This window comes from Aethalodelphis obliquidens, unplaced genomic scaffold (genome assembly GCF_003676395.1).
Source record: "Aethalodelphis obliquidens isolate GAN/ISIS:26980383/991018 unplaced genomic scaffold, ASM367639v1 scaffold44, whole genome shotgun sequence".
NCBI classification, from domain to species: Eukaryota; Metazoa; Chordata; class Mammalia; order Artiodactyla; family Delphinidae; genus Aethalodelphis; species Aethalodelphis obliquidens.
This window is the reverse complement of record NW_020837988.1, coordinates 2935525-3079703: the sequence shown is the minus strand read 5'-3', so window position 1 is coordinate 3079703 and position 144179 is coordinate 2935525. Positions and strand designations below refer to the sequence as shown.

Genomic DNA, 144179 nt, shown 5'->3' with positions numbered 1-144179 from the left:
CTCCCTGTAATCCAGGATCTTGACAGGGAGGCAAGACACTTACACAATTGAAAAAGCACACGTAATTCAGACTTGACTATGTGTAATTAAAATTCTAAATGGATTGGAGAGACCACCTGGGTGGACAGAATAACAGCTCCTCAAAAAATGTCTATGCCCTGACAGGGCAAAAAGACTTCTCAAATCTGACTTAGTTGACAGGTCTTGAGTTGGGAAGATTATCCTGGGTTACCCTGCTAGGCCCCATCTAATCATGAGTTCTGAAATTTGGAAAAGGCAGAACAGTGAACCTAAAGATGGCAGCATGAGGAGATAAGTAGTCCTATTCGTGATCTGAGATGAACAGGCCAGGTCCAGGGACCTGAGAGAATTTTCTGGAAACTAAGAGCAGACTCCATCCAACAATCAGGAAGGAAGCAGGGACCTCAGCCCTACAACCACAGGGAAGTTAATCCTGCCAACACCTGAATGAACAAGAAAAGGGATTCCTAAGAAGAAGGAACAAAGCCCTGCTGACACCTTGGTCTTGGCCAAGGTGACCCACATCAGACTCCTGACCAACAAGATTATAAGATAATAAGGCTATATTGTTTTAAGCCACAAAATGTGTGGGCATGCGTCACAGCAGCCTAGACAGCCAATACACCACCAAAATGAGTGGCAAAAATAATTCAATTATTCAATTGGCATTTGGGAAAGGAGAGGGAAGGATACAATTTTTGGGAAGAGCTTCACTGACATGAAATTTGAGCAGGCTTTTTTAGGATGAAGGAATTTGAATGACCCAGGTTTAAGAAGGGATAGCATTTCTCCCCAAGGCAAGTTCAGAGAAAAGTCTGATCGAAGCAGAAGGCTTGGGTGGGGGAGGAGTTGGAATTAAGTCTAGGTTAGAAGTGTACCCTTGAGGACTCTGCATGCAGGATGAGAAATGAGAGGTATCAGAGGAAATTCTTGTTTCCACCCACCCTCACAGAGCAGCTGCTTGAGTTTCCCTGTTATCCTCGCAGAGGCTGACCTTGTGGCATCCCACTGCCCTCCTGCCTCTTCCACACCATCAAGGGCATCAACCACACAAGAGCCAAGACATGGAAATAACCCAAGTGTCCACTGATGGATGAATGGATAAAGAAGTTGTGATATATCACGGAATATAATTGACTCAGAAAGAGTGAGGAAACCCTACCATTTGTGACAGCAAGGATGGACCTTGAAGGCATTATGCTAAGTGAAATAAGTCAGACAGAGAAAGGTAGATACCGGTCTCACTTGTATACAGAATTGAAGCAAACAAAACTCATAGAAAAAGAGATCTGACGTGGGGTGTCAGACAGAAGCGGGAGAGGGACTTGGAGGGAAGTGGTTGGGGAGGTACAGATTTCATTATAAGGTAAGTGATTCTGGGGATGTAATGTACAACAGGGTGACTGTGGTGGACACTGCTGTATTATATATCGGAAAGCTCTTAAGAGAATAAATCCTAAGAGCTCTCATCGGAAGGAGAATTTTTTTTTTTAATGTCTATATGATTTGATGGATGTTAGCTGAGCCTACTGGGATCATCATTTCACAATATATGGAAATCAAACCATTATACTATATGCCTTAAACTTATATCGGTACAATGATGGATGGTCAATTATTGCTCACTAAAACTGGAGGAAAAATAATAAGAGCATCAACCACAAAGATAAGAGTGAACATTTATTCAGTGATTACCAGATGCCGTGCTCTGTACTAAGAGCTCTGTTCACTTTGTATGCTTTAATCCTCACAACAAACCCTCTTTATAAACGAGTCAGTTGAGGATTAGAGAAATTTAATGATCTTGTACCAGGACACAGCGCTAACTAGGGGCAAATCCAGTATTCAAATCCAGACAGTGAAATCCTAGAGCCCAGAGTCTTAGCCATTTTATACGGTGCCACCCGTGATGATCAGACATGCAATTTGTTTTTCCTGCCTGGAGAATATTTTATGAATGTATATTTTATTAGGCCCCTATAGGCACAACACAGGTTATGCATGCTAAGGGCTATGTAATCAATTCTTTTAAAAGTGAAACTGAAAAACAGATCGAGTTATACAGTCAGGTGAGATGTCTAGAGTGGCCCAAGCATGATTCATCCAAAAATTGTTTATGTATTATAGCCAAAAACTCCAGCTGGCTACAAAAAAGGATGATTCAGCGATCAAACAGAAACCTCAACTAAGCTGCATCTGAGTCTAAAAGAATGCCTGGTATTCTACGCCACGATAGAGCCTGCCATGCCCACCGTTTGATCCAGAGTGATGGAGCAGCTGGGGCTTCTGGAATTTAATAGGTTAATAGAATTGCTTTTGTGTCTGTCTGCTGAAATGCCTTCCTTTGCTCCCATAACTCTTCGTACACTGTCGTGACTTGAAGGTAACTGGACATCTGAAAAGAACCTAACAACCCTGCATAAAGCTGAAAGAATGAGAGAACTAGTGAGAGAATACACACTCAGAGAACCGAAGGGCAGCGTCGTGATGTTACCTAAAGGTCTCCAAGAAACTCAGTCATGCCCTTCTGTCCTGCGACAGGCAGCCTGCCGGGTAGTGCTGTATCAAGTTGAGCTTCAGAAGTTAGAAGCTTGCACTTTCGAGTGAGAATTAGTCAAGCGTGCATTAGTTTGTAGAATGGTAAATGCCAAGGCACCTAAACAAAACTCATCTAATTTTGGTTAAGGGTAAGAAAGATGACACATGTGAGAAGAATTAAAATGTGATAAACTGATCATTGGAATTGAATTCACTGTTAATGGCAATTAAGTCGCAAAAAATAGAAAAGATGTTCCTAATAATGTTTCATGGATGGTACATAAAAATTATCCCAAGTCATTTCTTACCTACTTGAGAGCCAACATTCTTCCAGGAGAATAAATGTCTGTTTTGTTCTTATTGTTTGATTAGATTTAAAATTGCTTTTGATTAGGGAATATAAGTATACATATGAAATTTTTTTTACTTAATTTTTATTCCTTTGCAGGCAAATCAGTTACTTTTAGATCGCTATATAGAGCTCTAGATCTATAAAGCTACACACCTATATATAGAGACCTATCTACATACCTAACCATTCACACAGGGAGTTTCTTACTATAAAAGTCATCACTCGACGATGATGGATAAAAATCCACTTTTCCACAGGTAAATAGATGGAAAGCATTTTAAAACAACTTCTTAAAACATTAATTTTTTAAAAAATGTGGCTATGAATGAAAATAAATGCAACAAAGGGAGTGTAGATTGTTAGTCTTATTAGTTGGGAAGGACAGCTGGATGGTAGTGAAAGCATAGGCTCAAGAAACAGACTTCAGCTACTACCTGGGTCACCGCTCTGTGCCTTGGGTGTCTCATCTGTAAAATGGGGATACAGACAGTGTATACCCTGGAGGATTACCAGGACAATCCGGGTAACCCGTTTTGCACAGTGCTTGGCACGTATCAAGAACTCAAACTGTAGATGTAGGAATGAAAAACTGATGGGGAAGAAGGAAGAAAGCAGTTATGGGTGTGAGGATGTGCACACACCTGCAGGTACTCAAGCCCAGAGTAATTCCAAATAACCTTTGTCTTCAGAAGTGTCTTAGGTATTTGCTTTCAGAAAATGAGGGTATTTATTCCTTTTTAAGCTCGGGAAACATGGCCCTGGAGAGTTCATTTACAAATTTGGAACTTGAGACTGAAAACTTGGTTTAAGTACATTTCTCACTTCTGCCCGGCAATGGATTACAGTAATTGATAAAGCCATATCAGAGTTTTCAAATCTCAAAGACTTCGAATCTAAGTGATCGGTCCATAAACTCCTGGTGTCCTCTGATTCCAACTTTTGCCCTAATAGATTGCTCAGGCAATCTTTATCCCTTACGATTCCATTGGACATCTTCAGCTTCCATACTTCTCAGGAATCTGTTACCTTTCTTTATCTGCTCTCTCACATTTGAGGAATGTAACAGAGGATATTCTTTTAAAAGACCCAGCCTTCTCATTCTCAACCACCGTGTACCGACATAAATTTTGAAAGGCCAAGGAAAAAATATTTGCAACTACAGCAAGTGGACACCCAAACATGCATCTCTGCCATTTCCACTGTCATCACCACCACCAGTTAAGCCCCAATTCCTCTGGTATCACCAAATGCCTTGCAGGAGGGGAGAGGTTGGGAAGTAATGACAGAGGCAGGAGAAACTTAACCTGTTGGCAAACAGTAGAGAGACTTGAAAACCGAAGAAAGCAGCTATATCCAGTTCCCCACCACGTCTCCTCAAAGGACCTCACTCTAGTCAATATCACCTTCGCTCCCCTGACAAGGATAAACAGATGTCAAATGTGCCTTTGCTCCTAAGACCTCTCGGCATCGGCAGGGAACACAAATGCAAAACTCAGGCTAAGTTAATCTCCTGCTCTGTTGCTTAATGAAAAGCCCCAGAATATAGGCTTCCAGCCCAAGCTGTTCGTCTTGCTCTACAGCGTTACCAGCACCCTCTAAAAAAGCAGGCTGACAAAATGAAGAAAGCCATTTCTGTTAGCATTTTCACACCCTAGGAAACACACGTTCTGTTTATAAGCAAACATGACTCCGGGGTTATAGGATCTTTGGGGGATACGTGACAACGAAAAGACTTCTGATTACAGGATTATGGTCTCCACGTTAAAATTTTGGTTGAGGGGCTTCCCTGGTGGTGCAGTGGTTGGGAGTCCGCCTGCCGATGCAGGGGACACGGGTTCGTGCCCCGGTCCAGGAAGATCCCACGTGCCGCGGAGCGGCTGGGCCCGTGAGCCGTGGCCACTGAGCCTGCGCTTCCGGAGCCTGTGCTCCGCAACGGGAGAGGCCACAACAGTGAGAGGCCCGCGTACCGCAAAAAAAAAAAAAAAAAAGTTTGGTTGAACCTGTAGCAAGTGAATCAGGGCCTTGCTTGGAAGAGATTAGACAAGCATGTAGTGACATGACTTTGAGCCGCGGTGTCATTCCCAGAAAAATCAGTGCTTGCCCCTGCCAATCTGAAACTCTGAATTCCTGGGCCCAGCGTAACACAGGTTCAACAATGAATTCCTTCTACTTGAGAGGGGTGTTGTCTGCTTTGCAGGAGGAAAAGATGGTTGCTTGGGGGTCACTTTTGCCTTTACAAAATTTAATGACACCAAAAGGAAAAATTCTACCCAGGACAAAATCCCAAATTATACATATGGGTTAGCTACGCTCAGCGTACTGCAGTAGTTAAGAGTTCAGCACTAAAATCCAATGATCTCTCTCTGCTTCCGGGATGGCAATACTAGTAAATGCTCTGTTGAGCACATGTGAAGCTTAAAGAAAAGTCGTGTTGATAAAGTTCACAGCGTAAGGCCAGACACCTATCATGTACTCCATATGTATTGGTGATACTTTCTCTAGCTGTCTTGTGTCCCTCTTGATTGCTTTAATTCTACGTTCATATGGAAGGTATCTACCGTATATACTCTGGGTTCTATGTGGGCAGAAACTTTACGGAAGGGAGAGAGAGTGGAGCCAACTCTGGCAGAAGAACCAGGAAGGCAGGAGAGAGATTTTAAGGGCCAGTCGTCTATATTTTCTCCATGTCTTTGAACGTAAACACTTCTCCCTCAAGAAGGAAATAAGCCTGAGGGAATTAGAGCTAGGAATCTGTTTCTATTCATGTTACGGAAGAGCTAGGAGTAGAAAGAGCCTATAACCCCTAGCAACTCACAGTTCCTTCTCTGAGATTCCTTTCACCAACTGGGTTAAGTCAAATGTTTCCGGCTCCTCTCTTGCTGATTTAGGTACTAATCCCAAGTCTCCAAATAATATTCTGACTCTTTCCCAGCATGTAGTCATCAAGGAAGTAGACGTAGAGTGAAAACCTTGGAGGGAGCTGGCTGTGTGCTTCCCTGGCGTATGTGACATGAGCCCCCCTTATCCACCGCTTCCCTGCTGAGCCTGGAGATGCAGCTCATGTGTGGCCGTTCCCATCCAGGGACGGGGCTGAGTAGAAAACACATTTGGCTTTATTATCTTTCCTGTCCTGGAAAGTTATGTTTGCAAATATCATAGTCCGTAGCTAAAAAATGACTGAAAACCAACCTGAAAATACGTGGATTATAATCTCAAGCTGCTTTGGGCTTTCATTTTCTTCGAGAATTAGGAAGTTTCAGGCTCTGTGTTTTGTTTTTCTCTTTTTCACATAATGCATTCAGAAAAGAGGCCCAATGTGATATGTCTTAGTCATGTACAAAACGCTCCTCCTTTTGTAGAAAAGAGGAAATACTAAGATGCACAGCTGTGATGGTTGGGAGGCGCTTGTTACGGGTGTGCGCCTAGCAGAATGCTTTCCTTCCTCAGTGGCACTGCTCTTTTGTCTACTTTCGTGGGTCTGTGAGACACGTACCTAAGGGGAGGACCCTTGAAGGTCATTTCTCTCTAAACAGCCCAGCTTTCTCCATCCGGCTTCTGTCTGGCTTCCCTCTCTTTCTCTCTCTTTAAACTGAACATGACTGAAATTAAATGAATCTGCCTGTTCTGAAAGCCTGTTTCTTAGTCCCCAGTGGGTGCTATTCGAATTTTATTACTTTTTAAAGATTCACCCATGCTTTCGGTAACATGAAAGTAAATGACCTCAGAGTGGCAGCTTTTAGGTTGAAAAGACTTAGACTCTGAAGCAGCAGCTTTTGTAATCCCCGTCCACTCGAAAGGCTGCAAAGCCTCGCTGGATGTATGTTTCACAAGTTCTCTTCTCCTGTGAAAAATGAGGATGTTTATTTCTTTGCTGAAATCGTAAAAAGACCCAGGTAGAAAAAATTTTCCATTACACGTCTCCTTTCCTGTCATGTCATCGTGGGTAGAATAAATGGTCAGGATCTGATCGCAGTCTTGTAGAGGGGAAATAACTCCTGAATGATGGCAAACGTCACAGCTACCCACCCCCATCCGCATGTAGGCCCCGGGAACACTTCCCACAGGACATCATGCTTCCCTTCACGACTCTAGGGTTGCTTTGCAATGAGACAGATGCATGGGATACAGGCATTTGGGATACTCAGCCTCCAGAGAGTTCTGGGCTGTGCTGGGGCTGGAGAAGGTGCTTCAGTGCCAACGCACAGCTCAGCTGTCAGAGGTCCAGGATGGACAGCTGCTGCCTAGGGTTTGCCTCATAAGGGCTGCTGTCTAGTTTCAAGAGAAACCTCAGGGGGAAAGAGCAGGGGACACGCCTAAACCTGCCTTCTAAAACTTGTCTTTGCTTCTGCATCCTGGAGAGCTGCTGAGTTTCTAACTGGGGATGCAGACGGTTCTAATTGCCTCCCTTCACATCTTGCCTGATGCTCTACAAACACAAAAAGTCAGTTGGCTTAAAAAATGGTGGGTTGAGTGGAAGTAATTGACTGCCCCCAGCCCCGCACCATGACTGTGAGAACAAGGCCTGACTCGGCCAGAGGGTAGTCTTATCCGAAGAAAATACCCATGCCTGTAATCAGCTACCTAAAGACAAGTGGGGTGCTAGTCAAGACCTCAAATTGTGAGGAAACTTCTGACAACAGAACATAAAAACATCAATGCCATTTTCTGCTAATTGAAACCAAGCGCAAACGTATTTGCTTTCAAGATGTTCTAAAACGTCGTGCGATTATTTTGGTGTAACTATAGACCAGAATTTGCATCGACCTGCTTTTACAAATGAATTTTATCCATCTTTTCTGAGCTTTCACTAGTACTGAGGGCTTTCACGAGTACTCCTTTTGAATTCCTCTAGCAAACTCCCCACAATTACTAGCAAATATTTCCAGTTGTCTTCTGTTTCCTACCACTGACTGATCATCTCTCACTTTCAATACATTTCTGGTTCTTTGCTGGAAAACATCCAGGTCACATCAGTTATTTATTGTGGCATAACCACACCCTGGAAATTTAGTGCCATAACAACAGCTAAAAACCATCATTTAATTGGCTCCCGATTCTGTGAGTTGGTTCGCCAAGTCTTAGCTAGGAAAGCCTCTCCTTCATCCGGTGGATGCAGTTTGGTCTGGAAGAACCAGAATGGCTTCCTTCACATACCTGGTCCCTGAGCTGAGCTAGAGCTGGGATGCTGAGACCTCTCCTCCTCTTTCATCTTCTAGGTCCTTCCTCTTCCTATGGGCTTTCACCCTTCGGGACAGTATCCGCTCCATCTGGTCTCTCTGGCAGGGTAACTGTACTTACTTATATGGTAAATCAAGACCCCAAGCAAGAAAAGGCTGAATCTGTCAAACCATTTAAGCCCGAGGCCCAGAAACGGCGTATATAACTTTTACCACCTTCTAGCAACCAAAGCAATTCTCAGGCCAGGGAATACTGAAGGGAAGAGGAAATCGTCTTGCAGAAAGAGCAAAATCCACATATAAGGGTGGGAGGAGTCACTGGCATCTAATCTTTGCAGACAACTGACCACATATATCACAGCATGAGTTCTAGAAATAAAAACACGGGGGCCAGGGTGGCAGGGGACAGGAAGGAATACATGTAGGAATTTAGTATACATTAAATTGTATGATGCAAATAATTGGGGAAACTGATCTAGTTAATAAATTGTGTTGAAGCCATTAGTGAACCATTAAGAGAAAGAAACCCAGCTAGCTGAAAGAATGCAATGGGATGAATAAAAATATACAGAGCCACGAGAAATACTTTTTATCAGAATGTGGAAGAGAGATTAAACAAACAAAAAAGACATAAAAGTAAATTCCGTCTGGTCTGACAAATCTCACCACATACAAACTTTATAGGTAGTAGCAAAAGCTCTCAGGTTCTGCCTCTACTTAAAATGAAAATACAAGAGAATGTTGCTCCCACCCTAAGAATGAGGGCAGGAAAGCCAGATAGTTTATAAAGTCATAACATTTTCACCTGGGGCAGAATAAGGAATGACGCGTCAGCCACCGTAATAGCAGGCGAGAAAGCAGCCAAAATTTTAGCCAGTTTCCAAAATCCAATTACAGGCCAGCATGACAACCTAGAACACCTGGGAGCCCCAGACCTGAAGGAAGCACACATTCGCTCGCAATCTTTTTTTCACGGACCTCCACGGTGTTCATCAGACACTGGGGACAGGGCTTGAGACCCAAGAGAGCCCCTTCCAGTGGCACTCAGCGTGAAACCACACCCACTTTCTTGGAAACTTCTCTCGTATGGAATAAACATCTTAAGTCGCTAGGGAACGGGCAGGCGACCTTTCTGTCCCAAAGGGTCAAAAATTCACTGCCTCATAGAGAAACAAAACAAGACACCAGCTACTGAAGGACCAAGGATGGACAGACTTCCGTCCTGCCCACAGTCACAAGCAAAGGTAAACCTCTGCGCAGAAGCAAAAAGGTTTGCCCCCAGGTAGGGGCAGCGCCATCCCTGACTGGGGGAGGGGCAGAGACACTCCTCTGCTGCCAGTCTTAGACAGTGGTACCGGGCTGCTGGGGAAGAAAGAGAAGCAAAACCCTTCTGCTTCTGGGGAGGAAGATTCCTCCTACCTGACAACACCCTCCTCTACCTCAGATACAAGGTAGAGTTTGCATGTCCCAGTGGAGGGCTGGGAACACTAACAGTGCCCCGTCCCCAAGTGGCCGGCACGCCATGCCTACCTGAGGCTGGAACAGGAGAACAGAGAACTCCCCTGCCCACCACAAGCCCTGCAGCAGGTAACAAGTAACAGCAATTTATCACTGGGCGATGAATAAGAACATAAAGAGAATTCTTACCTGTTGATATCGTGCGGCACCCGCAGAACGCTTAGGTCGGAGCAGGCACGCTGAGAAGAAGCCTCGAGCCACGCAGCCTCTGCGCACGGAACTATGGCATGGCGGCCCGGCACAGAAGGAATTTAAAGTCTCTGTTCACCTAAGGCAATTAGCAACAGCAAAGCCCAATCTGCTTGATTACCAACTAGATTGACTCAAGCACCCGCACGAACAATCTGGAAGAAAGATAGGTGTGCTCATTTAAGGGCATACATGCTGGTATTTACCTCAGTCTCTCCTGTTGTATGTAACTGATGTCCAGTCTTCAAACAAGAATGATAGAAAGAGGAAGGGAGAGAATGAGGGGGGAAAGAAAGAAGGAAGGGAGGGAGGGAGGGAGGGAGGAAGGAAGGAAGGAAGGAAGGAAGGAAGGAAGGAAGGAAGAAAAATCAGAGATAAAGCAGTAAACAGAGCCAGATTCAGAGATGAGACTGATGGGAGAAATATCACATAGGGAATTTTTAGAACTATGATTAATATGTGGAAATACTTAGAAATAACTTTGACAAAATATACACAATATCTGAAGACTAAAAACTATAGAACATTGATGCGAGAAGTCCAATTTGAAAAATAAGTTACATAAATGGAAAAATATACTATATTTATCGATCAGAAGGAAGACCCAATATTATCAAAATGTTATTTCTCCGCAAATCAGTCTATACATTGAACACAACCCGAATCAAAATCCTTCTATGCTTGTGTGTGTGTGTGTAAAGTTTGACAAACTGATTCAAAATTTTATACAGAAAAGCAAAAGACCGAGAGTTATCAAAACAATTTTGAAGACTGAAGAACGTGTGAAGGTTTGTAAGACATACATGATATGTTTGTTTGGAGCATATAAAGAGAGGACAGGCTGTCCATATAAAAACAAACGTTTTCTAGACACCTGAGAGGTGAAAACAGGGACTGAATTTTGCAAAAGAAGTTGAGGCTGAACTTGGGAATTTGAGATCTGTGAACCCACGAGTGATGGCTAAAGATACTGAAACCTAACTGAAAGGAAGAACTTAGAGAAAGATGAGTAGGGGCGAAGCACCCTTGGGAAATGACCAAAGCTAGGACTGCCAGAAGAAAGCAGACTCCCCAGATGAAACAGGAAAAGAGAAGTCAGCAATTAAGAACAGAAACTGAAAAATGCAGAATGAGAGGCGGAAGGGGAGAGTTTCAACAGGAAGAGGGGGTAAATTCTGTTTACTTCTCAGAGAGTCAGGGGAAATATGTTTAGAGAAAATGCAGTCATTGGGATTTAGCAAAAGGAAAGCTTCAGAAACTCCTGGAAAGAGTCACAGTTTCTGTAGAGGGGAAAGAGGCAACTCACAAGAAGGAAGGTGAAGGAAGGCGATTGTGCAAAATCAGCTGAGTCACGGGACATAGCAGGAGCTGAGGGGAACGGCCGAACCAAAAGTGGATTATGTTTTGATGAAATGGTAATAAACTTTAAAAAGAACTAACAAAATGTACATTGTGTTTTCTTCATCTCTATGTCCATTGCACTGTTAATACCACAGGGTCTTACTGTTTGGATAGCTATTTCGACAAGTATGTATGTGTCTGAAGAGCAGCTAAGGTTGAAAAGCATTGATGTATTCATTTTTGGATACAGAACTTATAAGTCATGAGGGGTGAGGTAGCTTGGTCCAGGTCACCCAATTTAAGGAAGCCTGACCCCGACTCCTGGTCAGAAAGTTTCATTCATTCCCTGCTGCCTCTGAAGAATAAACTCTGTCCTCTTTTGGAATGAGCTGATGGAACTGTCCCCATTTCTGAGGTCCTTAGAGACATGATACCCACCAGGAGGAAGATAACCGTGCGTGACATTCTTTAGGTGTTGAGGGGCCCCCTCCCCGACTTGCCGGGCTGTCTTTACCAAAGCAAATTCTGGATGTGTGAAAAGCCCAGATAGGAAGAACTGTTTAAGTTCATCCTCCTTTAAAAAGCAAAGAGCTGGGGAAAACTTTCTGGTTGAACAGCTATCTTAGTTGATAGACATGTAGCTCCAAAGCACGGGGAAGCGGAGAAAAGTTTGAAGTGTCTCCAACATGTCACATGGCTCTGCCCGGGCCGAGCCAAATCTGTGAGGGTGCCCCTCGCATGACGCTTGAGTGAGTGATAAATTATAGCAGGTGGGAGCAATGGGAGAAGATGGAAAGGGAGCCACGGGACTGAGGTGTTTGTTTTGTTCTGTTTTTTATACTCCTCTGTTCGTCCTCATTAAGTCCTTTGAATATGAAGCTCTGTGTCACCTCCTCTATTATTATGAGAAGTGGGCCGTTCAGGACTTTCTCTCAATCTCATGGTACACTACCCATCTTTCTTTTTTCTTTTACCCCGTAGGATGCCTTGTCTAACATATTTCAGTTCCCAAGTTTCCCCCTCCTTGTAAGACTCTTTCTTTCTTTTTCTGAGAGGTCATTGCTTAATGCCTCAAAACTCTGACTTCTCACCATCATTTCCTCTTTGGTTCACCGTGGTTAAGACTGTTTCTTTTAAGTTCTCTGGTTACAAAAAAAACCTGGAAATAGTAAAATGTCCTGTGGTATTGTTTTTCCTTCAACTGAAGTAAATATGTTCCTAGGGAGATAGGTGTTGATCTGTTGATGTGCTAGAATTCCACAGACACTGATTGAAAGTAAGGAATACCAATATGGTCTTGTCTAGTTGCCCTAATTGAGAGACAAAAAGGAGGGAGGGAGTGAAAATGTACATGCCTAAGATTTCTAGCATGTGGGCTTTGGAAACTGTTTTTGCACTTAAATGGGAATGTATCTGTGGTCCTTGTGCTGGGGGAGATAGCTTAGAATAAGGTATTGAAGATAACTTCTGATCACTCGGCCCATGAGTCGCCACAAAGCTGTCTAACCATCCACCCCAACCCCCCTTCAACAAGAGGGATGAGGAAAACATCCCCAATGTCTTAGCCTGAAGGAAGCAAGACCTACAGTGTCATTTAGGGGGAGGAGTAGTAACCAGTTAAGTATTAGAGTTTCAGATCCTTACTGGGATGGATATTGAATCTAAATTTAGACCAAATACAGAACAAGCTTTCACAAGACCGTCCGATTTAGTACACTATCAATACTTCAAGTGTCTCCAACAACTGGAAGCATGTTGGAGAAAGACCAACCAGAAAGATATGCTTACAGAAAACCCACCATTTTCTTCCGTCTGTTGGAAAATATCTATCTCTGAACTTGATCGCCCCATTATTTGTCCACTATTTTTGAAAATGTAAATACGAGAGCGTGTTTTATCCCATTATCTGCTCATCTGTCAATTCATCTTGTGTTTATAAGACTTGGGATTTTGAGAATGTTTTCAACCTCCTGAAGCTCGAAAGCTCTGAAAAATACATGTTATTTGTTTGTTATTGCCATGGACTGTTAACAGACGTCATTATACTCTCCGGGGAAAGGTTTAGGTTCCGAAGATACGTAAATCTGGGTTCAAATAGACTGAGCTACCCAAAATTTTTGAGAAACTACCCTTCTAAGTGTGAGTTTCCTCGTCCAGATGACAGGCCTCCATATGGTACCAAAATCATACGAGTGTTGTGAGAATAAGCTGAAATTAGCAATTTGGATGATTAATGAGTGACATGTAGTAAGCACTCAGTTGATGATGAGGATTACAGCTAATCTTAGTTAATTAATAAAATATAACATTACTAGATTATAGTTGAATCAAGATTACAGTACAAGGATCTCTTCATTCGTAATCATTTTTTGAAATAATAAACTTGATTCCCCCTTATGTTAATCTACTGTACCCAGATAAATAGTGAAAGCAGAAATATCATTTTGAACTTTATGTAAGGACATCAAGCTATAATTAATCAACAAGAATGGGAAGTAGATTTACAGCCACCAGCCCTGGATTTTGATAGATCAGGCGTGTGAAATTACAAGGTATTGATTTAAGCAAAACACACTCAATATAGCCTCTCTTTATAGCCTCGGTCTAAATTACAGCATTGTGTAGTGGATTTATGGCTTCTGAAGAATAACTCCACTGGAGGAAGTGATTGTTTCTTGATGTCTCACTGAAGTGAGGTTATTAGTTTTGTACAAACAGCACCATGTTCCTGGTGTCATTCAGCAAAAACTGTATCTGTCACTTGGATAAAATCTTATACACACAAATATTGCCCCACAACTTTGCATGGCACAAAGTGGAAGATAAATCCAACATAAGACACAACAGAATCAACATTCCAAATGATCTCACCGGACGGGAGCAGTGACATTTAAGAGAACAAATGTAAATTCTAACATTCCGATTCAAAAATAGTCACTGAAAAGGTACAAGATGGGAGGAATCAATTGAAGTCGTTTCGCAAAGAGAGATCCAGGAAATACTACAGTTGTCCAAGAGGATAAGGCATCTGTCCCCCCACCAAACAGTGCATCGTCACGTTCCTTCCTCCTTCCCAACTGCATACAGGAACGCATCCATCTAAATAAATCAATGCATATTAATGCGTAAATCACCAAGTAGTTGAAGTAATCCAAAACACGGAGTGGATCTAAAGCAAACATCCTTCCTGACTCCTGTGTTCTCTATTTTTAATGAGGTCAACGTTTACACACACACCCACCATCACCCAACTTAGAAACTTTTTGACCCTTTCTCTTACAAATAGTTAGCGAACAGTTTCCTCTTCTTGGTTCTATCTGCCCAGCTTTTCATCTTAATTTTGACCCCAATTCTCATTCTTTTGGGGGCTCCTACTGCCCAACCTGTTATTCTGTCTCCACTTTCTCCTCTGTAGGGTCTCTTTGTTATGCTTCATCCTTCTGAAATGCACACGGGATCCTAGCATTTCTCTGCTTAAAATTCTTCCATAAATACCTATAACCTAGAAATCAAGTCAAGATGCTTTTCCTGAGCATAGAAGCCCCCTTTCAACCTCCTTGGTAGCCACGTATTTCTATGTTCGATCATGTTGAACCCTTGAGCTACTTCCCTCCATATCCCAAGCTTTCACAAGTCAGTGTCTTTTGCATGTTCCTGTCTTTGTCTAGAATTACCCTCATTTCCTACTTCTTATGTTTTTCATGCTTCAAATCTAAAGGCAGAAATCAAATCTGTATGGGAAAATTAGCTGATTTATCCTCTGTTCCCTTCTCAATGTATATGCTTTGTCTCATACGTGTTCATGTATATGCCTTTTTCTCAAGCAATGATGAACATCTTAAAGTTTTATATCACAGTGGTGTACCCCCGGCTTTTGTAGACTAACCGACACACTGGTGATATAAAGATTTGAAAAATGAATGCATTATTTGAAGGAATGGGCATATCAGATAATTACCATAAAGTGATTCTTCAAGCTGAATTGTGAAATTTGGAGGTCATCATTGATTAGATAATTTCCATGCTATAATCCTGTAAAGTAATGACATTCCTTTGTTTTGAGTAAATAAAACAGGACTCAGTTATAATTTGGTGAAGAATGCTTATGACTAGGTCCTTAGTATGCTTTTCTCTTGGCATGTGACTTTCTCCCTAAATTCTACAATGAGAAGCATGCATTTATCTCCCACATTGGAAAGCCTTGGCCTAATTTTAAGGAAATCCTAGAAGACTCTGTAGCCATTAACTTTGGGGCTGATGTTTCAGAGAAACCAATCGATCAATATGTGTACAGACTGTCACAAAACTGCAGGCACATTTCCAGGATAGGAAAGCAAATGGCCACAATTTCACCACGACTTACTCCCGTTCTTGAGCCAACAATTGCTAGGGAAATACTATTTTTAATTGAGCAAGTGCTTCACATCTCTTGAGTACAGAACATGCATTCCACGCGGTGCAAATCACCAGCTGACGATAGCTCACAAAGTATGCTGGTCAGCATCTCTGTCAGAGCTGGGTGTCCCAAGTCCTGAAATGACATGACATGTACCCAGTTGTTCTTAAGAAAATTTCTAGAAAATTCTCCGAACGGTACATATTGATACATCGATCTGCTGTTGGAAAAATGCCTTCTTTGGGGGCCTTAGCATTTTAATCCTCTAAATGGCAATCTCCCAAGAAATAGGTCACCTCACCAACATGGCAATACCACTGGATTGGTTGGTTTCCAAGGATACTGAAGGGAAGGTAGACACATTGTAAAATGGAGCCTTTGCCTAAAAATAAGAGAAAATTATAGAGATGGGGAAGTCACCGATTAATTGCATTCACCACAGCAGTCCATTTAGAAACTGAGGCTGTGAGATGATAAATTTTCAGATTTCCCTGATATTTTCTAATGGTGAGTTTGAGCCTCAACTTACTCTGGGTCCTGTTTGATGATTGTATCAGGAATTTCTTCTTTGAAAACCATGATTCTAAATAGGGTTAACCTGTTAGGGAGGAGGAATTCTAAACCAGAGGGAGACTAAACTGCTACAAACTACACTGCTACCCATCCTGAGTTGTGTTTTCGCTTACTTGAGCCCTGCCCAGCCACTGATCCTTGTGCAGAACTGTCTGAACCACACTCGGAGGGAAGACTCACAAAAAATAATTGAAGAATAAACCTTCTGCCCAGGCCAATTGGGTAAATTGCCTTTGTGCTTTTCCATGACTTGCTTTTGCCAGATAGAATACTTGGCACTCAAGACAGTGGTGTTGGACCAGATTTTGGAGCAATGGGGTTTTTGAAAATGATTTATTTTTTCCCTCTGTCACAGACAGTTACTCTGGCACAGATGGCTTCTCTGAATGATGAGCCCAGAGTCTTTTCCATCAGATTTTGCCATTGTAAAAATCTATCTGCTCTAGTCTCTCTGACTTTTTTGCTCTGCGTATCCAAGAGAAGATGTAAGAAAGTTTAGAATGAAGACCAAATTTTGGCCCCAAACATGTGTAGCTCCAAGGCCTTCAGAGATGGCTCTGTGACTGTGATAAGCTGAATACTTCTTTCCCTTCCAACCCTGTTCCTCCTATGAAATTCCATCTTCAACAAATAATGTTAATAGGGGAAAAAAAACAACTAGACAAGAATGGAAAATTATAGCTGTCTTTCCCTGGACTAATAAGCAAGCTTAGATTGGGTTATATAAATGCTCAGTACTTGTTGTGGACCTTTCCCAACAGATCAAGACCTAATTAGGAACATCATACTAATATGGTAGGAGGAATTACGTTGAGAGAACTGATTCTGTCAGAAGTTGGCCACAAAGACAATGCAGGCAAGATCTCAGGGGATATCTAGTTTCCGTGGAAGGAAATCTGCCTTTGGAAAAGAATTGACTTTTCCCGAGAAACAATTGTGTGCCATAAATGTAAATCTATAAAGTCCTGAAGACTTTGTGGACCCTTAGCCCCATTTTGCAGATACGTAAACTGAGAATTAGAAAGTTGCAGGAGATACAAAAGATTAACTCTCAGTTTGATTACCACAGAGCTCTGCACCCTAGGATAACATACTCCCTCCATGTAAATCACATGTGGGATACGGCAATTAATGGGATTTTGGTGGAGAGGAAAGGTGATAGTGATGCACTCCTTGAGATCATTAACAGAGTAGAAAGATGAAATGTTGTGCCTGGCATAATAAGTCACTCCCACAGGGAGCTACGATCGCTCACGGAGAAGACGACAGTGATAACTGCAAGATATAACGACACCACATGAAACTCAGCCAGAATTTGAGCCCATCACAGCAACATGGGACACAAGGAATCATCTAATTCCATTGAACAGATTTGGCAAGAGAGGGCAAGAATGAGCGTGACCATTAATCATGATTAATTATTGTACTTCTATCTGTCACAACTGTGCGAGTTACCAGTATACGGTATGGGATCTTTAAAGGAGTATAAATGTATTCCTACACTTCTGTATCGGTGCACTGTATACTTTGGGTACCTAAAATTAGGTTCGGCAAAGATTCTGTACAAACTAAATAAATGACTTTATCAGGAAATAGGGACGTGTGTATGTATTTTGTGTGCACCAGCCATACAAAATAAAAATTGCACTGGGGATAACCCTATCAGAGTTTTTGAGAGTCTTGACTCAACTCTGTAACTTCTGACAAGTCATTTCTCTTCGCTGGTGATCTGTTCCCTCATGAGCACGTTGAAACAATGGCAGCACAGCTACATTTCCTCACTTGTGAATTGGGAGTATGCAGGAGACGATTTTGAGAAATAAATGAGAGATAAAGCACTCAGTACAGTCCTGTGCCATAATGTCGAACTAGTACTCGCTGCTACTTCTTATTATCAATCTGATGAGCTAGTCGAGCCAGATGTGCTCCAAGATTCATTCACCACCCCCGCATCTTCATTTTTCACATCATCGTCCCTTGGTCCATTATTTTTAAAAAAAATCTCTGTGTATTTCTCCTGTCTTATTCATAAGAAAGCCATATATCTTACTTGTCATTAATATCCACCCCACCCCTGCAAGGAACGATATATGCTTTTTGTTCGTTTGTTTACCGAGTTTACAAAATATACTAAAATTGACATCTTTTAATGAGTGAATCAGAAAAAAGCAGTAAAGGCCAACGAAAATGAGATAGAACGATCTAAAAGCTCATAACAGCCATTTGCAAATCCTCCTGGGTTTGAGGACAGATAGTATTCCTTTTCAAACCTTTGTTATGTATGTAAGCCAAATATATACATAAACTATTCAAATAATATTTATAAAATTGCTTCTTTTGATCAGAGTAGCCGTTGATTTATTAATTTAGCTTAAAACATAGCTCAACAGTAGTCAATAAGGCATAAATGTGAACTCCAGTTATGTTATTTTAAAATGTCATTGAATTCACAATGAAGTACATATTAGAATAGATGGTTAACAAATTGAAAAATGAAAAATTCAGTCTCTCAAATCTCTCCCTATAGTAAATTAAATCCAGATATATATATATAAAGCTAAATAGTTTACAAGAAAAACTAGGTGAAAATACAAATGAATATTTGTTAATGACCTGGAAGGGAAATGTTCCTCAATGGACAAGTAAGTGATAAAGTCACAGAAAGAAAAAACAAATCAATATTCGCTACATAAAGATTCCAAATATACACATGTTAAAAGTATAACAAAAATGAAAGGTAAAAAGCAGAATGGGAAACTGTTTTTACAAAACAGGATAAGAAAGGAGCTATATATAACTTTATTAAAAATATAAGAATGTCTGACCAGGAAAAAATCTGGACAAAAATATGAAAAGTCGTTTATAAGAGAAAATCTACAAATAGTAAACCAACATGATAGAAAGATTCAATATAAATACAAGCAAAATAAAACATAAGAAAGGCATTTTTTTAGTCTTTTAGATGTCATAATCCACTATTGGTGCTTGAAATTACTAAAAGCCATTTTAGTGCGAGCAGCAGAATATATCAAAGACGTTAGAGTGATCACACCTTTTGACCAGATAATTGGACTTCTGCAAATATGCCTTACGAAAATGATCTGAAATACAAACACTTTATGTGCGAAAATGTTGTTTCTTTTGCTAAGAAATGAAAGCATCTCTACTGCACCATACTGATGACGAAAATGTTACGTGCCTTTAAATACGATGGTAGTGAGAATCAGAAATAATGCTTATGATATCTATATGTGTGTATATATACACAGGCACGCACACACGCACACACATATAATGCTTAAAATACAGGAATCTGGGACAACTAAACATCAACATGCAAAAAAAAAAAGTGAGTCTAGCCATAGACCTTACATTCTTCACGAAATTAACTCAAATAGGTCATAGACCTACATGTAAAACTCAAAAATATAAAACACCTAGAGTATGACATAGGAGAAAATCTAGAAGACCTTGGGCTTGGTGATGGCTTTTTGATACAACTCCAAAAGGCATGACCCCAGAAAAAGGCTTAATAAACTGGACTTCATAAATATTTAAAAACTTCTGCTCTGCAAAAGACATCAAGAGAATGAAAAGACAAGCCACAGACCAGGGGAAAATATTTGCAAAAGACGTATCTCATTAATGTCTGTTATCAAAAATATACAAAAAACTCTTAAACCTCAATAAGAAAACAACTTGATTAAAAATGACTGAAGATCTTAAGACACCTCACCAAAGAAGACATACAGATGGCAAATAAGCATGTGAAAATTTACTCCCTATCCTATGTCACCAGGGAAATGCAAATTAAGGCAACAAGGTACTACCTCACACCTATGAGAATGGCCAAAATCTGAAACACTGACAGCATCAAATGCTGGCAAGGATGTGGAGCAACAGGAACTCTCATTCATTGCTGGTCGGGATGCAAAATGGTATGGCCACTTTGGAAGATAGTGTGGCAGTGCCTTATAAAACTAAACATACTTATACCGTACAATCTCTCTCCCTGGTATTAACCTAAAGACATGGGAAATTTATGTCTACATAAAAACCTGCATACAGATGTTTGTAGTAGCCTTATTCGTAATTGCCAAAACTTGGAAGCAACCAAGGACAAAGACCCTGAGGCAGCCCAGAATGCAGCGAATAAGAAGAATTCAAAGATGGCTAGTATGATCATGGTATGGATAAAAAAAGAGTGATTAATATCATTGTATGGAAACCTTTGTTCCCATTTTTGTTTATCTATTTAGAATAGATTGCTTGAAGTGAAATAATTGGAGTAAAGTTATGGACTTTCCAAAGTGTCCTGATAAAACCTAATTCTACCAATTTACTTTTCTATAAAACATATATGAAATGGTCTCTCTCCTTTTATCTTCTGAAATTTTAAGTATTCCATTTTTTTAAAAAAATTTTGAGTATTCCATTTTTTTTAAGTATTCCATTTTTTTAGTGTGTTAGTCAATGGGTGAAACCCTTTAAGATTTAACAAAAAAGGCACGTTCAAAGTCTTCCCTGGTTACCTGTACTCAGCTGCAACAACTGCTATACACTATATTCTTCCACAATACAAATATTCATTCTCTACCACATTCTTTTGTGGTTTTAATTCTGATGCTTTGCCATTCTCTTAATGTTGTTTAATGGGCTTAGCTTTCTTCCCAATTAGATTAAAAGCCACATAAGGACAGTTCAGTACAATTCAATTCAACTAATAATTATTGAATTCCTACTTTGTAAAAGGAGTAATGCAAAGCACTGAGCATGAGAAAAACCAAAATGCATGATCTTTGCTCTCAGAGAAAGACAAAACTGGCACAATTAGCAATAGCAGAGGCAAACCTTTCACTTCTTCCATTACACAGTAAGAAATAACAGTGGTAAGTAATAAATGATAAAATGAAGTTGAAAACTAATGTAATGGAGCTCAGGAGAAGGAGACTTTAGTAATGGCCAGAGAGACCTAGGAAATACTTATGAATCAGATGAATGGAGTGAAGGTTTGATGAATCAGTAGGAAAAGTGGACACAGGTGTGGAGACAACGCTATTTTTTTTTTTTTTTTAATTTGATTGGAGTAGAGTTGATTTACAATGTTGTATTAGTTTCAGGTGTACAGCAAAGTGATTCAGTTCTAGGTATACATGTATCTATTCTTTTTCAAATTCTTTTCCCATTTAGGTTGTTACATAATACTGAATAGAGTTCCCTGTGCTGTACAGTAGGTCCTTGTTGGTTATCTATCTTATATATAGTAGTGTGTGTATGTTAGTCCCAAGCTCCTGATTTATCCCTCCCCCCAACAGCATTTCCCCTTTGGTAACCATAAGTTTGTTCTTGATATCTGTAAGTCTGTTTTGTAAGTCAGTTCATTTGTATCATTTTTCAAATTAGATTCGACATATGAGTAATAGCATATGATATTTGTCCTTGTCTGAGTTACTTCACTTAGTACGGTAATCTCTAGGTCCATCCATGTTGCTGCAAATGGCATTATTTCATTCTTTTTTATGGCTGAGTAATATTCCATTGTATATATGTACCACATCTTCTTTATCCATTCATCTGTCGATGGACATTTAGGTTGCTTCCATGTCTTGGCTATTGTAAACAGTGCTGCCATGAACGTTGGGGGTGCATGTATCTTTTCAAATTATGGTTTTCTCCAGGTATATGCCCAGGACTGGGATTACTGGGTCATATGGTAGTTCTATTTTTAGTTTTTTAAGGAACCTCTGTACCATTCTCTATTAACAGTGGGAAATGGGTGTTATGTACAAGAAAGTGTGGCTGCCCATCATGGCTGAATTATATAAAGTTTACTGAGATTGCGGGCCAAGGAATTATATCCAATCCTGAAGGCCTTGCTGAGTTAGGACTTTATTCTATGATTAATGATTACTCCCTAAAAGTTTTAGGAAATAGTAGGGAGATAATTTCCCAGCAACAAAAACCCATAGAATTTTTTGGTGGTTATGATACTCACTGGTAAAAAATATTTCAAGGGGCACAGCTAAAGTTCCATTTCCATCCATCATTTTCAAACACAGGTTATTTTTGTTTGTTGCAAATAAGGGCGCAAAAAACATTCAATTCCCTTCCAACTTGCCCCAGGGTCAAGCTTAAGCGCTTCTAATAAAGATGGAAGTGTGTTATCTTCCCTAGAGATGATTCTTATTAAGAGCGAATCTCTCCCTGTCAGCAGGTGGGCAAACCAAGTGACAAAAGAGGTGATGATTCATCTAATTTTGAACTCACCCACTGTTTGATGGCAGCATTTACAGAAGAGTGAGGCAATTGGATTGCTAACCCAGACATCTGCGGCATTGACAGCCCTCTATTATTCCAAATATAGGACAGTGTGATCTGACAACTCAAAATTGGGAGGGACTGGGCAAGTGAGTGGTAAAATGAATGTGATTACCTAGATGCATGTTTTCACTGAGGACCCTGGTTCAGTCCATCACTCAGACACCCATTCAACAAATATTTGGTACCTGCCGTACCAAACGTATGTCGTGAGGTACTCTGGCAATCACTATAGAAACCTTACCCTGCTGAATTTTATACCCTAATAGAAGAAAAATGTCTTTTTTTCCCAACACTTTAGTTGGATTGATTCCTGTTAACTTGGTGTTTCAGCCTTCAGAGTCTTACCTTGTCCACCAAGTAGTCGCAGACACCCACCCGCCCCCCAATACAAACATGTTCTCTACTCTGAATGTCCATTTGGCCCCAGAGAGTGGAAAAACGAATTGACTTTTCCTACGCTGCTCTGACCAGATCAGGTTGAACTAGGTTGCAGCTGCACTTTAATTGGCGAGTGCACAACTGAAAAGAAAACACTTATTGGAGTCCAGCCCCCGACCAACGCTTTGGCAAACTGACAGCCCTGGCCAAAACTATGGAGGTCATATAATAATTAGAGAATGGATCATGACTTCCAGGGCATTATCCTGGTTGCATCAATGTGGCGATTTTGCTGTGATATGTTTTAAATATATCCCCGGCCTCTATTCAGGACGAAGTCAAACTCATCGTCCTCTGGATTCTGCTTTTTCTCTGAAACATTCATTCTTCTCTACCTCTGTATGAGAGGATTTCACCAATCCTTTATTTATATAAGCAAATAAAAGGTCAACTAGAAAGAATACTTCCTTTCCTTTCCTATGTTTGATAAATGCTAGTCTTTGCCTTTTAATTCAACAGATTAGGGAGAAACTGAATTATAAACACCCATGTGTCCTGGTGGTCAAATTCACCCCTGTCAGAAATCAGGAATAGTGTCTCCAAAGAAACTCATAGTTTATGGATGAAAGGACAAAACTTGACATCCTTTCCTAAATACTGGGCATTTTTACACCAGCTGAGAGGCATTCTATTTCTTCCTTCCTTCCTTCCTTCCTTCCTTTCCTTCCTTCCTTCCTTCCTTCCTTCCTTCCTTCTTTCCTTCCTTCCTTCCTTCCTCCCTCCCTTCCTCTGTCCTTTTCACTTTCTTTCTTTCTTACTCACTCTAGCTATTCGTGCAGGATTCTTACAACTGAGGCTGAATCTGCGAATCGAGAAGCATTAGACTCGCAGGTGCCTCCTCTGTGCTTGCTTTGGACGGCTGCCCACCCCCGTCATGTCCTGTAATAACTGTCACTCTCAGCTCTGTCTGCTGTCCTCACCCCTAAATGATAGAGCAGCAGCAAAGCCCTCCCTCAAATTGGTCTCCTCACTCCAAAATTGGTGACTCCAAACAGGATCGTCTTTCCAACAGGGGTGAATAGCCCCTGAAGCCAAGACCTACATACGTAGCATCTCTACCCTTAGAGGTTTTCAAAGGAAGATCTTGAGTATCTTTGTGCTGCCTGTTCACCAAAATGATTTCAAATGGCTTACACGAAAGGATGCAATCATACCTCAAAACATGTACCGCCTGCTTTGGCCAATTTAAACAATTTGTGTATTTTAACATATTACAAAGAGACTAAATAAAACTTATGTATTGTTCCCCAATCTCCACCTTGATTGAAATTGAAGCAATATTCTGACAGGACCAGTGACAGACAGAGCTTCTGCCGAAAATGGAGAGGGGAAAAATACAAAGCATGTTTATGTTGCAGATTGTGTTTATGCTACAACAAAAATGAAGAAATTATCATGCTTTTCACAAATGAGTGTTTCTAGAAATCTCAGAGGGATAGATTTAAGGGCATTTCGGTGTCACATGTGTTTCTTATTTGTTTAGCAAATGTACACTGAAAAGAGAGAGGCAGAGGTTGCAGAGAAAGAGGGATGAAATAGGGACAAGAGGAAATAAATTTGAAGGTCAAGTGACATATCCCAGTTACCCTGCCACTTATTTTAGTAGCTGATTCATGCTCAATACAGTCGGCTCTTCTCCCACACGACAGTGAGGAATGAGGATAGAATAGCTCCACAAGCTGGCAGAGACAGACGAAGAGGGTTAATAAACAGAAGACTTTTAAAAACCAGCATAGATCAGTTGCTGTGCACTGGATATATTTCACCTGGACCTTTAGTATCTTTTTGATTCTTCTTCCTTTTTTCTTTTGCAGTTCAAAGTATCGCTAGTTGAGATGTATGAAGGGGCTCAGGAAGTAAGAAACATTTTATTAATGCTCATTTTTTTTTTTTTTTTTTTTTTTTTTTTGCGGTACGCGGGCCTCTCACTGCTGTGGACTCTCCCGTTGCGGAGCGCAGGCTCCGGACGCGCAGGCTCAGCGGCCATGGCCCACAGGCCCAGCCGCTCCGCGGCATGTGGGATCCTCCCGGACCGGGTCACGAACCCGTGTCCCCTGCATCAGCAGGCGGACTCTCAACCACTGCGCCACCAGGGAAGCCCCTAATGCTCATTTTTTAAAACATGAATATTAGCAGAAACTCTCCCTGCTATTATATTTTGTTCAATGAGACAAATAGGGAAGATGCTTCATTCAGTCCGTTTCAATAACACTGTAAGCTCTGACAACAAAATAAGCAAATTCAATTGCCTATTTTCCAACATTACATCTACCTTGGGCATAGCATTGTGGGATTTGGGGTGGGAGTAGGGTTGGTGGCGGAAACATGTTACTCTCTGCTCTTATACGTCTAAGAAACTAGCCTTTTGCAAACGTGAACTGGAGGCAACTTATAATAAAAGTTCCAGATACTTTAAAATTAAAAAATATTAAATTAAGAAAAGATATGAAATATTTGGGGAACAATAAAATAAAAGTTTTGGCTTTTTTTTGTTTTTTGGCTTGTTTGGTTTTTGCCTTTTTTTTTTTTTTTTTTTACCTAGATGCTGTTGATGATCATAGAAAATTGAGATGAGTGTAGACTGGAGACATGACCTTGTTCTAGTAGGGTGAATATGCTTTGAATGGATACAAGAGTCAAGTTCATATCGTTAAATAATGTACTGGGATTGCTGCTACTGTTATTATTATGAAGCCAGGTGTCTTTAACATCTTTTGCAAAGACTGAAGGAAGAGTAATGGATTGGCAAAAGGTGGGAAATATGATGAGCTAGCTAGTGTGAGAAGAGCATGCAGAATTCCCGGATCCCAAGCTGAAGATTTTTATGATAGATGTAAATCACGTCAGGTCAGGGAATCGGGTGATAAATCAGCTGCTTTTAACTCTTTGTTCCCAGAGCTCTTTGCCTCTTGAGCACCTGCCCTATTACTTTTTGCCTCTCTGGTTGTCCCTCCATTTCTCAACTCTGCGGCTAGGTTGCGAACTATACTAGGTATCAGGTAACATATCTTCTTTCGCTTTGTCTTCCCAGTACCTCGTTAACATGCCTGGTTTGTAATCAGTACCCAATACTTGGTTTAAGGGATAAATCAAACAAAGGCTAGGTGATGAGGTCAGTCTATTTTGGAGATGGATTTAGATATATCAGCGGCAACATTTGCAAAAAAGCAATGATCACACAGTAAATAAATTGGAATAAATATTCCAATGAGAGCAATCGGCTTTTATTTTTTTTAACATCTTTATTGGAGTATCATTGCTTAACAATGGTGTGTTAGTTTCTGCTTTATAACAAAGTGAATCAGCTATACTGCTTTCATTTTAATGGGCTCTCAGATATGAAATAAGGAGATCTGTGGGGTGCTGAAATGTAATATCACAACTGCCGTGTTAAATGCCATCAGTTTTTTCACATGCATAGTAGCCTTACCTTATCAAAATGTTACCACATTGTTTCCACATTCTTAATTTAGCCACACTTCCATTGTCACTGTTTTACAAATGAAAAAATGAGAGCCCTCTGTCTCTACCCATGCCAGGTCCTTCTTAGATGTGCTAGGTCTTTTTTTATTGACATACAGTTGATTTACAATATTGTGTTAGTTTCAGGTGCAAACTGGTTCAGTTACACATACAGATATGTATGTGTTTGTATATATCTATATTCTTTTCTTCGATTCTTTTCCATTACAAGAGATTGAATATAGTTCCCTGTGCTATACAGTAAATGCATGTTGTTTTTCTATGTTATATAACAGTAGTATATATCAGTTAATCCCATACTCCCAACATATCCCTCCCCAACCCCTTCCCCTTTGGTAACCATAAGTTTGTTTTCTGTGTCTGTGAGTCTGTTTCTGTTTTGTAAATAAGTTCATTTGTACTGTTTTTTAGGTTCCACATGTAAGTGATATATAATATTTGCTTAGACAAGTTATTTTAAAGTCTTACAATATCTTTGAGGAAGTTACTCTTAATTCTAGTTTACAGGTAAGATGACTAAAACTCAGAGAGATTAAAATCTGCCCCCAAATTATATACCTGGTAAATGATAAAGCTGGGATTTGAACCTATGTGTGTGTGTGTTGTTTTTCAGTTTAGCATTTTGTTTATTTTCCATGTTATCACGTGTATCCTTTTAACATCTATATGGGATTACATTGTAGAAACAGACAAATGCATGTTTCTTTGTATATGTGTTTCATATTCTTGGTGTATACCTAGGAAGGATGTGCACATTTTCAACTTTCTAATGAAATTAATTTCTAATGATAGTGCCAATTGCACCCTCTTTTAGTCGTGTAATGAGAGTTTCCATTGTTCTATATTTTCCCCCAGTATTTAGAATTGGCAGGCTTTGATTTCTTCCAATCTGGCGGTTGGTTCTTTTAATTTAAGAATATCTTTGTGCGTTTAAATTATATTCATACTCTTCCAAGTCCTCTCCCAGGGAAGAAAAGATACGCTTAAGGTCCACCGGTGGCCAAGCCCTAATCCCAACACCAAGCAACAGAACTCACCATCCTGCAATTAACACCGCTAGCATGCCTGCCCCCAGTTAGGGAACAAGACTGCCACCACAGCAATACCAGACTTCAGATGGGGAATGGGGGGGTGGGATGACTATACTTTCTCTCTCCTGTCTCTGTGGAGCAGTGCTTCACTCAGACCTCAGTAAGATCCCAGGAAGCCTGGTGTTTTCACTGGAGAATGCTTGCAAATTGCTGTTACTCACATTTCCTTGTCTGAGTTTATGAGAATTTTCAGTACAACAAAGGCCAGAGTTCCTGTCCGCAAAATAGATTACAATCTCTCAGTGTGAGCAGGACAATACAGCTGGTGCAACACAGACTCAGTCCCTGTTCATAAACACTTTGTTGGCCTTAGAAGCGCTTGTGACCGACAGCAGGGCATGTTTTCACAGCTCCTTCCAAAAATAAAATTGAAGGAAAAACTCAGTAAAGTCAGAATATCACCATTTTCCAAACTCAGAAAAACTCAGTGATATTTTTGCTTTCAATTTGGAAAAGCTCCCCATTGAGAAATGAGGTCCCAGATACTAAAGAAAGGAATGGAATCTAAGTACAGTAAAACCCCATAACCATAGAAAGGAGTAAGGTCTTCCGTAGACATAGAGAAGTGACAGATTATTTCCTTAGATTGATTTAACTCTGGATTTTTTTTTTAATTCCTTAAAGTACAGGGGCTTGATTGGAAAAGCACACGGGGAAGCCCAGCTTAGCCTTCCTAGTATTGATCTGAAAACATGTAATTGACCTGTTTACATGCACATGCTTAAGAAAGGATGCCGTTGGTTCAACCTCCTTGAGCTCATTAGCTGTGTTGACTCAGTCAATGAACTGACTTTCTCTCATGATGTTTCTCTCAATCCTGGAAAGAGAGAGAGTTCGGCATTTTTTTTTTTTAAGTCAATAGCTTCCAATGCCACTGAACCGAATTGCTCAAAGTAACTTTCTGTTTTTAACTTCACTTATTCTTATCTTGATGTTTCACTATACGAGAAGTATATTTACCTAACATTTTTAAAATACAGAAATAAAGAAAACACACAAAAATATTTTATTCTACCCCACTCCTCTGCCTTCCAAAGAAGTTATCACTATTTTGTTCGTGTGATCTTTCTAGACTGCTTCCTATATATTTATTTACAAGTATTATACATGGCTTGTATTTTGAATATCTTTACCTATGTGACATATTATTCTATAATTTGCTTTCCTATGCTTAACAACATATCTTAGAAAAATTGAATTATTTTAAATGGTTGTATGATAATCTCCAGCGTAGGTATATAGTCTATATATTTTTATTTTTACGTTTATTTTCCGATCCCCCCTAGTAATGAATAGACATTTAGGCTGTGGAAATATCTGCTACAATACTAACAATGGCACCATAAATACCCTTGTGCTAGCCCTGTGGGTGTTTCTTTGTGTCAGAGGTTCCAAGATAATCTGACTATTCAACTTTAACTATAGAATGTGTGCATGATTAATTGAAATTGAAGGACAGGGAAGAGTGGTAACATGCAATAACCAGCTAACTTTTGTTGAGTACTAACTGTTTACCAGGTACTATTTAAGTTCCTTACCTGCATTAACTAAATGACCTTTAAAATGACCCTACACAGTAGCTGCTATTATAGCCTTATTTTACATATGGGGAAACGGGCCTCGGGGGGTTAATTACATTGCTAAAAGTCATAAAACTAGTAAATGGAAGAAGAGATTTGAACCCAAACAGAGACCTGGCGCCTGTACCTCTAACCATTATCCTGCACTGCCTCTCAGCATGACTATATAAGGAATCAGGAAAGTAATTAAAGAGAGTTCTTGGGTAACTTCAGCGTCTACAGCTGTTTTTGGATGGGGAGAGGGTGTGTGGATTCCTGTGGTGACATCTGAAATGTCTAAGAAGCATAAATCAGAAAGGGACATGAAGGCTCGGTCAGCCTAGATGAACAAGATTTACAGAGAGTAGCTAAGGAAATCAGACTCTTGAAAATATTCAGATAGATTCCAGTGACACAGTTTTATTCTTCACACGTGTCCCTGGAAGGTTGTTGAGAACTGTAAGGATGTTGAGAATCTGGACTGTATCCGGGAAAAAGGAAAAACTGATAAAAAGGGTAGAAAGTAAATCCTAAGAATAAAAGCCAAGGAGAGCTGCTCGCTGGCTGTTTATTGTGAACTGGGTGCGCAGGTCCTCTTCTAGGTGCAGTGGTCGCAATGAAGAGGAAGCTCTCTAAACACGGTTCCTCGAAGAATTTGCTTGTTGAATTACAGTGGAGATCAGACCTGGGGACCAATCCTTGCGGTGTGACACAGACGAAATGAATGAGGGACACGATGCATTTGTGGGTCACCCACTGTGTGCAGACACTGTCCAGGGACTCAAACGTTTTGCTCTGACTTATGAAATCGTGCGCTCAGACACACAGGGCACGAGTATCTCTAACCTCAACACATACGCCTTACTCCAAAGCTCAAAGGTTTCTTAGCTCCAGCACTTTGTTTAGAAAAGAGAAGAAAAATGAAAAGCAATTACTCTTTTCTTACAAGTGAAGAGTTCTTATAAGAGGACCATAGAATGGATGGTTAGTTAATCTAGGGAGATTTCAGATAAATGTACTGAAGAACTTTGCGTTAGATGAAAAATACTTTAGGGAGAGGAGTCTCATTCTAAGAGGGTGTGTGTCACTAGGGCTAATGTCAGTATGGATTGCTCCGGAAGACTCATATTCCTTGTGAAAATATTGAAATTCAGCCAGATTGCTTCATACGCAGCTATTGTCCTGGGTCCCCTGACTACCTTGCAATACCCCAGTCACCCTGGCTGTATCCCTGGCCAACCTCTGGTACCCAGCAAAAAATGGTTATAGCATCTGGAACAACGTGGATCCTCTGGAATCCTTCTTCAGACCACCACTGTCCATTCAGATTGGTTGATGCCTGTAACATACCAGTTATTATAATTTTGAATGTAATTCCTGTGCATGACCATCTGACCTTAGATATTCAGGCAAAAAGCTGTATCATGTCCCCTCTCAAGGTCCCCTTCACCTCTGTAAGCATTATCTTCTGTTACTTAGTAGGGGGTTTTGTAAGTCTGAATCTCCAGCAGGTGCTGAATTCAAGCCAGAGAAGTTATTTTGTAAAAAAACAGGGTTTTGCATCATCATTTGCTGTCCTTTCTATTTCTATCAGCATGCCTAAAGAAGAGTCAGCATTTTGATCCTAATCTGATCCTAATTTGATCAAATTAGGATCCTAATTTGATCCTAATCCTAATCCTAAACTTTAGGATAATAGAGTCACATATCAGAGTGCCCTGTGAAGCCCAAAAGAATCCACTAACTGAAACCTTGAACTATTACAATTGTCATTTGAAATGTACGGGAAATACTCAAGCTGATGGATAAAGGCAACAGAAACAAGGCCAGCAACCACGGATGCGCAGCCCGCCATGTGTACCAAATACCACACAGTCAGGTTTCCCAATCTTTATTTCTTTTAATCCAGAGCTAAGGGGAAAGGGAAGAGTAGCATCGACGTCTGAATTTCTCAATAAATATTCAACAGATGATGGTTTTCCTCATTAAACCACCTCCCTCATATAGGGATATGAGGAAGAGAAGGAAAGATTAGTCTCGGTTGGCGGCCTGTGTAATGCGGTAGAGGTTAATTTGTTCATCTGTGTTTCCTCTAAGGCCAGGAATCTTTCTTGTAACTCATATAAGAGAAATATTCCCAGAGAACTTGTGGAGGAGAAAGGCAAGTTGGTGGAACGGAGCAAACATTTCTAACCACCTCTAACCATCTTGCCGCTAGGACTTGTGGAGATTTCAGGAAAGTCTATTGCTGTGTGTTTGTACGTTCCTGCAAACACACAGCATAGGGTTAGGGTCCATGTATGTTTGCTGAGGTTAGGAAAGAGCAGTGGAAACAAATGCATACAAACTATGGTTTTTGGCAAACTTGTTATGTCTCTCATACAGGGAAAAACAACGGTTCCGAATTTCAAGCTCATTCCTGAGCCCACATGACTATTTGCTTACAATAATTTTCATCTCTAAGTCTCAGCTGTAAATATCATTCATAATGGGTAATTTTTATTACCTCTCACTCATCAGCTTCCATCTCTACCCCACTCCCTTTTACAAGAAGAGTGAAATAAAGGAACTAAGCTACTTTATCAAGATGAAGACAGAAGTACATAAAACACAGATTTGAACGCCGGCTCTGCTCCCACCAGGACGCGGCATACTTTCCCCTCTTACAAAGCATGGGACTTTGCACTTCTAAGTTTTGGTTCTCTGTGTCTCTGCTAGGTGTGGTAGAAATTATCATTTTGAAACGATTCGTGTCTTCTGCTTTCTTAAGCTGACCGGTCGTTTCTGTGACATCAGATCTAACCCATAATCCCTCAACACCCTCACAGTCACATGCACACAGAACTCTTTAACTCCGTCACCTTCTAACCTTCTGCTGACAGTACGTGGTCAAGAATTGCTTCAAAAGAATATGGGATTAACAAACTCCAAGTTCTTTTAGTTCTTGATTTTAACCTTGAATTCAAATTGTATACTACTTGGGTGACCTTGGCAAGTTATAGAACCTATTTCTTCCTTTGGAACAGTATGATAGAACTATTTTTCAGAGTTGATGTGAGGATGAAATAAAATTATTTGAGGCATAGAGTCTAACATAATGCAAATACTCAATAACAGTATCTAGTACTATTGTTATTGTCCTGAAAACAGTGACAACAACAGAAAGGATGAAGACTGATATTCCGTCGCCCACTTAGCTTCTCAGTAAAAAGAGGCAAAGAATTCAGAGGCCAAGTTAAAAAGTCATGTAGATACGAATTCTTCCATTTTTGAGACGAGGGAATTGAGGCCCTAGATAAAATGAATAGTGATTCTGATTTCTGTAATGTTTCAGCTACCGCATAGCCAGAATGACCCGCTGTGTTTTAACAGTTATTGGGATGATCTGTAAGAAATGTTATATTCTGAATAGACATCCTTGTCTCCTTTTGAAACTTCTCTGTTAGACCTTCTCATGGCCACCCGGCCCAGGCCAATGTGAGCTCAAAGAGTTAAGTTCATATTCATTTCAGCTAGAACGAGCCATATTTCCATAAGGCAAATCACGAGCTATAGAAAAAAAGTAACACAAATCTCAGATTTTAAAATTTAAATTATTTTCGATTGAAGTTTTAAATTTTAAATCATTTATTGTTTTGTAGAGCATGGGCAAGTTTTCTTTTCGTTGAGAAATCTGTATAGATAGAGCAATATTGAAATCGCAAATCTTTTGTGAACTCATTCAAAGACTACCAGTATGCCTTAGTTATCAGTAGCAAAAAAAGGCATGTTTCTTTGGCAGACGCACACACACACACTTATATGTACTCACGCGTGTATCCACACATGTGCATTCATGCATGTGCGCACACACACATGCTCACACACACACATGGAATCACACACACTCACATTCATACAGTCATTATATGTTGATTATCCACAAGCTACTAGAAAATTTAGAATCAAATCTATGATCCATGTCTAGCATTAATATAAAATGGTTTGGCGTTCATTTGCATGTGAGTTAATACTACCCTTGGCCTTATCTTCATACTTGATTTTTTGACCTGGATCGCCCTAATATTTATCGTCTTTCTTTGTCAGGCATAATTTGGTAAGCTTCTCAAGTCCTATGGAATAAGAGAGAATGAATAAATGAAGAGCAAGAATGAAGATAAAGCTTTAACCTACACAGTTGGTCAGATGGTACTTAACTCCTGGTGTCCCAGAAAGACCACTTACCTGGGGGTCAAAGTAGGGTATTGCCCATCTTCACTAATTTAAAGTTAGGGGGTTTCTGATTTATGGCATTTTATCTTCCATCTGCCTGTTTGTTAGGAGAACCCTTTTCTTTGTTCAACAGTCTTGAAAATTAGTTACAATTTACAGAATGTAAGTATAAAAGGGTGCTTGCAAATACACTGTAACAAAACAGTTTAATTTGCAGGACAATGTTAAGTTTGAAGTGGTGTGTGAATGTTATCTTTAACAAAATGTGATATTTGACTGAGTTTTTTAAGTATGTGTGGCCCACCTGGTCCTCAGAAGCCCAGATGGGATCCCCTACCTCTCTCCGTAGGTGCTAGGTCTACACCTGTCATATGACCCTGTCTTCCTGGAGCAGCCCCAGATGATAAGACCCACACCTGTTTCTTGCCATGGACGTTGCACCTACAGAGACCTGCCCTGGGAATCACTATCCCTCTGTTAACAAGGCAAATCACGATCCAGTTTGTAGGGGACCCGTGGTCTTGGAGAACAATGTCTCCCCTCCTTCCTCACTACCAGCCTACCCCATCTGCTTAAAGAGGCGAGACAAGGACATCCCATTCCCTCTGAACTCGGATACATCTCTTTCCTGGGTCAGTGGGAAAAGGGATGCAGCATTAGTCCTGTCTTTTTTTCATTCCTACAACAAGAGTCCGTCGTCTGTGTACAAAGGCCGATCGATCTTGAATAAAGGGAACCTAACTGATCTATTTTTGAAATCGGAAAAAAAAAAAAACCTACACCAATACCGTTGATCCAATTAGCGCATCCACTAGCTAGCTGAGCAAACTGCTTCAAGTCACCAGGACATTCTAGATTGTTGTTTCCAAGATTAGTGATCCTCCAGTTAAGCTCTCAAGTTCCTTCCAGGTCTATTTAAGAATCTGTAATTTTATCCAGTATCCTGCTTCTAAGCCAGAACTTTAGCTCTCGTAGATGAAGGACAAAAATAATTTCTGTAGAGAGTATGCCACATGCAACATTCAGCTCAGGAAGGACAAAGGTTCTTCCCATTTGAAGCTAAGTGTCATTGCTAATATCTCAACGTACATTCCCTGTTAAACATGACAGTGGGAGAAATTCAAAATAAGCCTTAGGAACGGCTTCCTGATTTTATTTGTTTCCCACTGAGAGTCTGGGCTTTTTTAAACTCACTCACTATCTTTCAGGAGATTTTTTTTCTGAGCACAGGTCTGCACAGAATCAAAGACATGAAATGATGGTCTCAAGAGCTCTTGCATCCTTATAGCTTATTTTTCCTCCCATAATGCTTTTTTATTTTTCCCCTGATCATTGAAAAAGAAAACATTGCTACTGTTTCACTTCATCATAATTGCTATAAGACAAACTTAGGACATGCTCTCAGACACTGTCTTCTGAGTCTGTTTGACAGCTTTTTAAAATCTTTCGCTCTTTGGCAGGGGAATTCAAGATCTGAGCTTCATATTGGATGGGCGCCCAGAGTAGAAGAGACAATATAGATGATTCTTCAGAAAAGGACAGGGCACGTCTCTCGTCAGGAACACTCAGAAAGCACTCACTGAGTGCTTAGGCGTGTTAAACATGGGAAGAGAGCACTGCCGGTGAGTGACTCTAGTAGCAAAACGGAAGCAGCTCAATTCTCGCAACTGGAGGGAGCCTTAGGGCCAGAGAGATCCTTTGCTCAAGGTCCTTTATGAAGAGCTACCTCGTCCTTCTCCTCCCTCCCTCCCGCCATTTCCCTTTTCTTATGTAAGACAAAGCCTAAAGCTAAAGGAGTGACCTAAGACTTTGAAAGAGACATGAAAGCATCTACATCATAAAGGAAATGTTTGCTCAGGAGCTGGTGATATTTTTTCCAAGTCGAACAGGTCTTTTCATGCATTTTAGAACAAGTTTCACCTTTCTAAAAGGCAGAAGCACCCTTTCGAGCCTTAGAACAACACTGCCCGTTCAAGGCTGTGCCTACACTTGTCCCCTGATCAGTCTGATTAACTGGCCGCCAGGACGGAGCATGCTGGGAGCAGAGCGTGGCTGAGAACCCAAATTCTTGGGCACAAGGAGTACAGCTCGTTTGTGTGATCTGCTCATATGTGTGCAGCACTTTATCCCCAAAGCCCGTGTTAATCCTTAGGGGAGTTATGAGAACTCTCTGTACCACTGAGAGCTAATATCATGAAATGGAAATCAGGCAGTCCCTACCCTGGCAAACCAGTCCCTAGATTTTACATAGAACCTAATGTTTCCTTTCAATTGCCAGGACAACGTAAAGTATTAAGTTCGTTCCTTTTTCGAGTGCAATGCCCCATGAGTGTTTGTTTCATATAGGATGCCACCTACCCCTCAGATCCCCCCTGACTCTTTCTTCCCTTACCTCCTTCTTGAAACTCCCAGCACCTCTTATGCCTTCCATGCTAATTTTTTAATAAATGTGAATGACATGAATTGAATTTGGAAAATACGCGGATCATTAGAAGTCACTGGGGTTGCTACACAGCACACCTGGGAATTAATGGTTTTGAGCAGGGGTCAGGCCAAATCCGGTCCACCTGCTGTTTTTCTTTGTCTCATAAGCAAAGAATGTGTTTACACTTTTAAATGATTTTTTAAAATCAGAAGACTGACATTGCCTAATATGTGAGAATTATGTAAAATTCAAACATCAGTGTACATGACTACGGTTTATCGGAACACAGTCCTGTTCATGTATTTGTGGATGGTCTAGGGCTTCTTTTCTGCAACAAGAGAGCTGAGAAGTTGCAACAGAGACCCCACGGCCTACAAAGCCTGAAATATTTACTGTCTTGCCCTTTACAGAACAGGTTTGCCAGTCACTCGTTTAGAGTTTCACCTTTATTTAACCCTCTGAGCTTTATATCTCTCAAAAACAAGGGAGTTAAGAACCTGTAGGATTCACGGAATTTAAAGTCGCAACTTGCTTCAGCTGCGGGGCTCTCTGGGGAAAAGCTGAGCTTTGCCTGCAGAAATGTATTGTGACTAAGGAGATATAGGTCGTTGAGAGACATATTTTACCATCTGCAGATGCCTGGGAGTCAGCTAGAGAGGGGTAATAGGTATACTCTGAGGTCAGAATGCGCTTGCTCTGAAAATTTGAAGACACTATGGGTAGGAACATGTGTATCTCCTTATGGGATATGCATTTCCCTGAAAAAGTTGCACTTAAAAGAGTTACACTTAAAATCTTTTGTTTTTCTTTTTTTTTAGTAAATTGAATAAGGTCCACACAGGAGAGAATCTATGTATTTAAATTCCCTTTTGTTCATATTATATACGGTATTATTTATCTCGGGTCACATAATAAATTATCGCAAACGTAGCAACTTAAAACAACGTGTATTTATGATGTCACTGTTTCCGTGATGGGAGTTCACGCATAGCTTAGCTGGATCCTCTGCTTCAGGCTCGCAAAAGGCTGCCATCCAAGTGTTGGCTGAGGCTGTAGTGTAAACAAAAGGTTCAACTGGGGAAGGATCCACTTCCACGCACACATGGCTGCTGCAGAATTAGATTATTTGTGGCCTGTTGGACTTGGAGCCTCCGTTTCTTTTTTTTCCCCTGTCATCTTTAACTCTTTATTTCATTTAATTTTATCTTTTTATTGGAGTATAGTTGATTTACCATGTTGTGTTAGTTTCCGGTGTACAGAAAAGTGATTCAGTTATTTATCTATATAATGTATATATACCTCCTGTTTCAGATTCTTTGCCCTTATAGGTTATTAGAAAATATTGAGTAGAGTTCCCTGTGCTCTACAGCAGGTCCTTGTTGGTTGTCTATTTTATATAGAGTCCTGTGTGTCTGTTAATCCCAGCCTCCTGAATTGGAGCCTCCGTTTCTCACAGGCTATTGACCAGAGGCTGCAATCCCTTCCATGTCATGTGGGCCTTTCTGTAGAGCAGTTTACAACACAGCACTTTGCTTTATCAAAGCCAGGCACGGGGAGCATCTTCCAGCAAGACAGCTTATTATCTCATGAAACGTAATTATGGAAGTCATAACCCATCACCTTTTCCATGTTCTGCTAATTAGAAGCAGTCAAAGTTTTCACTCACATTCAAGGGGAGAGGAGGAGCCTGAGGGTGCAAGTACCAGGAAAGGGGATAATCGGGGGACGATCTTGCAAACTAGACACAACATAAAAGTATCCTTTTTTATTTCTGTGGATTAACCAGGGATGTCCTCAATGATGAGTACACAAATGTGGGACTTGTAAAGAAAGTCCAAAGAGAACTATTCATTTTTATTTTATTTATTTTCTTAAGATTGTTTTTTTTTTTTGGTGTGGACCATTTTTAAAGCCTTTATTGAAACTGGTTCAGTATTGCTTCCGTTTTATGTTTTGGTTTTTTAGTCCTGAGGCAAGTGGGATCTCAGTTCCCCGACCAGGGATCGAACCTGCACCCCCTGCACTGGAAGGTGAAGTCTCAACCACTGGACCACCAGGGAAGTCCTGAGAACTATTCATTTTTTGTTCTCCTTTGTTTGATTAAAATCTTTTTTTAATTTTTAATAATTAAAAATAAATACTTTTTTTTATAGTTTTAACTTTTCCCTGGCTGACTAATTCTGTTCTTTCATTCTCTCATTACCCCATCGTGCATCCTTCTATCCCAGCTTTCATGCTCACTGGCCAACACCAGCTGGTACGTCTTGTTCCCTCACTAGAGCCTGAATTCCTTGAGGTCGGAGACTTCAGTTGGGTTGTTGCAAACCTGCCTGACACAAAATAGACCCTCAATAAATATCTGCTGAGTGTGTAAATGAATGAACAAATAAAAGACTTTTCTGCTCACCTTTCCCCCTTTGATCCAACCCTTACTATAACACAGTAAGATGTAAAGATAATTTACTTTTATATTGCTTTTATAAATTCTTCATACAAACTCATATACATTTTCCCCCAAATAGTGCATCCTTAAAACCTAGAGCTTACAGAGGTTGCTCAGGGCCAGAATTTAAAACCAGTGTTTTTGATTTAAATTCCTCATTTTTTTCCCCTAGAGCTGCAACGTGATGTTTGACCTTGTCTTTGAAATGTTGACCAACTGACCTTGATTCCAAGGACCTTGATTCTAAGACATGTGCTCCCCTCTAAAGTGTGGTATAAAGGAGGGGGGAACCAAGGGCATCTGGTCAAAAAGCTCTTTGATGGAGGTGGGAAGGATAGACACACTTGTGTTTTATTATGATTAGGATCCAGAATGTTCTGAAATGTACTAAAAATAAATGTCTTTTTGCAGCCCCTTCGCTGGGGAAGGCTGATTTTTGAAAGAACTTGGGAGAGAATGTTTGGGTGAACTTGTATACCGTACCATAAATATTTTTGCTAAAATTATAGAATTGTCTGTTTCCTTTCAAATTGCATCAGGACCCAGGCAAGAGCGATGAGTTTTTAATGTGGAAATTTCATGTGCACGTTTCGGCTTCTTCCTTTTCTTCTTCAGCTTTGCCAAGTCTCACTTTATGTTTAGTAAAGATTGATTTATTGGTGCTTTTTTGGCCTACCTGCTGTGTTATGCAATTCCTCACTAAATTCAGAGACACGACCATCAGTTTGCAAACTTGTTTAGTTGCAGCCAAAAAGAGGTTTGTTTATCAGAATTCAAGCTGATTTATTTGCTGTGCTGAATGATTTTTGCATTGCCTAAAGCCCGATCCTTCTCTTTTCCTCCATTTCTTCTTGGAAATTAAAAAAATATATGTATATTAATGAGACACAGTGTGACTTATTCTGTTCCTCAGGGAATCGGAAAAAGGCTCTCTGATCTGCTGCTGTTTGGAAACTGGAAAATGATAGAAATCGTTACTTGGAATGGCCTGAGAGAGGAAGCCCTGGAAGCTGGATTTTTTTTCCCAATAAGATGTCAGTAACTAGGCAGAAAAGGGGAACCCAACAGAACAATCTGTGAAAGTAAATACGCTCCTCTTCGGTAACTGTAAATAGCAGAGGAAGGTGTCGAGAGGCACTGATGCTTTTAAGTGGAAGGCGCTGTGACCAGGGTCACTGTGCCTGGCCTCTGCATTGCGGTTCACCCTCTGCGGACAGACTTCAGATGTGGTTTCAATCCCATTGAGTGTAATTGACATGAATGCTTGCTGGGTCAACGTCCCAATAATTTCTCCAGCAACTGCCTCTCTCTGGACGTTGCCAAGAATAGAATCCAGTTCAGCACAGAGCGAGTTTGCTCCAAATTCTCATCAAACATAATTTCTACTTGTTTTCAAACTGATACATTTTGAAAGGAGCATCTCCTGTTCACTCTGGTTTCCTGAGATGACTGTTCAGCTGCACATGTCTTTGCTTTGCGTCAGCACAACTTGAGCTGTATTTATAATCCAGCGTATTAGCTCATGTTCAATAGCACATGTTGAGTGAGTGAGTCAGGAACCTCCTAATGTTGGTGGAAAAGGAATTTAAAGCTATTAACCCATGAAAATTGGGTAAGGCGCCATTAGGGGTGGCTGTTATGGGCTGAATTGTGTCCCCCACCCCACAAGTCCATATGCTGAAGTCCTACCCCTCAGTGCCTCTGAATGTGACTGTATTTGGTTGTACGGTCTTTAAAGACGTAATTAAAGTTCGATATGATCATTGCGGGGTGGGGTGGGTGGTATTCCAATGTGACTGGTGTCCTTATAAGAAGAAGGGATTAGGACACAGAAACCACAGACCAAGGGATCTGCAAGCCAAGAAGACAAACCTCAGAAGAAACCAACCCTGCTGACACCTTGATCTCAGACCTCTAGCCTCCAGAATGGTGAGGAAGTGAATTTCTATTCTTTAAACCACCCAGTCTGTAGTGATTTGTTGTGGCAATACTAGCAAACTAACACGAGGCGTCAGCCTTCTAGCGAGGGTGCCCTTTTCAGGCAAAATGACTCTTTCTGGAATTCAAGTTAGACGCCATGTAGATGTGGCTTCATTTCTCCTGTTGCATGATTTCTTTGTGCAAGTGACTTGTCATGTTAACCCACAGGCTTTCCCTTGACTTTCTGCTGTTTATCCTGGCGTTGGGCCTATATACTGACTTCTCCATAGGTGTAAGGAAGTATTTCACAGAAGATCTAGGGGACAATTTTCTTTGAAGAGATTATATTGATGAAAATAAGAATAATTGGGGTGTAAAACAACCATTGTTTTGGTACCTACGTGGATAGAGTTAAATCACATTACCTAAGAGCCCTTTAAAGATGGCTACTCGAGGGGCTTCCCTTCCCTGGTGGTACAGTGATTAAGAAGCCGCCTGCCAGTGCAGGGGACACGGGTTCCAGCTCTGGTCCAGGAAGATCCCACATGCTGCGGAGCAACTAAGCCCGTGCGCCACAACTACTGAGCCTGCGCTCTAGAGCCCGTGAGCCACAGCTACTGAAGCCCGCGCGCCTAGAGCCGGTGCTCGGCAATAAGAGAAGCCACCGCGATGAGAAGCCCGCGCACCGCAACGAAGAGTAGCCCCTGCTCGCCGCATCTAGAGAAAGCTCGCCCGCAGCAACAAAGACCCATCACAGCCAAAAATAAATAAATAAATAAAAATTTTAAAGATGGCTACTTGATATAGTAGAAACAGCATTAAACCAGAAGTAGATAGTGAAATTCCTTAAAGACTTTGAAGTGCTAGACAAGTGCAGTCTGATCTTTAGAATAACCTTGGGATGTAAGTGGGGCGCTGCAGTATCATTGCCATTTTTCAGATCAGGAGGCAAAGACTCAAAGAATTTAAGAGAGTTGTAAATTAAGTCTTCAAGCCTCAAACTCAGGTCTTCAGATTTGAAAGTCTATCCATTTTCTATCCCTCCACACTGACCCTGTAGATTTCTACATTCAATGAGGAAATGAAAAAAGGAATGTAGCAGATGTCTTTTACATAGAAAATGGTCAGCAATGTTAGATGAAACTGATGTTGTTACTGTAGGAAAAACCTCAAAAAGAAGCAAGATACGTGTGAAAGATTGATCAGTTTTAGTTCATTTATTACTTAATGAGGGATCTTAATCAAATATGTCTTTTGTTAGACATTCTTGATAAAAATCATCGAAAATGCATTAGTCTATTTTATTAAAATGTACAATATGATATGCATAATCTGTATTTTATTATATTTATTAGTTGTGATATAATTTCATTTTTAAATTTTCAGAGTAGGATAGACCATTATGGAAAAGCATGAGATGGTTTTATGAAGCTATTCTGACCCAGAGTTCTTCCTGAAATAAGCCATTTTGATTTAAGAAAATAAGCAAATACCCTGCAGGTACTTTGTAGTCAATGAGATTTGGGGAGATTAAATTTTACGTTAATAGGAATATACTGAGAATTTATTTTGTGCCCGGCCCTATGTAGGCAACAGAAACTGTATAACAAAAGTAATACTTGAGGAAGTAGAATGTGGAGCAAGGAGAATATGTATGGGAGGAAGAGATAAGGAGAATTCATTACGAGGCCTTGTGTTACACGGATTTGATAATATGATCATAATTAACATTTTATTGACAACGTAATTTTTTTTATGGACAGCACAGAGTTGAGTCACATTTAAAACTTGTTCTGACAATTTCTGTCTTTAATTGGTGTATTTAGATATTTATATTCAATGCAATTGTTGATATCCTCAGAATTAGGTCTACCATTTAAATTTTCGCTTGTTTGTTTTTTCCCTGTTTCCTTATCTCCTCTTGTTTGCTTTTTCTTATCTTCTATTAGCTTATTTGAACCATCCCCTTGTTTTGTATTCCTTTTTAATGCAGCTATTGAGATTTTGATTATGCCTTTCTGTAGAGTTATTTTAGTGATTATTCTTGGGAATTACAATATACATCCTTAACTTCTGTCAGTCTACTTATAATCAAAATATTGCCACTTCACATTGAAAACAGAAACTTTACTCTTTTCTTCACTAAGTTCTTTTTATCCTCCACCCTTTGTGCTACAGTTGTCATATATTAACTTGAAATACCCCATCAGGTAGTGTTACAATTTTGCTTTCAACTGGTTTAAAGAATTCAAGAAGATAAAACTCGTTCATTATTTCTACCTAAATATTTGCTATTTCCTTTGCTCTTCCTTGGTTCTCCATGTTTCAAATTTCTGTCTGGTATCATTTCCCTTCTGTCTAAAAAATTTAATTTAGCAATTATTGTATTTCAGATCTGTTGGCAAAAAAATCTGTTAGTTAACTTTCACCTGAGAATGTCTTTGTTTTGCCTTCACTATTGAAGAATATTTTTACTAAATATGGATTCCTGGTTGACAATTATTTTCTTTCAGCGTTTAAAAAATGTGATGCTATTTCTTTTTGATCTTTACGGTATCTGATGAGAAACCTGCAAGAATGTAATCATTATTCCCTATTGACAATGCATTGTTTTGCTCTAGATTCTTTCAGTATTTTGTTTTAGCCTTTAGTTTTCAGCAGCTGGATTATGATGGCTCTGGGTATAAGTTTCTTTAAATTTATTCTTTCAGAGAGTCACTCAGTTTCTTGAAGCCGCAAACATTCTTTTGCCAAATTGGGGAGTTTTCAGCTATGATATCTTCAAATAATATGTTGATAAGAAAAAAAACTATATACCATAGATGTATTAGAAGTAGAATTCTCATTTGGCTTAAAAGAACCCCAGATTTCATTCTAAACCTATAACAACCTGGTTACAAAGTAGCACCGTGTTCTGGAGAGTCTGAAGATTTAGGAGTCAGACACCTCATTTAGTTGTATGTCCTTGGTCATGTTATTTCATTTCTCTGGGATTTATCTTACTCATTTGTAAATCCAGGGTGTTGGATTCAAACAGAATTCCCTAGTCTTTGGCTAATGGATTCCGAGTGGATGTATGTGTGGATTTCTATTAGTGAACTGCTGATATTACTGGGTATGTGAGTGTCTGTGACTATCCGTGGTCGATAACCACTAAAATGACTAAGCACCTTAACACCCATTACTATGTGAGTCTATCTAAGATGAAAAATAGATTATTTCACAAAGTCATCCAAAAACAAGAATTAGGGCAGAATATTATTGATAAAACTGCACCTAAGGAATAAGATTGTAGGAAAAGAACAAGCCAAGAGGGATGCAAAAAGGAAAAATATCATGTGAAGGTTGTAAAATATCTTCTTCTGAGAATTCGTTTTGGTTTATTTAAGATGGTTTTGCAGAAAGATCCTGCAAAGCATGGTTTAGTTTATAAGTGACTCAGCCACAGACAAGAGAATATTTCCACACATACCTAATTTTTCTTTTTTTTGCTAATGAGTGAAGAGTAAGTAAAACTGTTGAAATGATCACATCTGCTAAATATTCTAGGTGCAAGCACAGAAAATAAGACTGAATGTAATTGTGGGAGTTGTCAAGCAATCCACAGGAAGAGGACAACTAGATCAATGGCCCAAGAAGGGAACAGATGTGTCAGGTTTGAGAGAGAAGGAAGGTCATGGTGGGCAGTGTGAAAATTCATATAAAATGGGGTCAGAGACAGATGAATGGATAAAGAAGACGTGGTACATATGCACAGTGGAATACTACTCAGCCATGAAAAAGAATGAATTAATGTCATTTGCAGCCACATGGATGCAACTAGAGAGTATCATACTAAGTGAAATAAGTCAGAAAGAGAAAGACAAGTACTGTATGATATCGCTTATATGTGGCACAAATGAACATAGATCTACAAAACAGAAACAGACTCACAGACATAGAGAACAGACTTGTGGTTGCCAAGGGGGAGGGGGTTGGGGAAGGAATGGAGTGGGAGTTTGGAATTAGCAGATGCAAACTATTACATATAGGATGGATAAACAACAAGGTCCTACTATGTAGCACAGGGAACTGTATATTCTATATCCTGAGATAAGCCATAATGGAAAAGAATATGAAAAAGGATGTACATATGTGTATAACTGAGTCACTTTGCTGTACAGCAGAAATTAACACAACATTGTAATTCAACTATATGTCAATAAAAAAATAAAATTAAAATAAATGGGGTCAGAGATGTAGGCAGGAACTGGGTCAGGTAGGACTTTGTAAATTCAAGATTTTATTCCAGTTCTCACTGGGGAACATCTGGACTATTTGAAGGCAAAAATTGAAATGACAAGATGTTGAAAAGCTCATGCTGACACTGTCGGAATACAAGTGGATTATATTTCTATTTTTATTCAATTTTCATTAATTGAGTACCTACTTTATGTCAGACATTGTGTTAGGGGCTTGCAATACAAAGATGAAGTAACAGTCTCAGAACCGAAGGGGCAAAGCAGATATATGATCACATAACTACAATTTAGGATGATAAGGACTTTTTAAAGCATGTAAATAATTACCCCCCCCAAATAAATCCCTTCTTCAGTGATTTACGTGCGTGTCACCCATGTCCCTAACATGAGAATCTCCTTTACTTTAACAAATACTCCACGCCAGAACCTTGGTTGGGATTTGGTCGGGGTTGGGGGGGGAGATTAAAAAAAAGGAGAAATGAAGGTCTCACATTCATTCACTCTTTTTTCTTCCCTCTGAAGTGTAAGCATGGAAGTTTAAGAATTCATCACTCTTTGCTGGAATAGTTGCATCAATAGTAGCAAGAGAAGCAGAAGTAGTAATAGTGACCGTAATAACATGGATCTCTTGTTCATTTGTATTGTACTGTGTAGTCCGTACAATGTTTTAGACGTATCTTTTATTTGTTACCCTTCTTGTTCTCAATACCTCGTGGTGGAATAATAAAAACTGACATTTTACCTTCTCTATTTCACTGCTGAAAAAACAAACAGTAAAAGGAGTTATGTCAGGGACTTCCAACCTTTTTAAATGACAACCCAAGGTAAGAATTGTCTTTTGCTTTTAACATGGTAAGTGCATTTATACCTACATATCGTATAGTACATCCAAAATAAAATTGCATGACACAAGACTTAACCTTATTATATACAAAGCACTCCCCTATTCTGTATGTATTCTATATTAACAATATTCTATTCCATTTTTTTAAATGCTGATCACAGCCAAGTAAATTGACGGGTTGCACCCTACAGTTTGAAAAACGTTTAAGTGTTTGCTCAAAATCACACAGCTGATAAACTGAGGGTTTGGTGTTTAAACTCAGGTCTCTGCGCTCAGTTTAATGTTCTTTCCACATAACTAACATCTCTGGTCCTTCTTTTGGTCCGTTTCAATCCAACCCACTAACTTAAACTTCAGTAAGAGTCTTCAGTAAGAGAACTGGGTTTTGAAGTGGAATGGACCCCGTATTCTTCCCTGGTGTCCACACATCCCCGGCAGGTGTGTGAATGAGGTTCCTGGTGTCAGTGACCCTCCCTCATGAATTTCATGCCTTCTCTCAAATCTCCCTCATACCTACCCTATGCTTTATGTAAAACATGCTTTTGCCATTCCCCGAAGACACCAAACATGTCCTGACCTTGGACACATTATTTGTAATGTTCCTATTGCTGGAAATATCCCATCATCACAAACCATCAATCACCCTTAGACTAGTAATTATCTACCTCTTAGTCTTCTCTGTGAAGTGGAAATTACTTAGGTTTGAAGTTAGAATTAACATGAGTTTCAGAACATGAAATTACACTGGGACAATGGTATCAGGTAAGTGTGACTACCTAAACAAAGTAATTAAATGAGTTTTAGTTGATCAGAGTTGAAAAAAAAAAAAGAGGTAGTTTTCTCTTTAAATGCCTGGTTGTTCCAGAATGTGAAAAATAATAGTGAGTCGGGCATCCCTGGTGGCGCAGTGGTTGGGAGTCCGCCTGCCGATGCAGGGGACGCGGGTTCGTGCCCTGGTCTGGGAGGATCCCACATGCTGCGGAGCGGCTGGGCCCGTGAGCCATGACCGCTGGGCCTGCGCGTCCGGAGCCTGTGCTCCGCAACGGGAGAGGCCACAGCGGTGAGAGGCCCGCGTACTGCAAAAAAAAGTAATAAAAAATAATAATAATAGTGAGAGACGAAGCATGAATGGATATGGGAAGTTGTAAAAGGTTTGCAGAAAAGGGATTTTTCTTTGCTTTGGTTTATAATACCTTCAAATACATGAGCCTGAAAAGAAGTAATAAAATGTGTTAAAATTTTGCCAAAATTGTCTCAAGTTAATTGGTTTATTTAAAAGGAAAAAAAAAAACTGGTGAATCTTACTGCCAAGTATTATATTAAAGCAAAATTCGAACTGACTCAGTTAAGATGATAAATTATTCTTAGAGCTCTTACAAGGGGTTGTAATAAGTTTCTTTAAAATTGTCTGTGTAATCTGTCCAGGTAGCAAAGTTTCCATATCTTATCATAGAATTGTCTGTGGTTTGTGTTCACTTTATCATACCTTTGATTATAAAAAAAAGAAAAAAGAAAAACCTTACTTGTGATAAAGTTCCTTACAATCGTGTTTCCTTACTATGTTAATTTTAAAATAGTTTAATATCACTTTATTTGGATTAAATAGGTACCCAATGATTGTTTCTCAGGCACCCATGAGCCTACTGTAATCAAGTGTCAAAATCTTCTGTGTTACCACATTTAATTTTGTCTTCCCAAGATCAAGCCTTAAAACTGGGGGATAAAATCAGGACACACTAAAACTACAGGATTTCTTAGAGGGCCCCTGGCAACTCACAGTGATCGATTCTTTCATCGTATAAAAAGAGAGATGCTAGAAGTAATTTTGATGGTTTCATATGTGCCATGCTTCTTAATTAGCTCAACTTTATTATAAAATCTGCATGGGAAAAACTGTCGGATCAGAAAGAATGTTCAGCCTTTTCTAGATTAAGTCAGTGTAGGTAAAATGTGATTATTATGGGTCGTTTTTTTTTCAGATATTGTACACTTTACGGAAAGCCCTAGAGATTTCGCAATGCTTTCTCTGTTCATAATATATTCTTATCCTCAAGGGAAATAGTGATTTCTCTCTATGAAATGGTTTGTACGAAATTCCAATAGAATTTTACTCCCACCCTTATAGTTTTGGTTACTATAATAAATTAACCACAGACTGTCATTCTTATTATCCAACGTGTCTCCATTTTCCTGTGACACTTACCTACAAAGCAAGCTATTGCAAGCTGATGGTGTTTCTACTACAAGCTACAGGCTGGAACTTGCGTCTTTAACACAGAAGAGTCTCCGAGTCCTGTGAAAAGATTATGTGAACTTTTGATCTGTCCAAGAACAGGCTCTGGGTACAGGATTCTAAGCTAACATTGCTTAGACAATTTCAGACTGCTTGAGTGAGCTGAGTCGGGGTTTCCAGGACTCTTTTGAGCCCAGAGGCAGACATACTTCATGAAAGCAGACCACTCACCCTCAACACCCAGCAGAACATGAATATATTACATAGAACATAATGAACTACTACTATGGTTACTTGTTTTAACAAAATAAAGCTAGCACTGTTTTGTTACTGTTCGGGGATACAGGAAGAGCTCTCTCCTCCGACTAAGTATCAATTTAGTAGGCTATGCACTTGAAAACTAAAATGAAACATTTTAAAGTGGTGTTAACATCTTCCTGTCTCTCAGAATTCAGAAACAATTACTTCTCCCGAGCAGGATAAGACTCGGTCCCCCTTTGTGCCAGGACGCAATTAGACAAATGAATTCTGCAGGACGCAATTAGACAAATGAATTCTGCAACCAAGATCTGCACGGGAGTGTCATGTTTGAGAATGACTCTCATTTAATCGGGAATGACAAGCCCAGTAGTAAGGAATAAGGATTGAATTTATGCGTGGAACCAATGCCTATAACATGCTTCCAAAGAACTTGAACATGAGCTTGGCTCACAGGTAGTATTGGAGCCACTTCCTGGAAGATCAGGGACTTTACAAGAATTTGTAAACTTCAAGAAGAGAGAAATTCACCCAAATTCATAAATACTGTGAGTGAAATCTGGTGGAGGCTATGCCTTGGACTTGGCTTTCTAGCCTCAGGGCAGAAAAGTAAACGAGAGAGGCTTTTTTAAAGTCCAGTTGAGATTCCTTGTGACATTTCCAAACAGAAGTCAATTCTTTCGCAATACTGTTTACTCAGTGCTATAAGGTTCTAGTTTTTCCAGAGTAAATTCAAGGAGGATTATATGATTAGTGTACACTGTTGCCACAGGTCAAATGTCACAAGACCAACCTTTCTTGATCAGAAGAACAGGCTTTGAAAATTGTTTATGATCACAGGAGCTAAGTGGGCAATGGCGGGATGCTAGAAAAAAAATCCCAATAATCAAAAATAATCCAAAACTTCAAAATAGGGAGAAGAGATTACTGGGAGTTCTTTGAGCAAAGAGCTGGCCTTAAATTTCTGTTGTCTTCCTATTTTACAGTTTTACAAGGGGCAGAGGGGTAGATTTTTGTCCAGCAAAGACGGAAATGGTTTCTGACCAGTGAAACAGTAACACCAAAGGTATATTGCCCTGTGTAGTATTAGCCAATTTTGTATCTGATTCAGCAATTTTAATTTTCTTTTCTCAAATTTTATATATGTCTATATAGGCACAGGCACATGTGTGTCTGTGCTTTAAATTGGTCATAACATCCTGTTTATGTTATCCATTAGTTAATCATGAATAAATTCATTAATAATGAGTTGATGTTAAGTAAAATCTTTGATATGTGTTTGTATTTGGCCCTTGTTTGGTGAATGAGGAATGATTGCCTATCTACAGGATTAGCTCACTTTTTTTATACATGAGCTTGACTTTTTGTTGCCTATAGAATAAAAGCTTTATGACATTGATGAGGGGGTGAAGATAGTGTCGATTACTAATCACAGAAAACAAGCGCATACTAATTCAAATTCAATACAAATTGAAGATTTTTGTTTGTTTGTTTTTTAAAGAGAGTGGGTGTGTTGATTGACACGTTGGTTGACCAGGTTGAAAGAGCTAGTGAAGATCTGAAGACAAGAGTGAGAGAAGAAAATTGTTGTAGACATGTATAGAAGTAAGATAGGGTAAAAAGCTTTGGGATAAGATTTGAATGGGAGACTGAAATGGCATGGAAAAGGTATGCAGGAAAACTGATGTATAATATGCAAAAGGAATCATGAAGGGTGGTAATACAGAGAAAATGAAATTGCGGCAATCGGTTTGATGGTAGATTTTCTCCTGTAGCCCAAATACCACTCAAGTTGAAAAACAATAAAATGAAGCATTGTTTCTTTGCACTGATAAACTGGAAAATTTTATAGGACCTCATGGGGCCAGAGGTCACACTGAATTTAAAGATCAGATGTAGTGAGAATGAGAGAATGCAAAGTTGAAGAGCTAGGAACTGAAATGTTAGTGTTGGATACCTTAGTATGGCAAATCTCGAGGTCATGCACAGGAGTGAGAAAGTTGCTGAAAGAGTAAAGTTAAAATTCTAAGTTATAAGGAAATGCAAAACAGCCATGTTGGATATGACATTTACATTGATATAGACATCATCTACTAAAGTTGGGTGGTGATTATAAGTCATCAGTGATATAAAAGCGAGTGACTTTATTAGTAAAGAAATTGATAAATATTCATAAGGGGTGGAGAGAAGTACAGATGAATAATTCAACCTATAAAAGAAAAGAGGGTTTTTTGTTTTGCTTTTGTTTGTTTGTTTCCAAAAATACCTAAGAATAGATTGAGAGTTGCAGAATAAGAGAAAACTTACCCTAACTTTGGTCCATGTCTGTCACATGTTGCATGAATGTTTAAAAACCAAGCACTGGGGCTTCCCTGGTGGCGCAGTGGTTGAGAGTCCGCCTGCCGATGCAGGGGACGCGGGTTCGTGCCCCGGTCCGGGAGGATCCCACATGCCGCGGAGCGGCTGGGCCCGTGAGCCATGGCCGCTGAGCCTGCGCATCCGGAGCCTGTGCTCCGCAAAGGGAGAGGCCACAACAGTGAGAGGCCCGCGTACCGCAAAAAAAAAAAAAAAAAAAAAAAAAAACCAAGCACTGGATGGGACCCAATAAAAACCGGGGTTCACAAGAGACACCCAGGATTTAATTAGATTTGAAAAGAGCATGGAGCAGCTTGTGAAGGAGTAGATATTATGAAGTAGTTTCTTTATAATGAAACAAGGGCTTTAGAGTTTAGGTGGTCCTACAAATTACACGGTTTAAATCTTTCTCTTCACTTGCCAGCCAGTGACAATTATTTTACCCCTGAGCCTTGTTTATCTATTCAAGAAAAAAAGGGATGATAATAACCTTCACTCCATGTTGAATGCTTAGCCAGTTCTTGACATGTAATTAGTCCTTCGGAATTGTTAGGTGGTATTTATATTCTGCAGAAGAGATCGGTAGTGGGCCAAGTAACCAGTGAGAAATGCAGAGCCAAGTTGGGGAAAGAACATAAAAGGGAATTGGTGGACGAAGTGTTCTGCATTGTGGGATGGAGGGATACTTTAAGAAACAGATAACATGGGCCAGAATTGAGCAATGCCAGGGAGAATGTGGTCAAATGGGAGGTTGGAAGAAATATTTTGGAGACAGAAGCAATAGGACCCAGTAAATAGTTGCAGGTAGTTATGGGAGAGAGAGGGGATGAAGGAAGATATCCAGGCTGTGAGCCTCTGTGATTAGAATGGTGATTCCATTGACAAAAGTAAGAAATTTAAGAAGTTCAATCTGGGAAAGGGGTATGGAGATCCAGGGACTCCTTTTGTTTAAAATAGAGTGACCTGGTGGATGTGGAGAACAAACGTATGGTTACCAGGGGGGAAGGGTGGGGGAGGGATAAATTGGGAGATTGGGATTGACATATACACACTACTATACATAAAACAGATAACTATGGGCTTCCCTGGTGGCGCAGTGGTTGAGAGTCCGCCTGCCGATGCGGGGGGCGCGGGTTCGTGCCCCGGTCCAGGAGGACCCCACATGCCGGGAGCGGCTGGGCCCGTGAGCCATGGCCACTGAGCCTGCGCGTCCGGAGCCTGTGCTCCGCAGTGGGAGAGGCCACAACGGTGAGAGGCTGCGTACCGCAAAAAAAATATATTCCTGGTCCTGAACTAGACCTGCTGGTTTGGATGCTCTGGTGAAAAGCCCCTGAAATGTTATTTTTAACAAGCAGCCTAGGTGATTCTGAAGTGAACCAACCACCTGTCTAGGAAAATAATGGAAGTCATTAACTGGAGTAAATTGTCAAGACAGAGGGAGGGAGAAAGTAGGGGTGGGGATGGGGGTTAAGGGCCAAGATAAAGAACTTGGAGAAAACCTTCATTTATGCAATGAAAGGAGAAAACTATGCTAAAGACAATGTAAAAAAATATAAAAGAAAGCAATAAGGAAAGTGGAAGACAAAACAAGAGAACATTTCAAGCACTTGTGGGTGGTCCACAGTGCCAAATATTTTACAGCAGTGCTTCTTAAACTTTAATGCACAAACGAATCACAAGAATTATCTTGTTAAACTATAGATTCTAATGCAGTAGGTCTGAAAGGAGACCAGAGCTTCTGCACTTCTATCAGGCACCCAGGTGGTGCTGATGCCAAAGACACACAGACCACACTTTAAGTAGCAGGACTTTAGAGAAATTGATACAGCTTAATAAAGAATGAGCCATTGGATTCTTTAACTAGGATGTCAATGGTGACTTTTAACAGAGAGGTTTTTAAGATGGTAAAGAAGAAAGCCAGCTGGCATGGATTTAAGGAGTGTGTGGGTAATAATGAAACAGAGGCATTTATTTTGGACTACATTTGAAAATTGAGGCTACAGAGAAGAGAAGCAAAAAGCAGACAAGGATAGCAGGGTTCTGAACTGGAAAATTATTTAATTTAAAGAACACGGTGGGCTGAGATAAAGTAGGACTTGCTGATAAAAAGTAAATAAAATATATGGGCTTCCCTGGTGGCACAGTGGTTGAGAGTCCGCCTGCCGATGCAGGGGACACGGGTTCGTGCCCCGGTCCGGGAAGATCCCACGTGCCACGGAGCGGCTGGGCCCGTGAGCCATGGCCGCTGAGCCTGCGCGTCCGGAGCCTTTGCTCCGCAACGGGAGAGGCCACGGTAGTGAGAGGCCCGCATACCGAAAAAAAAAAAAAAGTAAATAAAATATATTATACACTTACCATCTACTGCTTAGGAAGATATAGATCCAATATTACTTTCTTTAACGAACTAAAAAGTCAATCGATAGCACTGCCCCGTATTAGGAAGACCTTAAAATATATAACTATCTGTATCTTATTCCCATCTTACATATCATTGTTTTCCAGTATTTTATTTCCACACTGCTTTCTTTACTTATTAAATTAGTTGCTATTGTTTTTGTTGTTTTATGTGAACACTTGTCTAGATTTACCCACATGTTTACCCATATTATTTCTCACCATGCCTTCTTTTTTTTTTCCTCAAGCAAAGAAAGCATAACAATACCAAATTTGTTTCACACAGAATCATTGCAACATTCACCATGCCTTCTTGATAATTAAATTCTTACCATGCGGGTGCAGTAAGTGTTGTTCTTCCTGAGTGGTCTTGCTACTCAAAATGTAATTGGATCAACAGCATGGGTGTCACTTGGGAGCTTAGTAGAAATGGAGACCCTCAGGACCCAGATGTAATGAAGCAGAATCTCTACAAGGTCCCTAGGTGACTTACAGGCACATTAAAGCTTGAGAAGTTCTAAATGGGACCTGCAATGCTACATTTCTGGCACCTTCCAGGTAATGCTCACGCTGCTGTTTCTGGTCCAAGACATACACTTTGCAGCAAAGTTTGAGGTTCATTTAGTATCATTTACTGGTAATAATCATAGGTTTTGATGTTTGAAAACGTCTTTATTTTTGCTCATCTTGGAGTTATTGTTGAGGATGACATGAAATTTGACATCGAGATTTATTTTTTCTTTCATTTGAGAGATAATCCTCTGTTTTCTCATTTTAATTGTTTCTTTTGGAGAAATTTTCTACTCGTATCATTTTCCTTCCTCTATAGGTAACCTGTTTTTTTCTCTCTCGATGTTTTAAAAATGTTCTCTTTGTCTTTCTGTAGTTTCTTTACTAATGATTTAATTGTAAAATTCTTTTTTCTTTGAAATACTGCTTCGAGTCTACTGTGATTCCAGAATCTAAGGGTTTGAGTCTTTAAAAATTTTAGAGTGTTCTTAGTTATTTTCTCTGTGAATATTACCTGCCCCACGTTTTCCCTATTCATTCCTCTGGAATGTTTTTAAAAACATTTGGTGGACCTTCTCCATTTTTCTTAACCTCTCTTTTTTATTTTATAGATTTTTGCTTGTCTGTATTGCATTCTGTATAATTTCTTGAGCTCTACCATCCAATTCATTAATTCTCTCTACAGCTGTGCTTTCTTTATCTTCTGTTTAACATCTACATTGAGTTTCATTCCAAGGACTATATGACCGTATTTTCCACTGATATATCTCTTCCTAGTTTTCTTTCAATACTATAATATTTTGTTTCATATGTTTGGCTCCATCATTTCTCTACTAAATCAATCCAAATGCATTAAGTTTGCATCCAAAAATTCCTCTATCAAATATTTCTGGAAGTCTACTATGTTCTTTGTGCAGGATATTGCTTATGGTGGCTTGTTTCTTGAGTAGTACTTCTCAGACTTCAACACATACTTGAATCATACGTGCATCTTGTAAAAGTATATGTTTCAATTCACTCAGTCTAGGGCAAGGCTTGAGGTTCTTCATTCCTAACAAGCTCCCAGGGATTCTGATGCTGTTGGGCCACATGCCAGTCTCTGAGTAGCAAGTCCTAGGGTATTTTATTATTTTCCATTATTCACTTATGTTTGAGGGGGATTTATGTGGAGGAATTTTAGGTGAACTGGATTGAAAATCCCTCTGGAAATTGTTTTAATTTCTGTCGGGAACAGTAAGCTGGGACTATTTCATGTGTATGCATGTGTGCATGCTGAGGTCTTTCACTTGTGCTTTTCAGGATCTTTCAAGTGGTGTGACTTCGTATGCCAAATGTGCTTTAGGGCTAGATTGTTATGAGCTCTCAGAGGAGAGTTTTTCTCCCTCCCTTCCCCTCTAATCCAGAGCCAGAATAAGAAAGCCAACATTCTGTGTCATATCTCTTTGCTGGTGGGTGGACATTTTCTATTTTACTCCATCATGAAAGGTGTAATCCTTCAAAAATCTTGATTTTATGTGATGGTGTCAGGTCCAACTTCCCACCTAGTATGAGCCAAGACTTTCTCTTCTCTTCCAGCTTATTCATTAAACTCAAGTCCTCACGACAGTCAAGCGGTAAGTGACAGCTCACTCTATGGTTCCAGCCTTCTCTTCATTTTTTAACCTCTTGGCGTGTTTCTTATATTTTATCTGGTATTTCTAGATGTTTCACATTGGAGTATATTTCAAGTTACCTAGTATACAGTGTTATTGGAGTATAAATCTGCTAAACATTTAGGAGGATTTCTAAACAAGATGGTTAGAGGGTTTTTTTTTTAATACCTAATGTTAATAGTTAAAATCCTAAGAATCTGGAAGGTCTGAATTCTAAAAGACTTCCAAACAGGTTCAATTTTACTTTATTGAGAATTTTGTCAATTAACTCTATCATTATTACCCTGAATTTTTCCCTTTTTTACCATATGTGTTGGTGTCGTATAGACACAGCCTGAATCATCATGAGGGTTAGAAATGGGGTTTGAATCTATAAAAAGCTTAAAAAAATAAGATGTGATGCCATGGAGACCGATGGTTTTTTTCTCTCTCTCCTGGGGAAAGATTCAGAACCAAAGTTTTAAGCACATGTAATTTCAGATGACTAAACCCAAGTACAGGTACGTCAACTGGGGGCATTTGCAAATGTGTCTGGCTCTGATAACTAAGACACTGTTGAAGAGATTATTCCACCAGTGCTTTATTCCCGTTTCTTGACAACGAACTGGCTAAGAACATAGTAATGTAGACACTTTATCTCTCAGATTCTTTAATTCTTTACCTGGTTCCATAAAAAATAAAATAAAACACAATCTAAGCAGCCAAGTGCCCCTCCCCCCCAAACTTGAACTATTTGGGGCAATCATGAGTGTATAATATGCTGATATCCAAGGACCATAGAAAAGAGAGAATAGTGGACCCAAGTGGCTTAGAGTCTTGGGAGAATAAAAAGGCTCCAGAACTCCATCCCTCAGGTTGCTTCCAGAATATCTAGTGTTGTGCTCCAAAGAGGCTTTATAACCCAAGGATGATGCAAGCAATCCTGGGTAAGAAAACAGCATAGAGAAGTATAGGAAGCTACTCTCTAGTAGGGAAAAATAAAGGGAGGAGAGCCAAACTATGAGTGATAATCTTAACTGTAGCAAGCAGTAATATGGAGTCAAGGAATTGTGTATTCCAGGGATGAGCAGGTGGGAAACGAGATAATATAGAGAAGTCGTTCAATATGCACGCTCTGGAGACAGTGGAACTAGCGTCAAATTCCACCTTTACCACTTACTAATGTAGGATCTTGCACCATTTATTTAACTTTGCTAAGCCTCAGTTTCCTCATCTATAAAAGCAAAGTACCAAACCTCACAAGGTTGTTGAAACCATCACGTTGAACCATAACGTAAAGTGCTTAGCATAGTAGCTGGCATCTGCTGTGTGCCCCCAAATAGTCAAGATGATGAAGATGATGATAATGGTGGTGGCGTTAGATTTAGCTAATAGGGTCTGGACCAGAAGGCTGAGGAGCCAATAAAGCCTGTTCGTTTGATTGTTCATTCATCCACTTAATGATGCATCAGACATTCTGTACACACCAGATATCATTCTAGGTATCTGGAATTCCAGGCTGGAATGTTAAGCAGGGAACAAAGACTAATGCACAGACTGACCAAAGCTAAGAACATACTACAGGGCTTCCCTGGTGGCGCAGTGGTTGAGAGTCCGCCTGCCGATGCAGGGGACACGGGTTCGTGCCCCGGTCCGGGAGGATCCCACGTGCCGCAGAGTGGCTGGGCCCGTGAGCCATGGCCGCTGAGCCTGCGCGTCCGGAGCCTGTGCTCCGCAACGGGAGAGGCCACAACAGTGAGAGGCCCGTGTACCGCAAAAAAAGAAAAAAAAAAAAGAACATACTACAAATGAGAGGTTCCATAAACAACCACAGCTCATCACTGGCATAACCTACGTAATCCACCAACAATAAGACCACTTCTGGATGATACCAGGTGTTAAGACTGAATCCACTGATGTGTCTCCTCACCTGTCACTGCTGACTTGGCTGGTTATGAAGACAAAGCTGGCAGTGATGGTAGCCATATATGGCAATAAGAAGTATTACTGAAATGTGATAGACTATAGTTAGTTCTGAATCACTCACTCTTCTGCCAGGAGCTTGACTCTTCCTAAGGGTTATTCTGGTTCAATAGAAGGTGCTCCAAAATGCCTTGGAGTCTGATGCTTATGTCTGAGTGTTGATCTGGCCACACCCTAGCTGTAGAAACCTTAGCATATGAATTCTCCTTTCTCATCTTCAGTTTCTTTTTTTTAAATGACGTATAATTGGTTTATAATGTTTTGTTAGTTTCTGGTGTAGAGCGAAGTGACTCAGATATCTATATCTATATAGATATTCTTTCTCAGATTCTTTTCCATTATAGCTTATTACAAGATATTGAAAATAGTTCCCTGTGCTAAACAGTAGGACCTCATGGTTTATCTGTTTTATATATAGTAGTTTTTATGTGCTAATCATAAACTCCTAATTTATTCCTCCCCTGCCTTTCCCCTTTGGTAACCATGTTATGATGGTAACATTGTTTCCTATGTCTGTGAGTCTGTTTCTGCTTTGTAAACAAGTTCATTTAAATCATTTTTTAGATTCCACATATAAGTGATATCATATGATATTTGTCTTTCTCTGTCTGACTTACTTCACTTAGTTTCATAATCTCTAGGTCCATCCACGTTGCTGCAAATGGCATGATTTCATTCTTTTTTATGGCTGAGTAGTATTCCATTGTAGAAATATACCACGTCTTCATTATCCATTCATCTGTCAATGGACATTTAGGTTGCTTCCATGTCTTGGCTATTGTAAATAGTGCTGCTATGAACATTGGGGTACATACATTTTTTCAACTTAGACTTTTCTCCAGATGTGTGCCCAGGAGTGGGATTGCAGGATCATATGGTGGCTCTGTTTTTAGTTTTTTAAGGAACCTCCATGCTGTTCTCCACAGTGGCTACACCAATTTACATCCTCACCAACAGTGTAGGAGGGTTCCCTTTTCTCCATACCCTCTCCAGCATTTATTATCTGTAGACATTTTTTTTTTTTTTGTGGTACGCGGCCTCTCACTGCTGTGGCCTCTCCCGTTGCGGAGCACAGGCTCTGGACGTGCAGGCTCAGTGGCCATGGCTCACGGGCCCGGCCGCTCCGCAGCATGTGGGATCTTCCCGGACCGGGGCATGAACCCGTGTCCTCTGCATCGGCAGGCGGACTCTCAACCACTGCGCCACCAGGGAAGCCCTAGACTTTTTGATGATGGCCATTCTGACTGGTGTGACGTGATACCTCATTGTAGTTTTGATTTGCATTTCTCTAATAAGTAGTGATGTTGAGCATCTTTTCATGTACCTATTGGCCATCTGGATGTCTTCTTTGGAGAAATGTCTATTTAGGTCTTCTGCTCATTTTTTGATTGGGTCATTTCCTCATCATATTCAGGATTGTAAAATTAACTAGCTAATGGGAAAGTACACCGTATAGTAGATAACAGTCGATGTGCTGAGCATTTCCAGAGCCTCTCTCTGCCACGTTTCGCCCAAACAATATGGACACACTGCATCAAAGGTCTCCCTTGCTTCTGAGGTTGGTTGAATTTGACTAACAGGAAGCACTGGGTGGCTGGGAGGAGAGTGATATCAGAGTATTTATCTCCTCCTACACCCCACATGACCTGTATTCATTTAACAAAGTTCATAACTACCATCAGAGGTCCTCTCGCCATATTTTGCTCTCTAACTACTGGTAGTTGCTACCTCCCCACATCCCTAAGGTAGCAGTCAGTAAGTCAGTTGGCTCATCTTATTTTCTGGTTTTTCCAGTTTGGGGTTTGTTTCTTTTTTAACTCATTCCAATTGTATCCAGAACACAAAGAGTTCCCTACTGAGCAATGTGGTTTGACCACGAGGCCATCGCAGCCATGCACTAAGTGCTTGCCTGCATTGGTTCATCCATTTTTCGAGGCAAGGTAACTTCTGAGAATGGGAAACATTGGGGTTTAAAAATGTATTATCTGTTGTTGAATGTATTTCAGGAAAACATTCTGTGGCCACCGAAGGTTCAACATATTGGACCTAGAATTGAAGATCGCCTTTTCTGCACTAGTGGAAAACTAAAAGCATAAGGTGAAAAGATTAACCAGTTTCCTATGATGACAAGTTTTCATTTTTCCAAGATCTGCTTTATGGAGTATTTCTTCCAAACATCGAATTCAAAACTCTTTGCCACCCAAAAAAAAAAAAATTTTTTTTCTGATATTTTTGTCAAAGATTCCAAGCCCTTAGCCTTTGTCTTTGCACTATTCCACAAATACACATTTTCATATCTTTTATTTAATTTGGTTTGGTTTGCAATATCATGGTTGCATGGCAAAGTGATTTGTAATTTCGGAGTCTTGAGTTTTAACATTGTTATTCCTACCAATGAACCCTCTATCCTGGGGGATATCATTTACCTTCTCTGTCTTTTAACATATTCATAACTAAAATGGGAATATCGCTCTCTTCCTTTTTCAAAGAATTACTATCAGATAACCTAAGCTATCTTGTCGGTAAGTATTTTAAATAGAATAACTGCACAGTTTTCAAATAGTCTTGAATAAGCCTATGATGTTGAAATAAAATCCAATTAGATACACAGGTCACTTACAATAGGGATTATTGAGATTAGCATAATATCAGGAGAAAATAATGAGAAACACACATGTTCAGGTACATTAACGCCCATGGTTTTTTTAAAAAATTTTTGTTTTTGTTTTTATTTTTTGGCTGCATTGGGTCTTCGTTGCTGCGGGCGGGCTTTCTCTAGTTGCGGCGAGGGGGGGCTCCTCTTCATTGTAGTGCACAGCCTTCTCATTGCCATGGCTTCTCTTGTTGAGGAGCACAGGCTCTAGGCACAAGGGCTTCAGTAGTCATGGCACGCGAGCTCAGTAGTTGTGGCTTGCGGGCTCTAGAGCGCAGGCTCAGTAGTTGTGGCATGTGGGCTCAGTAGTTGCGGCTCGTGGGCTGTAGAGCACAGGCTCAGTAGTTGTAGCGCATGGGCTTAGTTGCTCCGGGGCATGTGGGATCTTCCCAGACCAGGGCTCGAACCCGTGTCCCCTGACTTGGCAGGCGGCTTCTTAACCACTGAGCCACCAGGGAAGCCCCAACGCCCGTGTTTTAATGATAGATATTTATGTGAGGCTACAAAACTGGACTAATGGATCCAAGTTCATACTGGTTTTCACCATCAAGAGTATGATTTCATGCAACAAGAGGAACACCATGTCCAAGGGGCTGGAAAAATACGTCTTTGTGTCAAAGTCCTAGATAACACATCAAAAATCTTAAGGACATTGTTCCTCTATTTGGAAATCCTTCCTGTCAAGTGATGCTGTCAGGCCACTTTCGCATGCTCAGCTGAGTCGGTGGTTTCACAGTGATCCGTGGCCCAGGCAGACAGCACATGAAATGTCTCCCATTCAGTGAGGGCTCCCAAGTCCTCTATAAAAATCTCTTGGTTTCTCAGCTCATGATCTTCTATTAAGAGATGAGAGTCATGCTATAGGCAACATAGAATTTTGAACTGATAGTCACATGAGATGGTACATACAAAGGCCTTCACATCACACCTGGGACAAAGTTATTATGATAATAATAATAACTAATTTTCTCATGTAAGTGCATCCTTTTCATTAAATACTGGGAAATAAAACTCATGGAAAGTATCATTTTTAATAGGACTAATATGATCCTCCCACTAGTATAATCCCTGTAATTATCCTTTAAAATCACTTAGATCAACCATGACTGTTTATGGTTTATTCCTCCGCAAAGAAGGAACACACCTTTAATACTGTTGTAGTCTTATCTTTACACATTTTAAAACTCACATATTCAGCTTAGCTTCTCCAATGATAAACACAAGTCAGAAACACAAAGAGAATAAGTAGACAAAACACAGGAAGACGAAAACAAAAAAAGTCTGAAGAACAGGTAGACCTGGACCTAATGGGAGAAGATAAAATGAAACCAGATGGAGATTTTATACCTTTATTTTTGTTTCACTGAGTGGAGCAGACAGATAATCAAAAACATTTCCTCACTGTTACTTTTCTAATCTCCTCTGTCACCTTCCACCAAAATATTAGGCCAGACAGAGGCTCTCTGTGTTCCTCATCTTCTGTCATCTTCTGCTTTAGAGAAACGTATGTTTTTATGACCAAGCTCTGACATGATCACTGAAAGAAGCTGAGTAAATATTTTTAAGATAAGCCTGGAGATCTTACTGTCTCTAAATCATCAACGGACAAAAAGAGAGAGAGACAGGGAGAGGCAGTTTCCTATTCAAACATGCTGCTTAAGAGCTAATGGGAGTATTATTATGATTGATGGGCCAGAGTCTTTGTCTTCAGGAACACTTAATGGGGTAGGAACCGACCAATATTTACATTGGAGGTGAAGCCACGTTTTACTTCATCTGGGGTCAAATATTACCGAATGTGAAATACATTCTTCACGCTGACACTGCCTTCCTTTCAGCCCAAACTGGGTGTCTGAGAATCCCCCCAAATCTCCATTTGTAATACTCCCAAGCTTCAACGTTCAGTGACTAAGGAGAAGGATGGGGCTGCTTCAATTCTAGGGTGGGTGACTAATAAACTATAGGTGAGAAAAGCGTATAGTTCAAGTGCTGAAAAACTATAAATGCTGTACATGGGAGCAAGTACACAAGGCCTATTAAAGTAAAATGGTCTCCACATAGATCAAAACAGTGGGTCAAAGATGAAGACTTAGAGAAATAATAGCATAATAATTGCAATGTGGTTCTGTCATTAATGATTATGGCTGAAAAAAAAAAAAGGATGTTATGTATACAACCCTTCCAGCTGATAAACGGAAGATGATTTTCGTGTCCCAGTTGATATTCCAACATTGAGCACAGAGAAGTTTCAGGTCAGTGCATTCTTTTTCTTTCTGGTTTGTGACACTTGCATTTAAGTGAAGAGAACCAGGCAAATGTTTGAGATTAAACAGAAGGAGCATTCTAATGAGAGCTTGGAAGGTTTCTCAAGGCCAAATCCATGCTTTCCGTTTGATAACCAATTGCCTTAAGTAAAAGAGAATGGAGGCCAGCTCGGGACCAATGATGCTATCAGGTTCACTCCAGGACTGAAGATTGGCACCAAAGTCTTGCCTGTGTTCCTCCCTGCTTCAAATTCCTCCACTCCCATTTGTCTTTAAATCTACTCCAATCAGGGTTTTGCCTTCACCACTCTGTCAAAACTGCTTTCATCATAATCATCACTGACCTGCTTCATAAACCACAGCCAATTATTCATTTGATAAAGTTAACCATTCCCTTCTCCTGTGCTTCCAGAACATTATATTCACCTAGATTTCCTCCTGTCTTTCTGGGATTTTCCAGTGTCTTTGCTTGTTCTTCTCATCTCCCCCACCTCTAGATATAGGTGTGCTCAAGGGTCCCTTTGGGGGACTTCTTTTCCTTTCAGTCTACACTCACTCTCTCAGAAAAACTGACAATGCAGAAATTTATATCTCAGCCAAGATTTCTCCCCAGAAATCTAGACTCATACTTCCAGCTGCTTAAATGAAGTCTACTCTGGCACAGAGAGTAGAAATCTCAAACCAAGCCTGTCCCTTGTTGAACTTCCGATCTGCTCTCCAAAATCTTTCCTCCCTCAAATAATGACAAACTCCCCTGACTTTATTCTGCAGTGTCTAACCAGCTATGCAATCTACCCAGTGGTTTTTCGTTCCAATATATTTTGCACTTCTAAAATTTCTGTTTCTTTTTTTATGTAATTTCCATTTTGCTGGTGAAAGTCTAATTTTTTTCCTTTATTGTTTTCATATTTACTTTTAAATCCTTTAGCATGTTTATAATTGTTCTTTTAAAGCCTTTGTTTTCTAATTCCGTTATCTAATTTCTGAACGTATTTACATTTATTGATTTTTCTCTTGGTCAGGGCCACATTGCCCTGCTTCTTAGCAGGTCTCCTTATTTTTATTACGATGTCTTCCTTGCTGGGATTTTCTTACTGTTTATTCTGTCTGATGCTTATCGAACTTCTTGGATTCATTTATATTTTTCAGCAAATTTGGAAAGAAGTTTACCACGAATGCATACTGGACATATAGATACTAAGTTCTTGAGTATTTGGATTTTGTTTCCTCGTTATTGAGTTTTGTTCTGGAAGGAGTTAACTTACTTTCATATCATTTTGATAATTTTAAGGTGTGTCTTTGGGCTTGCCTGGGAGTGTGTCTTGCTATGCCCTTCTAATGTGTGGACTCAAATCTACTGAATGTCCATGATGTTCAACAAAATCTCTTGACTCTAGTTGGTAGGAAATTAAAGGTTTCACAGCCCTGTTCAAGCTCTAATCATTGCTTACCTCAGCTCCACAGAAACTTTTCCTTGCTCAGTAGTTGTTCTTAGTCCAGGCTCCTGGAGCATCAGCTCACACGTGTACAACTTAGGATTCTTCAAATACTCAGTAGGATCCTAGGCAGATTTCAGGAGCTCCTTCCTGGCACAGTTCTTTCCCACTACTTCTCTGCCCTACAAATTCCCGCTGTGCATCAGGAGCCCTGCACTCCATCTCTCTCTGCAACTTAGCCAGACCGCTGTTTTCTGATGGAGCGTCTCCTTCCTGCACTGCGGTGCAGAAAAATGTCTCTAGACCGAAAGCTGGAGCACCCAAGGCTCTCATCTCATCCACCTCCTTCTCTCAGGCATCACAGAACTGCACCACATGACCCAACATCTAGAAACAGCCATTTCGTATATTTTGCCAGGTTTTATGGTTGTTTCTAGTGGGAGGATTAATGCAGTGCAGTCACTCCATCATGGCCAGAAGCTGGACTCTCTCCTTTGTTTTTTCATTCTCAGTTTCTGTTGTCAGTTTTATAATTCCACCTTCTTCTTAAAAGTTCTTCAGGGTGTTACCTTTGGCCTTCTCATTTGATTCATTCTCTAGGATGACCTCATCTGCTCTGTGGCTTCAATTATGAATATGCTAAGGACACCTTACATCTACATCTTCTTGCCAGGTTTCTCTTTCCTATGATTCTGAATATGATAGTCAATTGTCTCTTGGACCTTACCAATCAGTATCTTCAAGTCAATGTCCAAAACTGAATTCGTCATCTCTCTCCACAATGGCCTTTCTTCCTGTTTTCCTTATTGCAATGATCAGAGTTACACCATCCACTGGACATGCAAACCAGAAATCGGGTTTATCCCAGCCTCCTACTTCTTTCTGAGTCCTTACATCTAGTCAGTTAACAAGCCCCACGCATTCTACTTCTTGAATATTTCTCAAAACCACATCCTTGTTTCCTTAAAAAACTAAAAATAGAACTACCATATGACCCAGCAATCTCACTCCTGGGCATATACCCAGAGAAAGCCATAATTCGAAAACATAAATGCACCCCAATGTTCACTGCAGCACTATTTACAATAGCCAAGACATGAAAGCAACCTAGATGTCCATCAACAGAGGAATGGATAAAGAAGATGGGGTACATATATGCGAAGGAATATTACTCAGCCATAAAAAAGAACAAAATAATGCCATTTGCAGCAACATGGATGGACCTAGAAATTGTCATACTGAGTGAAGTAAGTCAGACACAGAAAGACAAATGTCGTATATCACTTATATGTGGAATCTAAAAAGAAGGGTACAAATGAATTTATTTACAAAACAGAAGTAGAGTCACAGATGTAGAAAACAAACTTATGGTTACCAGGGGATAAGTGGGAGGAGGGATAAATTGGGAGATTGGGATTGACATATACACACTACACTATATAAAATAGATAAGCAATAAGGACCTACGGTATAGCACAGGGAACTCTTCTCAATACTCTGTAATGGCTTGTATGGGAAAAGAATCTAAAAAAAAGTGGATATAGGTATATGTATAATGGAATCACTTTGCTGTATACCTGAAACTAACACAACATTGGAAATCAACTCTACTCCAATAAAAATTCAAACCCCCCCCACCACCTTTCTCTCTATCCTCAGTACACTATGCAGATGCTCCTAATTTCTCCCATACATCACTGCAGAATTCTCCTAAGAACTCTTATAGAGCATTTACTATATGCCAGGCACTATATTACTGTATAGGTAAGTACTATTATTATTACAGATGAAAAAAAAAACTGGATCAAAGAGAGAATTTCTTCAAGGGTTGCACTGTTATTACTCGGAAGAGCTAGAATTTAGATCTAGGATTTAGATTCTATCCTCCAGAATCTTTGGTCTTAACCACGAGTCTATACTGCTTCTCAAACTGACTTTTTAACCTCTGTATCACAAATCTATAAGAAACTGACACTGACTTTTATTAAGTGTGGATTTGATCATTCCTGTCCTCTACTTAAAATCTTTCAGTATATTTTCATCTTCAAGGTAAAATCTAAACACTAAATTCTCTGTGTACTCTGTTCATCCGAGAACAAGAAAGTCCTCCCTTCCTATCCATTTTTCTTTGATATAGTTAAGCTCTTTTCATTATAAAATCACTGCTTACGTGTCCACTTTTGGGGAAATATTTCTTCACACCTTTTCTCTTACCCATGTCTAGGTTTCAAACTCAGGCTTCGTGTTCCCTTAAGAGGTAAGTTTATTGATATCTTACTATTTATCTCACGATTTCAATCATCTGCTAGATCATGAGCTGTCTCTTCTGCATTCTGTTCCCAATGTTAGCACATTGGGAACAGTATTTGACACATTCTAAGTGTCCATTAAATACTTGAATGAATGATTGAATGAATACAAAAATGTGTAAACCCAGGTGCATTCATCCTAACTCAAACCTCTACGAAGCCTTGATGTTACCACTAATTGAAGTGCTAGAAACAGTGAATAGAGATTCCTTTCCATGAAAACAATGAATCACCCTCAGATGAATTGCTTTTAGATTTCAAAATGCCAGCTTCTTGACCTTCGGGGTATTTGAATGGCATTATATCATTAATTCTTCACAGAGAAGCATTTGTAGTGACAGAATACTTAAGAGTAAACAATTAGGTCTTCTAGTAGCAAATCATCTTTAAAAATGAAGGAGGAGATGACAAATGGTCATGGTGATTTCTCCTCATATACAGAAAGGTTTGGGAAGCAACCACGAAAGTATTTCTAGTAACAGGTACATTGTCCATCTATATCTGTCTAAAAAATGCTAAAACCCTGGTGTACAATTCTAAGTCATGGTCTGAAATCCAGCCTTAGATAAAATTTAAATCTGTATGGTTTACACAACTTACTATTTCCCCCGCCCCTACTTTTTCCTGCTTCTTTACCACTTTGACCCTGGAAGTATAGTATTTCCGTTCTGTGCCCATATCCACGTCATCTAGAAAAGCTCAGGAATTCATCTGGCCAAAGAATTTGTAAATTTAAAGTTTTTAATTTTTTTTAAAAAAAGTGTTTCTCTAGGAGATGAAATAGGATTCAGGTCTGTAACTTCTATTTAGACATAATGTTCCTACAAGGGAAATTCAGCCAGTGGGGAACAAAAAAATAAATTGTCCTCTGCTTACCTCTCCTCACACATTACTTTGTTTGTTTTGAACATGAGAGAATAACTATATGTGCTAGGAAATTGCCCTGATGAATCCTTTTTTTTTTCACAGTGATATCCATCCCCAACAATTTCTTACCGTTTATAACAGTTTGTTATTGATACTAATCTTGGGATCTCCAGGCTGTGACACCAACTGTCTAGGGAAGGTAATTGGATTTGGTTTCTGAAATCCTGTGGTTCAGTGCGACGTACTGACAAAGCTGGTTTCTCCTGAAGATCGTGGTGATCTCTGCTCTGTCTCCACTCACTAGACATACAGGAGTCTTTGCTAACATCTTGTCTCATGTCCTCTTCTATGCATTGGCTTTTGCTCTTGCCCATGGTTTTTGGACGTGTTGAAATATAAAATCAGAGAGAGCAAAGGTCAACACTCACGAGAGAGGCTTCAAACAATTCTTTCTGTGAAAAAAAAAAGAAAAAATGTTGGGCTGGTAGCAACGAGCATCGAGACAAATGGCTCTAAGTTCAATGAGCATCCGACACAGCATCCGTCTCTTTCTTTCTTTTTTTTTAGTTTATTTATTTATTTCTGGCAGCATTGGGTCTACACTGCTGCGCGCGGGCTTTCTCTAGCTGCAGTGAGCGGGGGCTCCTCTGCATTGGGGTGTGCGGGCTTCTCATTGCAGTGGCTTCTCTTGTTGTGGAGCACGGGCTCTAGGCACACGGGCTCAGTAGTTGTGGCACATGGGCTTAGTTGCTCCGCGGCATGTGGGATCTTCCAGGACCCGGGCTCGAACCCGTGTCCCCCGCATTGGCAGGCGGATTCTTAACCACTGCGCCACCAGGGAAGCCCAGCATCCATCTCTTTCTACATTTCTTAATGAAAGTCAAGTGGGAGATACAAAGTCATATTGCCGTGATTTCTCGTATAAGCTCGATTGAATCCAACCTTCCTGATAAGTCGTATCTTCTCTCTGTCTCTGGTGCTCACTCTGTCTGCTGTACACGCGCGCACACATGCACACACACACTAGGCACTGTCTCCTTCTCTTTCCCGCCACGGTATGCAGAGTTTCAGTGTTCGGCAGTGTGCTGGACGTTTGTACATTTCCCTCCTCTCTTAAGCATGTGTGTGATAATGAGATGATCGCAGATATGAAACTTTAAACAATCATCACAAACCTTGTCCAGCCCTGTAGAACCAAGAGTGACCCTTTACTATCCCTCTGTGTTATGGTTCCATAAACACAACTTGTATTGATGGTAAAGATGTTATCGCTGCCTTTGGAGTAAAAATATGTTATGGCCTTTTGGGTTTATAGAGAGAACCTAAGGAGTCAATACAAGCGTGTGAAAATATGCTCTTGTTTCGGACACTGGCTAGGTAGTTATTCCACAAGATGAGTAGGTATGTCTCCTGTGATAGTTTGAGTATACTGATTACCTCAGAGAATATACTTACTAGCTTTAATAAAGAGACAGTGGTTATAGCAAAGGAATTTCACCCTTTATTGCCCTACTAAAGGGCTTCTCCTGGCACAGTGGAAGCTGGCTTCATCCGTAGCAAATTGCTCAGGACTGTCTCTTATCTGTTCCAAAGAGAAAGAATTGGCTCATACCTACTGCCCTTTTTTTTTTCAGTGCATTCACATTTTATTTTCAGAGCTACTGTGAGCTATTCGGAGCTACTTTTGGTCAGCAATTCTAAAACCAAACAAATGCAAATTCCATAATTTATATGTACAATATTATAATGAATGGTGTGTGTGTATTTGTCAAATGCGGGAGTTTTTGCGCAGGATCAGATATGCCTCACGTATATATATACGTTTGGGGCTGAAATTCAGAAGACAAGGGTTCTAGTGGTGGCCCTGTTACTTTATGTGTGTGACTCTGAGAAAATTCCTTAAATTTCATTTAATGCAATGTCTTTTCTGTAAAGTGAAGGGGTTGGACTCCTACTTCCCTTCCAGTTCCCAAGTTCTTTTCTACACAGCCCTTCAGAGTTTGTCAAAAGTTGTGATATGTTTATGGCACAGGTAAGGCCTGTATCATATAATCTAAACATAGACTGTCTTAAGTCATACTCAGTTATGTTGTATTAAATCCTTAAAAGCCAAGTTTATCTAGATTCACCTTCCTCTTTCTATCTGAACCCGTAATTATAGGATTCTAATGCTGTGGAGCCAACTTACTCCCAGCCCTCATTTTGGTCACAAGGTGTAACGTAATCCTCTCAAACTGTGCAGCACTAAAAATCACACGAAGCCTGAAAAATGCCAAAACAAACATGTTTTTAACAGATTCAGGGAAAGCAGAAAGAAAGTGGTGTTTTCCCCAGGAAACCGTCCGCACTCTCCGAAGCCAGTTACAGCAGCTTTGTTCGGGCCTGGCCTTCTGACGATCAAATGGAACCACTTGGCTCGAAGGAGAATTCTGAAGTCGCTGGAGAAGAGGCTGGGAGGAAGTTCTCCTTGCTGAGGTGGAGGCTACAGCAGTGCCGAGATTTCAATCATTTTCCCCTTCAGTCTCTTAAGGGATGTTTCCTAGTCCACGGGGCTGATTTATAGTCTGTTGTTTTAACAACCACACCTCTCCTCCCAAGGGTCAAGTGCCTGGTTGGAAGAGAACACCGACACAATTTATTTTATTCCGTGGTTCACTCCCGAGTCAAGCTGGTGAATGAGCTAGAAGTGAGTTGGTGCCTAAAGATCTGTGAGTGTTTATATGTGGGATGTTATTCACACAGTGGACAGACTTCAGCCAGAAGGTCATTTTGCGTATGTTTGTGTGGGTGTAGAGCATGTCACTTTCGTCTAGATATTTGCAGTACAGAATTTTGAAAGAATTTATTTGGAAAATTATGGTGTAAGAAGACACACTTGAAAAGAAGCCTAAAGATAAAATATAATCATTAAAAATAGTCAACAGTGAACCCCTAGTTCTGCACGTGCCTTATTTATTTATTTTTTTAAAATAAATTTATTTATTTATTTTTGGCTGTGTTGGGTCTTCGTTGCTGCGCACAGGCTTTCTCTAGTTGCGGTGAGTGGGGGCTACTCTTTGTTGCGGTGCGAGGGCTTCTCACTGTGGTGGCTTCTCTTGTTGCAGGGCACGGGCTCTAGGCGGGCTTCGGTAGTTGTGGTTCGCAGGCTCTAGAGCGCAGGCTCAGTAGTTGTGGCGCGCGGGTTTAGTTGCTCCACGGCATGTGGGATCTTCCCGGACCAGGGCTCGAACCCGTGTCCCCTGCACTGGCAGGCGGATTCTTAACCACTGTGCCACCAGGGAAGTCCCTGTACGTGCCTTATTTATTCCATGGGTAATTCAGAGCACATTTATAAATGTTCCTTTGCCTTCTGTCAGTTTCCCCGGTCACCGGAGGTCACTTCTCCCTTGTCTGCCTTTCCCACCCAGCCGCCCCTATCCCAATATACAGCTGGTACATGCTTAGTGAATGAAATTCATTTTAACATTAACATAAGTTGGAAGGGAAATCGAGTATCCAAAAATATATGCTTTGCACGCATAAACAACTTTTGAATTGTCTTCTGTTCGTCATTTTCTCCATCAACGCTCCTCTCCACTTATACAGGTAAATAAAAATCAGTGTAGATAAGGGTGTGTGTCTGTGCCAGTGTGCGCGTGAAGATGGATTACACTGTTCAGGAGTTCAGTACTGGAAAAGTACACATTTAATACTAAGCATTTAAAACCATATATGAAGAAAGGACAGGGGAAATCACTCCTCCAAGGGAATTTTTCCTCTTTTCCCAACTGTTCCACATAAAAGGTGCCCCAGGGCTTCCCTGGTGGCGCAGTGGTTGAGAGTCCACCTGCCGATGCAGGGGACACAGGTTCGTGCCCCGGTCCGGGAAGATCCCACGTGCCGCGGAGCGGCTGGGCCCGTGAGCCATGGCCGCTGAGCCTGCGCGTCCGGAGCCTGTGCTCCGCAACGGCAGAGGCCACAACAGTGAGAGGCCTGCGTACCGCAAAAAAAAAAAAAAAAAAAAAAAAAAAAAAAAAAAGATGCCCCAAAGATACTGTTGAATAAATGATTGAATGGGTGAATGATTATCCAAATGAATGATTTAATGAATGAATTCTGTAGCAGCTGATGATGGTGTACCATCCAGAGTATGCCTACCTACAAGACTTTTGCTACAGAAACTAATACCCAGAAGTGAGATCTGTGAGACAAGTTTGTAGGCAACTTGATTTGTTCTTGCTGCTTAGGATATGGAAACTAAGCAAAGGAAACCAACCTATTTTTTATAATTAATTTTTATTGGAGTATAGTTGCTTTCCAGTATTGCATTAGTTTCTACTACACAGCAAAGTGAATCAGCTATACGTATACATATATCCCCTCTGTTCTGGAAGGAAACAAACCTATTAAGTTTCCTTCCATTAACTGAAGGGAGGAAGGTGATGAATTGTGAAGCTTTCTTCGAACACATGCAAAAATCTGATAGAAGTGGGAAATTGAAGAACACAGACTAACGCTAAAGACAATATACTTATTTCAATATAGTTAAGTAACACTGCAAATCTAATTAAACCCCCAGCGCATGGAGCCTTAGGTTAAGAGACAAAGGTGCGTGTGCACACCAGACTCACCTGGAGTTTGTGTTTCCTCTGATTCTTCCATATCCCTATCAAGGCATCACTCAGCCCTGAGTTGAGCAACTGAACCACCTGAGAGCCTGCAGTGTCTAATCTTATAATTCGAGAACACTGATGGTGAAATTCTCAGAAAATATGTATTGACACTCTGATTGAGACATGATTTTGAGCTCAGCTGCCTGTGGTTCTGCTTTTGTTTTGTTTCGTTTTGTTTTCTTCTGCCTACTCCTCCGCAGTGTCAGCTAGATAAATCAATACGCGTTGTACTTGCCAAATGGGAAGTTATCAAGAAAGAAGCTGGCCTTCCCGTTTGTTGCAGATTGCCCCATTCAGGATCAGCTAGCCCAGGCAGGATTTGTCCTGACTGGCTTGCAGAATTACCAGTATCCCTTTCCCGCCTGCATCCCTTAGTATTTCCACTACCAGGAAGGAAATAACCACACTCTTTGCAAAAGATTAAGATGCTCATTTTACTATGTAAAATATGTCTCAATGTCACAATCATTGCTGAAATAGAAGTATAAAATGAGAAGAATCATTTCCTCTTTGTTTCATGAGTTGAACTTTTGATGTTCTTGGCCAAGGAGGGGGAAGGGTTTGCAGAAAAAGAAAACGCCTTTCAAGGTAGAATATATATATATATATACACAATTGATATTACTCAGCCATAAAAAAGAATGAAATAATGCCATTTCCCATTTGAGGCAACATGGATGGACCTAGAGATTATCATACTAAGTGAAGTAAACCAGACAGAGAAAGACAAATATATGATATCGCTTATATGTGGAATCTAAAAAAGAAATGATACAAATGAACTCATATACAAAAGGGAAATAAACCCACAGGCATAGAAAACAAACTTATGGTCACCAAAGGGGAAAGGGGGGCAGGGATAAATTAGGAGTTTGGGATTAACATATACACACTGCTATATCTAAAATAGATAACCAACAAGGACCCACTGCATAGCACAGGGAACCATAGTCAATATTGTGTCATAGCCTATAATGGAAAAGAATCTGAAAAAGAATATATATATATAGGTATATAGTTTTATATACCTATATATATATATATAAAACTGAGTCACTTTGCTGTACACCCAAAACTAACACAACATGGTAAATCAACTATACTTCAATAACAAAATACAAAGGATATAAAAAACAAAACATAAAATAAGCAAAAAGAAGAAAACTGCTTTTAGTAGAGGTTACTGGAGGCAGGCTTGTTTTACTTCAATTCTGTTTATTTTACTTTTCTCTCTTTTCAATTCTGGGAAGGAAATAAGCAATTGTTGTCTTAAAGATTAAATGTCATGATGTTTTAATGCCATTGGTTTCTGATAAATAACTTGTTGCTGAGGACGGAGGTTGCTGGAAGACTCTCCCAGAATCAATTCCATATAAGCCCAGAACTGGTTGAGCAGAGCCCCAGCCTTGATGTGGGTTGGATCATTTTTTTGTCTGAGGCTAAACTGCCTTCTTAGTTCCTTAAAAAAAAAAAAGTACTGATTTAAGGAGACTGATGCTGTGTCATCACTCCTCAAGTGCTTAAAATAAATAGTTAAAATTCAGGCAGTGTGCTGAGGGGTACCTGTGCTGACATTGTATAAAAGAAGAAGCTGGATATAGCTTGTGTATTTGTATGAAAAGGAGACCAAGGGGGCTCCAAAATTGAACCCAACTGAATTGCCCATAGCCCTGTTTGGATAACTAAATAATAGATGATTTCTGTTATTGCTTTTGTCACATACTTTATATTCCTAATACGTAGAGTATGTTTTGGAAGCTCCCTTTGGATGCAGGCAATAAAGAGCTCTTTATCTTGTTGCTGATTTTCAGATGCTACAATTTCAGGGAGAGGAAGAATGGTATGTCCATGCATGGTGTATACGATGTATAAGACAGTATGGAAGATGAACTTCAAAATCACTCAAGGGAAATGACCCTATTTTTCCACATTGATCCATGTATAATCACAGCTGACCTCCTCAAGTAATGCCATGATCAAGTGCTAATTTTGTAGTGAAATATGATGCCACCAACCTCAATGGCAGAATGGCCACAAAAAATAAACTAATCCCTGATTAAAGACTAACGTTAGGAGACAAATTCTTACCATCCAGCCTGGTCTAACTTTACCCAGTGGGGCTTTTGTAGAGGGATATAGGTGATTAAACTTTAAGCAGTTTGGAACTTTATACGAAAATAAGCAAAGACTGAGTGAAAGCATGTTAATGGCTCAAAATAAATTTTCTTCACATTTGAAAAAAACAGAGCACTATCTATAAACCTGTCTTAAGTGGCAGAGTTTTATGTGAGGAGGTGAATAATATAATTCCAGATCTTACATATTTATTCCCTGGCTTAAAAACATAGGCATAAAAATCATTCATTATAATAAGCATCTTAATTAAATATATATTAAATAATTAAATAATTATAGTTGCTTGATCAGATAGTCAGAAGAACAGACTGTTTCCTTTTCTTCCTGGAAAATTATGTGCCTTTATTCTTTGTGATTTTAAGAAATTGGAAAAAAAATGTCAGATTCAGTGTGAGGCAGGTAGATGTACTCCAGTTGCATTTGGATTAGTTATCATTGGCTGCTACTGGTTTAAAAAGTCCGGCCTTCAAAACCACTAGCAAGAGAGCAGCTCGTGTAATCTAATTTAGATTTAGGGAAAAGTAGGAAACCAGTGGGTTTCAGAAATACAGGCGTCTAATGATTTTACCAAGGCTGAGCTTAAATTATATAAGATTGTCATCAGAGTCAATGCTAACAGAAATTCGAAAACCACTAGTTTAGTCCCATGAAATTTTTCTATGGTTGATTAAATGAGACCCAATTAGCAATTGAGGTTGTGTGTCATAGTTACAAATATATCTTGACTTGGCTTTATACATTGTATTGAATACTTGGGTTCTTGCTACGTTGTTCAGGTACATGAGTTCGGAAACGGCCAGAAGAGAGAGAGACAGAGAGAGGGAGAAAGAAACACACAATAGCCCCACACACCGAGAACATTCACAGAGGGCATATGATAACCAATGCTGGCTTAGGAAAGTGTTGATAAATGTGTGCCCTGTTTGGTGAACCACAGAAGAGAACAAACAATAACACTGTGTTATGTAAACTACAGTGACTTCAACAAGCAAGTCTAGACAATTCAGGGACAGGGTCCTCAGATTTTGGGTCTTATTGAATAACTGTGATTGGCACTCAAGGATTCAGCGGGAATACTGCTACACGTGGTTGTGTGATACAAATGAACTTGTTTACAAAACAGAAACAGACTCACAGACGCAGAAAATAAACTAACAGTTATCAAAGGGGGAAGGAGCGGGGGAGGGATAAAGTAGGAGTTTGGGATTAACATATACACACTATTATATATAAAATAGATAAGCAACAAGGACCTTCTGTATAGCACAGGGCACTATAGTCAATCTCTTGTGATAACCTATAATGGAAAAGGATCTGAAAAAGAATATGTGTGTGTGTGTGTGTGTGTGTGTGTGTGTGTGTGTGTGTGTGTGTATAGAATTGAATCACTTTGTTGTACATCTGAAACTAATGCAATATTGTAAATCAACTATACTTCAATTAAAAAAAAAGAGTTACCGTGGATTGAATGAGATGCGTAAAGCTCTGAGCACTGTGCACTCAACGTGTAGCTATTATGATTCTTGCTCCCAAGATTCCTGGGATGGAATGTGGCTTGTTTAAAAAAAAAAAGAAGTGAGAGGAAAGGTCTAGTCCTGGGGAATGGAAAAAAATGAAATTTTAGTTCCTTATGACTCACTGACCACCAGGGAGCCATTTACAACTTATCTGTATGTTAGCAATGAGAAGTATGTCTGTCCTCTCCCCCCAGCAAATGGCTGTTAGGATAAGCTGATGCAAAAGGAAAAACCCTGTCCCTCTGGGTAGAGAGTTTTTACTCTATTTAAGATAAATCTGAGTAAGCACATCTGTTTAACAGTTTACTTTACCGTTTAAATGCCAGCTGTAAACATAAACACGTAGCCCCAAATAAAAGTGTTTACATGTGGGCATCACCCTCATCATTTTTAACGTCATTCATATAATGTGTTAGGGGTTATCAGTACTGTCATTTACTTGCGAACCCAGGGGAAATCTGACTGACTTAGCTTAAGTTTATTTGGTGTTGTTATTCATCCTTCATTTATTTATTTACTTTTTGACTCTGCTTGGTTAAAAAATGTGAGTGATTACAACCAAGAAAAGTCCATGAGTTTGCGGGAATAGGTATAGCATTGGAATTATTTGCAAAGTGAGTACTGAGGGGACCAGCTGATTTAAAAAGGAGAGGCAGGCTTTTGAGCTGTCTCAAGGCCTGCATTTGCAATAACAAGGCCTGCATTTGCATAACAAGCCCTGAGTTTTACACTCCCCTGGGTTTTTGTGGAAAGGGGGTACTGAAGTAATTTCTTATCCTGCACTCCCTTTCCCACCCCCAACTCTAAGCACTGTAAAATGAAGCATGCGTTGTACAGATGATTGTGTCTTCCTGAGATTCCTGTTCTGAAGACAAGTGCCTCAGTCAAAGGCCTTTAGGGGAAATAGAAAGACTGAGATCAACAATGCAATTTTCTGTGAAACTTGAATATTCTTTGTGAATTGACGTCTTTTCAGGCCCAAAGCATTTCTATATCATCCATATAATTTTATTAGGAAAAAGAAGAGCTGGAGAAGATTTTCTCAGGAAATATCAAGACATCAGTATGAACGGAAAGCGTCTAAACCAGAACCTATTCATGTAAGGATGTGGTGCATCACACCTACAGAGCATCTCCCCAGATACGATGAAACTCTTATTTGGGATGAAGATGAGTCCGCGCTGGTTTGGCAGTGGCCTCTATGCAGGAATCCATGCTAAATTCAATAAATCCTTCACAAAATAATTACAGAAGACCCAGGCGATTTGATTTGCTGTTATCAATTTGGAACTTTGATCTCTATTTTTATGAAATGCTGTTCCGTAACATATTACCACAGTCATCCTTTCTACTCAAGCTGAGGGTTAAATATTTTCTAAAGGATATTTTAAAGGCAAGCAGAAAATCTATGATGGGAAATTACAAAGGTAGACACCTCTGTCATAGGAACTCGTGAACGGCACTGCCCTTAGATTTGGGTGAGATCAGCCAGCCCCGTGCCAAGGTCATACTTTAGAAGATGCCATTCTGTCCCTGGTCTGTATGTATCCCTCTCCACGGAGCAAGGAGTAAGGAATAGGATAGGCTCCCTAGTAACTATGCTTCCCTTCTAGACTATATTCTGAGTATCCAGAACCATGGAATTTCCTGCCCAAGATAGGTTTGGCCTGCTTCCAGACCAGTCCTCATGAGGTCATCCCCCAGACGTATAATCCTAGGTCCAAGGAGCAGAAGATGTTGGGGAGTGTGGAAGGATCTTAGACCTCATAGGTGGGTATCTACATACACACCTGGAAGCCCCTCCATGGCTCAGGTCAGAAGCAGGAGTAGTTAGAGATGGGGGTACAGGCTTTGGACCAGGTCCTGGGGACTGGTGTTTTCTCACTCTCAAATGCCAGTGAGAAACTCCAAAGATTCTGAAAATTCTAAATTCAAACTCAGCTCTCCAGGTCATAAAGCAGCTGTATTTGTCAAGAGAGTAGAATACAAAATGTCTAACTGAATGGTTTTTTAGCGCAGTTTATGATTTAAATAGTTAGACATATGGTACATGGCTCTTGATTTTAACTCTTAGCCTGGATCCCACAAATGTTAGGAAACTGCCTTCTTCTTATCTGTATTTGTCTTTGATCCAAGGGAGTTGCTGGTGCATTCAGAGGGATGCTAGACCAACCTGAAGGCTTAGAGGGGCTGGAATCGGCCAAATGCCCACATTTCACGAACACTAGTGGTCCCTATCTATATCTCCCAAATAAAATACAAGAGAAAGGATAGCTTGGCTCCTAGGTACTGGGGCAGCCATATTGTCTAGTCCTGTGTCTCCAACTCAGTGTCTATAGATAATAAGAATATCTATTGATGGTAGGGATACAAAACAGATTTACATATTCCCAATGGTATTTTTTCATCTCATTCCTGAAAACCAGAGATTGATTTTGTGTTAGTATAGCCTTCTCTAATCTAGCGCCAAAATTCACGAGCGCTAGCGTCTATCGCAGGTGGCTGAAAATGTCTTAAAGAATTTGGGGGATGTTTTCCCCGATTTTGAACATCATTTGTAAACATTTCAAAGTGCTCTTTATCTTTGAGGTTATTCATTAACATTCCTTTCTCCTATAAGAGTCCTGAAATCCGCATGTGTGATGATAATTATTCTCGATGTCACCTTATGAAATGAAGCAATGGAGTCCAGAGACATAACAGTACTGATGGATGGTTTCTCCACTGAGCACTACCCCTCATCTTCCTGTTTGCTCTGGCAGAGAACGATTTAACGGGCCAGCTCAATTCCCTGGGAGTGATTTTAGTTTGCAAGGGAAAGGAGTAGCCCGTGAACTTGCCTGCGTGTCTATTAATATGTTCAAAACACAGGCTCTCCATCCTTGCTTTGTATCGCGTTGTCAGTGCACAGTACACTCCAGACTGATGTCGTGCATGAGACACGTGACCTGCCCCGCTTTTGCGCAGCCCCTTAGAACAGTCAGCATTCATTTTGCAGCGTAAAGAACAGAATCGATACTAGCACTGGAAATAGTCCCGTCACGTTGCTTGCGCTGGATTGAGCAGATAATCTGGTTGCTGATGAAATCACAACTCATGCGTGTCCTGCCTCATCTAACTCCAAGATTCAATGACAGAGTGATGTAAGTAACTTGCCAGCAACAGAAATAATAACGCGAACACCTCAGGTTCATTTCTTGCCTCGTGGAACGAAATGTGAATCGTGTGCTTGTTGATTTGTCAGAAGTGGGATTATTCTCTTCTCCCTTGCCAAAGTTAAGAGAAGTTCTTATCTCGAGTCTTCTGTTTGCCCCCCAAAGACAGCTGAGTTTGGATAAATACAGGTTCTGCCAAAATTCAGTCCCATCTGTGAGATGAGTTGGAAAATTCTTAGAAGTCTTATTAAGGAGCATGATTGAAATACCTCAGGGCTTTTAAAAAAACATAAGCAGAGTATAGATTAATGTATTCTACTCCTTTTCTGTCTCAATGAGACTAACTTTCAGCTCTATAAGGAAAGTATGTGCTTGTCTTCTGTGTCTGAAACTTTGTAAATATTTCAATAAATCATTTAATTTTCAGCCAAGTCAGTAGAAGCTGATCGTCTATACCAGGTGTTGGCAAACATTTTCCTTAAAGGGTCAGAGAGTGTTTTAGGTTTAGGGGGCTTCATATGTTCTCTGTCACAACGATTCTACTCTGTAATAGCAGCCATGGATGGTATGCAAACAAATAAATATGGCAGTGTTTCCATAAAATGTTATTTACAAAAACAGGCTGTTTGGCCGGCAGACCATAGTTTACAGATCCGTGATCTATACATACATAAAATTGGAAGGATAAATACTTCGGGGTCCTTGGCAATCTCACCCTCATAAATTTGATCAAAAGTTTTTTAGAATGGTATCCTGAGATACAGATCATCGTCAACAATGGCCACTTAAGAAAATTTCTCTTAAGGAAACAAACATGTTTTCCAATGGATTACATCTAAAATACATAGTCCCTAAGGATATTTTTGGATAGTCTTTGTTTCTATCAAATGTTCATTCTAATGAATGTGTACCCAGTTCTAGGCTCTGTGCTAAGAACTTTCCAAGCTTTGTGATAAAGCCAAACAGAATACCGTGGAGTGGGTTTACTAGTGAAGGGTATACCCTGACAGCAGGAGGTGAGTGCCCCACTGCACATCTGTGATCGGTTTCACTCTTTTATCTCTTTCCAAAAGAACTCCATCTGAAAATGGACAAAGTCTGGTGCAAATAAAATGCCCTGTTTTATAACATCACTGTATCTATCTATTTCATAACATAGTGCAAAGGAGAAGTTAAAGACAAAGTGAAATTTCCAGTCCAGATATTTACTGTCATAAAAAGAATCTTTTACTCAACTATTCATCCAAAAAGATGGAAGGAAGGAAGGAAGGAGGGAAGGGGGGTGTCGGGGGTGAGGAAGGAAGGAGGAAGAAGGAAGGAAGAAAGGAAGGAAGGAAGGAAGGAAGGAAGGAAGGGACGGAGGGAGGGTGGGGGAGGGAGGGGGAGGGGAAGGAAGGAAGAAAGATGAAAAACCTATCAGCAAAATCTATCTTGTTGTAAATTTATTTCTTTCCTGGGTGTGTTTTTGGACATAAAAGTGTGTTTGGGGAGATAAAGAGGGTTTAGATAAGTAGCTCTTCATCCATAAACCATTTTTTTTAAAGTTGTATTACAAAAGAAAAAGTATTGGTGTAGTGGACTAGAGTTATTTGCGACCAAATGCCACAGTGGAACAACCTTTTCATATATGATATTAGTATCATCAGTGCCATGTGATTCATGGTAATGGGGTTATTACATGGAGCAACACAGGAGTGATACTGGTGTAAAGAAGATATTTTATTTTAAAAAAACCACTGTGCAGTTCTGAGGTTAGAACACACTGTTCAAAAATATTGAGAAAGTAACTGAGCATACGTTATTCAAGGGTTTAATACATCAGAAGAACACTGCTAATTGCTGAAAGGTGAATTTAACTGAATAGGTAGAACAACTATAAAAATTTCCCTGTGAATCATATGTTTATTTAGAACAATTGTCATTTGAAATGACTTGTGATCTCCAGGATTGAAGAGATCTGTGTGTCATTCCAAACTACATCGATTTGCTGAAGAAACACAAACACTTGTGTTTCAAGTCCAACAGGGATAAATTTGTTTTATCCCTGTTGGACTTGAAAGGGAGAACATCAATAGGAAATTCCATTTCCTTTCTTAGATACCTTCGAACGAATGGGCTTCTTCAGCTTTGGATAAAATAGCTTTGCTAAAGAAATTCTAGTTTGAGAATAATTGGAGGTCAAAGAACATTTGAGTGCTGTGTGCTTAAGAAATGGAGAAGCTCTGCAGTTTCAAAGGAAGTTTGATAATGAAGAAGGTTGGACAGGTAACAAGTTGGCAATGGCATTGGCTTCAAAGCAAGATCGTGAATCTGGGTGAATTATGCTGTCACTTCTGGAGCAAAACTTAAATCCGTGTAATTCAGAACAAGGGCGCTTATCACATTAAAAATGTTTTCGAATTATTTCTTATGTCTCTCAGGCTTTTTACATATAACTACATATCTTCCAAGTAAATATCTTCTAATATGAGAGAGAGATCCGTCTTTACCCAAAGGAATATTTTGATCTAACTCACCATGTCAAATCTCAACATGTCTTATAAATCTGAGAACTGTATCTCAGTTTAGGTTCTAACTTTAAAAAAAAATCAGTCCTTTATGTATATTGGGAACTCAGCTGTCATTCTTCATAATTTATAGATTTTAATATATCCTCTAAAGTAAACTTGAACCTTACACAGGTAAAATATTTACTATGTTATTAGTCATTTACCATAATTAATGAATGAATTTATTTATGTCCCGTCAAGTCAATAGGAAAGTTTGGGAGCTGAGTAAGCTATTTTACCCTTTTGCAATTATTGAAATAACGTTGCACTTTAAGTGTCTTCTTCATTGTGGAAATTTAGATGTGCTGAGAGAGAGAGAGAGAGAGAGTGCAGTGGCCAGGCCAAAGCTCTTTATTTTTTTCCTCAAATGGACTCTGAAATATCCACAAATACTCCTGTTCCTTTTCTCATCTGAACTTTAAAGATTGACCTTGCAGAGGTGGAGAATCAAAGACACCATCAGGAATCAAGGAAGAACGCGGAGGGTGTCTGGGTGATATACACACACTTAAAAGGAACATCTTACAATAGGATGAAATAAAAGAGCTTTCTTACAGGCATTTCTATTTTAAAATAATGCCTCACAGCACCATATGATGAAAGATCTTCAGAGCACATCATGTTAGTCATAATGGAAACTGCTTTAATTGAATGGCATGGAAAAAGGCCTGGGGGCTGCCAGGGAAGAGCCAGGGTAATCACATGCTATCAGAATGGCCTCACTGTCAACTTATCTAAAATCGAGGGCTCCCAGCCCACTTTAACTCTCATGAACTACCTTTGGAAACACATTCAGGAATTAGCATAAATCATCTTATGGAAATAAAAATGTGCCACCCATAAAAATAATCAAAGGGGTTTCTTATCATGTTTCTTTTAATAGTCAGCTCCTTGGGAGGGCAGGGGGGATTGAAAACAAATCCATGCAAAAGAAACACATACAAATTTATCTTGGAGAAGAGATGCTACTGTAAAATAGTTCCAATAGACTGGTGAGATTTTTCAGAATTTTAAATTGGCAGTTGTCTGAGATTCAGGAGTTTAAATACTTTTCTTTTTTTTTTTTTTTTTTTACTTTCAATGATTAATTCGAATTATTCTTGGCCTATTTCTGCAGGTTCTGAGAACCTGTTTAGAAAGAACTTTGTCCTAACAATTGTGAGGAGCTACACATTCAAGCAATGATTTCCACTCGGAAATTTTATGCTCCAGTAAAAAAAAAAAAAGAAGTATAGGAAATATACCATTTAATACACACACACACACACACACACACACACACACACACACAGCCACATCCATACACACCCTAGAACATAGACAAAAGAAAATACAGAGCATTCCAATAGATATTTTTGAAGAGAAGTATATTATGCATGTTGAGAAGCTACTAGATCCTTGGGAAACTTGACATTACATAGCATTTGTTACATTTATTATTTTAATAATGAAATGTCGCCACTTAGCGACTCATGTCGCCAGCAAACTCTTCTGAGAGCCCTATACATTGGGTCGTGAGGACGTTTAAGCAGAGGCTTCGTCCCACAGAGTTGCTTCCCACCTCTGGTCCTCGGACTTCCTTATTTCAAATGAACAGAATGGAGGAGCATCAAAGATGGGCAGCTTACTCTACGTCATCACTATGACAAGAAAGACTTGTAAAGGGGCAGCTCGGAAGACAAGCAAAGGTTCCCTGTATCAAGTCTGCAACAATGAGGGCATCTTCCAAAGTCGACCAATTTTTTTTTTAAGTTCTTTTGTTTTAGATTAATTTTATATTGGAGTAGAGTTGGAGTAGAGTAGAATTATACATATATATTTATGTATATTATGTATAATATAGATTTATGTATATAAAGGTACATATGTATATAATATGTATGTATATGTAATATGTATGTATATAATATGTATATATTATATGTGTATATATATGTAATATGCATGCATGTATATGTAATATATGTAATATGTATGTATGTATATGTATATAATATATGTATAATATATTGGAGTAGAGTAGGATTTTATGTTGTGTTAGTTTCTGCTGTACAGCAAAGTGATTCAATTATACACATACATATATCTGTCCTTTTCCAGATTCTTTTCCCATATAGATCATTACAGAGTATTGAGTAGAGTTCCCTGTGCTATACCGTAGGTCCTTATTAGTTACCTATTCTATATATAGTAGTGCGTGTATGTTAATCCCAATCTCGCAATTTACACCTCCCTCCCTTCTCCCTTGGTAACTGTAAGTTTGTTTTCTACATCTGTGCAAAGTCTACTGATTTTTAAGCTGTGCTCCATGTACCAGGAGTGGGAAGCAGGCTCTGGAACGAGTGTGTGTGTGTGTGTGTGTGTGTGTGTGTGTGTGTGTGTGTGTGTATGGGGAGGGAGGATTCATGATAATTATGAAGACATTTGAAGAAGGCTTCTAAAGTTACCAACCCAGAAATTGTGACCTTTGTGCTTTATTGGTCATAAAATATGAAACCAATGAAGTCTAACCCAACAATTCAACATCTGTTTGAATCCCACTGCATTCTTATTATCACAATGGCTTTCAGCATTTGCTGAAGAGATTACTAAATATTTATACAGATGATTCAAAGGCTAATTCAGTAATAGATGATTCACTACCATTCAGCATAGCAAAGTACTTATGAGTTTAGTCTCTAGAGTGAGATACTCCCCTGTAATGCAGTTTCTCTCTACATTCAAGCTGATCATATGTGAGACATGGACTAACTTTTAATATCACGATTTCCCTATCTGTAAAGTGGGGATAACAAAAATAGCTAGTTCATGACAGTATTGTAAGGATTAAATGTGATAATGCATGTAATGTACTTGACAAAGATCAATACAGGTTAACCATTATTTTTTATGTTGTTTATAATACCAACATGATCATCCTTATTATCATTCAATGCAAACAACCAGTTTTATTCATATCTGACTGCAAATAAATCTCCTTATATTGAGATCTGGTTCCTTTAGTTTTCTTTCATTAATTCTAATTTAGCCCCTCATGGCAGGCAGAAAAAAGGAAAGAAAGAAAAGAAAGAAAGAAAGAAAAAGAAAGAAAGAAAGAAAGAAGGAAGGAAGGAAGGAAGGAAGGAGAAGGAAGGAAGAGAGAGAGAGAAAGGAAGCTAATTTTTACATGGTTAAATACAGTTATTATTCAATTGTCCCTAGTACAGCTTTTCTGTTTCGGCTCTGCTGCCAGCCAACCTTCAAACTTACATGCAGCAGGAGGGAGAAGGGAAGGCAGGGAGGGAGAAAGAGACAGAGAAGGGGAGACAGGAAGGGAGGGGTTGGGGGAGGGGAAAAGAGACCTATTCTATTATTCTGTTATCCTGGCTATATGCCCATGTTCTTCAAATATTTTTAATTGGTATGATCTCTTCACTGTTCTGATCACTGTCTTCTGATGGTGCTACAATTTTTCTGCATCTCTTTAAGGGAAAGTTACCCTTTATAGAAACAATATTTCCAGGTGTTCTGAAGTGTTTAAAAATTAATTATAGAAGGTGGCAAGGGCCTAAAAGAGTAAATCATTGTAAACCCTAGTAAATCCATTGTAAACCCTAGTCATTGTTATCCTATCCATAGAAGTGGGTTTTTCCATCTATTTGTGTGTGTGAGTTTAATTCAAATTATTAAAATTATTTGCCATGAAAGTTTAATAAGAACTTATGCTAGCATTTTGTTTTCTGTTTGTTTGTTTGAGGGGAGGTTAGTGTTAGAGGTTAGCGCTCTCAAGATGGAAAGGCCTTGAAATGCATATGCAAATAAACAAATGGGTAGTGAGGATGAATCACGAGAATAAGTTGATTGACAGATTTGTGAATGTGTTTAAATTAAAGATGGATAGCAAAGTTCCTGTGTCATTTATTGGTTCAGTTCAGTGGTCAAGAACATTCCAAGAATGAAGTGGAGGAAGTTTAGAGAAACTTTAATTTTTGTTACTTAAGGTAACAATTTTTTTTCCATGTCAAATGTTGTTTTAATTTATTACAATACGGAACATTTGAGAGATAGGAAATAGGCAGTATTAATCTATCAGATTCCCATGTACAAGAGAAATTATATGATGTAACACTTCCTGAGTTCTTTTGTACTCAATAATTATTGCTCAGTTAAAAAGCAAAGTTTAAAATGGTATTTATAATATAATCTAATTTTGTTTAAAATTGTTATCAATAATAATATGATAAGTATGTATGTGTATGTATTAAAAATGAGAGGAGTATACCAAACTATTAGTTACAGTTGTCTTTGAAAAGGTACGTATAGAAGCCTTTTTAATCTGCTTTCTGTAATGTTTGAAGAGTATGTAGTGAATGTATTGCTTTTGAAATGATTACTTTTCTAATTAGAAGAAAAATACAAAGCTAAAACATGACATGCATGATCAGTCTATTTGTAGAGCGATGATTCTTCTTTTCACCTAACGAATTATTCATCAAAGGAATAGTAGCCTAAAGGCTGAAATATATCATTACCTATACCTACGGTCCAAACATGTTACATAACCATTAGGCGATATATACTCACTGCAGGTAGCTGACCATGAAGCGGTACCGTTCCATCAGAAAAAAAAAAACCTCAGAAGGTCGTGGGTTACGTGTAGCCTACACATTTCGGAACTTGTTCAACCCTCTCAAAGCCAACTTGTCCAGGAAAGAAAAAGTCATGCTCAAGCCGTGGACTTTCAACTGCTGAGCTCTGTTCCAGGAAATATCCCAGGACAACCATAAGATGTAAGAACACCTAGTCTCCGAGCAACTCGGGCTCCAGTTAGCGTGTAGCTTCGTAAAGCGTAATGAGACCCGGCCATCTCCTCCCCTCGGGGAGACACTAGGTCCAGGTGGGAGCATGCTGTTCTGGGTTTTGCACTGTGTGAGTGAAGAGATCGCATGTGAGTCTGAGCGGCTGCCTGAATCAAGCACCGCAGTTCAAAGGAAACGTCTAGCTACTCCCCTCCATGGCTACATGGCTTCATGAACAACAAGGAGACTGATCCCCTACTAATGGCTTTGAAACGATTCCATCTGCCTGAAATCCTGCTGACACACGTGCCCTGTAGACAAGCATTCATCTGAAAGACACGGCATAGCCCTGGAGTCGGCAAGATCATCCACTCAGGAGCTGGACGGTCTAGGTTCAAATTCTGGCCTGTGTGTGACCTTGAGGAAGTTACTTAAACTCTGTGCATCTAAGTTTTCTCACCTGGTAAGTGGGAATAGTAATAGTACCTATGTCATCTGTTGCTAGGAAGATTCAATGAGTTAATATTTGTAAACACAAGAAAGCCTGGAACATAATAAGAATGGTATAGTGTTTGTTAAATTAAAAATTACCTATCATAACTGTTTCAGGGATAGCTCTGGACCCTGAGAATTGGATTCGTTCCTCAGTTTTGAAGAAGTGCTAGCTTAAAAATTCAGATAAATTTCTATAGGGGGACAAATAAGGGAACAATGAATTCTACTCAAGGAAAAAAGGAAAATCATTTCCGCAGGGATAGCACTGGGATTCCCGGCATGAGTGAGAGACTGTCTGATCTAGAAAAGTAAAGGTGGGGCTTTCCAGTCAGAACAATAAACATATACTAACACATACAAACAACATATACATGCAGAGACCTGTGAAAATATCCACTAGGCATAAAAAAAACATAGAAAGCTTTGGAGCATAGGCAGAATGAAAGAGACTGAAGCTGTTGATTTGATGATCCCTTCAGTGATAACTGTGGAAATTCATTCTGTGAGCAGTCATCGAAGGCATTCTTAAGTAGAAGGCAGAAGCAGATTTGTGTTAAAGAAAAATAAACCTGGCAGCACAGGAAGGAAAATGGATTAGTTGGCGTGGGATGGGAGGTGGGAAAAACATGGCGGAAGTTGTTCAGGTGAGCTGTGAAAGTCTCTCCTAAGACAGAGACAGTGGGAGTGAATGAAGGGAAAAGTTTCTTGAGATAATCTGGAGGTGAAATTAATGACATGGCATGACCGATGGATGTTGAAATAGAGGGAAGAATCAAGGATAATACTCAATTTTCTGGTTTGGGCAGTTTGGAAAGGGAAGTTTCTACGAGGGAGCAGGATAGGAGGAGGATGGAGGGAGGCAAGAACTGACTTCACTTCAGATGTGGATCTGGAGTTGTCTAGACAGTCTTATCTAGTTGTTGAAAAGGAAGGTAGAAAGGTCATTTTAAACTCAAGGAAAAGGTCAAATTAGGAAACACAGATTCAGGAGTCACCGTACATAGGGTTGACAGAAACCTTAAGGATGAATGAAATTAACCAGGGGAAATGGATAGAATGATAAGAGAGATGCAAGAACTTTGAGGAAAAATAACATTTAAGGAGACGGGCAAAAGAAGTGGCTGAAGAAAATGAAAAGAAAAGCTAGAGGTTGGCAGGAGAATCAGAATAAAGAAGGTTCCCGTTTGTTTATTTTTATTCACTCAATTCATTCATCCATCCCATAAATATTTATTGAGCACCTGTTATGTTCCAAGTCATGGGACTCCACGGAGGGGAGATACCACGTCAGGGAAACAGACCAACTTCTTACTATCATGGGGCTTTAAATCTATTGCAGAAGATGATTTAAGACCATCACCAAAAAAAAAAAAAAAAAAAAGTCATGTGAGTACATGTGTATTTGCAAATTAAAATGTTTTCCTATGAAGGAACAATACCAGTCCTATGGAAACACAGGTTGGGGATCAGAGGAGGTTTCCTGAGGAAGTGGAGATTGGATTGAGATGTGACTAGTAGTCAACCAGGTCAGGTTGCTGGGGAGATGCTATGTGCCGGACAGGGTGGACAGTGTATGTGAAGCTCTAGACTCTTTCTTACGACTGCAAAGATACGACAGAAAATGGGAAATAAGTATGGGATGTCCTTTACTTCTCATGCCCCCCTCCAGTTTCTGGGTTGTATGTAACTAGAGGTCTATATTGTAGTACATGACAGTACAGTCGATGCTAAGAAAAGGAAAATTCCTAATCAGATGGGTCATTATAAAGGACAGTGTCTAGGTTGTGTGCAGGTTATCCCCCCACCTCACAGAGTCAGTTCTGAAGGAAAGTCCTTGAAATCAGTATTCTTCGTTATAAAGCCCAGCACTGGAATCCTGCATCTCTGGTTACTAACAGCCAAAGGGTAGCAGCCTTGCTTAGAGCAGCAACAGAGGCACTTATACAGAGAGGACACCAGGGTTCAGACTCCTGCCCAGTGTGGTGGCGGGAGATCACTGCCTCTGCCTGACAGCTTTGTCACGCGGGTCTTCAGGAAGAGACAGCCACAGACTTTGCAAGCTGGGAGCACTTTGCACTCACGTGATGGTCAGGAGAAGCTGTCCAATAGATGTGCCCTTATGTGCCTCTTAAAATCAAGGTTCTTTTTCCATATCCCAAAGATTCTTTGTTTTGCAAGAGAAATGAATAAGCAAACTGCTCTTTGAAGTAGAATAAGTCGAAGTCCGAAATAGAGAATTAGAAAAATAAAATTAAGCAACCTGCTTTTTCAAGTGGAATAAATAAAAGTCTGGAGCACAGAATTAGAAAAATAAAATTACAGATGACATACAACATACATATGACAAAATTCCCGCTCCACAAACTCTAGCCCGGTAATCATTGCAAGCCTTCTATGGATTTTAGGCTCATCTTGTCAATACCAGCCTTTGGAAAAAGTCTAAGGAGTCTTGTTTTGAAGAAGAATTCAAAGACTACAGAACAACAAACACTAAAGATCAAAAGTAACACAAATGAATACTATCTCAGTAAATGAAATGCTGAGTATGTAATTAACCCTGGCAGAGGTTGGCTAAATTCATCTCTACAAACCACCACCTCAAGCCTTTTCTACAGACGCTCAGATTTTCTATTAAAGTAGCAATTTGCCTTCAAGGTCATGTTCATACTTTGAGGTACCACTCTTAAAAAACTGTTACGTGCAGTTGATCCAGGTGAATGGAAACTAAAATTTTTGTGGTGAGCACGCTGTAGTTAGAACTAGAAATATTAATGTTCTACACATGAAACTTAGGTAATGTTATAAGTCAATGTTATCTCAATTAAAAATAAATTTTAAATAAAAGGCTGACTGTAGATTAACTAACACCCTTTTCACCAGACAAAAACCACGTTTCACTCAGTAGCTGCAGCTCTTTTCAAAATTTGTTCCATGTTTATAACTTCCCCTGGCTTTGCGCTATTACACTGTGCTATGTTTTTCTTCCTTGTTACAAACCATATATTACTATGGGCTCTTGTTGACTAGCAGCCCCCACCTCTGACAAATAATTTGGTATGCTGATTACGAAATTAAGGGCTTCCGACAGAAAGCAGATGTTAATTGCATTTCACTGATGACATTCTAAGCCTTTGTATCCTTCTAATAATGTTAACTTGTTAGTTGTTACAAAGTACTGCAAATCCATAAAATTTCCATGCTGAACATAAAATGATTCATAGCTCCGTCACCCAGAGATGAGTACCGTAAACATTTTGGTATGGTTTTGAAAGAATTTCCTACGCGCGCACGCGCGCACACACACACACACGCACACACACACTGTGTTTGATGCTGTAATTATAGCACTAACTCAGATCTGTGTTCTCTTTTTGCTTATTTGAAAAACTGTGAGGACATTTGAATTGTGTTTATACACCAAACTCTAGAGTCTAAGACTAGTGAAATCCTCTAAATATAGTTGTTTTGTAAGAGGCAATGAAGAGAGCTAGACTAGGTACTGAATTGTAGCTCTGCCCTAGAAATCTTCTTGGAAGCCAGGCCCTATGGTTTTAAATAGTAAAAGAGGTCAAAGTACTAGATAAACGGCCGATACTGATGTTATCTAAGGAAGAACCATGACTTGGAAGACGGGGTATGAGTGCTGTACCTACACAGCCACATTTTGCAAAGTGAAAAATTCCTTGTTTTTTGTCTTAGCTGTGAAGACACAGTGTTTTCATTGTATGGGATTTATTACAAAAATCTAATTCAGTCAATCCAGTTTTCAATGTGTAGATGTGCTAACGTCTTATTCTATTAACTATTGAAGAACTTATTTAAAACACCGTCAGGATTTTAGTCCTTAGAACTTGAGATGCCCAGAGGATATAAAACATAAAAGTCAATTAGAATGCAAACGTCACATGCCTGAGTAGGACAGCATGTTATGGAAATCAAGAGGAAAGTAACAGACTTTTAGAATGCACAGTACTGATATGCTGGTCATTTGAATCCACAGGACCTGCATCTGGTTTGGGTTGAGTAAGAAGGTTGAATGTGACGATTCTGTTTCAGAGTGAAAAACTCTTGACTCTAGAAAACAGCACGTTCTCTTTCTTTTATGTTCACATATTTACAGGTCACATAGGATGTCAACACGTTAATTTTTCATCTCAATAAATAGACGTTTGTGCTCAGAGTTCAAGGAGGGTCTGTTTGCTACCAAATTAGATACCATAATAATCACGATGACTTCTGTAGTTGATCAGTTACAGTATTTAAAATAGGGCACGTATGGCCAAAGGGAAAGAGTGGACACTGTAAAGTACATTTGTTTACACAAACAGATAGTATCCTTATTTGACATCTCAGAAGTAAGTCATGGGAGTCACACTGTGGGGCCCAGAACACCAGCGGCATCCTGACAGGTGTGACTAGGATGACGCATGATGGTGCAGGTTAGAGGCGTCCTCCGTTACCCTTTGGTGGATACCCCAAGCTCTTCTGCAACTTCTTAGCATAGCTTCATTAAGCGCAACAGAAAGCATGCACAGGGTTTCTCCCACAGGAGACCCCTCCTTGGAAAATTCTGAATTAGAAACCGTTGCCTTTGTGCAACTGGGTTAGAAATTTCACAGTGAGTTTTATGCTTTCTTAAACCGTCTCGTTTTTAGGAAGAGGAGAGCTGGACTTTCTTGCTGCGTTTTGGCACTTGCAGGCCGAGAGAGAATCCGGAAGTGGAAGTGAATGTGAAAGCCAGGGTAAGACAGAAAGAGCGCGACGAGGAAAATAGAACTTCTGGTCATTGACATAACTTCTTCCAGGGGACTAGGTGGGTGCTTGAGAAAATTCTGATTTTATGTGATCTCAGGAACTCAATACCTGCCTTAAAAGGTGAGTCTTAAAATACTGGGATACCCATCAAATATCAACACCAAGAGTGACTGTAATGCAAACTGTGGACCTCGAGGGATTACAATGTGTCAGTGTAGGTTCATCCCACCCTGATGGGGGATGTTTATAAAGGGGGAGGCTTTGCATGTGTGGGAAAGTTCTGTACCTACCTACCTCTCAATTTTGCTGTGAACTTAAAACTGCTCTAAAATAAATAAAGTTAAAAAAAAAACCCAACAACGATGTTTCTAATGGAGAATTTGACTCTGATGAAGATATGCTCATATGAGATTGAAAGAAAATTCCTCTTCCAAGAAATAAAGCACTTATAAGGTAGATACAGCTAGAACTGCATGCAAACATTTTTTTTTTTTTTCCGGTACGTGGACCTCTCACTGCTGTGGCCTCTCCCGCTGCGGAGCACAGGCTCCGGACGCGCAGGCTCAGCGGCCACGGCTCACGGGCCCAGCCGCTCGGCGGCATGTGGGATCTTCCCGGACCGGGGCACGAACCCGCGTCTCCTGCATCGGCAGGCGGACTCTCAACCACTGCGCCACCAGGGAAGCCCCCACATGCAAGCATTTTTACTTGCATCGTTCACGAATAAAATAATGCTATGAAGATGCATGTTAAAATACATACAACCTAAGGACACTCTTGACTATTGGAGTCTGCCGTCAAATTGGGCAACACACGAGCTACTCAATTGTTGCAACAGTTATTCTGACAACAAGCAAGAGTTTGATCCACATTAAAATTTCTCTCTTCCCCCTCCGAATTTATAACGAAAACCCCGAGGAAAGTACTTTCATAAAACTCTGCTCTTTTTTCTTTGATGTTGCAACTTTTGGCTGGCAAGAATCAGGAAATGGCCCTGACACTGCCGGGGAGAGAGAATACATCCATAATAACCAAACCCAAGAAAGCCATTTAAAAAGGCCTAAAAGTCCTTCACCTGGACCATACAGCTCTTAAGTAATATGTTCTCCAAACGGAGTTTTCACCAGTGTGTTGCCATCTTCCATTTTCTTAGGATATAATTTCCTTCAGGTCTGCATGAAGTTAGGGGAGACAAGTTGCCGCCAAAAATAAGAGTTTGTGTTTCTATAGCATCTGTTTTGGACAGTGTATATAAATAAGAAGAGGCCCCACCCCGGTACAGGACAAAGGAAAATACGTATCTTGTTCTGAAAATGCAACTACATGAAAAAAAAATGTGGGGATGGAGCCCAATATAAACACAATGTCAGAACAAAACAGAACCACCTACAAAAATCTTTCCTGAAAAAGCACCCATTCCTGAAGATGATGCATTGCACGAGGGCTCACACACAGATTCACTAGCTACCCAGAGTGGTCTTCTCACAAAGGCCTCTTTAAGGGAGAACCTTTAAACCTTGAGGTTAAAAGAAAAAAAACAAACAGCAAGTTATGATTCTCAGATATCTGTTGCCATTCTAAATATTTAACAGAAGTTGGGTGTGGTGGGGACATGCAATTTGATCCCCAAGAGTTGCATCTTGGGTCCAGTGGATTGGAGAGTGATCTGAGAATCAACATTCAGGGACAGAGGAATGAATCCCCAAGCAGCTCCACTGTTAAGAAGCGCATCAATCAGTCATTCTATGCCTTTACTTCTGTTAACACTGAGACAGGCTGGGACCTGGGAGCTGGGACCCTCTGCTGCAGGGCTTGCACCTGGACACACGTCTCCTTGAACAACAGAACACAAAGAAACTATGAGGGACTAAAAGTAACTGCGTGCATGTGCAGTTCGGGCAAATGATGGACAACAAGATACAAAAAGGCCAAAAAGACCAACTGCGACTTCTGAAGAGCTGGGAGCAACAGCAGGGTGCTGTGCAGGCACCCTGCACTCGACACCACCAAAGGGGTGGGCAGAACGCCTGAGCCACCACTCCCGCCCGACCCCCGGACACACCCCTTGCCTCACCCCATATTAGGAACCAGTTCGCCCCCCCTCGGGGGAACCTGTTACTTGTTCTCACTCCCCCACCTGCTGCAGCAGGGGCCCCAATAAAGCCTTGCCTGAATTTCTTGTCTGGTCTCTATAATCGATTTCTATTTATTAAAGAAGGCCAAGAACCCTGGTCGGTATCGACATCTTGAGATGGAATTCATTTTTGTTCTTCATACATATATATAATTTATTTATTATACAGACGTATATGTACGTTCACATGCGTGTGTGTGTATCGCAGTATTTTTAATGCATGTGGCTGCAAATTGGATGGGATACTTTTTCAACTGCAGGCTCCCCAGCACATTGCAGGAGTCGAGCATCCCTAGATCCCTGATGTTAAATATTAGACTTATCCTCCAGTCACAGTGAAATCCCAAAATACCCACACATATCCCCAAACACACCCCGGAGAGCGCTACTGCCCCGGTTGGGAATTACTTCGTGAACGGGCTGACAGGCGAGACAGGGATTATTCCCTCTTGAGGTTCCGGCAACCAGAGGCCAGCTTTGCTGAGTTCAGCACCGCACCTCAGCCAGGGGCTTTCTGCAGGGAGCCCCATCCACCATCAAGACCGAGCTTGGCAGGGAGACGTCTTCCAACTTCCCCACTTAGACTGTTTGCTTTCACCAGTGCCTGACGCCGATCTACCCTCTTTGATTTGCTGACATTGATAAGTGAAAGGAAGCGAATGCAGGAAGTCAGAGGGAAAAAATCAACTTTGGATTTTGTTCAAACTGTAAAGAACAAACATATACTATACCTTCAGTCTACATAGATGACCCTTCATTTTCTGGTATTTCTTTTTAAGTTTAATGAATTATTTCCAACATTTTAGAAGTGTTAGAGTTTACTTTCTCTACCTTACTGTGTTCAAATACTCTAATGTGGTTTAAAAAAGAAGTGGTTGCAAAGTACTCTGGGAAAGATAGACACAGAAAATATTAAACGAGGGTCCTGTCTAAAATGGGGAAATCAGATGCTTACAATGTATCAGACACTGCGGTAGATGTTTTGTAAATTCCTTTCGTTTATATCCTCACACCATGCCGTGGTAGATACTGTTACCACCATTTTATACATGAGAAAACTGAGCCAAAGAAAGTTTAAGAAACTCTGAAAAGTACTAATAAGACATATCTCACTTTTAGAATGCATGAGTTTAAAAGTTAACGTTTTTTTTTTTTTTTTTTTTTTTTTTTGCGGTACGCGGGCCTCTCACTGTTGTGGCCTCTCCCATTGCGGAGCACAGGCTCCGGACGCGCGGGCCCAGCCACTCCGTGGCATGTGGGATCCTCCCGGACCGGGCACGAACCCGTGTCCCCTGCATCGGCAGGCGGACTCCCAGCCACGGCGCCACCAGGGAAGCCCAAAAGTTAACGTGTTTCTAACTTTGACACCAATACAAATATTTTGACACCAATTAAAATGTAAATACATGTTCTTCACCTTCATCCTCATGGAATCCAAAGATAGCCCCTTTGTTGAAACTAAATGTATTTCCGTTATTTTCAATGATTTGCTCAAAGAAGTGTGAAAGAGAAATGATATCTGTTGATCATCCCAGGACTTTTCAGGAGACCTAGACTCTTCCTGTATGCCCTGAGAGTTAAAGATAGAACACAATGTACCCTTCTGGCCCAGCTGTAGATACACCCAGAATGTCACATGGCCTTGAGATGTTTGGTAGAAAACCAAAAAAGAAACAAAGGCTTCATCTATATGTGGCAAGGGTGTAACCCTGGAAACAAGGGTGTAACCCTGGAAACAAGGATGGGTAGGCACCTGCCACCTGCTTGCTACTCACTGCCCTTCTCCTTCCCTTTCTTCTTTCCTTCTTTCCATCTCCCAGGGAATATTTACTAAGTGCCTAATAAATGCCGGGCTTTGCGCTCGTGTCCATCTGCCCCATCTCTCAGAGGCTTCTTACTCAGAACATTTTCTCACCTAATCTGTCCGCCCTCTGCTTTAGGAATACGTCCTTGGTTTTTTCTATTCTTCTTGTTCTGGCCCGACTATTAGGAATGCTCTGTCCCATGATCATTTTCGTTGTTGTCCTTTTTTTTTTTTTTGCCACGATTCTGGTTTGGAGAGCAACAGTTACAGAGCACGGTGCTGTTTTCCTTCCCACCTCCAGCTTGCCTCCCTCAAGACATTTCTCTAGTTGGAATGTTAAATCTTGGAAAATGATGGTGACTTATTACATCTACCCTCTGCCCATCTCCCTGATGCCCTGTGGCTGGAACTGGGACCCTATGGAATTAGATGGTGGTGTGATTTTTTTCCTGGGCCAGCTCATGCTCCTACATTTTGGTTTTCCAAGAAAAATGGTCTTTGGTTGGACCTTTGATTTTTTCACTTTTAAGGAAAAAAATCAGCCACATGGCTTAAGACCTGAAGATCTAGTTTCTCTTCACGGCCTTCTTCAGAATGATCCAACTTTCACTGTGCTTGGAAGACATTCATCAGGGTTCCAGCTGACCGCGTCCTCATGCCATTGAAGAAAAGATTTCTTCTCTCTTTTCTTTGCTTTTTCTTTGTTAATTTTGTTGTTTTGGCTGTATTTTGTGGAGGACTGCCAAATAAAAGTGCCTTTACTCAGTCGTCTTCCTTAGAGGTCCTGACCTAGGCAGATTAAATGGAATTTGTCAAGACACTTAAATGTCATGCAAGGTAACCGTTACTCAGCCTGCTTATACACAGGGAAATAAACTCAGATTTTTTTCCCCAGTAATTTCTAGATTAATACAGGTAGCTTATGAATTACTTTGAAGTTCTCAGCGTAAATTGTTTACTAATTATGGATCCTAAGTGACACCAAAGGAAGGTTTAGCAGGAACCTGAGGTCACTTCATTTAATCTGTAGACTTCAATCTCTTTTCCATTCATGGGGGAAAGAATAGGTGAGAACATGAGTGGAGATTTTTCATCTCAGATTGTCAGAGGGAAGAGCAGAGCAGAGGAAGCCGGGAAAGACACAGTCGAAAATGATACAGGACTACCTAGAGCTGATGTCAGTGTGTGTCTGTATGTGTGAATGCATAAAACATGTGTGAAAAGTTGGGAAGCCTAAGTGGTAATTCCCGGGAGCAGTCAGACTAAAGTGATTTTCAAGTACTGACGGGCATCGGTTCCCAACTCAGCCCTGGTGGCCATCTTTGACAAAGTCTGAACAGAAGCCTTCTCTGGGTCAGAAAGACCACTGGAAACACTAGCCATAAATCTAAGATATTATTAACGGCATACTTTTTTTTTTTTTGGCTGTGTTGGGTCTTCGTGTCTGTGCGAGGGCTTTCTCTAGTTGTGGCGAGCGGGGGCCACTCTTCATCACGGTGCGCGGGCCTCTCACTGTTGCGGCCTCTCTTGTTGCCGAGCACAGGCTCCAGACGCGCAGGCTCAGTAGTTGTGGCCCACAGGCCCAGTTGCTCCGCGGCATGTGGGATCTTCCCAGACCGGGGCTCAAACCCGTGTCCCCTGCATTGGCAGGCAGATTCTCAACCACTGCGCCACCAGGGAAGCCCTAATGGCATACTTTTAATTGTATCTCTGTAAAATCATATCACTGCTGCTGAATTTTAGAGGCTGAAGGTGACATTTTCTTTTTTTTTTTAATTTTTATTGGAGTAGAGTTGATTTACAATGTTGTGTTAGTTTCAGGTGTACAGCAAAGTGAATCGGTTATACATAGAAACACATCCACTCTTTTTTAGATTCTTTTCCATGTAGGTTATTGCGGAGTATTGAGTACAGCTCCCTGTGCTCCACTCCCCATTTATCCCTCACCCCCTCCTCCCCCGTAACCATAAGTTTGTTTTCTACATCTGTGAGTCTATTTCTGTTTTGTAAATAAGCCCCTTTGTATCATTTTTTTTAGATTCCACATGTAAGTGATGTCATATGGTGTTTGTCTTTCTCTGTCTGACTTACTTCACTCAGTATGATCATCTCTAGGTCCATCCATGTTGCTGCAAATGGCATTATTTTGTTCTTTTTTTATTATAGCTGAGGGACATTTTCTAAAAGATGTCCCAGATTAGGAAAACCAGAGGGAAGAAAGATTAAGACTGACTAGGTCTTACCTGGAAGAAAGGAGAATCTCTAAAGGTGTGTTCTCCTTTTAAGGCCCCTAAGGAATTAATCTGTTACCTGTAACTTTCTGGAAGGCCCTTCCAGAGCCTCAGGGAGCAGCTTATCTGCCTCTAAGTCCAAACGATTCAATAAAACATTCATTCAGCCATCTTAATCCCTTTATACACGGAGTGTCGATCCTTTCCATAGTTTTTCAAGAAACCATATTTTTCAGGGTTGGTTGGTTGGTTGGTTTTGTCATCCCACTCTTTATTCCTCATCTTCTTCAAACACAAAATTTTCAAACTTCACCTTCAAATGGGCCAGGGAAGCAGGACAAGTTCTAGAGAATTATGAGGTTGATGAAGCTTTTCTTTGTCTCTCTTACTTTTAAGCCACCCACCAGGATACCTTCTGCTGCAAAAGTATTTGCTGAGGATTACCATAAACCTCTGGGAATATGAAGAATGCAGTTCGTACAGAAAAGTGGAAGCAGCAAGGAAGGGAATGATGGCCTGGTAGCCAGGCCAAAATATCCAGGAGACAGATTCTCCATTGATGAGGACGTGTTATAGCCTAGTAAGATGGAAGTTTCTCAGGGTCCTGAGTCAGTGAAGGGTTGATGTATCCATTGGAAAAATCATCCACACCAAGCATGGCACTGACCAGTTTGTCTGCCTGGAAACTGTTTCTTTCGTGGCATGTGGAAGCTGGTAGATACGAAGGAGATACCTTCTCCTATCCTTCCCCCTCCTGTGAAGGGCTTTCCATAACGTTAATCTTTCAACAGGTCTCACAGTGGATCACCCTGGCGTATGTTCATCTTCTTGGGTGAGTTTGACTTTTGGACACGGAGACAAGTACCTTCAAGACCTTAGGCACCGAATCCAGCCCAGTCAACAAGATTCATGGAACACCTGTGCTCCTGCAACTGGGATAGCACTTTGACAAATCAACTAACAGAAAGGTCATGAGACATCGGTAGAATTTTCGTAACTAATCACAGTTCAGTTTCCTTAGATCATGCTTCCTCTTTGTGGCACAAACTCAAATTGCGTGGTGAAAGCATGGTTGGAATACACAGTGTATGTGGATTCCAGAACTGCATGATTCTCTGGAGCTGGAAGCACGAGGAAAGCCTGAGATGGAAGAAAATGTGCCTTGCATATAAGTCAGAAGGAATTAAACTGTCCATGCAGCCGTCTAACGAACCTGTCAAGATGCCAATTTCTGGCTGTCGTGTGCATCAGCGGTGCTCACTGATAGATCCCTGGCCTCCTCTGCTTCCATTCCTGCCATCAGAGAAGGGGCAGCAGCTTTGTCCACTGCAAACTAAGACTGTATAACAAGGCTAACAGAGCACCGTGGGTCAAGTTGCAGCAGGAGTGCTGGCAAATACATGGGAATGAGTCAACGCAGGATTAGAACAAAGAATGTAATTCATGGAACCATCTCAAATGTACATGTTGGGATGTGCTGAATCGTCCGGCTGGAGTGGCTATGTCGCAGCATGTGAAGGTGATTTACATAATTGTGAACTGGTGCCCACAGAACCAATGTGACTTGGAAATTTACAACCCTGAAATCACGGAAGATGTACACAGAGGCAGACACAACCTGCAGTACACAAAACCCATGACAGCCCTTGACTACTGTTAAATATTTAGTGAACTCCAATAGGACACAGCTAGGATGGGACTGGTGGCTCCTTGAACTACTGAAGGGCCAAGCCTGGGCCCCCTCCCACCTAAGAATGAAAAGGTTACATTGTTGCAAGTGAGTGTGGTAACCTGGATTCAGCTCAACTGGAAGAGTTTAGGAATGTGAACAGAAGCGTTACTCTGAATCTATCTGCCTTCCAGAAGCCTTCTGATGTGTCTACCTATAAATACCCTTCCCACCCTCAAAATCAATGTGTATTCTTTAACCTTCCAATCAGCCCTCTCTCCTGACTCCAGTTTCTTTTTTTTTCTTTTTAGAATTTTTTTTTTTTGACGTGGACCATGTTCAAAATCTGGATTGAATTTGTTACAATATTGCTTCTGTTTTACGTTTTGGTTTGGTTGTGAGGCATGTGGGATCTTCACTCCCTGACCAGGGATCAAACCCATGTCTCCTGCATCGGAAGGCGAAGTCTCAGTCACTGGACCACTAGGGAAGTCTTCTGATTCCTCTGTTTCTTAATTCAGCCATGCCGAGACCAGCTTTGATGCTTCCAGCCACCTTCTCCTCCACCGTGATTTAAACAGTTGCCACATCATGTACATCCCTTTTCTGAATCATCTCTGGAGACAATCCCTTCCTTTCCATTCTCAAGTCCAAGTACTTATGGCCTCTCACCTGAACTACTGAGCCATAGGCGCTTAGTCTACAAAGCTCCATCTTCATCTCCTATCCCTCCAGTCACCTGTGTGCATTGGGCCCGTCATCTTCCTAAAAAGCCCATCATTTTAGCTTCTTAAAGAGCGACATCGTTCCCTTATTCACAAGACTTCAGTGGTTGCTCACAACCTTCTATTTCAAGAAAAATCATTTAAAGTCCTTAAGCTACTTTCCAATCATATTCCTCGTTAATATCACAGAGTAGCTACCCCCTAGACGAGGGCTTCTCATTGACATATTGGACTGAATACTTGCTCTTCGCGGGGGCCTGTCCTGTGCATGGTAGAATGTTTAGCAGCATATCTGTCTAGATGCTGATAGCACCCAGCCCCACAACTGTAGCAACCAAAAAGGCCTCTAGACATTGTCAAAAGTTCTGGGGTAGCAAAATTCCTGCCCTAGACAAGATGGGTGTCTTAAGGTTCTTAAGATATGCCTTAGGTCTCCCATGTTTATATGTGGGTTTGCAGTGGGTGCTCTGCTTGCAATGTCCTGCCTGCCACCTTTATCCCTTCAAACCATACCCATCATTTCAGGTTTATCTCCAAAGCTCCCCGGTACCATCGTCCTCTCTGTTTTAACCAGCCTTCTTGAATAGAAATATTTTCCTTTGCCTTTGGATCACCACAGCACTTGCTGTATTTCCTAAACCATTTACCTTATTTTGACCATTTTCCTTCAACCTGACTGCTAAAAAAATTCACAGACGCAAATTTGGGGCCCATTATACAAACATATAAATATTAACGGCATGCCTTATATAAGCTACTCTCTATTCTGTTTTAATTTTACTTCCCTTCTATTTCGCCTCTAGCAAATCTATTGTATCTTTTTGTATGAATTTTTTACTGGTGTCTAAATACTAAAAGAAAAAAGTCTTCATGTAATTATCTCAAACTCACTGATGAATACAATAACACGATGCTCTCTTTTATCAAATGTGATAGGAAATAAACCACAGCCTCTTTACAGAGAGAAAAAACAAACAAACCAGAGTGAGCCGGACCCTCAGAACCATCTGCACCTTCCTCTTCCTTTTTACTTGAGGAACCTGGAATCTGGGAGGAGAAAATGGCCTTCCCGAGGTGGTAGATCCAGCCTGTTACAGTCAAGATAAGTTTCCAGGCTCCTGTTCGGAACTATTGTAGTAGACCATTTGTTCCTCACATGGGTTCCACGGGTCAGTGTCTTGTGCACCACTTGGGAACTTATTAGTAATGCAAATTCTGGGGCCCCTCAAGCCTGCTACTTAGACATTCTGGGGTGAGGGCCTTCTCTCTATGCTTGTCTCGTGCAGGAAATCTCAAGCTCCAGTGCATCAGAATGACTCAGAGGACCCGCTTACATTCAGAGTGGTCCTTTACCACGGGCAATGCTGGGTGAGAGGTAAGCGGATACGGATTCGCAAGAGCAGACTGGGGAAGGCGGCTGTGCTCAGTATCAAGTGAACAACCTGACCTACTTCCTCGAATTTATAACTTAATGCAGATTCCTTTGTTGACGTAGTAAAAATCTTTACTCCACTTGAATCACCGTAGTGTCTGTTTCATCTTAATTTAGGAGCATAATGAGTTTGCATCACATTTAAAATAAAAACCCACTAAAATTCATTCAGCTCGGATTTTTATCATGTACTGTAGGGTGCAGAAATGCTAAGCATAGGCATATCTGTCTTAGCGGAAAAAAAATAGATGAAAATGCAAACAAGTTCTAGGCATTTTCAGAATGATTTGTTTAAATACAGTGCTTAAACATATAATGACATCCACTAAAATTAAGAAATAGAACATACATACAAAAGCCAATAGAAGAAGAAACAAAGACAAATACATTAATATATTAATGGACGGAGAAGAAAGAGAAGGGGCAAAGGAAAATAGAAAACATGATTATTCATAATATAATAGTCATAGATGTTCTCCTCAAATTTGTTATAAAAATCAGACATGTAAAAATAATCAGACATAAAAAGATAGAGAATAAAGGGTGAAAAATAAAGATATACTGGGTAAATACCAAAACAAAACAAAACAAAACCCTAAAACAGCATTACCACATTAATGTCTGACAAAAAATAAATAATTCAAGGCAAAAAGATAATTATTTTGTTTGATAAAGTTACAATTTGCCGATAAGATTTAACAACCATTACCGTGAGCAATATATCAGTATATCATAGTGATATATCACATAACAATATATCTTATATCAATATATTAATATATCATAACTTAATATATCTTTGAAATATACAGGAAGCAAGTGCCCTTAAAGACAAGTAGAAATGGACTATTCCACCATTACGGTAGAGATTTAAACAGACTTAGTTCAGTAGTCAAGAGATTAAACAGATAAAAAATATTTAAGGGTATTGAATATTTGAATTATATAATGATAACATATAGACTTATATGTTATCATTATATGTTATATAAACATATAGACTTTGTACCTAACAAAGGGTAAATATACTTTTATTTCAGTCATGGCATATTCCCAAGAAAATGGCCATTATGTTGTAAAGAAAATAATATATTATGTTTTCTGACCACAGTTCAATAAAATTATATATTAAAAACAAAAGGAATGAGATAGGCTCCTTACACACACACACACACGAAAGCACACACAAAAAAACAAATATCCAGCTGGACATTTTTAAAGACTCTTTTTGATAACCTTTGGGTTATTACAAAGTACTCAGACACTTTTAATAAATAAATAAACATGAGAATGCGGCAGGTCCAAAAACTTACGGATTTTGGCAAAAGTGATACTCAGATGATATTTTATAGACTAATCATTATTATAAAACAAAGAAAACAAGAATAGGAAAAATGAACAACAAGTTCAACTCAAAAATCTTAATAAGACCTGAAAAAGAGGTATATTTTCATGGTAAAAAATATGAAAACTATAAATAGATTATAAAGAAAAAAACGAGAATCACCAACAATCCCATCATTATTATTATTTCCTTTCCTGTAGCCATAACACATATAGTAAATAATAAATAATTCAGGTCAAATGCCTCAAATTATTTGATGTTTGTACAGTTTCTGGGTTGAACTTCCCCTTTCATCTTACCAATGTCAAAAGCAAGACTCCTTAAAAATGAGGCCCCTGGGCATCATCGTGAGTGCATTTAGTTTCATGCGCGTGTGTGTATGTGTTAGGGTGGGGTGATGGGCAAAAGGAACCTCCTCATAATTCTTTGTCAGGAATTTGGCTTTCTTTTTATTTTATTTTATTTTTTTTTAATTTTTTTTTGCGGTACACGGGCCCCCCACTGTTATGGCCTCTCCCGTTGCGGAGCACAGGCTCCGGACGCGCAGGCCCAGCGGCCATGGCTCACGGGCCCAGCCGCTCCGCGGCACGCGGGATCCTCCCGGACCGGGGCACGAACCCGTGTCCCCTGCATCGGCAGGCGGACTCCCAACCACTGCGCCACCAGGGAAGCCCTTGGCTTTCTTTTTAAAAAAAATTTGTCGAAAAGAAAATAGATGGTTCATTTTAGCACATTTTCCAGAAAGCTTTCGGTGACTTGAAAATTTGGTAAAGATTTGACCTGCAAAATGAAGTGATGAGGATGGCGAAGAAAACAAATATACATATATCTGCAAGGAAGTGATAGCGAAGGAATCCTTCAGAGTCCAATGGGGGGAAATCAGTTTGGGCTCCAAGGTTAACAGAGGAGGTTTTCTTACACAACCAACCCTGATAGAAATATTACCAAACTTCTCTCAAAGAGCAAGGCTGCTTTTGTTTGGCTAGAAGGTCCAGGAAGAGCCAACCTTTTGCACTTGGAAAGCCGTTGCGTTTTGGGGCAATAAAGCCATTTTGTTCAGCTGAAGGCATCTGGGGCACCTAATGCATTTCTTGTTCAGGCATTGACCCGACTAGGAGGTGTGCCAGGAGACTACACACTTCTCCCGGAATAAATGAGAATAAGGAACGACCAGTGTGTCCAAACAAGCTGTGAAATCCTATCCCTCTTGCGTCCTGAAAAGAGTCCAGTGCCCCAAGATAGAGGAAATCGATTCTGTAATCTGATAGGTTTGGCATTTTGCCAAGAATAACAACTTCCCTTCATGTAGCAGCAGGCTCCAGGTGCATAAGTGCCACCTTACACACTCCAGTGCAAAAAAAATGAAAACCACCTTGGCATTTAATGCATATAATATAAGATGACAGGTAATGGGATGGATTTTCTCAGCAAGAGTGGAAAAGAGTCTGCTTGCATTTCTTGCACAGACACTGTACTGGAGGTCTTCTGCTTTGATTGCCAAAGTCAGAGCACAAATATAGAAATATAAAATTAGATTACTGTAATTGTTGTTCTCATTTCCTTCATGCTACTGTAAGCTCTTTGTAAGCTCAATACCCATCATAGTTCTAGGTGCTTGATGCTTGGTGAACGTTTCCCAAATGCGACAAGCTCCCTTCTTTCTGGGTGCACTTAAATGTCTTGAATTTGGAGTCAAAACTATCTATATGAGAAAATGAAAAACTGCTACTACAAGTATAAAACTAATAGATGTATAGTACTTTATAATTTATGAAGCACTTTTACAAAACCTCTCTCCCTTTAAATCTCACAAAATTCTGTTTTTATTCTTATTTTCCAGTGAGCAAACTAAGGCTCAAAAGTCTTAAGTCCTTAGAAAGGCAAGTTTTTGCAGCCATTTCTCTGCAGAAGATGACTCAGGCTGCAAATCATATTTCACTAAGTGGGATTAAATGCATCTTACACAGAAATAAAAAGAAACGGGAGAAATCAAATCTGTTACACAAAACTTATAGGTGGTTCCTTAAAGAATTTCTTAGAATGGCAAGTTTCTTTAAGGAAAATAAATACGTGAACTATATATATATATATATATATATATGTGTGTGTGTGTGGACATACATGTGAAGTTCCTCAAACACAGCTTTAAATATCTGCATGGCTCTGGGTTCAGATGGATTGTTTCTGGGGGTTTTTGCTGTTGATGTTGTTGATTTGTTTTCGTTTTTGTTTTCTCCACATCAACCTACAAGAACTCAACTCCTCTGTGCCACTGATATGGACGGAGTAATAACCTCCTCTGAGTGGTTGTTCCGTACATCTAGTTACAAAGGTCTGGAAATACTAGATTCATTAAAGTAAAAATTTCCAAGCTTAGGTAGGTATTCAAGGAAATTCTTCAGTTCATTTTTTTCTTTCTTTCTCTTTTCTTTCTTTTTCTTTTTCTTCTTTTTGCAAGCATGTAGCTGGTTTTCATATGCATTGAAACAATACAGCTAGTCTAGTTTTACAAATGGCACTATCTGGACCAGCACATTTTTTTTTTTTTTTACAAAAAACAGGATCGTATTCTAGCTCACCAGACACACCTTGTACCTTTGCATTTTCCTTTTTAAGTAAATCCTATATTGCACAGAGCTTCATGCAAATCACGAGCAGGAAATAGCAACCTAAGCCCTTTTTATTTTATTTTATCTTTTATTTATTTATTTTTTTGCGGTACGCGGGCCTCTCACTGTTGTGGCCTCTCCCGTTGCGGAGCACAGGCTCCGGACGCGCAGGCTCAGCGGCCATGGCTCACGGGCCCTGCCGCTCCGCGGCATGTGGGATCTTCCCGGACCGGGGCACGAACCCGTGTCCCCTGCATTGGCAGGCGGACTCTCAACCACTGCGCCACCAGGGAAGCCCCCTAAGCCCTTTTTAAATCATGCCAATGTGCAGGTTCAGGACTGCCTTATTTCACTTAAGGATGGTGGGAAGAAGAGGTCACTTTTTCTTCTAGCCAACGTAATTCATCAGTCCATTAGAAGGTGTAAACTTCTAATGGGGGCAGACTCTTTACATCCTGACCCCTTTCTCCCAGGTGAGTATTGCAATAGGACCACTGCTGAGGTCTTTGCATCTCCGTCCCCCATCTCTCTGTTGTGAAACAGCTTGTTTATTGCAAGTAGCAACAGGATTTAAAAAAAAATTTTTTTTGTTGCCCTTCATTAATTGCTGTTTTGGCATTCTCCTATCCACTTCTTTTTATTATCCTAGAAAATGATCATACACCTATAGAATGTTTAAGACCGGTGAACGCCTGAAGGCAGAGCAATTTCAGTTGGTGCCAGTGAGCTTATTAGATGGTCTAATATGAGCAGACCCTGGAAGTGGACCTTGTTTTAGGAGACTCTACATTCATAAAACACGTATAAGCCAGGACAAGGTAGAATTTCCCAAGCAAGGCTCACTGCCTTATCTTGGTAAATCTGTGCCTCGCTTCAATTAAACCTTACAGGAAGACTCCTGCTGGAAAAGTTCAAATGTTTCAGAATAGAAGGGAGAAGAGAGCTGTACACCAAGGCAAAAGTACATACTGTATTTATCATCCAACACAGCTCTTTATATAATTACATCCTGGTGCACGTTTTATTTTTGGTTCTTGAATAAAGTCACTCAGATTAAATTAAGGAGTATGCAGGAGAAGGTGCTTCGATGCTTCTTTCTGTTTCCATGGCAACCCTGGGGCATCTTCTTCAGCTGCCTCATTGACTGGATGTGCCCAAGTGATGCAGGCTGTAACTTTCAGCGGAGCCTGCAAAGGAAGGGAGGAGGCCTCTGACCACCAAGAGCTCATGGCAGGACTGAAGAAAACCTCGGCACGGAGGATCCACTTTCCTTAGTTTTGTTTTTTTTTTAATAAATTTATTTTCTATTTTTATTTTTTGGCTGTGCTAGGTCTTTGTTGCTGCGTGCGGGCTTTCTCTGGTTGCAGCGAGCGGGGGCTACTCTTCGTTGCGGTGCACGGGCTTCTCATGGCGGTGGCTTCTCTTGTTGCGGAGCATGGGCTCTAGGAGCGCGGGCTTCAGTAGTTGTGGCTTGCGGTCTCAGTAGTTGTGGCTCGTGGGCTCTAGAACGCAGGCTCAGTAGTTGTGGATCGTGGGCTCTAGAGCGCAGGCCCAGTAGTTGTGGCGCACAGGCTTCGTTGCTCCGCGGCATGTGGAATCTTCCCGGACCAGAGCTCAAACCCGTGTCCCCTGCCTTGGCAGGCAGATTCTTAACCACTGTGCCACCAGGGAAGCCTCTCTCCTTAGTTTTTGTATGAATGGTTGTCATCTGAGGGTGCTTTGCCAAGTGTTGTCAGGGATGTGTCCACACTTGCCTTTGAAATGTCTCTATTGGTACATAATCTGTTTTCATGGGTCTAAGTGCCTAATGCAGCTGTTCATATATTTTAAAGGAAACTCCTAGATGCTATTTAGTGAAACATGCTTTCTTTGACTGCAGGATCAAATAAAACGTTGCTTAACTGGGACTTTAAACATACAAGTGTTTTAGCAAAAATTTGAAAAACAAAAGCCAAATAGAACGACACAGTGTGAGATTTGATTCATTTGTTCGTTATACAGCAGGGAACCCAGATACTTGCCCAAAGGCGAGGATAATTTCACAGACCTAATCTAAGCAGTGTCTGGGGTCAGAGCGGTCATTTAGCAGGAAGAAGTAAAGGAACAGCATCTTAGGGGACAAAGTTTTTACAAAACTACCTCAAATGATTCCCAATAAGGTGTTGCAGAAATATTTGAATCCATGGTCACAACCCTGGAAAAATATTTAATCAAGTGAAGATCTCTGTGCAGTGCCTAATAAGTCATAAGTATTCAACAACTGGTACTTATAATTATACAGAGACATTTTGTATATAAAACTCAGTTTTAAGACAAAATGAATATATAGTGGTACCACCCTTTTTCCAAACTGTGTCCTATTGAAGACAAAATCCATACAGAAAGTTTTGAGTAACCAGCACCATATAATAATTCCTCAATAAATTTTTGGTCAAATTGAACAGAATTTTCTAGAAGCCAAACCCATTAACAGAGTCAACCATTCAGAATGTAATTTCACACTTGAAATAAAAAAGATCTCTGAAAGTTAGTACCATCACCACAAAAACTCTATGCTCAAGCCAGGTCTTTTGTGTCTCACCTGTACCTTTCCGGCTATTATTAGTCATATAGTCTTTATAATGGATTATCTGATTTCCTCAAAACAGCAAAGAGAAGCAAAAACCTAAATGGGGTCTTCCCTGGTGGCGCAGTGGTTGGGAGTCTGCCTGACGATGCAGGGGACACGAGTTCGTGCCCCGGTCCGGGAGGATCCCACATGCCGCGGAGCGGCTGGGCCCATGAGCCATGGCCGCTGAGCCTGTGCGTCCGGAGCCTGTGCTCCGCAACGGGAGAGGCCGCAACAGTGAGAGGCCCGCGTACGGGGGGGAAAAAAAAAAAGAAAAGAACCTAAATGGTGCTAAGGACAAAATAGTAGCTGATTGTTTAATGGACAGACTTCAAAGCACACCCCACCAGGAAGAGATGTACCTAGTAGCTTGAACCACATAAAGAAACGTTAAATAATACACACTATTTTTTGAATGAGGCAGAGAATTGTATAATATTTTAGCAAACCATTCCTCCAAAACAATGAATGCCCTCGAGGCAACAAACTTCAGTTATTCCAAGAGAACCACTTATGTGTAATTATCCATCATTATTATTCTTACTATTTAGTAACACGTGTGCTGAGTCTGGCTCACCTTTTCTCTCTTCACTTTCCCAACACTTGTACTCCTCTAGCCTCCAAAGCAGATGACTGACTTTTCCAGTTCTAGGACTGCCCATCTCGCATCCTGGGGAAACCCTGTGTCCCAAACAGACCAGGACAGCTGGTCAACCTATTCCAGAGCCAGGTACTATGATAGTTTTATTCACCCATGCCTTGTAGGTATCACCTTATAATTATATAAAAATGTTTAAGTCATTATAACAAACCTCATATAGTGGCTCAAATCATCAGGTCACTAGGCTCCTTTGCTCACTCAAAATGCATAAAGCTAGGTTTCTCTTTTTATTTCGTTTCTTTTAATTGGGGAAAGCAAATCTGATTGATGTAGTCAGTGTTTCGAGCTTTAATATGGAAATTTCTAGAGAGAAACACGTTTTCTTCTTTTTGAGTATTAGCTAGAGGTTGTTGCTTAAAGAGGCTGGAGTTGGGAGGCCTTGCTTGGCTTTCACTGAAAAGGCCTAAGCAGAAAACCTCTGAAATTCTACCCTCACCCTTTCTCTTTGTACAATTTAATTTTCTTTTTTTTAAAGTAGAGGTGGGACTCATAGAGCGCTCAACCTGTTGCCTGGAGTTACCATCCCGTATCTTGTTTAATGGGACCGATCACCAAGCGGATCATGTTACACCTTTGGCGGCCCACAGCTGGAGGAAAGCAGAAGTGTGGGATGTGGTGGGGTGCCTGCCGCTTGGTTAGTAACAGAGCTTTGTGGTTTCACCTCGGGACAGACCTCAGCGATTCCTAGTTAACTGAAATTAAGCTGAAGTTTGAAATTTACCTAAATCCCACCACTGATGCTTATTCGTAATTAATCTACCTTTGTGAGTTGTCCTCTCTCCTCAGGAACCAAAGGAGCAATTGTAGAGCAGGTTATGAAGGAGGTGGGTGCTCATGTCTAGTCTCCTATGTGGAGAAAAAGAATGCATTTTCATCACCAAGGAGAATAAAAAGTGAGAAGCAGAGAGGCCTGAAACGAAATGATGAAACTCTTCCCAAGAATGCCTCCAAATGGAAAGCGTAGTATAATGATAAAAAGCTCAGCCCAGTGCTAAACGGCCTCCATTTATTTTTTTAATCGAAATATAGGTGATTTACAATATTGTGTTAATTTCTGCTGTACAGCAAGGTGATTCAGTTACACACATATATACATTCTTTCTCATATTCTTTTCCATTATGGTTTATCCCAGGAGCTTGAAAACAGTTCCCTGTGCTTATACAGTAGGACCGTGTTGTTTATCCCTTCTATATATAGGAATAGTTTGCATCTGCTCACCCCAAACTCCCAATCCATCCCTCCCCCACCTCCCCACTTGGCAACCACAAGTCTGTTCTCTATGTCTGTGAGTCTGTTTGTGTTTCATAGTTAAGTTCATTTGTGTCATATTTTAGATTCCACATATAAACGATATCATATGGTATTTGTCTTTCTCTGTCTGACTTACTTCACTCAGTGTGATAATCTCTAGATCCATCCATGTTGCTGCAAATTAAATGGCCTCAGTTTAAGGCTCAGCTCTAGTACTTACTAGCTGTGTGTGCTTACACAAGACACTCAACCTCTCTGGGCCTCAGTGACCTCATTTCCCGTTTTTTTTTTTTTTTTTTTGGTCACACTGCATGGCTTGTGGGATCTTAGTTTCCCAACCAGGGATCAAACCCGGGCCCTCTGCAGTGGTAGCACAGAGTCCTAACCCCTGGACTGCCAGGGAAGTCCCCTCGTTTCTTAAATAGGGATAATAATCGTGCAGAAGCCACAGGGTTGCTCTTAAGATTAAATTATTCAATACTCATAAAGAATGTAGAACCATCCTCAAAACATTGTAAGGGCTTTGTTAAAAGAAAAATATTTGTTAAAGGAAAAACATTAAGGAGCAACCCATATTTCAGGATGGGGATTTTCCTCAGTGTTTCCAATGGTGGAAAACAGTTAAGCTATTTGAAATTTGCCAGAGGAATTGACATTTTCTCTGAGACCACAGATCCTTGGTACCCTGAAACGCTCTATAGCTTCGTGGATTAAACTAAATTTAGAAGCACATAAAACCTGAATCTGAATACCCGCTCGATGATTTATTAGCTTTCAAATCCAGCCTCAGTTTCTTCCTGTATAACAGAGGTCAATAAATTACAGACCATGTGCCAAATCTGGCCCTCCAGCCGTTTGTATACGTAAAGTTTTATTGACAGACAGCCGCACCATTTGCTGTTGTATTCTCCGTGGTTGATTTTGTAGTACCAGGGCAGAGCTGCATAGTTCTGACAAAGACTGTTCCACAAAGCCAGAAATATTTACTATCTGGCCTTTTAGGGAACATATTTGCCAACTCTGATCTATTACACGAGAATATAATAACCTGATTTGGTTTCGGGGGAATGAAATAATAGAAAGCCAGAACCCTACCCAGTTAGGCTCAATAACGAGTAACTTCCGTTGTTAACACAGAGACTCAAAATCTAAACCTTACACGTTTTGCTAGTTTTGTTTGCTTGTTTCTCGGTCTTTTCTCTCTAGGCCATTCTGTCCAGAAACAAAATACAAGCTTGACTTCCTCTTACATGCATTAGAGTAATCTGCCCCCCACCTGTTTCGGTGATCGGTTCTATTTATCCAAACTATCAGGGTTTATGCCCTCTTGTTTGGGAACCTTTGCTTCCTATCTCAGGGATGCTACGGTGACCATACAGGGAGCCCAAAGATTCTTGCACTGCTTTGTTTTCAATTTTTAATTTTTTATTTAGAAATAATAAAATAAGACATAATATATAAAAATATGTACAATCCATGGTTTGTGCAGTACATTAGGAAGACTTTAGATACAAAAAGACAGCAAACGGGAAAATAATAACTCTCACGATTGTCAAAGGCCGGGATGGTTCAATTCACCGCAGCCCCAGAGCTGAAACCCAACATAACTAGAAAAGGGATTCTAGTTGGGAGTGAGTGACTATGCAACACTTTTTTTTTTTCTTTTTTTTTTAACCTTAACATTATTGGACACAGAGTGAAAAAACACTCACTCTGTTTCTCAGAACAAGCTTTTTACCTTTACTGAGTGGCTTACCATCAAATATGAACCAACATTTGTTTTTTGTAAGAGTGACGTGATTTAGGGGACAGAACTCATTGAATAAACATCAAGGTTTGAGGTGGGAGTTGACAGGGAAGAAAGGAAGTGAAGGGAAGAAATAATGCATTGATAGAATTGAAAAAAAAAAAAGATAAAACAAACTTTCACCAGGAATTTGGAAATGGTTTCAGAGTTATGGGTGACATCCTTAAAATGTCTGATTCAAGTATACTCTTAGAGGGATAGAAAACTATTCCTTTCTCAATAATCAAAATAGAATTCACTTTGTCTACCTTTTCTTTAAAAATAGGATAACCAGGAATCTAGTCCCCCTCCCAAAAATATAATGCCCATCCAGATATGGGCAAAAATTCTTTAAAAGGGAATAATTCCTAAGTAAATTCAGTGGGGGTTTGCTTGTCACGGAGAAGCCAACACAGATCCCGGAACAGACCCCAGATATTCACAGTGAGTCTCTTCAACCTGCATTCTAATGACATGTGTGCACTAATTAAGGAAACCCAGTCAATGACAAATGTTTTGAAGGTAAAATGCAGCAAAAACAAAAACAAAAACCGTTGTGCATCACCTGTGTCTTGGCTCTTGACAAAAAGAAAAAAAAAATTGTCACTGTGAAAATACTAATAACTAGAAAAAGCTTTCAAATCAACAGTCCATGCTGAAATAAATAACAGAAGAACATAGCAATACGAACCTTATAAGGCTGGTAAATATTTGCTAAAACCATGCTAACCGGTAGCATATAGGTACCAGCTCTCAGAAATGGCTGCACTGAAATTATACTTTCTATGGCAACTTTTTTCCCTTTACAGACTTCTATTTACATTTGGCTTTAAATATGAAAATATCTGATAAACTTTATAAAATGTACACTTTAAAAACATAGCTTCTGCAAAATTTTCTTGAAAAAAAAAAAACAAACCTGTGCACCAGAAATTTTAGATTTTTTTTTTCTCTTTTTCAGAAAGAAGTTGCAAGAGTTCCCTCCCTCATTCTTGCCCCCTACCCACCCCCTTTCAAATATCTCAAGTCTTTTTAAGTGGCAGAGCTGTGTGATGGGAAGGTGCCTTTTCTGTGGTCACCCCCATTCTCCACTGAATCATCATTTAATTTACAGACCACTGAATACTCTTTGGTTTGATTATTTTCCTTTGCAAAAATATCGAAATAGCAGCAGCTGAAACCGTCAGCATCCTGTCAATGGCCGAACATTTGCCGTTTACAGAAGAATGTAAATTCTGTATCCACGCAATCCCTCCACCTCTCTAAACAACTTCCCTAATCTGCCTTTAAGTTTGGACTTAAAATAACATCCACTTGCTTGATATCTCTAACTTGGTTTCAGTGAAAAGAACTCCACAGTGTTCAAACCCATCGACTCTGAAGGCTGAGAACAGCAGAGACTGTCCAATTATTGCAGGCACTGCATTCAGATATGGCTGTTCGAGAACCATAGACCATCACAGACAACAGTTTACAAAATACAGGATTCTAGAACAAGCTGTTTTTTAATGGCATACAGGGATAGAATACCGTAAGAGAGTTGATTTTGAGACGCCAATTAAAAAGAAAAGTCAGCAACCCCAGAATTCACAAATAAGGAACTTTAAACCAAAAGAGAGTTCCATTATGTTGAGCTAGAGCGGAAAACAAGACAAAACAAAATGTGTCTAGCAAGTCAGGCAGCCAGGCGGGAGAGGCTTCTGGAAAACAATGTGCCCTAAGTAGCCTGCTCTAGGGCTCCGCGGGCGAAGGGGTCAGCTCGGATTCAATCGTGAGCGTGCATCCCTCAGGGGGAAAGGACCCTTTTAGATCATTATCTCCTTTACTTGTGAGTCTCTTAGAATTTTTATGGCTCTTGTTGACCCTACATTACTGAGACATTTTCAATTCCTACTCTGTACCATTAGGAAAAAAAAAAAAAAAAAAAAAAAAGCAGTGTTCCCCTCCCTCCTGAATACTTGAGCTGATGAGCTACGTCAAAACGGCTCTTCGGCATCTTCCCACCTTCCCACTTGGGCATTCCCAGCCCCCTGGGATGCTGTAGGACTCAGTCCAGACAGCCTGATCGTAAGAGCCAGCCTAGAGGCCAGGCGTGGCATCTTTTGGAAGAGGCAGTTAAGCTGGAGATGTACCAGCTGTCAGGGCAAGGAATTCAGCCACAGGGGTATAAACCTATTGATCTTTCAAGCTGGATGGCTCAGCGTCAAGGATGCCAGCTCATTTCAACCTAGGTCTTGTCTTCTGGAATAAATTTTGGAATGTGCAAAACATGGAAAAACCCAGAAAAAAAATCTAAGGGCACTGATATCACCGTCTCTCAACGTCGTATGCGTTCACCTGGCTAGCACCACCTCAAAGGAAAGAAAAGATGTTTATATCGTGTGCGTGTGAACTTTTCTTCCCCTGTCTTCTTCCTCCTATAACGTGAAAGTTACACGAAGGAACAGAGATGTAAAGCACGGCGCTTACTCGACTGTGTGTGTGATGTTCTGTTTTCTGAATAAGGTGCAAAAGGAGAGGGCAGTTCACGGTCTTGCTGAGGTTCAAAGTTATTGTCTCTTGACTTCAAGGCAGCCGTGGGGCTTTCTTTCCTTTTTAGTATAAGCTCCACTGTGCAAAAATGTGCATTATCTTTGGTATTTATTTCAGGTAGTCTAACTTAAAATTTGAGATCACCCATTAACATCATGGAGGAAAAAAAAAAACCAATAACGACAACCCAGAGGCTACCATTTGGCTAGCGTTACATAATGCCCTTATGTAACCGGAAAGAGAGTGACAGAGAGAGACAGAGAGAGACAGAGAGAGAGAGAGAGAAATCAATTCTAGCAAACAGATTACTGGCCTCAAAAAATCAGGCTCTCGTTTTGGCCACTAACAGCCAAATACCTGCCACTTTGAAGCGCATACCATGAGCTCTCGAGAAAGTTCAACACTGACTTTTTAAATTACACACAAGAAAAACTACACTGCAACAGTACAACGTGTGTTCGTGTAGTTAGCAGCTTTTCAAAAGTTAAGGCAGAGTCTTGCCTTGAAAACATTTAAAAATGTGATGCCATTTAAAAACATTCTTGTTCCCTAAAGAGAAGCATTCTGGAGACGTCAAATACCCAACCAACCAAGGCTTGCCTGCAAGTTCAAGTTTGGTATGAAAACACAAGACAAGACATAAACGTCCCATAACTTATTCTACAACGTGTTATGTGCCATCGGGTCACGGGGGGGCAGGCATGTTTAGTGCTTTAGGTTCATCTCTGAGCCTACAGTCTTTCTTTGAAAGCATCATGCTAGCCTCAGTCCCTCGTGGTCACTTGTCTCAAACCACCTCTTCACCAGTACCGTCGTCTGCGTAACTGCTTTGGGCCTTTGACCAACAGACTGCGTTTCAAAGTAACTATTCCCGAGGAGGAATTAGTCATATCTCCGACTCTCGCCGTAAGGGCCTGGGCTCTAGGGGTACACTTGCCTGGTTGTGAAGGTCTATGTCAGGGGGTGTGTCCGTACTCGTGCTCTCTGGGACCCCATTTTCACTGTCTTCTTCCTCTTTGCTTGTGAGGGCAACCTCATTTTCATAGCAAAAGGAATTAGCGCTGGAGAGGATGTATTTCTTCTCCGCTAAGTCCCTGGCGCTACAAAGGGGAGTGTTGGGTACTTCGTAAGTCTTGTGGAACCTCGAATAGTCTACTTTGTAGTAATGCTTCTCCTCGAAGAGGACGGGCTCGTAGCGGTGGCCCCAGAGGATTTCGTTGGCCAGGTATGAGCTCCGGCACTGCGTGGTCATGGCCGTGGCTTCCACCATGCCTTCGAGTATCACCACGATCTCAAAGTCCGCGTTGTCGATGTCCTGTTTGCTCAGATCGTATAAAGGGCTGTCCTCGTCTATCTCGTGGACGATGGTGATGGGGGACACCAGAAATATGCGGTCAATGCCGCTGTCAAAGCCGACGTTGATGTCTATTTGATCCAGGGGGATGTACTCCCCTTCGGAAGTAATCCTGGATTTGAGGAGCTGTGCTCGCACATGAGCTTCCACCAGGTGGCTTTTCCGAAGGTTGCCCACCCGCCACATCAGACAGAGCTTGCCATCCCTCATGGCGATCACGGCGTTGTGGCTGAAGACCAGGGTCTCGTTTCTCTTCTTGGGCTTGGCCATCTTGGCCATGACCGCGCCAATGATAAAGGCGTCGATGATGCAGCCCACGATGGACTGGAAGACCACCATGAAAACAGCCACGGGGCACTCGTCTGTGACGCAGCGGAAGCCGTAGCCTATGGTGGTCTGCGTCTCGATGGAGAAGAGGAAAGCGGCCGTGAAGCTGTTGACCTCGGACACGCACGCTTTGCTCTCCTTGGATGCGTCCAGGTCCCCGTGGAGCAGCGCTATCAACCAAAACACGCAGCCGAAAAACAGCCAGGAGAGAACGAAAGCCAGGCAGAAGATAACCAACATCCACCGCCAGCGGATGTCCACACACGTGGTGAAGATGTCCGCCAGGTACCGCTGGCCCTTCTCGCCCACGTTGATGAACTGCACGTTGCAGTGGCCGTCCTTCTTCACAAAGCGGCTCCGGCACTGCTGTCGAGTGTGGACTTTACTCTTCCCGTTCCCAAAGCCATTGGCCACCGCCAGGGTGGCCAGCTTCATGCCGTCCTCCTCCGAAGAGACGATGCTGTAGCGGTTGGTGCGTACGCTGCCCATCACTTCTGCTGTGGACGCCAGCGCTTCTGCTTTGGAAAACAGTCTGAGTTTTTGCAAAACCCTTTGGAGAAACAGGTTTGAATGTTCAGTGAAGACCCACACACACAGAAAAGAAGGAGAGATGGGGGTCTCCAAGAGCCTTAAGGTTCTTTCTACCAAGGTCTCTCTCCTGGCGTGCAGAGTCACCTTAGTAACTCAGCTGACATCCAGAGAACAGGTCCTACCAAAAAAAAAAGAGAGAGAGAGAGAGAGAGATCGTTCGTTACAAAAGAAGTCATGGAAAAATGAAGTCTACTCCCTAAGGCAACATTTCCTAGCCAGACACAGGGTCAGATATAGATAAATGTCCTCTACGTTGAATTACTGGGTTTTTCGTTTCCTTGTAGCCCCAGAGAAATAGAGAGATAAGAAAATATTTTCTTATATTATTTAGAAGCATGAAGTCATTAAACACAGAAGAGTTAGTTGTTCGTGACAGTCTTTCAGCTGAAATCTCAGGTCTCCCTTCCCCTATTTTTTGCCAGCGATCTGGAATATTCTACTTTACAGAGCTACCTCTCTCCTCTTATTCTCTTCCTTTGCCTTCGCTACTTGCTGCAGGTGATTAGGCAGAAGAAAGACTTTCTAACTCCAAGGTTTGCCATGAAGCTTTAAGAACGCGGACATGTCGGGAGAGCATTTCGCATGAACGCAGAACGTTAATATTAATTGAACAGCAGGTGCATGTTGAGAGAATATGAGAGCCCTTGATGACAAGTTGAAATCCAAAAGCACCGACTATTTTGTTTAAAAGATAAAACTGAGCAGACAGCCCTTCTAATCATCTGAAAGGGATCCCAGTTTCTGGAGACTGTTTGGGCTTATTCCGTCACTTCACACACTGAAAGCAGCCACTAGGCAGAAACGCCTGATAACATCTCTGTTAGCGCAAGTGATTCTGACTTGAAGACACAGGTTTACTCTGGGGGATACAGAGAGATCCTGTTGCCTAGCAATGAGAGTCCTGAAAGTCTCTGGAGGTGGGATTGTCATGTGTGATGACAGGCTAGGAAGTAAGCACCTTTGTGCCCAAGGACCAGGTCTTTAGCGGATTGACATAAGGCTGGAACTCATTTCGTGGAAGTCCAAGTCTACGTTTTCCCAAACAGAGACGACTTTGCAGTAGTAAATCGTAAGGGTCCCTCAGCTGACTTTTCACTTCCAGTGCCGCTGCTTGCTCTCTGTTCCTATGGAAAACGCACTCACCTTTACTTAATGAGAACAAATAGTAGTTTTCAGTTTTCTCCTCCTGCTCCATCTCTCCCCACCCCGGCCCAGGTGAAAACCACCCATTGACTTTGACTTCCAATTTTGCTCCAAAGAAACTCGTTTCTCCTGGACTCACAAAAGCCTAGGAGAAAGTCTAGGGTGTTTTGTTGACCAAATACAAATTTAAAAACTGAATATAGCACAGATCTGAGAAATAAAAGTGATGCTCGACTTTTCAAACCACCAAATCTCTCTCCTGTATTAAAGGGGTCAATGAGCAACAGATGGACAGGATCAGAAATCTGTCGAAGCCCTGATGACGGAGACTCCACTTTTTCTTTCTCCCCCCAAGCCACATTCAGATTAAGCACTTAACAGAACCACGTCCAGCCAAGCCCACTGCAAACAAAGAGAGCAAATCATTGATCTGTCTCGGGCACCCCCTTAAAGAGAGGCAAGGTGCACTGTCTTTGAAAATGTCTTGTTACAGTCTTTTCACTTCTCCCTTTTTATCCAAGTTATTATGCAAGAATGCGCCCAACACATTTTTCCTGAGATTAGTCATCTGTGAAAATTGCAATGTGTGTTACATTTTCGCAGCTTTTGACACCTAAGTGATGCCTGATTTGAAAGTGCCTTCGAATTACTTTATAAAAAGAAGTTGCTGTGCCTTCCCAGCCTTCCACCTGCTTCAATGTTTTGTCTGCTTCCCCATGAAGTTTGTACTTGGACCAAAGAAACAAGACTCCTATTCCTCAGGGTTCTAGATCCTGGACACGGAAAGAGTTTTTTTAAACGGTGATTTCAGCTCACTCGGCTCGTAGGATGTTGCCAAGCATTTCTACACAAAAACAGAGATCACAACATGACGCCGAATGCAGGTGCATTTTCCAAGAAGGGGGGCGACGGAGGCCTCATTTAAATAGTGCTTGTATCCCTGAGCTCTGTGTGACTTCAGAATCTTAGAAGCTGACACCAAGAAATTCCCTTTTCATGATTCAAAACAATCCTTCCATCTGAGTTACCATTAGGGCCCATGAGGAGACAGTCTCAAATTTCTCCTGACTTATTTCTGCACTCTTTCCAGATTAAAGCATAACAACCATATGAAATCTAAAGACTGAATTACGACTTTCCAAAAATCTTGACCCCAGGACATTAGCTTGAATTCCACAAAACACACACTACCAGCTTCCTACGAATAGCTTTCCACATTTAGAATCTTGAAAAGAGCCTGTATCGAGCAACTATTATTGTCTTATTTCCATTGCTAATGACAGAATTTGTTCCATATGTGGAGCATCATTTAGAAATTCTACCATTTCTGCCTGGAAAGGGGGAAAAAGGGATCTTTTTTGGCAAAATGGAAACTTCTGTCACTTCCAGCAGGTATGCTCCACAACAGATTTACGTGTGTCTACGGGCACACACACATGATGTGCATTCGGACTCTGGTGGAGCTGACGATTACCCTCGCACACCTGCCAACGTGCGAGAGGGTAATTGTCTTAATATTCCGCTCTGAGGAATGTCTTTTCTATCAACCTGCCCGCATGCCTGAGTGGCCGCAAGTGAGCAGAAAACTTCCTTGCCTGCCCTTCTCACACTGAAAATCACCGACTCACAAGCATCTGGGAAAGTACTTTAATTAGGAATAGGGCTTTCACGTAACTTCATTTTAGGGCTCTAGTCTTGATACGTTCTTAATTAAGAATAGATGAAAACATCAGGTGATTGGAGTCCTCGATGGGCACAACTCAGGAGAACTGATACTGGGTTGATGAACAATGTGTAAATTCCCCCGTTTTCAGCTAAAGTATTTAAGGGCCTGATAGAAATGTAATAGACACAGATCATCATTTTTACCCAGGCTATAACCAATGAGGTAGAACGTATTCCTGGGAAACTGAGAGGTTACATGTGGTGTTCTTCATGTTAAGACTATTTATAGGCCGAGCCAAAATGAAGCATAAGCAACGGAAAAAAATAGTTCAGGGCTTCACTCTCAAGGTAGATGTTAAAGGAGAGAGAGCTGTGGACCCACATACACGGTCGAGGAGACAACACGGTGTAAAGGAAGGCATCCAAAGCATTTTTACCATAAAGGAAATATTCCCAATACGGAGTATAAAAGAACAGAAACATGTAACCATGAAGAATAAGTGAGAATAAGTGGGTCCCCTCATAGGGTCGTGGCGTGGAGCAAATAAGAGAGTTTCTAAGGAAGGATAGGAAATAAGGATGGTAAAAGAAAGTGGCCTGGGATGAAAGAGAGGTCGGCTGAGTGTCTAGAGCAGCTATTCCCCTGCGGACGCCATATAGACCGGCCTGAGTGTGCTCTGGGCACACCGTTGCTATTAGAGCTCTAGGCTAGCAAAGCAACCTCTCAGAGGCTCAGTAAACAGAAGGGAGGGGGAGGGGCGGTAAGGGAGGCGGGATACCCACTCGTCTACGTGAGCCCGATAACTTTGACATCCAACGATGCAGGTAGCCTCAGTCAACGTGTGCACAGGCTGAAAAATATACCTCTTTGGCCAACAAAAAATATACACTAAAAAGAAAAAAGCTTGAAACAGTCCGGTTGCTCAGGTAAAAACACGGTCAGTCTCCCATGCTACTCAAAAGTCATACAAGGACTCTACAGCTAACCAGGGGATTCTACAACCAGAAAGTCTGAAGGAAGTAGAAATAGCGAGTGTGTGTGTGTGTGTGTGTGTGTGTGTGTGTGTGTGTGTGTGTGGTGTTTTAATGCCACATTCACAAGAGCTCGGAGCAAATATCCCTATGGAGAGCAATAATACAAAAGAAAGTGCTCGCAAATGGGGAGGGGGAGGGGCTGAAAGTAAAGTGACATGACCTTGACCCCATCTCTCACCCCTCCCACCATCCTTAAAGTAACATCTCTTACTCCTGAGCCTGGGGATTTTTCCGGATAATGCCAAATATAAATAAAACACTTGGCGCAGGGTTGGAAGCGAGCAGGAAAAAGCTAGCAAGTGTACTGGTAACATACAGCAGACACACAACAGCGGTTAGTGAGAGGAAATCTGACAGCCTACCGATTATTAACGTGAAAAGAAAACAAGTGGTACAAAGCAATATGCACTCCTCGCATACCCAAAACACGTTTTCAAATAATGCCTTGTTTCCTAAAAGGTAAATTCTGAGTTTATGAAAATCCCCAGAATTCACAGGTACTCCAGTTACCATCCTACTGACAGGATTACCCAGACACAGACGATAAACTACCCGTTTCCTATCTCGATTTTTTTTCCAACTGTCATGATGACTCTATGTTATGATGCAATCTTTTGCAGAATCAAGTCGTTTGACCACTGTGCTTCCCTGAAACCACACTGTCTTCCAATTTCGGTGTTAATATTATTATTACAAAGAATAACAAGTTGCTCAGGGGAGAGTGACATAGGATGTGAAAGTTTTGCTGTCTTCCGGCTGAAATCCAACGCGAGCTCCCGCTCTCTTTCCCAGCAAAGCAACTTTGAGACGCTCGCTGGGTTTGGTACTCGAAGCTACACTTGAAGCAATGACAAAGGGGCGGGGGTGGGGGGGAAGACACCAAGGATCCAGATCTAGCGCTGCGTCCCCAGGTTTGCCAAAGTCTGAGACCAGTACTCTAGACGCACCCGCTCCCCCCGTTTTTTCCCCTTAGAGCGAGAGCGAACAGAGGCTCCCTCGCCCTTGTCTCCAAACTCAGTATCTCGCTACAGCTGGTGCATTGGAAGTTATGAGCACAAACAGATGCTGCAGAGAAATCTGTTTCTATTGCTCAACTGTTCCAAGCATGTCTCAGTATTTTTAGCTCTGGGGGTGTTCTGGTGCGCGCACAAACTCTATAGGCATGGTCTGGGACTCCGGAGCGTGGGTGAGCGCTAAGGCAGAGTGACAGCTGGGCACCTCTGGGGCGGCGGGGCAGGGGAGGGTCGGGGACGGCAGCCCGAGTCCACTCCCCGGGCCGCACAGGCAACGAGAGGAAAGGAGGGAAGAAAACACACAGCAGCCCTTACCTGTTGCCGGCGCAGGAGCATGGGGACATGGCGTGGAAGTGGGGGGTTACAGAGGCATGTAAGATCCAGGAGTTTGTACAAGCGAGCGAGCCAGGGCGAACCAGCATTCCCAAGACCCAGCTTGCCGGCGCCGGGCGGGCTGCGCGCTGGCCGGGGCTCCAGGGCGCTCTGAGCTTTCCTGGGCTCTTTTGAGGCGTCGCGAGCCACCGGCCCGCCTGGCCCCGCCCCCGGCCGCGCCGGCCAATCGCAGCGCGCCTGGCCCCGGGGACCGCGCGGGGAGGGAGGATGCTGCGCCCGCGGCCGCGGGGCTGCCGCCGGGGAGAACCTGCCGCCGCTTCCTTCCCGTTCGGCCCCCGCCCCCCTCCACCGCGCCCCAGCCGCCGGTCCGGCCGCGCAAGGGAGGGGGAAGCTGCGGCCCGGCCCGGCCGGCAGCAGGTGGGAAGCTCCGCGGCCGGGCTCTTGCGGCTGCCTCGTGGCAGCCTGGCCCTTGGGCGAAGCTTCCAACCCCTTCGCCAGCCCTACACTTGCCCTCTTCTGTCGTCTGTGGCTGCGGGGCGGGGCGTGCGCCCCCAGAGGCTCGCGAGGTGCCAGGGTCCGGGAGAAGCGGTGGCAGCCGGGGAGGCTTGCATTTCAGCCTTTCAGCCGGGGCGCGTCTTCTTCTCCCTTCACCCCCCTCCCACCCTCTGAATCCGCCCGCCCCCCACCCCCCACCCCCCCAGGACCAGCGGTGCGCTGAAGAGCCGCGAATTAAACGGGGAAAGGGACCGCGACCGGCTCGCAGAACCCAGCGGGATTCAGACGCGCGCCAGGGTTGCAGCTGCCTGGGAGAAGAAGCTATCCCTCCTCCCGGCTCTGGGTCAATTACTTACAAAGCGCCTAGACTGCTCGGAAGGGTGAACCGCTCGCTCGCTCTCGCAGGGCCCGCCCTCAATCTCTGTCTGCACCAGCGCCCGGCACGCTCTGCTGATCTAAAATCAGAGCAATTAAAGAGTAATGAACTCTCTGGAACGGCGACTCCTACAGACACTCAGCGCTGCCGCGCATCAGCGCCTCCCAGCCCTCCTTCCCAGCAGCCAGGCAAGAGCACGTAGACCCTTTCCAGAGACCCTTTCAGAAGCTCCGTCAGCTTCAGCGCGAACCGGGTGTGGACCCTGGAACGTTACAGATTAAACCGTGTGTGTGTGTGTGTGTGTGTGTGTGTGTGTGTCTGAGTACTTTGGTGTCATAACGCAGCTTTGCTCTTAAAGGATATTTAGGAGTCCCCAAGTTTGAAATCCGTGTGTGTGTGTGTGTGTGTGTGTGTTGAATGTGCATTTCCTCAAGCGATCAAATGTGTCTTCCGCGCAGTTTATTTAAACCTCTGAAAGGCCTCCTAGAGACGCCAAACTACTTCAACAAACTAGCTCGTATTCTGGGCGGCACAGCCCGGCTGGATTTGTGCGTATGGGAGAGTGAAACTGACACTTCAAGGAAAGGGTCTGCGCCTGGACCCACCTCCGAGCCTCATACCCGCACGCGGCCCCTAGGAGGTGCTGGTGAAATACGCTTGGGTTTTGCAGATCGCTCTTAATCCTGCCTTAGCAAGTGGGCCACTTTTCCTAGCACCGAGGAAGACGCTGAGATTCAAAGGGTCTGGAACAGGTTGCGCGCGCGGTGTGTCTCTGATAGCCAAGCGCATTGCTGTTTCATTCCATTTGCTGAGATAGTACAGTAGTCCGAGCCCTGGTACCAACTGTCTTGCCTTTTAAAGTCCTCTCCGTGGGAATAATGCTTCACACCAGGGAGGTCTAATTTAACCTGTGTTAAGCCGAGTGTTATTTATAGACCGTTTGGATCAACTCTGCAAAAGAGATGGATGTATAGAAAGCCAGGCTGTAGCCTAAAGCTAAAAGAGCCTGGAGACAGAGGGGCTGACTCTGCGTAACCAGAGCACAGAGGATGAGGTACAGCTCACTGCACTGCAATAAGCTTCCTCTGAAATGGGTTTCCTCATGGATTTCTTCTAAGGAACAGGCGGGAGAGGTCCAATTAATCCTTCAAAGCATATTAAACCTAAATGGAAAGAGGGAGAAATTCATCATCTATAGATGTTCTCTTCTCTACTATGATTCAATCTATGTATCTGTAGATGGCTAAGAATTTTCCAAACCACAGGAATTCGGAGAGGCAACACTCTTATTTCCAGGTAATGAGCTGTAGTTCAAAACCAGTCACCCAGAAAGGGGTGGCATTTCTCTGCAATTAGGATTGAAATTGTTCTACTTTAATTTAATTTAATTTAATTTACTCTAAGTAAACTGAATACACCCCAGGCCAGGAAAGTTTCATATGATAGGAAAAATCTTTAAAGAAATGAATGCACAGTTACAAGATTATGGTTGTTTGTATAAATTTGCTGATGGGAGGGGGGCAAATAAATATATGTATTTATCTGGGCAAAGGGGCGTCTTTCTCATCAGTGTCACTTTCACCTCCCATGTAATGCTATGCAGCAAGGCTTACTTGTTGCAGTAGAATATTAGAGAAAAGTTGATTATTTTAATAAGCAGCTTCCCAATCTGAATAGAATTTTCACCTAAATTATTTAGCTAAATAAGGAAACATGAAGGATTAAATTTTGTTAGTAACTGAAACTTTGTAAATTCAGGATAGCATTGATTAACTCTATTGCTTCACCTTATAAAGAAAAATATAAATTTGCATTTTAATTAATGAGAGAGACTTTTCACTACGTCCCTAGTAGGAAAATTCTAGTGTTCCAAAACATTCAGTGCTTGGGTAAATATACTTTTTTGGAGCGATGCGTGATACAGATTTCTCTAGTCAGAGTATATCTTTTTGGCTGAATCAGTCCTTATTTAGCAAAAAAGTCCCCATTAGTTTTGGACACCAGTGCAGCTGAGTGTTGGGATCCATTTGTGGATTAAATTTTTCCAAGGAAGTGACAATTATGCTCTTACTGATTCCCTCCATGGTAACCACCTATAATATTAAAGCCAAATATTAGTCACAGTCTAGATCTGCAGTCAGATTATGAATGGTCGTGTGACGCAGAAGGAGATTGTTTCACGAGGAACATAAATCTTTCCTTTGCATTTATGTAAAGATCACCAGCAATTAGATATACTTTCAGGTGTCTGTTAACCATCTATGCAGCCCAATTTCATAATGATAAAGATGAAAAACTCCTGTTATTTGCATCTACTAGGTAGTAAGAACCACTTACTAGTCTTTGCAGTAATAATTAATAATCATAAATAAGTAAATGTTATGTTGACTTGAAATGTAGACAGGGTGAGTTTGCAGTCTGCTGCTATGAGGACAAGCCATCCACTAGGGTATTTTAAGCCACTGAATGTAATCTGTTGGGAAACGGCTTTGGCAATCTCACTGCACTGGTAAGATTTCATCTCCATAATAAATTCAATAAAGGGTAGTAGCTACTTGTTGGGTAGCTACTTTGTACTTTAGCTGTGCTCTAGGTGAGATAAGAGACAGAAGAGCCCTAGGAGGAACAGTTCCTTCTCTTTAAGAATTCACAATCTCTAACTGAGAAGACAGACAATGCACAAGTGAAATGACTAAATGACAAGATAAGGCAGCCTCTGATTAAGTGCTAAAGTGGATTTGTGAAAAAAGGAAAATCTGGAGAATGAGGAGTGTAGAATGAAATGGATTAGAATGTATGGGGAAGTCTTTAGAATGGAAGACAACACGTGTGACATAATAGCTTGCATAGTTGTGTTAAGGATGCTGAGAGCATACCAGAAGACATGGTTGCCCCTCACTCAGATTTTGTCCATAATGGTATGCCCCCGGCTCTGACTATATGCGTGTAATTGTGTTTATAAATTATAAGCTGCTTCTAAGAATGGCATGTCCTTCCTGCATGCCACTGCCTGCACAGTTTCCTCTAAAGCAGTGGGATTTAGTCCACAAGGCTTTTTTGCCATTTGTCACACACAGCGATGATGCCTAACTGATCTGGCAGCCCTGGGAATGCAGCATATCACATAATGCAGTGGTCCCCAGCCTTTTCGGCACCAGGGACCAGTTTTGTGGAAGACAATTTTTCCACAGACTGTGGAGGGGAGAGGCGGATGTGCAGGCGGTAGTGCGAGCAATGGGGAGCGGCTGTAAATACAGATGAAGCTTCGCTCACTCACCCACCGCTCACCTGCTACTGTGCAGTCCAGTTTCTAACAGGCCATGGACCAGTACCAGTCTGTGGCCAGGGGCTGGGGACCCCTGACATAATGGCTTTTCTAAATTGAAATTTGTTTGATTGGGAATTATTTTCCCTTATGTAATATATGCATCCTCAGACTCTAACTGGTTGCCCCTGTAGCACTCTGTACATAGTTCTAGTATAGCATATTTTGTTCCTCTCATGCTGTTACAGATATATTTTTTCCTGTATTTGTCTCCACCTACCAATGGGGAGCTTTTCAAAGTCTCGGGCCAGGTCTTTTTTTTTTTTTTTTTTTTTAATCTTTATATCCTTATTGCCCTGCACATGGCCAAGTAAATAAATCAGGCTCAGTAAATGGCAGTTAAATGATGAAAAGAATGAAAGTAACAATATTTTTGAGTATAAGATGACTTTTGAATAATGACTCAGTAATAACTCATTATAATAAACATAAACTATTTCATTTTTACCTGCAATAGCGTGGGCCTATCAGGATACCATAAGAACAGTGTCTTCTACATTAAATGACCCCAGACTAGCTTATTTAAGCCTTTCTGCTTGTTTTTCCTTCTTCTCCATCAATGAGCCTTCACTTCTCATTTTTGCTTCTGCCAGCGTGCCTTGAATTTACCAGGCTGTCACTGTGTTCTGTCTAATTTGTTGATTCTAATATGCACTGGGCTGAGAAATTATGTAACCAAGGTTGTTTAAAAATATATGCAAAGTAAAAGTAAATATGATCTAAAGGGCTTAAAGTGGATGCATATTTTTGAAATAGTATGAGCATATGCTAAATTTGGAGTTACCTTGTTTTGGTCAGTTTCCTTTTTGGATAAAAAAGCTGCAGGATATGGACTTATGACATCTATTTTAGCTTCTCAGAGCACTTAAATGCTTCAGACCTTGTATTTGCTGTGTTAGGAATAGTTGAGAAAGAGCTCTGGAAAAGTAAGATACCTGTGTGTTTGCAGATATGCACATGTTTATACGTTTCTGTACAAGAAAATCATACACTCATTTGTGAGAAATCATTTGAATGCTTGCTCTGTCCATTAAATATGTCTTTGTTTTCCATCAGATATGTTAAAACCAACAACAGTAAGTGGGATGTTTCTTTAAGAAGCTCACACTTCCAGAGCAGCTGAGTTATTATCTAGTAAATTCTCTCTGTTTTGCTCTGGAGGCCTTTATTTATCTCATGTGGGTGAGACAATTACACTCTGAAAATGCCATATTCATCTTAGGGCCAGACCCTCACATCACTGTCATTCTTAACACAATGATTGTGATGATCATTTCATTTGTGTCATCTGTGGCAGGTTAGCACTCTTAGGGGTAATATTCTACAGCTTCGGTTCATTTCCTTTCAACACAGATGGTGGTGCCTTTGACCTGATAGCCCTAAGATGCATGCAACTTGGCTTTTTCCAGAACTAACAATAACAACAAAACAGACAACTTTGCACGATCAATGCTCCTCACTGTTGCAGATATTTAAGGAAGGTGCCACAAGCTACAAAGAAAATGCAAAACATATTTTGAGTAATGTCAACAATACTGTAATGATACTGTTGAAAGAAAGTTTACATACATACCTGAATATCTAAGTCTGGGGGTATGGGCTTTAACAGTTTATGTGTGTGGGTTTCTAAGTGTAAAGTGTATTTAAGTCTTTTTTTTAATTGTCAAACAATATATGCCCGTTGTGAGATATGTACAAGATAAACATTACAAATATAGAAGAATGTAGGAACATACAGAAAATAAAATAAATTCATATTCCCACCATTATAAATACTTGGGTTATCTCTTTCCCTTTGTCCTATAGTTCCGTTTCTATTTTTATATCATTATTTTTCATAATTTTAAATCAATTGTGTCATACTTTTTGAAAAATGAGTACCAAACTTTTTATATTTAAGCATTTGTCATGTAATCAAAAACCATTTGTAAGCATATATTTTAATGTTTGCATATATTTTATTTCCATAGCATGTATGAACCATACTGTAATTAATCATCACCTATTCTTATGCATTTATATTCTTTTATTTTATGCTCACGAGGATGTATTAACTGTCCTTGTAGATTAATGTTTATCTTCATCTCTTACTGTTTCCTTAGAGTAGGTTTCCAAATATGGAATTACCAGGTCAAAGGGTATGATCTCTTTTTTTTTTTTCCAGGTACTATCAGAATTTATTGAAAACCTAATCTAGGGTTTGTGAACTTGCATGGGAATAAATCTTTATTTTCACTTATCTCTAACTGAAATTTGGCATGTTTTCCAATTGTAATGTAAGCAACAAGTCACAGTGATATTAGCATGACCTTGACTTTGTCACCAATAAAAATCATGGATTTTTCACATCATGCTGGAGTCGTTGTAGACATTTCAAAATATCTTTCAAGTTCAAAACTACTTCAAAATTATGGTACTTATAAGACCTGCTGCTAGATCTTGTTATTTAATGTATTACTAAAAGAGGCATGTATATTACCATATTGCAGATTTAAAAAATATTCTAAAAGCTTTATTTTTAATATAATCGGCCTCCCTTGCAATCTGACATATTTCATTTGATGCATTTAAAAATACTACTCTGAGAAGAGGTCTGTAGGTGTCACCAGTTTGCCAAAGGGGCTCATGTACAGAAATCCATGCTTGTCATGATGGTAGCAACTCCTCCTCAGAAGCCTCAAGGGCCAGAGCTCTGCCTGGAGCTCCCCTTTGCCAAGACAAATCTCTCGAGAGGCAAAAGAACCCTCACTTCAACTTTGAATTCTTGTCTTCTATTCACTCGGACTAAGCTGACACCAGTGAAGCTTTCCTTTCGACTGACAGTTTGTTTCTTTGTGTGTGTGTGTGTTTTTTTTTCTTAATTTATTTTTTATACAACAGGTTCTTATTAGTTATGTATTTTATACATATTAGTGTATATGGGTATGATCTCTTACAACTTTTTTTTTAATTGCAGTTCTTTCAAATTATATCCAGTGCATTGATTTTCAAGGATGTTCTAAATTATGACCTTGACAATGGTGATAGCACTGCACAGTGGGGAGAATCTGGGCTTCCGGTCAGCCTGATATGATTTGCAACATTGATCTAGCTAGTTGTGAAAGATTGTTATAGAGATTAGAAATAATGTACATGAAATCCCTGACCCATAGCAGTCACTCAGACCATGGTAGTTGTTTACGCTACTACTGCAGCTACTGTTACTAAGGATGATGAAAATGACAAGATGAGTGAATAACTTAGTTGGAAAAATAAAATATTTTTTTTTTTAAATAAATTTATTTATTCATTCATTTATTTATTTATTTTTGGCTGCTTGGGTCTTCGTTGCTGTGCACGGGCTTTCTCTAGTTGTGGCGAGCAGGGGCTACACTTTCTTGCGGTGCGCGGGCTTCTCACTGCGGTGGCTTCTCTTGTTGCGGAGCATGGGCTCTAGGCAGGCGGGCTCAGTAGTTGCGGCATGCGGGCTCAGTAGTTGTGGCTCATGGGCTCTAGATCGCAGGCTCAGTAGTTGCGGCGCACGGGCTTAGTTGCTCCGTGGCATGTGGGATATTCCCGGACCAGGGCTCAAACCCGTGTCCCCTGTACTGGTAGGCGGATTCTTAACCACTGCGCCACCAGGGAGGTCCCAAGGTATTTTAAAGAGCCATTTTTACACGGTAAATCTTTAAACAACCTAGCAGTCTATGGCAGTGCCTGATTATGTGCTAACATCATAAATGAAGAGGTAAGTGAGGCATCCAGGAGCACATTATAGCTACAGCTGGACGTACAAACTGGTGCTAGATAAGGGAGGAAAGTAAAGTGAATTTTCCAGTTGATGGTCAGCATTTGTATAAATTCACAAGTAAAGGGATATTAGGATTGAACAGTAAATTTGGGCCAGATTTTAGACCCTTAGGACAAGCATGAGAAGCCGACACTTTAGACAGAGAGGGATCTACAGATGAGTGAGTAGGAAGATAAGAGATGGAAGCAGGACCATTGCAACATTAATCTGACTGTCATTTCTTCCACCATTGCCTCTGGCTGCAGCCTTACCATGTGATCTTTTGTTCTGTTTTGTTTTGCTTTTTATAGGATTTCCCAAGTCCCAATTTTAATTTATTAAGAAACAGAGATATAGAAATTACATTCCAAGAGAGCTGCTCGTCTGAATGGAAGCTGCAGATAGGGGTTCTAAGCCTGCTGATTTCACATCCAGAGTTTCCTCCTCTACTTTCTGCAGAATATAACATTTCATAGCCTCTCTGCTCAGACAAATCTAGAAATCCTAGAATAGGACTTATATTTTTCACAGACACTTAGTAATTCCCCCGAATTATTTTTACCCTGATTATAGTATATGAAGTTTGGCCTTTTACTCCTTACACAGAGCCTAATTCCCAATGTTTGGCTCACTTTTCATGCTGTGGGAGGATTTCTTCCATGTTAAAAATAAATTTGATCAGTGTCTAAGGATTTGATTGAAAATTTTCCTCCTTCATTGACCAGTTTCTGTACTGCAGGCATAGAACCTCAAATGATATTTAATTCCAGGCTTTTGATAAAGGTATGTTTTAGTATTCAAACCCCTCGTGTATAGTTGCAAATAAATAAAACATGTACCGCAACTATGCAAAAATAAAATGCTTGTATCCTACTACTGGCAATAACATGAATGACAAATGATAACAGAACAAATAACATTAATAGCATTATATGATTATTAAAAGAAAACCCAAGTTGTGTCACTACTCACCTTATAGGTGCTTAATATTTTAATGTACTGATTAGGACCAAATCCAGATATTTCTTCTCCTGCATGTGGATTTGAGCTACATCCAGCTATTTCAAATGTTACAGAAATTCAAATGAATTATCACTATTTTATAATTATCACTAACAAGCATTTTAGAAAATTGTTTCCATGGTTAACAATAGAGAAACTCTGAATTTACAACACAGACTTAAATTCTGTTCCTAGTGTTTCAGCTTCAGATCTTCTTATCACTAAAGAAGATCTCATTTCAAAACTTGTATTTATACCCAAATCTATTCTTTTATAAGGTTTGCATAACTGAGTCACCAAGTTAGCCAGGCAGGAACTGACATTACAAGTAATGCTTTTTTGTAACCTGATTCTCATTTCCCTGCGTGTAAACTGAAATATGTGTAGACTCACACTTGTACCTGTTGAGTCAACTTGGGAAAAAAAAATCAGTTAGGAGATTGAACCCCTCCTGTGTGTTAGCACGTGCTATAGTGCTTCCAAAAAAAAATCCTTGAAAAATAATGATATATTTCCCACTTGGGCAAAGGACAAATCCCAAAGCTATTGCTCTTAATGTCTATTATTTTTATATAAAAATGTAGTGCCTCCTCAGTACAGGTTTAAGTAAAGGAAGGAATGTAGTTAATAAATTAATTGGCAGAAAGCAAATTCGGAGTTTATCTAAACATTCAGACACACACACACACACACACACACACACACACACACACAGAGTTATATCTGTTGACATAATGATGACACGCCTAAAAACCTCCTAAGAGCTTGAAGACAGCTGAATTTTGACTTGTAGTTGCTTCAGTCTGACAGAAGAGCTGTAGTCAGCATTGAGACCACATTTCTCAGCAAATTGCTGTCATGATTCTGATTTTATGGTGTTCAGAGTTCAGTTGTATCTTACAATTTACCATTTTTAAAAAATCATCTACTCATCCGTTGCGCCCCTATTTCTTATGTGTTAAAATACCAAAACTTCAAAGTAGATAGTAGCAACTCTCTCAGTGTTTTTCGACAGTAGAATAACTATAAAGCTCTGAGGCTAAACAGCTTCGATATTTCCGTACGACACTAGCCAAGTATATGTATCATAAGCAGTTTCCTGAGAAGAGCAGACAATAATGAAGAAGGTTGTTTGTATTTTCTTGCAGAAGTTATCTGAACATCTGCCTGGTCAAAGCATCATGTAGCACAAGAGAGTGAGCCACCAACGCCATACCCACCGTTTCAAAACCCAAGCAGTATGATGGGAATTTATGCAAGGCTCTTTAATCCTGGGCTCCAAATGTATCAGCGCTCTTCCCTCAGTGAATTAAGCACAGAAATTAGTTTACCCCTTGCTATGTTCTTTCCTCATGCATCGGTCGTCTTCATTCATTTTTTTTTCCTCCACGGTCTGTACATTATTTCAAATCCTACCAAAAAGGCAGGGGCTAGGACCCCAATCTAGCCGGTGATCAAGGCAAAGTGCTCAGCACTGTACGATTATCATAACTGAGTATTTGGGTCATCTCTAGAAATACAGGTCAGGATCGGTGGGATTCCAGCTCCACAGGACGCCTTGAAAAGCGTAACCTACAAAGCGACATGCTGGAGAAAGTACCATGCACACTTGAGAATCTAAAACACCAACCCATATACTGCAGGTGAGACAGTCCAGTCCGCAAACAATTCATTTTTAAAATGATTCCTCCGTTAGGGAAAGCATTCTTTGCGAATTGACTTACAGGCCAGGACATCAAACCAAAGAAGAAAGAAAAGACAAGAAAACAAGAAAGAACCCTAGGCCTTGACAGATGCTCTGTTCTTTCTCTCGTCTCCTGAACCCTCTTCCAAGTCTCCATCTGAAGGCAGCCTGACCTGCAGCCCGTTTCAAGCCACATAGGACCTGGAGGTCTTTCCTACAAAAGATTTCACCCCTAACTCCTTTGCAGACCCCCTCAGACCAAGAAAAAGTTTTCTCACAAGATTGATTTTGAGAGTGTCTGAGTTCATGCTTGAAGCAAATTTCATAATTTCCTTTCTGTGCAAATACCAAGGTATTTATTTCTCTTACGTAATTTCCAGGGAGTCAGTTACATGACCTGACTTCTATTCTGTTGGTCCACTGAGGGACCTTACCGTCAAACAGTCACCCTTGGTGAGAACGTACCCAAGGACTGATCTATGACTGCAAAGGAACTTAACAATTCCTGGAAGGAAAAGGGTTAAGCGCCAGTAAAAACAGCATAAATTTACACATGACCTCGTGTGATTACACGTTTATTCTCTTCCTTGCAAGGGAGTAACAATGGCAACCCCCATAACTAATGCTTCTGGTCTAAAAACCTTCTCCCTAAAGGAACTGTTTTTACCCACGTTAGATGATCTCAACAGCCTTCTCGTTAGAAAGGATCTCTAGACAGAGAGATGGACTTGCTGGTGAGTGTTCTTTCCAAAGGATCTAACAGATTCATTACATCATGGGAAAATCATCTCCACTATTGGGCTGTAGGGAGTAGCCTCATGTGATTGGTTTGTGACCGTTTGATTCTGACTGAAAGGTACTAGAATTACAACTGCTTTGCCCCAAACCTAACTTGCTAGGAAGGGAAATGGCTTGAGTAGCCAGAGGACTTGGCTTCAGAAAGAATTATGGGCAGATAAGCGTCACTGCAGTGGTTTAAGTTAAAAAAAACAATAAAAAAAACTGGCTCTGATAATACTGCTTTTCATCAAGCATCACGCTCTGCCTTCTTTCTGCAAAATATGGGAAGAGGATTGTCTAACAGGGGAAAAGTGTTTGGGGAAAAATAGAGGACCCCAGTTTGTTTTCCTTTATTGATGAGATCAAATGCTTCAAAGAGTGAATGAGACAGATGCCAAAGTCTGCCCTGTCTTCACCCTGCAGTGGAGGCTTCCCTAGATGAGCGAGCGCATTGCTGCAAATTGAGCTTTCGGTGGGGGCGGGGGGGGGATTTACTTAGACCAGTAGAAAGTGGGCAGAGCCGGAGTGGGGAGGTAGGGGCAGCCTCTCCCTCTCTCAACTCAGATCTCTTAACCGTCCACCAGCCCCCTTTCCTTTTCCCTTTTCCCTTTTTCCTCTAGGAATTTTCCATCAGCTGGAGAGCAAGGACATCGGTTGTCACAGTGATGAGAGAAGTTGCACTTTTGCCCTTGGCCGTGGACGCATCTGGGGGCCTGTGTTCATGCAGCAGCGACTCAGGGGACACCCTGCCAATGCAGCCCTGTTCTCTTCCTCCCCTCTCCTCCTCCTTCCTTGCTGTCTGCACACAAATTCCTCCAGGAAAAACGCGACAGTGTTTTTCTGTAGATACCTAGATCTGCAGGGATCTAGAGCTGGTCTTGGGGACTTTTGAATACGATTGATTCTAAATAGTATTCAGTCTTAGAAGTCCTGATGAAGAACTGAATTAAAACGGAAAAAGTAGCAACCCAGGGAAAAATAAGGAAACATTCAGAGACAGAGATCCTTCGTTGGAAGGTTTTTCTTTAAAAATCAGTTCTTCCAAAAATTCTTTGAGTGCAGGGATTACCCTGGCACCAGATATGGCCAACTCCTAAATGAGTTCTCCCAAGCATATCCTCCTTCTTTTTTTCATGAAAAACAATATAAGATTGACCTTTTTTATGGGAGATTATCTGCAGCAAGAAAATGACCCAGAGCAGAGATACACACTACTTGGTAGGGGAATATCTCTGTATTATAAGACCCATAGGAAATAAAGCCTTTCTGCGAAACCTGGGTTTTTCTAATATTTTCAATCTTAATATTATCCTTCCCATGGTCATAGAACAGGGGTCTGCAAACTACAGCCCCCAGGCCAGACCTGGCTCCTCATGTATACAGCCCGTGAGCTAAGAAAGTTTTTATGTTTTTAAATGGTAGGAAAAAAAAACAAAAGAAGAATACTTTGTGACAGTTGCATATTTTATAAAATTCAAATTCTGGATTTATAAGTAATGTTTTATTGGAACATAGTCATACTTATTTGCTTACATAATGTCTCTGATTGTTTTTCTGCTGTAATGCAGAGGTGAGAGGATAAGGCAGAGACCATATGTGGCCCACAAAACAGAAAATATTTACTAGTTGGCCCTTCACTGAGAAAGGTCTGCTGACTGTTGGACCAGGATAATGGTACGGAGTGTAAGACCAAGCTGAGCTGAAAGGATGGGAATGCTATATTCCTGATACTCTGATTCTAGCAGGCTAAATACATTTCACTGAAGGGTCTGCTTAACTGTTGAGGCCTCCTTGTTAAAGAGGCGATAGATGCTCGGAGATATATTTTCAGATTAACTATATAATGATTGTAAACTATGTATTCAACCACCACATATTTTCTGTTGAAACTCATTATCGTTGATATATTTTGATCAAATTCACTTCCATATTAAAATTAAGTGGCTTCCAAGTGGGTTCATAAAATAGAGTTAAGGTTACTATTAATATCAAGCCTTAAAATCAGTGAATGTCAAAACTGATTCCACAGAGACTGAGTACATTTGGACCTATTTTTCAACCTTTTATTTTCTTGAGTTTGGTAAATTTAGAGCTAGATTGTTTCAAGCTTGCTGGTCTGTAAAGGGATCTGAGAGTCTGCGAAACCACCAGGTAATTATTTACCTTCGTGTTGCTTCAATTCAACCAGTCTTTAATTTGATCTCATCAGCTATCATTGTGTTGCACTTAATAGCGTGTATTGATTAAAAAACAACATCAAAACAACAAATAATTGAACAAATTGGATTATTTTGCAAATTCTGGTAAATTTCCTCTAGGAACTGAAGTACAAAGTCACCTAAAACTTATTCCTCCTAGACATTTCTAAGAATTCATAGAAGTTTGGTCTTTTCTCCCTGAGGCCCATTAAATGTACCTATAAGTCTAATTTAATCCTATTCTATACGAGTTAAATTCCCTTTAATATCAAAAGCTCAGATTAAAGATAGATATAGGGCTTTTGGATTTCTGCTCATTTGAAAGTTTTCTTTAAGAGGAAGAGAAAGTGCAGCCCATTCCATTATGAATTCCCCTGCCCCTGTTTTGTCATTGCACTATGAACAAGATGAAATGCTAAACCCACGCGCAGACCCTGAAAACCAGACTCTAACATGTGAAAGAAAAATCTTGATTTTCAGCAAGGCTTGTTTCTGGTAGGTTTGTCACGGGACATTGTTTTTTCCTTAAGAAAATTACATAGTAGCATCAATGGCTGTACTTCCAGAGAGAACAATTAGCCGTTCAGATTACGTGGCATAGGTGCATACATTCTTCAGAATTTGCCTCTAAGAGTCAATTAAAGAGAAACCTAACGGGGAGGGATCGAATAGGAAGATGATGGTATTTTAAATATAATAAATGATTGTATTTCATGAGGAATTCCACAAAGAAAATTCATCAAATATTAAAAAGAAATAAAGCCAGCTCATTCCATTGCAATGGAATTTTCGGTTTCAGAATCTACTCTAATGAAATGAAAATGATGATATGAATTACCTCAAACAATAGAGGATTCCCCCAAATCCATTAAATTTAATACCAAAATTTTTTATTTGAAAAAGGGAGTTGAGTGATCTTCGGGGTTAAATATTCATCAAAAATTCATGGACAAATTAATTGTCTTTTTTTACCCTGAAGAGGGAGTTGAACAAGGTTCTGTCTAGAGTTATTTTTCTGTGGTATCTTTGGCCACCCTAAAATGGCATAAACTGTACTTTATTTTATTGGCTCTCTTACCAATTTGATCTACTAGAAATAAAATTGTTATAGTCAATTTTTAAAACTCCTGCATGAATTTCAGTCCTCTGGCAGTCCTATCATTTAAATGATTATAATATAAACACAGTTCAATGACCGTCATTACCTTGGTTCTCCATGCCTTGGGGGGTTTCGGTTCTATGACATTCAACATGGCTTGATTATCTTATTTCTTTTCTTTGTTTCTGCACCGTTACTTTAATCTGATGACCTCTGAAGGCTGACCTAAAGGTGTTGTTACTCCTATGACATTATTATGATCACCATCATTGTAGTTTTCAGTAAAGAAAATGCTAACTTAGAGACCACTGCCTTCTTTCTTCATCGCAAATAACCGTATGTGCATTTAAAAACAATAATGTTGTGGGCTTCCCTGGTGGCGCAGTGGTAGAGAGTCCGCCTGCCGATGCAGGGGACACGGGTTCGTGCCCCGGTCCGGGAAGATCCCACATGCCGCGGAGCGGCTGGGCCCGTGAGCCATGGCCGCTGAGCCTGCGTGTCCGGAGCCTGTGCTCCGCAGCGGGAGAGGCCACAACAGTGAGAGGCCCACGTACCGCGAAAAAAAAACAAAACAAACAAACAAAAAAAAAACAATAATGTTGTGTGTTTTCAACACAATGTTCTTACAGGAATATGGATTTCCTTCACAGAGGCTCCTGGAAAGACTAAACAGACTGGCAGCCATCCTTGCAAATAATCAGAACGCAAGAAGGTAGTGCCGTGGACATTTTCACGAGTGTTTCCTTTGTAAATAACCACACCGGCAAGTTTTTGGAGGCCTCCCTCGTTTACAGATTATGATCATGAACAAAAATCAATGATTTATTCTAGTGACCCGACAAAGCACTTTACGTAAACTAAATATGAACATGCCCCCTCATTCAAATACTGAATTTAAGTAGCCACAAAATAGCCATTAAAATAGCGTTTAGTTTACATCACAAATGGCTACTTTTCCATACTTCCAAGAATACACTTTGCACGTGCCCTTGAATCAAGACGGTCATGCGTGCCCTGATATAAACCCAAACACAGCTTTACAACTACTTCATTTATTAACAGAGACACCTGTTCTCAGATGTGACTCTGTCACTCTCTTCAGAACACTTTGCATGAAAAATGAACTTATTTAGTTTTTATGTTCTGATAAATTGATTGCAAATAACCCTATTAGATTTTAAGCTTCCTTAACTGTGTGTTCTAGAAGAGGGAATTTTAAAAGCATGAAAAATAAACTTAGAAGTCGAATTTAAAAAGACTTTTTTTCTAAAAGGATCTCAAAGAATAGATCCCAAATGAAGGCAGCACCGAATTCATTAAGGACCCTCTCGCCTCCCTGACTCCAAAACAGTGGACATGGAAAAGGTCCATGGTGGAGGAGTCTATACAGCAAGGGCACATAGCTGGGTATGCAGTTGGCTTCAACTGAAAGGCCCAGTTTTGATATTATACACAAATGTGGAAGCAAAACATCAAATCTAAATGGAAAAACAATAAGTGAAACGATCGCGAGGACAAATAAATGTTTGAAAGTTTCTCAGTTGATTGCTATTCAACCCCAGCATTGACCCAAAGTAGCCAGGTGGCCAGGGTTGCAGAACAATTTCAGTTTGAAACAGACTCATGGTTCTCCAGCTCATGCACGCAGCCCTCAGCCCCTTTCACTAGGCTTTGTTACTAACCAGACCCCTAGGCTAGGAGAGTCCCAACACACTTCACAATTCCCTTCCACAGCTGGTTGTATTGTATGACCAAACAGAGAGAGAGAGAGAGAGATGGAGACCTGGCAGACTGCGAAGCGTCAGAGTTACCTTCTCTTTGGTATATTGATGTGGTAGTATGTCCTTCTTGAGCCAAAATGGTAATCCAGCTGCTAATTGCTAGGTCGTCACAATTCCTGTTTTAATAGCACATCGGATTCGTCATCTCTGTTACTGAATCGTGTGAGTGCGTGTGCCACTCACAAAAATAAAGCATGTTAATTTGGAAAGCTGGACTTTTTTAAACGGATAAATTCTTGGGAACTAAGCTTTATAATAAATGTTCTAGATGAAGAAAAACACACAGTCATGCTGGCTGATGTTACTTCATTTTTTAAAAACTTTTTATTATATATTGAAGTGTAGTCGATTAAGAATGTTGTGTTAGGGCTTCCCTGGTGGCGCAGCGGTTGAGAGTCCGCCTGCCGATGCAGGGGACGCGGGTTCGTGCCCCGGTCCGGGAAGATCCCACATGCCGCGGAGCGGCTGGGCCGGTGAGCCATGGCCGCTGAGCCTGCGCGTCTGGAGCCTGTGCTCCGCAACGACGGGAGAGGCCACAACAGTGAGAGGCCCGCGTACCGCAAAAAAAAAATTTTTAAATAAATAAATAAAAATAAAAAAAGAATGTTGTGTTACTTTCAGGTGTACAGCAAAGTGATTCAGTTATACAGACACATATATCTATTGTTTTTCAAATTCTTTTCGCATTTAGGTTGCTACATAATATTGAGCAGAGTTCCCTGTGCTATACAGTAGGTCCTTATTGATTATCTATTTTTCAAATTTATTTATTTATTTTGGCTGCACCAGGTCTTAGTTGTGGCACATGGGATCTTTAATTGTGGTGTGCGGGCTCTTAGTTGCGGCATCCTTAATTCAATCCCTAGTTCCCCGACCAGGGATTGAACCCGGGCCCCCTACACTGGGAGCGTGGAGTCTTACCCACTGGACTACCAGGGAAGTCCCTATCCATTTTAAATATAGCAGTGTGTGCACGTCAATCCCAAATTCCGTAACTATACCTCTGCCCCACCCTTCCCCCGGGTAACCATAAGTTCCTTCTCTAAGTCTGTGAGTCTGTTTCTGTTTTGCAAATAAGTTCACTTGTATCATTACTTCTTTTAAGATTCCGCATATAAGTGGTATCACTCGATATTTCTCTTTCTCTGTTTGACTTACTTCACTCAGTATGACAACCTCTATTACCATCCATGTTGCTGCAAATGGCATTATTTCGTTATTTCTTTTTTACGGCTGAGTAATATTCCATTGTGTATATGTACCACATTAAATGTATGACCACAAACCTCAGAGGGGACTTTGGGACGGCTGGCAATCCTATTCTATTCCCCTAGTATATTCACACTCCTGGTCTCTGAGATGAGGGTCTGAACATTTTCTATCTCCACTCAAATCTCTAATACCTTTTACTCTCAGCTGATTCCCTTGCTTCTCATCACACTGGGGAAAAAAAAAGGAAGCAGAGAGAAGATAATGTCTTCAACCATCAGTCCTCTCTACCCCACCTTGAAACCCACTTCTCCATCTCTACCTGGATATGTTGTTTTCCCTCCTGTACCTGTGGCTCTGATGTCACCCTCTCTTCACTTGTAGACGAGAGATGCCACACTCCTCACCTATGCAAAGACTCTACTTCTTTATCTCCTCTCTCCTACATCATCTATTTTTTCCTCTCTATGGGATCCTTCCCATCTGCTCATCAACATGCTCAACGACCTCCCACGAACACAAGAAAGAAAAATACAAAGAAAGAAGAAATGCAAAGCTTGCCTTGACTCTGTCTTTCCCTCCAGCTATGATGATTACACTCAGCTTCTCCCTTGTCTATCAAAAGTTTTCTAAAGTTGTCCTTACTGTCTTACCCCTTGTTCTTCACTGAATCTCCTCGAGTCAGGCATCTACTCCAGGCAGACACTCAAGTCCATGGTCAACTCTGTTCTCTCACACGTGGTGTCTAAGCAGCGTCCACAGTCAGTCATTTATTGGATCCCTTTCTTTACTTGGCTGTTAAGTAACCACTCTTCTCTGTCTTTTCTCAAATCTCATGGATGGCTCCTTCTCATCCTCCCTGAATGAGTTTCTTCTGTGTCTCTGTCTCACCATGTTTCAGCATCCCTGGCTCTGGTACCCTATTCCCCAGCCTCCATTCAGTTCCTGGCAGAGCTCATGCAAGCCTATACCTTGAACTACAGATCTACGCTGAAGGCCTCCAAATGTCCATCCTCAGCCCTGACCTTCTCCCACACTCAGAACGCATGGATACACAACTTCCTACTGTTTCTTCCCACTGGAGTGTCAAATAGGCAACTGAAACACAAAACTGAACTCTCTCCATTTTGCTACTTCCCCAGATTCTCAAACTTGTTTCTGCTGTAGGGTCTTTGCACTGGTTTGGAATTCTATTTCTGCAGGTATCCACATGGGCTACTTTCTCTATTCCAGGTTTCTGAGAAAGTGTTATCTCAACTGAGAGGCTTTCCCTGACTGCCCTACCTAAAACGGCATCCGTCCTCTTTGCTGGGATACACCCCTTTACTTTTTTTACATAGCACCTAACTATGCCTGGCATTAAATGATGTATTTGTTTCTTTACTTTCGGTCTCTCCTACTAGACTGTAAGTTCCAAAAGGGCAAGATTATTTTTCTGGTTAGTTCATTATTGCCTTTACAATGTCTGTGAATGACCAGACATGAGGTAGACACAATATGTGAATACATGAATTAATGAATTTTAGAAAAATCAGGTGCTGTGACTGAAAACTTTTATCTCACTGATGGCAATAATCCTAGACCTGGAAAATAGATAGATGATAGATAGATAGATAGATAGATAGATAGATAGATAGATAGATAAGGAAGGAAGGAAGGTAAAAAAATAGAGTGATGGTTTGGAATGAGAATCATTGTTCATTGCCACAGCACTGGGAGAGTACATAGAGGTAGAAGGTATGGCGCAGGTGTGGGTTCCGCTTTTTACTTATGGGACGCTGGGCAAGAAGCTTTCTGATTCTCATCATTTCATTGATAAAGTGGTTACAAGAGGTACATGGGAGATTTCTGTGCTTTAAAATTCTATGAGATACATACCTAATTTATGGTGACATTATATTTCTAAGTGAGGCAGTACTGCAACATCTTATGATGACAGGGATTTGAATATTGAGAAGAGATCTTTGTTCAGACTCTAAAAATAGAGACAGTCTCCAAGCGCTGAACAGTTCCTCTGCGCTGCTATTGTCGGAAGTGCTTTTGCAGGCAACTCGTCATGTAATTGTCACAACTTTATGAGGTAAGAACTTTTAGGCCTATTCCACAGATAAGGAGCCTGAGTTGGAGGTGGAGTACCGTCTGCCCTCTGTATCCGAGGGTTCCTCGTCTGGGGATTCAACCCATCCGCGGGGTGTGTGTGGGGATGTGGGACCCGCAGACGCTGAGAGCCAACTGTACTCTGCTATTTTATGTAAGGAACTTGAGCACCGGGGGATTTTGGTGTTCGCAGGACTCCTGGCACCAGTCCCCCTTGGATGCCAAGGGATGACTATAGTTTGCCCACAGGCACACTGCTAGTCATCCACAGAGCTAGGGTTCAAACCTAGAGCCGTTCACCTCCTAGATTTTGGTCGAGGTTAATTTTGAGAGTGTGACAAAGAGAGACACAGAAAGATGGGGAGATAAGATATAGGCAGTGAGGACAGGAGAGATGGAGGAGTTCACAGACATAGACGCGAAGAAACAGAGGCCAAGCGAGGGATGAAGAGACTTAAGGCCCATACGAGCATGGTTACGCATCTAGGGGAACGTATTACATTCTCTCATTCTCCACACACACACTATTTACAATGAGAGAATTGCTGGAACTTTTTTTTTTTTTCTGATACTTTCATTCTTGATAAAAGCTATATGCTTGATGAAACAAGCACTAATAATATAAAACAGTGGCCATTTCTGGATTACAAAATATTAAGATATTATTTAGTTGCCAGCAGACAGTGCTATGTGGGAAGGTGGTTTGTCCTCTTTTTTTCTGTTCCTCACATCTGGATGCTGACATACGTGGAGCTCAGAAAGCAGGAAAAGCCTTTAAATGAATATCAAAACTCTCTGAAATGCATAAAAATTATAAGACAATAATATACCTATTTACAAAGCATATCTTCACTCACATTATTAAAATTGTGTTTATTAAACTGCTTCTATATATGCATATTGACATGATTATCCTCATACAGTATATTGGCCATTGGTCCCTAAATGCTGGCCGCTTTCTCATGCTATAATTAGATTGTTAAATTATCTATTAGGTTCTCAATGGAGATGACCCAGACTTCGATGCCTGTATTTGTAGATCGAGAGTGGCGGTCTTTTTTTATTTTTTTGCGGTACGCGGGCCTCTCCCGTTGCGGAGCACAGGCTCCGGACGCGCAGGCTCAGCGGCCATGGCTCACGGGCCCAGCCGCTCCGCGGCATGTGGGATCTTCCCGGACCGGGGCACGAACCCGCGTCCCCTGCATCGGCAGGCGGACTCTCAACCACTGCGCCACCAGGGAAGCCCTGAGAGTGGCAGTCTTAATGAACTCGAACTTCATCTTCTAAATGTATAATCCATGTCTACGTAGCAGAGGGAAAATCTGCTACGTGGACTTCATCCTTAGGCCGTTTCCATTTGTCACTTTTAAGCATATGCGGGTTTTGACTTGAATGGTGCCCATTATATTTTGTTTCTAGGATTTATTGGCAACATGCTTCCCAAGTTATTCTTCCAAATATCATCCCCTAGGAGTGAGGGCGGAAAATAAAAACTTAATGGATTTACTTCATGGAAAAAAACATGTGTTCTCTTGTGACCACAAGGTGGCACAATGGTGACCAAAAATACTCAACCTCCTAATAGAATTGCAATTACTGGAGGCTTTTACATAATTGCTGTTATTAATGCTGTTGTTATTATTATCATTATGATATTCCAAAAGACCAACACATCGCCCTAGCCTTTGGTGGAAAGAGAAAGTGTCTTTATTTATGTTTTTATCTTCTTCCTTCTGCCTGCAAAATCGTTAATATTTTGCTTCCTTCCATTCCCCAACCCCCAGAAGCCCCAAGCTACACAAGGAGGTGTGCAGATCCTTTATTTATTGTCCAAAGCTTTAAAATGACAGCTTAGATAATAGTAAGTTATTGTACGTTTCTGGAAAAGGATAAACAAAACTTTATATTGTTTGATGAATCTTTTGCTGCTCTCAGAGCGTTAGTCTTTCATGACTACTCTGATATTTATTCATAATGTAAGAATAAAAAAGCCATTTTGGAAACTTCGGTTCAGATTTGTTATCTGCAGATTGCTATTTCTCTCAGGTCCACACCAGATGTGATACTGGAAAGAAAACCCAGAATATTGCAAATGCGCTCTCCGTTTATCTTATGATTGTTTGGCATTGAGATTAGACCACCTCTCCTCAGGGCTCAGGGAACTCAGAGGTCACTGGGGTCTGGGAATCCAGGTGCTGCGATCGTAGTCAGTTACATACTTATCGGGAGGATATGAAACAGCAGCCACTTTTTCCTAAATGGAAATGAAACACAGGCTGGCCAGGTACGGTTGCCTAAGCCATTCACTGCACAAGTCACCAATCTGCAGATGCATCAGTTAATAATGACACAAAGGGCTACTAGCATCCTTGACTGAGCATTTCCCCCCAACTTCCATAGATTAAGCCTTCTGGCATTTCAACAATTTAATAGCATATTTGATGCCCTTTGTTCATTGGTCGTAAATTCAGTTGCCCTCATCAGAATCTTAGTGTTGTACTTTACTGACTACGTTTTTTATGCCACTACTTGCTTCCGACCTCTGTAATTGCAAGAGCAGTATTTCATTTCTTATGAAATCAGACTTGCGTCATTTTTAAATGCCTTAAATTTTGCCATTTAAAGTAGGTCCAATTTTTTAAAAGTACAGTAATATGAGATCTGAAAACTAAGTTCAACAGATATTATTATTGTAAATGAACTATTGATTTATCAAGAGAAGTATTCAGTGTACATCACAGTTAGTTATACATTAAGGAAAGATTTGAAATGAAGCAGAAAATAACATGAAAGAGGAATTGTTCTGTTAAATTTAGATAGTCCAGTAATCATAAGAATAGGAAAGGTTGTAGTAAACTACATATGTTAATGAAAAAAGCACATACAAAAAACAAGAAACAAAAAAAAAGTCATGGGTAGAAGTAAAGTGAGGGGGAAGACATCACATTTTGTGGCTTCAAAGAATCACAAAAAAATATAAAGCAAACCAGGAGTGTTCAGAAACTGTGGACCAGAGAGGTGAGTAACTTCTCCAAATCCCACAGCTCGTTAGTGGCAGTGCTGGGACTAAAATCAATTACTCTTGGGAGTGGGAAGACAATACATTTAGAAGGTTGACCTCAGCCATCAACCTACACATCACAGTGAAAGCATGAATATTTAGAAAAAAATAATTTTGTGATCATAACTAAAGCATTCTAATGCTACAGCTAACAATGCTTTTGCTTTCAAATTCCTTTGAAACATGCTACTAGGACTGATAGATATAGAGGGAAACAGGAAATATTAGTTGATTGAGCAACTCCTAAGTGCCAGGGAGTTATGTGTATATCTTCACACACACACACACGTGCACACATATATATGGACTGTGAAGAGTATATCAGGATACGTGTGTGTATTATTATCTCCATTTATACTCAAGAAGAAACTGAGGCTCCGTGACAATTGGGAAATTGCCCAAGTTCACACAGCTGGCACAGAGCGCATCTGGAATCCGAGCCCACTTCCATCTGATCGAAAGTCCATGACCCCCCTACAAGAGGGTGTCACACATTAGAGAAAAAGACTTGTACTTCCTCATCCCAAATGACTTCAACACCTCTTGTCTGGCACCTGAAGCGAGGCAGCCAGTCTCCTGGGTGGTTCGCGTATTCCTGGGGCCACCAGCACATGACAGACCAAGTTTTTCCAAGTTCAAGTTGCGGCAGCTTATTTGGGTTGTAATGGATCGTTTTTGGATACTGAGGTTGCTCCTCCCAGGACCCCTCTAATTTAGTATAATGTATGGTATTGTGACATAAAAGTTAAACACTTTTTGAAACAGCTTGAAGTTCATACCCAGCAGGTGGTTTACATGGAATGGGGGGTACACTGTATGATATGCAGTCTGGTTTCCCCTTGGTTTGGTACTATTCACTAAGTCTTCGGTGTATCTGAATAGAGTAGTATTTTTATTCTCAAAGCACCATTTTACTAAATCCTGATGCCTCGCTTAATGGAGAAGAAGTTTGATTTACTTCATCCGAAGTGGTTTGGGTAAGATCGTATACAAATCATTTACATTTGGATGCCAATAATTTATCCTCCTTCTACCAAATGAT

At 40.7% G+C, this 144179-nt stretch overlaps 1 protein-coding gene across 7 annotated transcripts; it reads right to left on the bottom strand.

Moving 5' to 3' along the window:
- Nucleotides 1-66737: 66737 nt before the first annotated feature.
- Nucleotides 66738-120479, bottom strand: KCNJ2 (potassium inwardly rectifying channel subfamily J member 2). 7 transcript variants are annotated; one of them, XR_003427512.1, is made up of 4 exons: nucleotides 120244-120479; nucleotides 113738-115190; nucleotides 107991-108076; nucleotides 66738-68583 (listed from the first exon to the last, which is right to left on the bottom strand). XR_003427512.1 is itself a non-coding variant. In XM_027080520.1 (3 exons), the coding sequence occupies exons 2-3, from the start codon at nucleotides 114968-114970 to the stop codon at nucleotides 108044-108046; spliced, it is 1266 nt and encodes a 421-aa protein (XP_026936321.1). In that variant the 5' UTR covers nucleotides 114971-115190; nucleotides 120244-120478; the 3' UTR covers nucleotides 106762-108043. The 7 variants fall into 7 exon arrangements, 3 of the variants coding, with proteins under 3 accessions (XP_026936321.1, XP_026936319.1, XP_026936320.1); XR_003427511.1 differs by having other exon boundaries at nucleotides 107147-108076; nucleotides 120244-120478; XR_003427514.1 differs by lacking the exon at nucleotides 66738-68583 and adding an exon at nucleotides 104406-105148.
- Between the last annotated feature and the right edge of the window lie 23700 nt (nucleotides 120480-144179).

Bases quoted from the DNA above. Each gene is read 5' to 3' on its own strand.
- KCNJ2 (XM_027080518.1), bottom strand. From the start codon at position 114,970: ATGGGCAGCGTACGCACCAACCGCTACAGCATCGTCTCTTCGGAGGAG.